Here is a 144,179-nt window from a genome sequence, read left to right as displayed (position 1 = left end):
ACGCTTCATGAATGACGTCACCACCCCGCTCCATTTAATTGGGTCATGTAACGCGTTGGACGGGCTTAATAGGCCCTATTAACGTAAGTCTGCTTTCAATAGCGGGGTCGCAACCCGCCATGGTCAGCACCCACACTGGACCCGCCAAGGTAGCCAAAATTCCGACTAATGTCACTCACTCATCCTGCCCCCTCATAGTATTGGAATGTGGAACAGGAGTAGAACATTCAGGTCCCTCAAGCCTGTTCCGCCATTCACTTAGATCATGACTGATGTGTATCCCAACTCCATTTACCCACCTTTGTTCCATAACACTTAATACCCTTCACCCAGAGAGTAGGGTAAAACTTCTTCACCCAGAGAGTGGTGAACCTGTGGAATTCTCTACCACAGAAAGTTGTTGAGGCCAATTCACTAAATATATTCAAAAAGGAGTTAGATGTAGTCCTTACTACGAGGGGGTCAAGGGGTATGGCGAGAAAGCAGAAATGGGGTACTGAAGTTGCATGTTCAGCCATGAACTCATTGAATGACGGTGCAGGCTCGAAGGGCCAAATGGCCTACTCCTGCACCTATTTTCTATGTTTCTATGTTTCTACGTAACAAAAATCTATCAATCTCAGATTTGAAATTTTCAATTGACCCCTGGCCTCAACAGCATTTTGGGGGATTTCCAGATTTCTACTAATCTTTGTGTGAAGAAGTGCTTCCTGACATCACCCCTAAATGGCCTAGCTCCCATTTTAATGTACTGTCCCTTTGTTCTGGACTCCACCACCAGAGGAAATAGCTTATTCTCTATCAACTCCTTGAATCATTGAAAACACTTCAACTAGATATATTTAGAATGGAACCGGTAAATGTCACATACATCAAGAACATAGATAAAATCAGACTGCATGCATAAATAAAAATAAATCAAATATCATTGGATAAAATGAAGTAAAATTACACATAATTGTCAAGTGTAAAAATGTGTGGTTTTCTCTATTTATAATCAGTATTATATGGTTCTCCCTCCAGTGTATTTAAACATACCATTTTGCCCCTTGTGTCTCTGAGATATTTGTATATGTAAAGGTACTATACATTATTTGCCGAATTACTGCTCAGACTTAGATTGTAGTATTCCCTGACATTGGTGCTGGCACACTGTATGACCTCATGTGTGGGGCTCAAACCTCGAGTTCCCAGCCAGAAGAAAAACAAAACAAAGTCTATGACCCACATGTAAGCCAGGACTCGACACTCTAGGTATGAGTGACTTGCCAAATTTATGCACAATTCACATATTACATGCAGGCTTTGAAACTACACCACAATATTAACACACCGACACTTAAGATATTGATATGACATTCCTCTATCTGGTATTTTAATGGAATCCTCAGCCGGTTTATCTTAAATGAATTCATTCTATTAAAGTATTGGACAGAAGAATTTCAGTCAAGTGTGTTAGGGATTTGTCTGTTAATATTTCACTCTGTCGTTTCTCAGACACGATTCTACTGGTATTTAATGGTGATTTAAAAAATATATATATTACAAGTTAGGACGCAGCATCCAGTGACACTATCAGACAAAAGCTGACCCAATCCTGCTCTTGAACATAACCCGACTACACACTGAAACAGAAATTCCAGTCTGTCTGCTGCTCCAGCACAAGTTGATCTTTTCCCGGCTAAAACTTGCAGCTCTCCATGCTTTATGGAATGGGAGAAATACCCGAATTTGAGCAATATGATTGGTGAACAATAAAAGTACAACGTGGATAGAATATAACCAGTCTCAATTAGAAAAACATTGTGGGAGACAAAAACTGATGGACAGCTTGATAGTCAAAATATAGATGACAAATGTGACAACTCCACAGTCACGGTACCTCTCATCTAGGTATTTGTAGGATGCGACATACATGACAGAAGTAAGACATTTTATTGTGAGGATATTCTATATATCTTATTTCGAAGAGCTGATTGTTGATGGAAAATTTGTCATTCCCAAAATGGGGATGAAAGCCTTCTCAAAAAAACCATCATCATCAACAGCAACAGTGTGCAAGAATTTAGCACATTTAATGTAGAGAACAACCTGAGGCGTATTGCAGAGGCATATCAGACAAAAATGAATACTGAGATCAAGAGGGAGATACGAGGAGGAGTGACTCACAAAGACACTAAAAACATCACAATGATGGATAATCAAGGGGCTATAGAGAGGGACGAACTTAAAACAATCACAATCAATAAAGAAAAAATCCTCGGTAAAATAATGGGACGAAAAGTGGACAAGCCCTCTGGACCTGATGGCTTGCATCCTCGGGTCTTAAAAGAAGTACCTGCAGAGATAATGGATACATTGGTTATAATCTACCAAAATTCCCAGGATTCTGGTGAGGTCCCAGCAGATTGGAAAACCCCAAATGTAACGCACTTATTTAAAAAAGGAGGCAGATAAAAAGCAGGATCAGTTAGCCTAACATCTGTTTGGAAAATGCTGGAGCAATAGCGGGACATTTAGAAAAGCACATTACAGTATGGCAGAGTCAGAATGGTTTTATTGGGCCCAAGTTTCGGGCCGCGCCTAGAACGGCGCAGCCCCGACCTGGACGCCCGTTTTTCACGCCACAAAGTGCGCCTAAAAAAAACTTCCAGATTCTCCAGCTCCCTGCTGGTCCTCTGGCCCTCGGCGCGGCGCAGCATGAGCTGTGGGGGGCGGAGCTAGGCCCCTGCGCTGAAAACAGTGCCGGGACCTCTGCACATGCGCAGTAGCTCCAGGCGCCCAAAACTGTGTGGGAGGGGCCCGAAGCACGCAGCCCCTAGACCTGGCCGAATGGCCTCACTGGGGCTGCGTGCATAAGGCTGCCTCCCACGCCCAGCTCCTGCTTCCTCCCGACCCGACTCGACTCCTGCTCCCCCCCCATCCCGGACCGGACCAGACCCGACACCAACCCGACTCCCGCTTACCCCACCGCCCCCGGACCGGACTGGACCCAACCCGCGCTTCCTCCCCTCCCCGACCTGAACCAAACCGACCTCCCTCCCACCACCCCCCCGACTCAACCCGCGCTCCCGACCCGACCCGACATCACCTACCTGTAAATCTCTAACATGAAAGGCCTGCCTGAAGCACTTTCACACTGGTAGGAACATGGTTTATTTAATCTTTTCTTTGCTTATAAATTTTTATTCAGGTTGGATTTATTTGTATAATATTTGTATAAGTATAACTAAGGATTGATTGTAGAATTTAATGACTTCCCTTCCACCCCCTCCCCCCCCACCTCGTTCCCTACGCCTAATTTGTAACCTACGCTTGATTTTCTAAAGTGTAGACAAGGTTTTTTCGAGCGTACAAAAATCTTCACTTACTCCATTCTAAGTTAGTTTGGAGTAAGTTTTCACTGCCGAAAATTTGAAAACAGGTGTAAGTGGCCGGACACGCCCCCTTTTGAAAAAAAAATTCTGTTCCAAAGTGAAACTGTTCTAACTGACTAGAACTGGAGCAAACTAAATGCCGAGAAATTGAATTTCTAAGATATTCCGTTCTAAACCAGTTGCTCCAAAAAATCAGGAGCAAGTGAGGCCGAAACTTGGGCCCATTAAAGGGAAATAATGTTTGACAAATTATGCTGGAGTTCTTTCAGGATGTAATGAGCAGGGTGGATAAGGGGGAACTGTTAAATATGTAAACTTGTATTTACTCTGTACAGCTACCAGAGGGCTCATCCCCATGAGTCCCAAGTGATCCCATAATCCCGTGGGAGCACAGGTATTTAAGGAGGCTTCAAAGGATGGAGAGGCACTCTGGAGGCCTGTAATAAAAGACTACGGTCACACTTTACTTTGAGCTCACAGTGTTCAGTCTGACTCTTTCTCCATACACAACAGGAACCAGTGGATGTGGTGTATTTAAAATTTCTAGAAGGCATTCGATAAGATGCCACATAAAGGTTTACTGCACACAATAAAAGATCACGGGGTTGGGGGTAATATATTAGCATGGATTGAGGATTGGCTAACTAACAGAAAACAGCGAGTCGGGATAAATGGGTAATTTTCCGATTGGCAAAGAGTAACTAGTGGGGTGCCACAGGGATTAGTTCGGGAGCCTCAACTATTTACAACCAATATTAATGATTTGGATGAAGGGGCCAAGTGTAAGGTAGCCAAGTTTGCTGATGATACAAAGATGGGTGTGAAAGCAAGTTGTGAGGAGGACACAAAAAATCTGCAAAGGTATATAGACAGGCTAAGTGAGTAGGCAAAAAATTGGCAGATGGAGTATAATGTGGGAAAGTATGAGGTTATCCACTTTGAGAGAAAAAATATAAAAGCTCATTTTTATTTAAATGGAGAGAAATTTCAAAATGCAGCAATACAGAAGGACCTCGGGGTCCTTGTGCATGAAACACAAAAAGTTAGTATGCAGGTACAGCATGTAATCAGGAAGGCAAATGGAATGTTGGTTTTTATTGCAGCGGGGATGGGATATAACAACAAACATAAGAATTTGGAACAGGAATCGCATATTTGGCCCCTCAAGCCTGCTCCGCCATTTAATAAGATAATATCTGATCTTGGGCTCAGCTCCACATTCCTGCCCGCTCCCTATAACCCTTGACTCCCTTATCACTCAAAAATCTGTCTATCTCCACCTTAAATATATTCAATGACCCAGCCTCCACAGCTCTCTGGGGCAGAGAATTCCACAGATTTACAACTCTCAGAGAAGAAATTCCTCCTCATCTCAGTTCTAAATGGGCGACCCCTTATTCTGAAACTATGCACCCTAGTTCTAGATTCACCCACGAGTGGAAATATCCTCCCTGCATCTACCTTCAAGAGCCCTCTCAGAATCTTATATGTTTCAATAAGATCACCTTTCGTTCTTCTAAACTCCAATGAGTATAGGCCCAACCTACTCATCCTTTCTTCATAAGCCAACCCCTTCATCTCCGCAATCAACCTCGTGAACCTTCACTGAACTGCCTCCAATGCAAGTATATCCTTCCTTAAAAAAGGAGACTAAAACTGTACGCAGCGCTCTAGGTGTGGCCTCACCTATACCCTGTACAGTGGTAGCAGGACTTCCCTACTTTTATATTCCATTCCCCTCGCAATAAAGGCCAACATTCTATTTGCCTTCCTGATTACTTGCTGTACCTGCATACTAACTTTTTGTGTTTTATGCACAGGGACTCCCAGGTCCCTCTGTACTGCAGCATTTGTAGTTTCACTCCATTTAAATAATAATTTTAAAAAAAAATTTCCTGCCAACATGTATAACCTCACACTTTCCCAAATTATACTCCATCTGTGAACTATTTGCCCATTGACTTGACTTTCCATATTCCTTTGCAGATTTTTTGTGTCCTCTTCACAATTTGCTTTCCTACCCATCTTTGTATGATAAGCAAACTTGGCTACATTATATTCGGTCTTTTCATCCAAGCCATTAATATAGATTGTAAATAGTTGAGGCCACAGCACCGATCCCTGTGGACCCCACTAGTTACTGTTTGCCAACCTGAAAATGACCCATTTATCCCGACTCTCTGTTTTCTGTTAGTTAGCCAATCCTCTATCCATGCTAATATATTACCTCCAACCCCGCGAGCTTTTATCTTGTGCAGTAACCTTTTATGTGGCACTTTATCGAATGCCTTTGGAAATCCAAATATACCACATCGACTGGTTCCCCCTTATCTACCCTGCTCGTTACATCCTCAAAGAACTCCAGCAAATTTGTCAAACATGATTTCCCTTTCATGAAACCATGCTGACTCTACTTGACTGTTTTATGCTTTTCCAAATGTCCTGCTACTGCTTCCTTAATAATGGATTCCAGCATTTTACCAATGACAGATGTTAGGCTAACTGGTTTATAGTTTCCTACTTTCTGTCTGCCTCCTTTTTTAAATAGGGACGTTAAATTTGCAGTTTTCAAATCCACGGGGACCTCTCCAGAATCCAGGGAATTTTGGTAGATTACAACAAATGCATCCACTATCTTTGCAGGCACTTATTTTAAGAACCGAGGATGCAGGCCATCACATCCAGGGGACTTGTCCACCTTTAGTCCCATTATTTTATTTTTAGTGATAGTGATTGTTTTAAGTTCCTCCCTCCCTATAACCCCTTGATTATCCATTATTGGGAAGTTTTTAGTGTCTTCTACTGTGATGACCGATACAAAATATTTGTTCAAGTCTCCGCCATTTCCCTGTTCTCTATTATTAATTCCCCAGTCTCATCCTCTAAGGGACCAATGTTTAATTTAGCTACTCTCCTACTTTTTATATACCTGTAGAAGCTCTTACTATCTGTTTTGATATTTCTTGCTAGTTTACTCTCATACTCTATCTTCCCTCTCTTTATAATTTTTTTAGTTGTCCTTCGCTGGTTTTTTTAAATTTCCAATCCTCTGGCCTCCCACTAATCTTGGCAAATTTGTATGCCATTTTTTTCAATAGGATACCATCCATTACTTCCTTAGTTACCCATGGACGGTTCTCCCTTCTCTTAAAGTCTTTCCTTCTCACTGGAATATATTTTTGTTGAGAGTTATGAAATATCTCCTTAAATGCCTGCCACGAGTTATGAAATATCTCCTTAAATGCCTGCCACTGTTTATCAACCGTCTTATTCCTTAATCTATTTTCCCAGTCCACTTTGGCCAACTCTGCCTTCATACCTTTTTAATCGCCTTTATTTAAGTTCAGGACACTGGTTTGAGATCCAACTTTATCACCATCCAACTGTATTCAAAATTCAACCATGCTATGTTCACTCTTTCCTGGAGGATCATTTACTAAGAGATCATTTATAAGTCTTGTCTCATTACACAGTACCAGATCCAAGATAGCCTGCTCCCTGGTTGGTTACGCAACATACTGTTCAAGGAAACCATCTTGGAGACACTCTATGAACTCTTCCTCAAGACTACCTTGGCCAATTTGATCTGTCCAATCAATATGAAGATTAACATCACCCAGGATTATTGCCATACTTTTCTTACAAGCCTCCATTATTTCTTTATTTATACTTCGTCTAATTGTGTAAAAGCAGATAATTCTTGCTACAACTGTACAGGGTATTGGTGAGGCCACACCTAGAGTACTGCGTATAGTTTTGGTCTCCTTATTTAAGGAGGGATATACTTGCATTGGAGGCAGTTCAGAGAAAGTTCACTAGGTTAATTCCTCAGATGAAGGGGCTGACTTATTAAGAAAAGTTGAGTAGGTTAGACTTATACTCATTGGAGTTTAGAAGAATGAGAGGTGATCTTCTTGAAACATATTAGATACTGAGGGAGATGCAGAGAGGATGTTTCCCCTCGTGGGGGAATCTAGAACTAGGGGGCATAGTCTCAGAATAAGGGGCCGCCCATTTAAAACTGAGATGAAGAGGAATTTCTTCTCTCAGAGGGGTGTAAATCTGTGAAATTCTGCCCCGAGAGCTGTGGAGGCTGGGTCATTGAATATATTTGAGATGGAGATAGACAGATTTTTGAGTGAGAAGTGTAAGGTTTGAAAATCCACGGCCACATTTTACTAGAACAGCCTAAGGACAAGCAAACTACCATGGGATCATCCTAATTTAAATGAACATTTTTGGCCAAGTAAAATCCTCAGACCAGGCAGGCTGGGAAACATGTGGGCGGATACAGACATTGTGGAGTCTGGCTCACAAGCGAGACAGAGGCACTGGCCAATGGGCCAAAAGTGCATTCTGGCAGGCCAATCAGGGGTCGAGTCGGGCCTGACTACCCGGCCCAGTTTGAAAATATGACCTAATGAATGTGGACCATCATCTACCTAATGGCCCATCAAAGGGGAGGCCCAAACCGATTGACTCCCAGGACTGTTACAATGGACCAGCAGACTTTGAGGCACCACTGTGCACTGAAACAATACCCTGTCCTCACACCTACTTGTACCTGTGACATCTTCTGATTAAATATTCAAAGCTATCTCCCCGCCCAACCTTACACAATGGACCACCAACTGAGTTTGAGCGTGAAAAGGCCAAAACTAAATTGGATACAAAGATAGGAGCTACAGAACCAGCAGTGATGGGGAACAGCTGGGGCAGTAGGAGAAGGAGTAGAGGAGCAGTAGCAGCCACAGAGAGACAGATACCGAGAGGCAAATGCAGTTTTGGCACGAAGATGAACTGACTCTAAGGCAAGCTGCAACGGTGGGGAAGGAGTTGGAGTCAGCTTTTGGAAGCAGTGGGAGTCAGCTTTTGGTTGTTGGAGTCAGCTTGTGGGAGTTGAGTCAGCTTTTCACAGGGCCCTTGCTCTGGGGAAGGTGTGCTTAACTCCAGCAGCTTTTTGTTTAGGAGCCAACCGAGAGGCAAATAGAAGAAACCGACGCAACATCAAGGAGGAAAACCGAACCGACCAACAATGTAAAACCCACCCCAGAGGGACCCCGAGCTGAAATAAGGGCCCCCAGAACCCTGGAGTTGATAGGATTGAGAGTATAGCCCAAACCCCCCTCACAGACTCAATTTAGGATAATAATTGGTAGGAAGGGTGGAAGTGGGAGGTGTGGTTGTGTGTGAGTGGAGTGTTTTAACCTCTTATTTTCTCCTTCCCTGTTGCGAGACTTTTCGTGTTGTTGAGTGAGATTGTGCCATTGCTGCTATTTATGACCTCTTCCTATCCCTCTATCTTGGTGTTTACTATTCTAAATAAACAACATTAGCCATTTTGTACTCTTACCCACTGTGTCTGGTGCCTCATTGCTCACCCATCCTCATAAATCGCACGTACAGAACCCCAGGGGAGTGTGGATTCGAACCCACACCCCAAGCTCCCCTTACATAAGGGAGTGAAGGTATATGGTGAGTGGGCAGGAAAGTGGAGCTGAGTTCAAGTTCAGAACACCATGAACTTATTGAGTGGCCTAGCTGGCTCGAGGGCCTAAATGGCTTCGTCATACTCTTATTTTTTAAATTCTTGTGTCAATCAAAGAGTTGTGTTTTAAGGAGAGCCATAAAAGGAGGAGAGTGAGGTGGAGAGATGGAAGAGTATATGAAGGGAATCTATCGGGTAAAGCCGAGATGGCTGAAGGCAGAGCCGCCAATGTTGGGGTGCTGTGTGTTGGGGGCGGGGGAAGAGTTGGTGGTGATAATGCACAAAAATCCCAAGTCAGAGGAATGGAGTGATTGAGGGGAATTTGTAAGGCTGGAAGAGATAACAGAAATATGGAGGCTGGAGGCCATGAAGGGATAAAAATGTTAAATTTAAGGAGTTGGGAGCCTCAACCAATCAACTGAGAACTTATGTCCATGCATAGCAAAATGAGAAAGCATGGAATGGAAAATGGGACAAAGCTGATCAGTCCTTTATGTATAGTCTGACAAATTATTCTCTTGAACAAGTATTCCTCAAATATCTCATTGCCCCCTCCTCCTGCCCCCCACCCCGCTAGTAATCCCAGCATATTTGTCTAACTTTAATCCAATATTTAAATACCCAGATCAGTTGAATTCTTTGACATACCATCTTCACTGAACCATCACAATCTATGCAACCTTTGATCATTTCGATTGGCACTAATCCTTATCATCCTCAATTTAATTCTTCCCAGATATGTTGGCCTTTTCATGGTTTTAAGTAATGCAATAACGTCTGCAAGTTTATTCAACATATCCACAACTTTGTTTGAGAGGAGGTAATCCTTCTAATCTTCAATCTTGCTTGAGGCTCATTAATATTATATTCATCATCTGCACTGAATAAATAAAAGGTAAGTAACTTGTTTGCATCTCGATTATCCATTCCTCTCAGTATATCCCCTCTTAATCTTTTATTTTCCATCTCCTTTGTTAAAGCCTCCAATCTTATAATAGTTACTAAATAACCTGTCAACTCTCATTGGGCCAAATGATGAAATTCTGACACACAGTTGAATTTGCACGATGTTGTGAGTCAAATTCATTAACATATTTTAATAGTGCCTGCGACATCTAGACAATGGTCCACTGGAAGTGCCATGTGGGTCGTTGCTTCTTACGTCTGCGCACAATCAGAGACTGATCTCCAAGTCATCGTCAATATCTTCACCGAAAGCATAGACCTTACGTTAACCATCCATAAGACAAAGGTCCTCCACCAACCTGACCGTGCCACACAGCACTGCCCCCCAGTCATCAAGATCCACAATGTATACCTCGGGAGCCTATTATCATCAAGGGCAGACATTGGCAACGAGGTTCAACACCACCTCTAGTGCGCCAGTGCAGCCTTCGGCCGCCTGAGGAAGAGAGTGTTCGAAGATCAGGCCCTCAGATCTGGCACGAAGCTTATGGTCTGCAGGGCTGTTGTGATACCCGCCCTCCTGTATGGCTGAGAGACGTAGACCATATACAGTAGACACCTCAAATCGCTGGAGAAATACCACCAACGACGTCTCCGCAAGATCCTGCAAATCCCCTGGGAGAACAGACGCATCAATGTTAATGTTCTCGATCAGGCCAACATCCCCAACATCGAAGCACTGACCACACTTGACCAGCTCCATTAGGCAGGCCACATTGTTCATATGCCTGACACAAGACTCCCAAAGCAAACGCTCTACTCGGAACTCCCATACGGCAAACGAGCCCCAGGTAAGCAAAGGAAATGTTTCAAGGACACCCTCAAAGCCTCTTTGATAAAGTGCAACATCCCCACCGACACCTGGGAGTCCCTGGCCAAAGACCGCCCTAAGTGGAGGAAGAGCATCCGGGAGGGCGCTGAGCACCTCGAGTCTCGTCATCGAGAGCATGCAGAAAACAAGCGCAGGCAGCGGAAGGAGCGTGCGGCAAAACAGACTCCCCACCCACCCTTTCCTTCAACGACTGTGTGTCCCACCTGTGACAGAGATTGTAATTCCCATATTGGACTGTTCAGTCACCTGAGAACTCACTTTTGAAGTGGAAGCAAATCTTCCTCGATTTCGAGGGACTGGCTGTGATGATGGTGGCCGAAATGTCAGCTGCTCACAACTAGTGAAGGGTTGGCTGTTGGCTGCCAGTAAAATGCTGCCTTTCTCTTGTATCAACATAGGGCAGTGCATCCCCATTGAAGAATTGGCCTTTCAAGGCCTTGTCAAAGGTGAGTACCAAAGTAAGGGTGGCCTTCTCACAAGAACTGAGACACTTCAGACTGAAATTAAATATTTTTGAAGTCGGCCTTCCTTGAAGCGTTGATTAGATCCTCAGGTGCTCTAGCTTCATTATGGGGAGGACTTTGATTCCCATACCATTTTACCATTTGGGGCCTGTATCAGCCTCGTGCTGAAGTTGACGTGTAGACTCTCGCACCCTAGATGTTTCCTGCCCGTATTCCCTACGCTCGGCACATAAGGTTTCCCTGCCCAATAATGGAGCCCCAGCACAAGAGACATCAAGGCACTTTGGGCCATTGCATTATCCACACTGAGTAGGCACACAGATGAAAGATGATCTGTCAGGCGAGGTGCTGAAGAGCTGCCATCAGATATGCAACTGGGCACCAACATGAACCACTGTCTTGAGGAGAGAGAAAAATACATCCTCTTGGTAAAAATAAATGAGAATTATTTAAAGAAAAACAGGGCTGATTAAAATAATACTTTGGCACTTTTGGAGGGCAAATCATAAGTTTCATGATTCTAGCACCAAAGAAATTGTGAATTAAAAATAGCATTTTAACTATACTTCAAAAAAATAAGAATGAAATCTCACTGTACAGTACTCGTAATGACATTTCTTTGCTTGTTCTTTTAATGAAATCTCTGTTCTATTTATTTTAAATGCCTCATGCCTTTGTTCAACTTTGTCATGCAGAGGGATTTCACATGAGCATATTGACACCTTGGTTACTGATATAGAACATTCCAATTGTGGCCTCGCTGTAATGCTTTTGGAAGTGCCGCCATTTTGCTGACGGCTGCGCTGAGCAGCTGCAAGATTGCCCTGTATCTCAGGCAGTGTGCAGCACAGAACAAACACAATAAACTCACTATCAAGCCATCTGTCATTGCAGCTGACAGAACCAGCTGTACGGGAGAACATATTCCCTCATTATTTCTGTTTAATAAATAATTTTGACAAGATTTTAGAGATACCGTGCTGTCATGTCGGATGAGACCACATCCAGGTTGCAGAAAAGAAAAATAATTGATGTTGCACCTTCAAAGGAATGTTTTGTTATTTTAATGCTGGTTCTTGCCAAATGAATGTCACGTCTTTTATTAATGTTTATTTGATATCTTATTCTCTCAATATGAAACATAAAGAGATGATAAAGGCTTCCTAATTTTGTTGTAATTGAACAAAATAATGATGAGGACAAATTTCCTCGGGACTTCCTGCATCATTCCGGTGTACTCTCCTTTAGATATGTAAATGAGGATTCTATCAAACTCCTGGCAGTGGAACAGGAGGTGTCCCGAGGAAAGTCATCCCCTAACCGTCCCTAATTATATGGGTAAACAAAAACGGCCCCTGCTCAGCCGGGGTGTGTCTGTGTGTGTGATTGTTGGCATGTTTGGAACAATTAGGGGTAGAAATTCGGCTGTTTAGTGCCACTGGTTAGCGCCAGAGAGGGCCAGAGAGTGCCGCGCTGTCAGCGTCTGCTGCAAACTTCGGTGAAGGTTTAGCGGCGGCGCTGACAGTTTGCGTTGCGTTTGCTCGCGCCGCCCACTCAGTGACATCACCGAATGCGCAATGCCGCTGTAGTCCCGTGTTTGCTTAATTCACTCATTCGCCTGCCGTAGCGCCTGGCACCGAGACCGGCAGGCGAAAGCAGTTGGTACATCTGGGGCGGTATCGTTTGGAGCGCAAGGTAAGGGCTGAAATGTAAGTTTTTAAACTTCTATTTATTTGTTGCACTAGTGGGGAAGTGTGGGTGTCGGTCATTGAAATTTTCATCAAGATTTTTTTAATCATCTTCCGGCATCCTAGCGCCAAAGAATTGTGTCGGCCTTCTGCGCTACCGTTCTATTCGTGCCCTAAGAGTAGTGTGGAAAGTTTCTCTTTGTGCTCCACTCTCCTCTTGGGGTGAAACAACCGAATATTGCACTTGGAGGCGGTAGACACTATCCGGTGCTAAAGGTAGCACCCCGGCGAAGTCACTGGCTCAATGCGGGCAGTCTCGAATTTCAGTGCCGAAGTGTTTGAGAGTGCATCATTGTAACACATCCCCTGATTCAGCTGCCTTCACGAACTGCAAGAGCAACATTTGAGTGGTTTATGAACATCAACTGAAACCATACAAATTATTACCTTGAAGGATTAATCGTTACAATGAAAAAGGTAAAAATACATACATGTTATGAAATTTAGAGTCACTTGAGCTTTCCTGAAAAGTGAAAATAGGCTACCTTGTCGCATTGACAGAATAATGATAACTTGCTGGCTCCAGCCCTAGTTATTATTTTTCCCACGCACCATTGTAGCTAGGACCAGCACTTTCAATTCCAAATCAAAAGTATCCTACATGTGATGAAAGAGCAGCGGCATATTGGCTTAGTGCCCTTGAAGCAGGCTCACGTGTCAGCGCACGTTGTGTGTCTACATGTCTTTTGTGGAAACAAATTAACAATGAAACTACACCAAGACTACAAGATGTGGAGGTTACTCTGTTTTCCGCTCTTTCTGCTTACGGGTCAATCTAACACGGGGTTGCACAAGTGGAGTCAAGATCAAGTGTAGTCTTAAGGTGAGGCAAGGTTAGCTGCTGGGGGAATAAATTTGATCAAGACTCGCAGACAGAATTCAGTTCCCATTTTAAGGTCATACATTCTATCATTATTTTGACATAATGCTTTGATTTTACACTATTGTTCCTAGTAAATAGCAAAAACGATGGCAATTTGGGAAAAGCAGATGGTTGGAAGTAAGAGTTTTCTGCAACAGAGGCTGAGCAGCTGGGCGACACAAACCTGAGATGGTACATTGGTGTGAGGGTGCAATTTGATGTGTGCACAGGTAGTTTCCATGATAAATGTGGACACAGGATTTTATAATGGAACAAAACTGTGACAAGAACATAACGAGAAGAAATAACCTTTTATAGACAGGAAGTACGTGTAGACATAAGACTTACTGGCCCAGAAATTGCTGGAAAAATAATGGCGAGTTCACAGCACCCGCCATTGTAGTGCATAAAAAAAACCCCTAGCAATTTGTGGGTGAGGAAATGATTCGCCAGGAGTCGTGAGCTGCCACAGATTGCTGGTCGTTTCCGCTGCTCCACTGTTAACCTCACAAGGACCAGAGTGTGCCATCAACCTCCCCATGAGTATCATGTAATTGCTGGATTTGCACCATAAATACGAATTAATCTCATTGCAGACATGTGGGAATAGTCATTTCGGTCAGAAGGAGCCTGTTAATGATGGGATCGATGGGTCTGACAGCAAACTCAACCTTGGAAATCCAGAAAGAGAACAATTGAAATCATGGAGCCTCACTTCTGCAGGCAGTAAATTATTCGTACAGGTTTTTAAAAATTTAACATTTAAATTTTTTACATATATGTCTTACTTTTTCATTTCATCTCTTTTTTCTTTCACTTAATCCAATTTTTCTTTCCCACTATTTCTCTTTCTGTACCTAATTTGACACTTTGATTTACCCTATTTTCTTCTGTTATTCACTCTGTTTCTTTCTCCATCCTTAAAGTAATTGTTAAGGAGATCGACCATTAGACCCCATGGTCATGTGATCCCACATGCCCCATTGACCTCGTTATTAACTTGAATTTTCAGCACAAAAATAAAGCGACCTGAAGGGTGAGGAAAAAAAATTAATTCACGGTAGTCGCCACGAGATGCCCCGCAGCAGCAATTTCAAGGCCAATTATATGGAGGTATTTGTGCAAAGCATGTAGATGACCAATCTAACACCTAGACAGAATGCAATAAGCCCACAGCATGCTTGAAGCAACAGTAATAGTAGGCTGGACAATACAGCAAGTGCAAGTATCCAGGAGATTACAGATGAATTGTGGTGCCCAAAATCAATAAAGGCCCTGGGGCCAAAATTCAGTAACGGCCCATTTGGGGACAGTAACCGAGGTGAGGTGGGAATTCCTGCGCCTGGAGCGGAAGTCCTGCCCCAGGTGCGAAATTGGGGTTATCGCCCGAGAGGAAGTGGAACGCAATGTCGGAGTGCGCCAATTCCACTCATGGGCGGGACCGGGGCACTAAGCGTAGTGTCGGTGGGAGAACATGGCCCTCCCCTTCCGTTAAAGGGGAGGGTGCTAATGGGAGGAGCAAACGATGCAAATTTCTCCCACCAATTTCTAGTTTCTATTGCTGGCTCTGTCTATCCTTTGAAATAGTTACCTCAGGTCTGCTCCATGGGGTTAACACTGGACCATTGCCACGGGCTACAATTGCCAAAATAATTACTCGACCAAGGGATTACAGTGACATGACAAGCAATCTGAATGCTGGAGTTAAATCACTGTCTTGAAATTAATCCAGAATATCCGATGCTTTATGACAAGACATAATTGTTCATTTTATAGCATGGTTTTATTATTTTGGCTCTATTTTGTGCGAATGGAGGCTGTCACTACAGATGGCGATTGCCAATGCATTCTATGCTGGTGACGCGTGACAACTTTCACAATGTCGGATTAATGATGGTCACACTACTGCTGCAAATTGAATGAAACATAAATGACACTTTGATCGCCAGCAAATCCCACGGCCAACGTTTTTATGTGCGAAACACAAAGTGTGTGTAAAATTGCAAGTAAGACTTAACATTTTCACGCACACGAGCTTATAAAATTTTAGGCAACAAAATAAGTAACTCTTTGGTTGCATCAGTCAGTGAACATATTACTGATCTGTAGTCAAGGAACATAAGTCACTTTAGGAAATAGATAGTGGAACAGTCACAAATTTCCATATGTAATGATACATTTCAGGTCTGGGCACAGATGATTAGACTGCCAGATGCTAAGAGTCAGTAATGATAAAAATGTACTAAAATGTATTTAAAAAGAAAAAAAATTGGTAATCTCCCATGTGTCTACCCAGATGTTCGTCCAACCATCCATCTATGAACACGAGGCCATTCCCTCCTATTTTGTATGCATGTGCTTATCAAGGTGAACATTGACAATGTTGAGAAATGAACTATTTATTGACACTTTGCGCTCAGCAGAAGCATCAAGGGCTCTTCGGTCAGTTACAGCAAGAGCCAGATGCCATGCAACCTCCTTCTGCCTTAGCAAGGTGATTACTAATATCACAACCTCTTAGAGGACACACACAAGTGTGACAGTTCTACTTTCCACATGCTCCAAATTAGAATGCTCCGAATTACATTTTATATTTGCCAGTGCAAAATCTTCTGACTTGTAAAGAGAAGGAGGTTGACTCTGCAAATACCAACCCATTCTGAAATTTAATTTGAAAAATTAAGCATGATTTTGGCCGTGACCTGTGTTGATTTGGGCCTACAAGACACAGTCCACTAAGCAGAGCCAACACAGGCGTGAATGGGGAGAGGGCAGGGGAGTGAGATTAACTGGAGAGCTCATTCAGAGAGCAGGCACAGGAGCAATGGGCCAAACGGCCTCCTTCTGACCTGGAATCTGGGGAGGCTCAGCCGATTGGAAAACTGCAAATATAACGCCTCTATTTAAAAAAGGAGACCAACAAAAAGCAGGAAATGATTGCCTAACATCTGTGGTTGGGAAAATGTTGGAGTCCACTATTAAAGAAATAGTAGCAGGATATTTGGAAAAGCATTATTCGGTCAGGCAGAGTCAGCATGGAAAATTGATGGGGAAGTCATGTTTGACAAATTTGCTGGAATTCTTTGAGGATGTAATGAACAGGGTGGATAAAGGGGAACCAGTGGATGTGGTGTATTTGGACTTCCAGAAGGCATTTGACAAGGTGCCACATAAAAGGTTACTGCACAAGATAAAAGTTCGCGGGGTTGGGGGTAATATATTAGCATGGATAGAGGATTGGCTAACTAACAGAAACCAGAGAGTCGGGATAAATGGTTCATTCTTGGGTTGGCAATCAATAACTAGTGAGGTGCCGCAGGGATTAGTGCTGGGACCCCAACTATTAACAATCTATATTAACAACTTGGAAGAAGGGACCGAGTGTAACGTAGCAAAGTTTGCTGACGATACAAAGATGGGAGGAAAAGCAATGTGTGATGAGGACACAGAAAATCTGCAAAAGGACATAGACAGGCTAAGTGAGTGGGCAAACATTTGGCAGATGGAGAATAATGTTGGAAAGTGTGAGGTCATGCACTTTGGCAGAAAAAAATTAAAGAGCAAGTTATTATTTAAATGGAGAAAGATTGCAAAGTGCTGCAGTACAGCGGGACCTGGGGGTACTTGTGCATTAAACACAAAAGGTTAGTATGCAGGTACAGCAAGTGATCAGGAAGGCCAATGGAATCTTGGCCTTTATTGCAAAGGGGATGGAGTATAAAAGCAGGGAAGTCTTGCTACAGTTATACAGGGTATTGGTGAGGCCACACCTGGAATACTGCGTGCAGTTTTGGTTTCCATATTTACGAAAGGACATACTTGTTTGGAGGCAGTTCAGAGAAGGTCCACTAGGTTATTCCAGAGATGAGGGGGTTGACCTATGAGGAAGAGTTGAGTTGGTTGGGCCTCTAAAATCATAGGAATTCAGAAGATTGAGAGGTGATCTTATCGAAACGTATAAGATTATGAGGGGGCTTGACAAGGTGGATGCAGAGAAAATGTTTCCTCTAATGGGGGAGTCTAGAACTAGGGGGCATATTCTTAGAATAAGGGGCCGCCCATTTAATACTGAGACGAGGAGAAATTTCTTTCCTCAGAGATTTGTAAATCTGTGGAATTCGCTACCTCAGAGAGCTGTGGAAGCTGGGACATTGAATAAATTTAAGACAGAAATAGACAGTTTCTTAAACGATAAGGGAATAAGGGTTATGGGGAGCGGGCAGGGCAGTGGACCTCAGTCCATGATTGGATCAGCCAAGATTGTATAAAATGGCAGAGCAGGCTCGAGGGGCCGTATGGCCTGCTCCTTCTCCTATTTCTTATGTTCTTATATTCTGTGCTGTAAAACTGTACCCACATTGAAATGGACACACAACTCCAGAAAGAACAGATTATTTAAACCAGCATTGGAAGAGTTGAACTGCTTTCTTGCTCTTTTTCGTTTCGTTGCTTTAAAGGTCAGATGAAACATACACTCAGTTGTAGTAATGGCAGGACCAGGTCTTTAGACAAACTCGTACTGTGCAAAACCCAGTATGAAAGTTACTGCGACAGACACTTTGCTTCCTGCTCTTGAGACACACTCTAATTCTAGTGTATGCTCCGAAAACAGGGTTCTCTCACATCTCTTATACTAAATTTTGCCTTTGAACATTATATTCATAGAAACATAGAAACATAGTAAATAGGTGCAGGAGTAGGCCATTCGGTCCTTCGAGTCTGCACCTCCATTCAATGAGTTCATGGCTGAACATGCAACTTCAGTACCCCATTCCTGCTTTCTCGCCATACCCCTTGATCCCCCTAGTAGTAAGGACTATATTTAACTCCTTTTTGAATATATTTAGTGAATTGGCCTCAACAACTTTCTGTGGTAGAGAATTCCACAGGTTCACCACTCTCTAGGTGAAGAAGTTCCTCCTCATCTTGGTCCTAAATGGCTTACACGTTATCCTTAGACTGTGACCCCTGGTTCTGGACTTCCCCAACATTGGGAACATTCTTCCTGCATCTAACCTGTCTAAACCCGTCAGAATTTTAAACATTTCCAAGAGATCCCCTCTCATTCTTCTGAACGCCAGTGAATACAAGCCCAGTTGATCCAGTCTTTCTTGATATGTCAGTCCCGCCATCCCGGGATTCAGTCTGGTGAACCTTCGCTGCACTCCCTCAATAGCAAGAATGTCCTTCCTCAAGTTAGGAGACCAAAACTGTACATGATACTCTAGGTGTGGCCTCACCAAGGCCCTGTACAACTGCAGTAAAACCTCCCTGCCCCTGTACTCAAATCCACTCACTATGAAGGCCAACGTGCCATTTGCTTTCTTAACCGCCTGCTGTACCTGCATGCCAACCTTCAATGACTGATGTACCATGACACCCAGGTCTCGTTGCACCTCCCCTTTTCCTAATCTGTCACCATTCAGATAATAGTCTGTCTCTCTGTTTTTACCATCAAAGTAGATAACCTCACATTTATCCACATTATACTTCATCTGCCATGCATTTGCCCACTCACCTAACCTATCCAAGTCACTCTGCAGCCTCATAGCATCCTCCTCACAGCTCACACTGCCACCCAACTTAGTGTCATCCGCAAATTTGGAGATACTACATTTAATCGCCTCGTCTAAATCATTAATGTACAATGTAAACAGCTAGGGCCCCAGCACAGAACCTTGCGGTACCCCACTAGTCACTGCCTGCCATTCTGAAAAGTACCCATTTACTCCTACTCTTTGCTTCCTGTCTGCCAACCAGTTCTCAATCCACGCATACGATCAATAAATCATCATACTCCAAAAGTACATACAAATACTAACAGAATAACAATGTAAAATACTAGGGGACAAGAGTCTAGCGAGAACGAGGAACTGAGGGAACTGTGGGAAATCCTTATTCGGCAGGAAATGGTGTCAGGGAAATTGATGGGATTGAAGGCCGAAAATTCCCCAAGGCCTGATAGTCTGCATCCCAAAGTACTTAAGTGAGTGGCCCGAGAAATAATAGATGATTTGCTGGTAATTTTCCAACATTCCATGGACTCTCGATCAGTTCCTATGGATTGGAGGGTAGCTAATGTAACCCCACTTTTTAGAAAAGGAGGGAGAGAGAAAACAGACAATTATAGACCGGTTAGCCTGACATCGGTAGTGGGGAAAATGTTGGAATTAATTATTAAAGATGTAATAGCAGCGCATTTGGAAAGCAGTGACAGGATCGGTCCAAGTCAGCATGGATTTATGAAAGGGAAATCATGCTTGACAAATCTTCTAGAATTTTTTGAGGATGGAACTAGTAGAGTGGATAAGGGAGAACCAGTGGATGTGGTGTAGTTGGACTTTCAAAAGGCTTTTAACAAGGTCCCACACAAGAGATTAGTGTGCAAAATTAAGGCACATGGGATTGGGGGTAATGTATTGACATGGATCGAGAACTAGTTATCAGACAGGAAGCAAAGAGTAGGAATAAATGGGTCCTTTTCAGAATGGCAGGCAGTGAATGGCAGGCAAGGTTCAGTGCTGGGACCCCAGCAATTTACAATAAATATTAATGAGTTAGATGAAGGAATTGAATGTAATATCTCCAAGTTTGCAGATGACACTAAGCTGGCTGGCAGTGTGAACTGTGAGGAGGCTGCTAAGAAGCTGCAGGGTGACTTGGACAGGTTAGGTGAGTGGGTAAATGCATGGCAGATGCAGTATAATGTGGATAAGTGTGAGGTTATCCACTTTGGTGGCAAAAACAGGAAGGCAGATAATTATCTGAATGGTGACAGATTAGGAAAAGGAAGGTGCAACGACACCTGTGTGTCATGGTACATCAGTCATTGAAAGTAGGCATGCAGGTACAGCAGCCAGCAAAGAAAGCAAATGGCATGTTGGCCTTCATAGCGAGAGGATTTGAGTATAGGAGCAGGGAGGTTTTGCTGCAGTTGGTGAGACCACACCTTGAGTATTGGTCTCCTAATCTGAGGAAGGACATTATTGCTATTGAGGGAGTGCAGCGAAGGTTCACCAGACTGATTGCATGATCAGCCATGATCATATTGAACGGTGGTGTAGGCTTGAAGGGCCGAATGGCCTACTCCTGCACCTATTTTCTATGTTTCTATGTTTCTAAACTAAATAACAAGCCGCTGAATGTGCTGAAATTGGTTTATTGCCTCCTGCCATGCATTTTATTACCAAATTGACATATTTGAATATTGCTAAATGACTCTCACACCTTCTAGCATCCTCTTCCCTGTGGAGACATTCTCTGCTTTGATCTTGTGCCCAGTTTACAAAACATGCTCATCAGAAAGCTGCTTGAACTATTCACCCAGCATGTGTTAGCTCACAAACTGCGCAGAGAGATTATATACGGACTTTCGCTCCCACAGGAAGGACAGGCTTTAACATACTGAGTTGCCTTCTCTTGTCTCACATAATAACATAACAAATAGCAGGAGAAGGCCATTTGGCCCCTCGAGCCTGCTCCGCCATTTAATAAGTTCATGGCTTATCTGATCATGTACTCCGTTCCACTTCCCTGCCCACTCCCTATAACCCTTTATTCCCTTATTGCTCAAAAATCTGTTTATCTCCGCCTTAAATATATTCAGTGACCCAGCCTTCGAAGCTCTCTGGGGCGGTGAATTCCATAGATTTACAACATTCTGAGAGAAGAAAATCCTCCTCATTTCAGTTTTAAATGGGCGGCCCCTTATTCTGAGACTATGGGCTCGATTTTACACTTTTTTTGCATGTATACCACCCACTTAACGTCCATTTTACCACTGAAATGAGGCATAACACCCAGACATCGCCCATTTAGCCACAAAATGGAAACATGCCCATTTTTCGGATACATCGCCAAGCATTACTTTCCCCATGTATGTAACACTGGGAAAAAATAATAACGCCCACCCACTTTTTGGGGGCGGAATCATCAGAATTGGCGACGTGTAAGACCTGACAGACTGATGAGGAGGACCAGACGTTACCCTCAACTTGCCCGACACCACCTGCCTTTGGAGAATGCACTTCCACAAAGAGGTTATCTCTGAGGTATGCCAGCTCATAAGGGGAGATCTGCAGCCTGCCAGCACCATCAGTACTGCATTGTCTGTCGAGGTCAAAGTCACCGCGTTCTACGCGTCGGGTTCTTTTCAGGCCTCAGCTGACGACATTTGCGGTATGTCTCAGCATGCCACACATCGCTGCATTAGACAGGTCACTGAAGCCCTGTATGCACGCAGGATGGACTTTATCAGCTTCCCTATGACCAGGGAGGCTCAGAATGAGAGGGCTCCAGGATTCTATCGAATTGCTAACTTCCCCAAGGTGCAGGGAGCAATAGACTGTACACACATCGCGATGCGGGCACCTTTTCAGGATGCAGAAATTTTCAAGAACCGCAAGGGATTCCGCTCTCTGAATGTGCAACTCGTTGTCAACCACCAGCAAATTATTATGGCAGTGAATGCTAAATTTCCGGGCAGCATCCATGATGCTCACATCCTGCGTGAGAGCACTGTATCTGACTTGTTTACCAATCAGCCACAAGGTCAATGCTGGATGCTTGGTGACAAAGGATATGGCCTCGCCACCTGGCTGATGACCGCCGCCCCCACCCGGCCCGCCCCCCCCCCCCCCCCGTGTGACACCCACATCGAAGTCGAGAAGTGATACAACGAGAGCAACAGAGCCACTCGCAATATCATGGAGAAAACCATTGGGCTTTAGATGCCTGGATCACTCAGGAGGCGAGCACCAATACCATCCTGAGCAGGTAGCTCAATTCGTGGTGGTGTGCTCCATGTTGCACAACTTGGCTATCAGGAGAGGACAAGAATTGCCAGAACAGTGTGACAATCCACCTCAGAAGAGAGTGAAAGGGGAGGGCGAGGAGGTAGATGCTGACCTCGGGCCACACAATCAGGCTGATGCTGAAGCCATGCCCCCATTCCCCTGTAAACTGCATGAAAGGGCCTGTGGTGGCATCATAGCTGCAAGACTCTTATGTCAAGAGCTCATAAATGAGCTCTTTGCCTGAAAGAATGCTGGTGGTATTTACAAGGTTGACACACTGCTGGGTGTGCAGGTCATACATCAATGGTGGGCATCACCTTGGTGACAGTTTAAGTTTAAGTTGATTGAAGTTAAGTGTCATTATATCCTTTGATGTTGGGAAATCACCAGTGTGTAACGGTGCAGCTATCTGAACCAATGCGCAACAAGGTTATGTTCAATAAAAAACTTTTAAACCGAACATTTGTCTGAAATCATAAGTATAACTGTAAAAAAACAATCCTTCCCCCTCCCCCCCTTTCTCATCCCCACCTCTACCCCTTCCCCTTCCCATCCTGACTCCAAGCCACCTGCCCGAGGAGTTCCATTGGGGGTGGGGGGGGGGATGACGGCAGAACCGCTGTTTGGACGGATTCGGGAGAGGACGGTCCAAAGGTGGGAACGTGCTCCGAGCCAGAAGCTCGGATGTTGCTCGTAGCTCTCGTGCCATTGGCAATGGGGGTACGGCACCTTGGGGTGCAGTGCTGCACTCCGGGACCACTGGGAACCCTCTGCCACCAGTATTCCTGGCTACCAGTTCCAGGGCCTTCTACATTCCTTCCATGTTACATATTATTTGTTGGACAAAAACTCAGTGCCAACGATGTTCTGGGTGCTTACTAAACTTTTTGCTGCTGGCGAATCTCCCTCATGCCTCCCACAACAGCCAAACAAGCACACACCACACCTAAACACGCTGTCAGTCCCTTTCTGCTCCCTCTCTGTCGCCTGTTCTGCGCATGTCACGATAGCCCAACCTCCTGAATCGCGGGAAACGAGCATTGCCATGCCATTGCTAAGGATGGCAACACTTTACAGCAGAAGGTCAGAAAGATTTAACGCTGACGCCCATTTCAGATCACTCGTGGTAATGCCCAATTTTTAAAATGGAGAATAGGGGCTTTTAAGAATGGGCGACAAGCTGGCGATCTGAAAACCCATTATTACTGCCCACGCCGGAAATAATGCCCATTTTTGGGCGACCTGCATAAAAATGTAAAATATAGCCCTATGTCCCCTGGTTTTAGTTTCACCTACGAGTGGAAATATCCTCTCTGCATCTACCTTGTCGAACCTCTTCATTACCTTATCTGTTTCGATAAGATTACCTCTCATTCTTCTGAACTCCAATGAGAATAGGCCCAACCTACTCAACCTATCTTCATAAATCAACCCCTGCATCTCCGAAATCAACCTAGTGAATCTTCTCTGAACTGCCTCCAATATAAGTATATCCTTCCTTAAATACCGAGACCAAAACTGTAAGCAGTACTTTAGATGCGGCCTCACCAATACCCTGTACAGTTGTAACAGGACTTCTCTGCTTTTATACTCTATCCCCCTTGCAATAAAGTCCAACATTCCATTTGCCTTCCTGATTACTTGCTGTATCTGCATACTAACTTTTTGTTTTTCAGGCACAAGGACCCCCAGGTCCCTCTCTGCTGCAGCACTTTGCAATTTTTCTCCATTTAAATTATAATTCGGTTTTCTAATTTTTCTGCTAACGTGGATAACCTCACATTTTCCAACATTATACTCTATCTTCCAAATGTTTTCCCACTCACTTAGCCTGTCTGTATCCCTTTGCAGATTTCTTGTGTCCTCCTCACAATTTGCTTTCCCACCTACCTTTGTATCATCAGCAAACTTGACTACATTACACTCGGTCCCTTCATCCAAGTCATGAATATAGATTGTAAATATTTGAGGCCCCAGCACCGATCCCTGCGGCACCCCACTAGTTACTGTTTGCCAACTGCAAAATGACCCATTTATCCAGACTTTCTGTTTTCTGTTAGTTAGCCAATCCTCTATCCATGCTAATATATTACCCCCAACCCCGTGAGCTTTTATCTTGTGCAGTAACCTCTTATTGTGGCACCTTATCAAATGCCTTCTGGGAATCCAAACACACCACCATTCACTGGTTCCCCCTTATCCACCCTGCTTGTTACATCCACAAAGAACTCCAGCAAATTTGCCATTCAGATCATTGCCATGTATTGGTGCTGCTTTGCCCCCTGTATCACTATCACTCAATCTGACACTCAATCTGGTGAGCCAGCTCATGCACATGCCAGAGGAGATCCCACCAGGCAACCTGCACAGCCTTTCTTCCCCTGAACCCTTGTCTCATGTTACGTTTAGCAATCTGCCCAATTCCCTCTCCACTGCAGGGATTCAAAGTTATGCCAACAAATTTGCTGGAGTTCTTCGAGGAAGTAACAAACAGGGTGGATAAAGGGGAACCAGTGGATGTGGTGTATTTGGACATCCAGAAAGCATTTGACAAGGTGCCACATAAAAGGTTACTGCACAAGATAAAATTCATGGGGTTGGGGGTAATATATTAGCATGGATAGAGGGTTGGCTAACTAACAGAAAGCAGAGAGTCAGGATAAATAGTTCATTCACTGGTTGGCAACCAGTAACTAGCGGGATGCTGCAGGGATCAGTGCTGGGATCCCAACTATTTACAATCTATATTAACGACTTGGAAGAAGGGACTGAATGTAACATAGCCAAGTTTGCTGATGATACAAAGTTGGGAAGAAAAGCAATGTGTGAGGAGGACATAGACAGGCTCAGTGAGTGGACAAAAATTTGGCAGATGGAGTATAATGTTGGAAAGTGTGAGGTAATGCACTTTGGCAGAAAAAAATCAAAGGGCAAGTTATTATTTGAATGGAAAAAAATTGCAAAGTACTGCAGTACAGCAGGACCTCGGGGTACTTGTGCATGAAACGCAAAAGGATAGTATGCAGGTACAGCAATTGATCAGGAAGGCCAATGGTATCTTGGCCTTTATTGCAAAGAGGATGGAGTATAAAAGCAGGAAAGTCTTGCTACAGCTACATAAGTTATTGGTGAGGCACACCTGGAATACTGCGTGCAGTTTTGGTTTCCATATTTACGAGATGAAATATACTTGCTTTGGAGGCAGTTTAGAGAAGGTTCACTAGGTTGATTCCAGGGATGAGGGGGTTGACTTATGAGGAAAGGTTGAGAAGGTTGGGCATCTATTCATTGGAATTCAGAAGAATGAGAGGTGATCTTATCGAAACGTATAAGATTATGAGGGGGCTTGACAAGGTGGATGCAGAGAGGATGTTTCCACTGATGCGGGAGACAAGAATTAGAGGGCATGATCTTAGAATAAGGAGTCGCCCATTTAAAACAGAGATGAGGAGAAATTTCTTCTCTCAGATGTTTGTAAATTTGTGGAATTCGCTGCCTCAGAGAGCTGTGGAAGCTGGGACATTGAATAAATTTCACACAGAAATAGACAATTTCTTAAAAGATTAGGGGATAAGGGGTTATGGGCAGCAGGCGGGGAAGTGGAGCTAAGTCCATGATCGGATCAGCCATGATCTTATTGAATGGCGGAGCAGGCTCGAGGGGCCATACGGCCTACTCCTATTCCTATTTCTTATATTCTTATGTTCTTAACATGGTAGAGCTAAAGTTTTTAGGGCATTCTTTTGCAATGCATCCTCATATTGAGGATTGAACTCGAGGTACCAAATTCATTTCATTTACAACTCAAAACAGTCAAAGACTTTTTTTCCCTCTGTTTGTGATGGGTTTGATCTGAGGTCTCAGCAGTGAAAGAATATCACTTCTGATTTGTGGTTCAATCCCTACTATAAATACAGAGCTACAGTGACATTTGTTCTATGGAAAAGGTCAGAGCAGAGATAAAAGGTTATATACAAGCAGATCTGCATATAAAGATCTAGCTATTGCTGCAAATGTACTGGGGACCAAGGGAAAACATTAACATGCCAGCAATTTATGGAGATCAGAGATATACCCAAGTGGCATCATTGTACATCTACTTGTTGCTTAGAGGGGGAAAAGTGTCCCAGTGTGCTTCTTTATGATGACCTACTGTGAAGCAAGTTGCAAAATCAATATGTAATGAGACTTTTCCATTATTACTTTTGAGGCAAGTCAAAATGCAGCGTTTGCATTGGCTGGTAATTTATTAGCATCTGATTCAGGCCTTGGGGAAATGGGATGGGTCACATTGAACTGTGATCATATTAATCCGAGCTGAATACTGGCTCTAAGTTTAGATGCAGCTCAGCCCATTCCCTCCACCAACTCTCACTGTGTCGACGGCACCGATACCAGATTCTGTTGCTGGCAGTGCCTGTACTTATAAGTATGACGCATGCATGATGTCACTGCAATAAAAGTAATTTGCAGATTAGGAAAAGCCATTTCAATAGGAAGTGATTATGCTCATCTCCAGACTCATCTGAAGTCCAGTTAAACAAATCCCAGGAGGGAATGATTTCCTTTGGTTGCTATGTGCAGCAACACTGTAAACAAATGCGAGAAGGTTTCCTCTGGCCGGTACGTTCCTGTGAAACTGTAAGTGGGTTCTTCATGAAATAATTCACAGCAACCAGAAAGAGCAAACATAGGATATTTTCTGACAATTCTTTATGATTTTGCTACAAGCAGTAGCTCGATCAAATCGCGAGATTTATCATACAATAGTACAGCACAGAAGGAGGCCATTCGGCCCATCACCTCTGCGCTGGCTCTTTCACAGCGTAAAGCATGACAAAAGGCCTAAAGTAAAATAATGAATGGAATGAAAAATAAGAATTAAAATAAAACAAAAGAAAGCAAGAGAGTGAAAAAATTAATGGGAATAAATGATATTAATGTCAAAAACATTCTACAACCCACCATATTAATAAGGAACTAACATATCCTCTCTTCTCTTGTCAGCTCCTACTAACCAATAAAATTTCTAATCTCATCCCCACTTTTGCTCAGTGCTCATTCTCCCTCTTCCCCTTATCGCTGTGAAACCTCTTGCAATGTATTGCTAAGTTAAGGACTATATGTGGCTGCAAGCTGTAGAATTGAAACTTTTGAAACCTGACAGGTATCGAGCTTTTGCAATAAATATCAAAACAAATATATATGTCCACATACCAGAGGATGCTGTGAATCGTTGACTAAATCTTTTCATGAATTTACAGCTGACATTTTGCTAAAAGGTCCCTCAGTTATGTTGGTGAACAAATCACTCTATTGTGTTTCATAAAGAAAAGAAAGAACTTGCATTTATATAGCACCTTTCACAACCTCAGCATGCCCAAAACGCTTCACTGCCAATGAAATACTTTTAAAGTGTCGTTACTTTTGTAATATGAAAAGCACGGCAGCCAATTTACACACAGCAAGGTCCCACAACCAGCAATGTGACAATTACAAGATAATCTGTTTTAGTGATGTTGGTTGAGGGATAAATATTGGCCAGGACAACAGGGAAAACTCCCCTGCTCTTCTTTGGAATAGTGCCATGGGATCTTTCACCTCCACCTGAGAGAGCAGACAGAACCTCGATTTAACATCTCATCTGAAAGATGGCACCTCCGACAGTGCAGCACTCCCTCGGCCATGAAAGCTTCCTCGGTATGACTTGCACAACAAATAATACATTTAATTCCAGCCACTTTTTTTAATATAACGACTCGAACATGTCCTGTTTGGCAGAAATCAAACAGGATCACAAAAGAACGTGACTGCATAGATGAAATCCCATCACTCAGATTACTATTGAACATTAGAAGAATCTGGAACTTCTGCCAACAATGACTTGTGTCTGCAACACACAGTTAAACTCTTCTGTCCCATAAGTGTGTGTGCCAATCCAGGCTTTTCTCAAACAATGACAATACTTGCATTTATCATGGGTCCTAATTTCAACATACATGGCAAAAGTATTTGCTCTGGTACAAATGTCATTTTCAGAAGGTCCTATTAAGCACATTAACAATTCTTTCAAATAGTCCAGTTTGTGCAAATTAATCGTGGTTGTGGAACAAATCTTCTGCAACAACTTCCTGAAATGTTTTGAGGTAGACCCTTGGAAGATCAGTACTTCAAGGATCCTTTAAAAACAAAAATGATCTCTATGATCAGATCTGGTATCACCTCTCTGTGAACAAAATTAAATAAATTGCCGAGAATTCCATGGGGGTTCTCCCGATTGGTGGGAGCTCTGGAGAAACAGCGTAAATACCATTTCTGTAAAGTTTCTGACAATCCTTCACCAAAGTTATGGTGGAAGATCAAGAGAAATTTCTGGCAATTTGACCCCATATATTAAAATGAAACCCATTTGGCATGATTTTGAGCCTGACAATAGGAATCATATTCGACCTGACAGTACGAACTGCAATGCTACCGGGCTCTTTTTCCTTCTCGCCAATTTTCTACTTGCTGTCCTTCCTTGCAGGCATTAGTTAACATCTTTCTGATGTACATTTTTACTGGCAGCCATCACTTTTTGACACCTGTCCCAGGTGGCTTTTAATTCATGTGTAAACCTTGAAAATGGGAATGAGCAGGGTATTCTAATATAGAGTGAGATCAAATCCTGTTCTCACTCACCATCAGACATGTGGCGAGACGAGAGAAGCTGGGATTGTTCTCCTTAAACAGACAGGGCTAAGGGAAGATTTGATGGAGGTGCTCGAAATTATGAGGAGTTTTGATGCAGTTCCACTGCAGGATGGTTGGCAAGCAGAGGACACAGACATAAAAAAATTGACAAAAAAATCCAAGGGGAAAATGAGGTGAAAACCATTTACACAGCAAATTGTTATGATCTGGAATTCACTACAACAACAACAACTTTTATTTATATAGCACCTTTAACATAGTAAAATGTCCCAAGACGCTTCACAACAGTGTTACAAGACAAAACAGATAAATTTGACACCGAGCCACATAAGAAAAAATTATGGTAGATGAACAAAAGCTTGGTTAAAGTGGGAGGCTTTAAGGAGTATCTTAAAGGAGGAAAGAAAGATAGAGAGATGGAGAGGTTTAGGGAGGGAGTTCTAGAGCTTAGGGCCCAAATAGCTGTAGGCATGGCCACCGATGGTTGTAATGACGGATGCTGAAGAGAGTTGAATTTGAGGAGCGCAGACATCTTGTGGGGTTGTGAGGCTGAAAAAAATTACAGAGATAGGGAGGGGCAAGGCCATGGAGGGATTTGTAGACAAGGATTAGAATTTTGAAATCGAGGTGTTGTTTAACCGGGAGCCAATGTAGGTAAGCAAGCACAGGGGTGATTGGTGATCATGACTTGGTGAAAAGGTGGTGGAAGCAGATTCAATCGTAACTTTCAAAAGGGAACTGGATATATACTTGAAAAGGAGAAATTTGATAGGTTATGGGAAAGAGCAGGGGAGCGGCACTAACTGGATAGCTCTTTCAAAGAGCTGGCACAGACTCGTTGGGACGAATGGCCTCATTCTGTACTGTATGATTCTATGATGTGTGCTCCCAGTGGCAATCATTGGATAGCAAACAGGAATGTTAGCCCTGGACAATTTTGCCTTGGACATATCCATATCCATAGTATTCAATAACTGTTCTAGTGTGAGGGTTGTTGATAATTATGTTCTAAACATATATTTAAACAGCAGATGTCAAAATCAGACCGAGCTGTCAGCATTTTTTCTAAGGCTTCAGATTCATATATTGTGAATGTATTATGTATATCTATTTATGTGGTGATTCCCTAAGATCTTGTTCCTAGATAGTAACTTTGAATTTCATTTTGAGTAAAGGAGATTTTCTATAATTATTGATCAATACTAGTCCAAAAATCCTGGTCTCTATGGGTATGTACAATGTGCACACGCAGCTGCAGAGTTCCGCAAGAGCTGGTTCTCGGTGCGCAATGCACATGCGCCGAAAACCGGCACTTGTGAACTGTCAAAATGTCTTTGACAGTTCCAACGCATCCCAAGAGAAGGGCCTTCACGGGCAGAGATTTGGGCTATTTGTCCAACTCTTGCCCAACGAATGTCCTTCAAACTCTTACGCCTGATAAAGTAAGGCCTGCTTTTACCAGCATAAGAGTTTTAAAAGGTAGAAAAATAAAACTTTATCAATAATTTTTATATTAAAAACCCTGTCTATTAAGCTAAGTTTATTTTTACCCCTATTAAAACATATTAAAAAAAGTCAAAAAAGTATTTTTTTGTCTAAAACATTTAATTAAATTCAATTTCAATTCATTTTAGATGTGCAAAGTGCTTTTCTTATTTATTTAAAATATTTATCCATTTTTAGGGGTATCTCCATTCACAGAAATGACTATACAGGTTATACAGGCCGTTCCGGATTCGAGGCTTTTCCGGACTTTCGATCGTCTTTCTGACGTCACAAATCCGGTAACACCCTAGCCCAGGTTCAGGTATTTCTGGATATCGGAATGTCAGAAAGGGGGTGGGGGGTCCCGCTGAGGAGGTGTTAAGGCTGGGCCCCGCTGCCACCGAGGAGGTGTTTGGGCGGGCCCCGCCGAGGAGGTGTTCAGGCGGGCCCCAGCGAGGAGGTGTTTGGGTGGGTCCTGCCGAAGAGGAGCTGTTTGGGCGGGCTGGTCCCATCACGGAAGAGTTGTTCGGGCGGGCTGCCGGCGAGGCCCCGAGGTAAGGGCAGCGGCGGCAAGCGGGACGAGGCGAGCGGCGGCGAGGCGAACAGAGGAGAGGTCTGAGGTAGGGCCGCGGTGGGGCAGGGTCAGTGGGTTCAGATTCCAGAACATTTTACAGATTCTGGACGAACCTGCCACCTGTATCCGTACAAACAGAACTCACCATTACTGTGAGTTTTTCATTGGTTGGTCCGGCCCACATGATCCTGGCTGCAAATACGCTCCTGGAATATGTGGGCCTCTATGCTGGACTGTGAATGGAGACCTTGGAGCGCAAGTCTATGATCCTCCGGGATTACCAGGTACTTTCGTAAAAAACATTTCGGTCGGAAGCATCCACCCGCAGGAAGCCTCCGACCGCAATTTCTGGGTCACTACATTTTTTGAGAATTGTGTTCTCTTTGGTTTCATCCCGATATGGTTTATATGTTGATGTGATCAGACCCTTCTCCATGTTTGGCAACCCAGTCATGTATATAACACTCCAAAGCTTAACTTGCCCTCAGCCACATGGGGTTCCATTAGCTGAAGGACAACCAGAGGATTGTGCTCTGCAATAATTTTGAAAAATGATACCATGGAGATAGTGTTTGGAGCTGTGCACTGCCCTACACTTGTTAATAATTCTTTGTTCGAAGAAGCCCAGCATTTATCTGTGGGAGTGAAAACGTGACTGACATGTATGACAACAGTATTGTTTCATTCTTGGATTTGAACCAGTACTGATCTAACAGCAAACATGACACAACAGCGCAAACAGTTGGCGAAATATAAATGATAGGACAAGAGCAGGCTCTGAAAAAACACCTTTCTGCACAAATTTATTTTATAGATGTCTAAAAGTGGCAGCAAAGTATGAGCATTCATTTGCTGGTTGCTAGTTATGGCATTTTCTCTGGCCCATAACATTTTCCATATTCATTTGGTGAGGTGATTAGATGCCAGTTGACACTTGATGAACATCGGAACAGGAGTAGGCCATTCAGCCCCTCGAGCCTGTTTTGACATTCAATTAAATCATGGCTGGTCTGCAGCTTAACTCCATTTACCTGCCTTCGATTCAGATCCCTAAATACCCTTGCCGAACAAAAAATCTATCAATCTCAGTTTTGAAATTTTCAATTGATCCCTAGCTTCAACAGCTTTTTGGGGGAGAAAGTTACAAATTTTCACTATCCTTTGTGCAAAGATGTGATTCTTGACATCACCCCTGAAATGTCTAGCTCTAATTTTAAGGTTATGCCCCCTTGTTCTGGACTCCCCACCCCGACAGAGGAAATCATTGTTTCTATCAAATCCTTTAATCATCTCGAACACCTCAATTATATCACCCCTTAACCTTCTGCACTAGAGGGACTTACAAGCCTCATAATAACCTTGCCTTATAATTTAACCCTTTTCGTCATTCAAGTTCTCCTCCAGGAAACTTCCTCCATGAATTATAAATATCCCTGGATGAAAATAATCTTGGTGTACATTGTAATTACTTGCGTTCATTATCACAATAGAACCATTTCCAGGGGGTCCAAGAACGTTGGAGAAACATTGATGCATAACTAAAATACAGAGCCTACTGGGTTGTTTTTTCTGTGGGGTAAATGCTACAGTGTTGTAGCCTTAGCTTGCACCACAGTTATTTCTAACACAACTATTGACTTGGAGTGCGGAGTTGCTGAATGCACCCTTGTAACGCTATGAACCCATTTCAACCTGCAAATAGTTGCTATGTTAATTTATGGTTGTGAACTAGTCTACGCCCCCTAACAAAACACCATCACCCAAAGAGATGTGAATCATTAATGGTGGCAGCCTCCAATTTATAAAAATGACCATCTCTTTCACATGATCACTCTGCCCGGAGGTCAGGGAGTCTGACGTTCTTTGATAATATCCTTCAGCAGTTGATCAATCTGCTTTTGTGTTCTGAGACCAAAGGAGCTAGCTGTCAGATGGAAGGTGTATTATCAGTACTGATCTAATGTTTGATAAGTCCAGGTTAACCACTTGTAGCAGTTATCCTGTCAATACAAGGATCATGTTTGTAACAAAGTGAGAGGAACATAGCCAGGTCACACACAGGGGTGATTGGGAGGTGATTGTGGCTGTGACACAGAGTTAAAAAACATGCTATCGGGGTCCGAATGATGTTATCAGACGTCATTTTGACTATTAATGAAGCCCTCAACTGCCTGCGGTAAACACCTCAAATGCCTCCTGAAACCCGAGTGTTAAATTGGCAGCGGGCGGAAATGCAGCATAAATGTGAGAGAACTGTACAGGGTATTGGTGAGACACACCTAGAGGACTGTGTATAGTTTTGGTCTCCTTATTTAAGAAAGAATATACTTGCATTGGAGAAGGTTCACTTGGTTGATTCCTGAGATGAAGGGGTTGACTTATGAAGAAAGGTTGAGCAGGTTGGGCCTATACCCATTGGAGTTTAAAAGAATGAGAGGTGATCTTGATGAAACATTTAAGATATTGAGGGGGCTCGACAAGGTAGATGCAGAGAGGATGTTTCCACTCGTGGGGGAATCTAGAACTAGGAGGCATTGTTTAAGAATAAGGGATCACCCATTTAGAACTGAGTTGAGGAGGAATTTCTTCTCTCAGCGGGTTGTGAATCTGTGGAATTCTCTGCTCCAGAGAGCTGTGGGAGGCTGGGTCATTGAATAAATTTAAGATGGAGATAGACAGATTTTTGAACGATAAGGGAGTAAAGGATTATGGGGAGCGGGCAGGGAAGTGGAGCTGAGCCCAGGATCAGATCAGCCATGATAGTATTAAATGGTGGAGCATGCTCGAGGAGCCAAATGGCCTACTCCTGCTCCTATTTCTTATTTTCTTATGTTCTTATGATCTATTCTGCTCATATTTTAACTTGCGCATGACCCGTTCTCAAAATATTAAAATCGGGACTTAAATCTTCTTTCAAAAATCTGTGCCTGCTATGGCAATCAACACCAATGTTATTTGTCACTGGATGAAGCTCTGTTCGTATTTACCATCCCCTTGAAGATAGGGAGGGTGCTGCACTCTCTAATGGATAAGTGCTAGCAGTTTGAGATTCTTCTTGACTTACTGCTCTACTAGACAGGAATTACTTTGATCAGCAGCCTAGTCGGGTATTGGATCACTGTCTTCCTGCATGACTGTACTTTATAAAATAACAGTATGTATAGACTGAAATACCATATTCGATGTGACATCAGAAAAAAGTAGAACTCACCAAGTTTATTTATGGCAGTCAGACAGTAGCAGAAGTAACGCCTGGTGTAGTGGCTGTCGACTAGAAAATTGTGATAGGAAGAGTCTATCTAAAAGTGTTTTCTTTGTCATTGCCCCCAGAACATGCAAGGAGAGAAAATGAAGGAGAATTGCTGGTACATATCTAGATCACAGTTATTAACAGATGCTAAGTTTTAGTGCAGGACAGAAATAGAAAGCAGAAGGCAAGTGTTATTCGCCGATGAAATATTTTTCTCTTCAAAAGGGCACTATAACCAACACTCCCCTCTCCTCCCTCAAGGTATGCTGCGTAGCACAAGTATTGCAATATGGAACCATCGTCTTTTGCAGCACAGAAGGAGACCAACCGGCCCACTGGGTCCGTGGCAGCTAAAGCAATTTAAAACTAAACGCACTGTCACATATCCACATTCAATTGCATCTGCCACCTGACTATCTATTCTGCTGATCTCTAAATGTCTTCCTGAAGTAATTGAAAGTCCTCCTCATTTTTTTCCAGTGGTATCGCTCATGACTCTGAGTCAGTAGGCTATGGGTTCAAGTCCCACTCCCAGTACTTGACCACAAAGTCTCGACCAATGCTCCAGTGCAGTACTGAGGAAGTGCTGCATTGTCGGAAGTGTCGTCTTTTGGATGAGTCATTAAATTGAGACCCCATCTTCCCTGTCATGTGGATGTAGAAGATTTCATGACAGTATTTTGAAGAATAGCAGGGGAATATTCCCCAGATTCTTGGCCAGTATTTATCCCACAGCCAACATAACGAAAACAGATTATCTGGTCATTAGCACATTGTTGTTTATGGAAGCTCGCTGTGCGCAAAATGGCTGCTATGTTTCCTACATTACAATTGTGACTACAATTCAAAGAAAGCACTTAATTGGCTGTAAAGTGTTTTGAGACGACTGGAGGTTGCGAAAGGCGTTATATATATGCAAGTCTTTCTTTCCACTTTTGTTTCATCGGCCAATTTTAAGACTGTGGGGGTGTTTTGAGGCTTTCCCCCGCTCAGAAAGGAACAAAGACTCAGCAGAAATGGTGGGGAATGACTTACTGTCCTGATCGAACCATCAGTCTTAAAATTGGCCGATGAAACAAAAGTGGAAAGAAAGAAAGATTTGCATATATATAGCGCATTTCACGACCTCTGGACATCTCAAAACATTTCACAAAATTCCCTGGATTCTGGGGAGGTCCCAGCAGATTGGAAAACTGCAAATGTAACGCCCCTATTTAAAAAAGGAGGCAGACAAAAAGCAGGAAACTTTAGACCAGTTATCCTAACATCTGTGGTTGGGAAAATGTTGGAGTCCATTTATTAGAGAAGCAGTAGCAGGACATTTGGAAAAGCAAAATTCGGTCAGGCAGAGTCAGCATGGATATATGAAGGGGAAGTCATGTTTGACAAATTTGCTGGAGTTCTTTGTGGATGTAACGAACAGGGTGGATAAAGGGCAACCAGTGGATGTGGTGTATTTGGACTTGCAAGAAGACATTTGACAAGGTGCCACATAAAAGGTTACTACACAAGATAAAGTTCACGGGGTTGGGGGTAATATATTAGCATGGATAGAGGATTGGCTGACTAACAGAGAACAGAGAGTCAGGATAAATGGTTAATTCTCTGGTTGGCAACCAGTAACTAGTGGGGTACCGCAGGGATCAGTGCTGGGACCCCAACTATTTACAATCTATATTAACGACTTGGAAGAAGGGACTGCATGTAATGTAGCCAAGTTTGCTGACGATACAAAGATGGGAGGAAAAACAACGTGTGAGGAGGATACAAAAAATCTGCAAAAGTATATAGACAGGCGAAGTGAGTGGGCAAAAATTTGGCAGATGGAGTACAATGTTGGAAAGTGTGAGGTCATGCACTAGGTTCACTGGCTTGATTCCGGGGATGAGGGGGTTGACTTATGAGGAAAGGTTCAGTAGGTTGGGCCTCTACTCATTGGAGTTCAGAAGAATGAGAGGTGATCTTATTGAAATGCATAAGATTATGAAGGGGCTTGACAAGCTGGATGCAGAGAGAATGTTTCCACTGATGAAGGAAACTAGAACTAGAGGGTGTGGTGTCCCTGCACCTTACTAGAAATTCACACGAGGAATGTATTGCAGACACAGTCACGACGTGACCGTAACCTTTATTTCCAGGACCAAGGAGTGCTGACCCTGGGTGGGACCTCCCCTTTTATACCTGGAAACCCAGGTGAGGAGTGTCTCCCACAAGTTCACCCCCTGAGGTCAGGGTGTGCATTTCTAGGGTATAAGTACCGTGTACATGAATTGCATGAAGATTACAGTTACATGAAGATTACCGTTGCATGGTGGTTACATACATGACATCACCTCCCCCCCTTACGTCTTTTTGTGTCAAAGGTTAAGTCTTTCAGGTGATCAACGCTCTATCGTGGAGCGCCGCCGTTGGAGCTCTGGTGGCTGAGCCTTGGCATGCGTCTCTGTCACTTGAGGTGATTCTGGCCTGTCCGGGCTGGCCGCAGGGACTGTGCATGCTGTGGACTGTCCTCGTTGCTCATCCACTGGCAGTGGTGTAGGTGACATCTCATGCTCTTCTTCAGGTTCCTCTGTGTCTATGCTGAACCTTTTCTTTACTTGGTCCAAGTGTTTGCGGCTTATCTGCCCATTGTTTAGTCTGACCACTATGACCCTATTCCCTTCTTTGCCAATTACTGTGCCCTCAAGCCACTTGGGTCCCAAAGCATGGTTAAGAACAAATAACCGGTCATCCATTTCTATAAACCTCCCCCTTGAGTTTCGATCATGGAACTCGGTTTGGGACTGGCGCTTGCCCTCAACAATGTCTGCCAGGGCTGGGTGAATGAGGGACAGCTGTGTTTTAAGCGTGCGTTTCATCAGGAATTCCGCTGGCAGGACTCCCGTGAGCGAGTGCGGGCAGGACGTGTAGGCCAGCAGGAGGGGCGATAGGAGGTACTGAAGGGAGAGTCCTTGGATGCTTAGCATGCCCTGTTTTATGACTTGGACCGCATGTTCCACCTGGCCATTGGAAGCCGGCTTGAACGCCGCTGTCCGGACGTGTTTGAGATCATTGCCCGACATAAACTCCTGGAATTCATGGCTGGTGACACATAGAAACATAGAAACATAGAAAATAGGTGCAGGAGTAGACCATTCGGCCCTTCGAGGCTGCACCCATTCAATGAGTTCATGGCTGAATATGCAACTTCAGTACCCCATTCCTGCTTTCTCGCCATACCCCTTGATCCCCCAAGTAGCAAGGACTACATCTAACTCCTTTTTGAATATATTTAGTGAATTGGCCTCAACAACTTTCTGTGGTAGAGAATTCCACAGGTTCACCACTCTCTGGGTGAAGAAGTTTCTCCTCATCTCAGTCTTAAATGGCTTACCCCTTATCCTTAGACTGTGACCCCTGGTTCTGGACTTCCCCAACAATGGGAACATTAAACCCGTCAGAATTTTAAACGTTTCGATGAGATCCCCTCTCATTCTTCTGAACTCCAGTGAATACAAGCCCAGTTGATCCAGTCTTTCTTGATATTCAGTCCCACCATCCCGGGAATCAGTCTGGTGAACCTTCGCTGCACTCCCTCAATAGCAAGAATGTCCTTCCTCAAGTTAGGAGATCAAAACTGTACACAATACTCCAGGTGTGGCCTCACCAAGGCCCTGTACAACTGTAGCAACACCTCCCTGCCCCTGTACTCAAATCCCCTTGCTATGAAGGCCAACATGCCATTTGCTTTCTTAACCGCCTGCTGTACCTGCATGCCAACCTTCAATGACTGATGTACCATGACACCCAGGTCTCGTTGCACCTCCCCTTTTCCTAATCTGTCACCATTCAGATAATAGTTTGTCTCTTTGTTTTTACCACCAAAGTGGATAACCTCACATTTATCCACATTATACTTCATCTGCCATGCATTTGCCCACTCACCTAACCTATCCAAGTCACTCTGCAGCCTCATAGCATTCTTCTCGCAGCTCACACTGCCACCCAACTTAGTGTCATCTGCAAATTTGGAGATACTACATTTAATCCCCTCGTGTAAATCATTAATGTACAATGTAAACAGCTGGGGCCCCAGCACAGAACCTTGCAGTACCCCACTAGTCACTGCCTGTCATTCTGAAAAGTACCCATTTACTCTTACTCTTTGCTTCCTGTCTGCCAACCAGTTCTCAATCCACGTCAGCACACTACCCCCAATCCCATGTGCTTTAACTTTGCACATTAATCTCTTGTGTGGGACCTTGTCGAAAGTCTTCTGAAAGTCCAAATGCACCACATCAACTGGTTCTCCCTTGTCCACTCTACTGGAAACATCCTCAAAAAATTCTAGAAGATTTGTCAAGCTTGATTTCCCTTTCACAAATCCATGCTGACTTGGACCTATCATGTCACCTCTTTCCAAATGTGCTGATATGACATCCTTAATAATTGATTCCATCATTTTACCCACTACCGATGTCAGGCTGACCGGTCTATAATTCCCTGTTTTCTCTCTCCCTCCTTTTTTAAAAAGTGGGGTTACATTGGCTACCCTCCACTCCATAGGAACTGATCCAGAGTCTATGGAATGTTGGAAAATGACTGTCAATGCATCCGCTATTTCCAAGGCCACCTCTTTAAGTACTCTGGGATGCAGTCCATCAGGCCCTGGGGATTTATCGGCCTTCAATCCCATCAATTTTCCCAACACAATTTCCCGACTAATAAGGATTTCCCCCAGTTCCTCCTTCTTACTCGACCCTCTGACACCTTTTATATCCGGAAGGTTGTTTGTGTCCTCCTTAGAGAATACCGAATCAAAGTACTTGTTCAATTGGTCTGCCATTTCTTTGTTCCCCGTTATGACTTCCCCTGATTCTGACTGCAGGGGACCTACGTTTGTCTTTACTAACCTTTTTCTCTTTACATATCTCTCGAAGCTTTTGCAGTCCGTCTTAATGTTCCCTGCAAGCTTCCTCTTGTACTCTATTTTCCCTGCCCTAATCAAACCCTTTGTCCTCCTCTGCTGAGTTCTAAATTTCTCCCAGTCCCCGGGTTCGCTGCTATTTCTGGCCAATTTGTATGCCACTTCCTTGGCTTTAATACTTTCCCTGATTTCACTTGATTGCCACGGTTGAGCCACCTTCCCTTTTTTATTTTTACGCCAGACAGGGATGTACAATTGTTGTAGTTCATCCATGCGGTCTCTAAATGTCTGCCATTGCCCATCCACAGTCAACCCCTTAAGTATCAATCGCCAATCTATCCTAGCCAATTCACGCCTCATACCTTCAAAGTTACCCTTGTTTAAGTTCTGGACCATGGTCTCTGAATTAACAGTTTCATTTTCCATCCGTATGTAGAATTCCACCATATTCTGGTCACTCTTCCCCAAGGGGCCTCGCACAATGAGATTGCTAATTAATCCTCTCTCATTACACAACACTCAGTCTAAGATGGCCTCCCCCCTAGTTGGTTCCTCGACATATTGGTCGAGAAAACCATCCCTTATGCACTCCAGGAAATCCTCCTCCAACGTATTGCTTCCAGTTTGGTTCGCCCAATCGAAATGCATATTAAAGTCACCCATGATAACTGCTGCACCTTTATTGCACACGGGCCATTGTCGCTGACCAGGATGTCCGGCAAGCCGTGGATGGCGAAAATTGCACGCAGACTCTCCACGGTGATGGATGTCATGCACGAGTTTAATGTGATGCACTCGATCCATTTCGAGGATGCATCGACAACGATCAGGAACATTTTCCCCACGAACGGGCCCGCATAGTCTACGTGAACATGTGACCATGGCCTGGTGGGCCAGGGCCACAGGCGGCGTGGGGCCTCCCTAGGGGCATTGCCCAGCTGGGCACACGTCGTGCACCTGTGAACCCAGTGTTCCAGGTCTGAGTCAATCCCGGCCACCATACATGTGACCGGGCAATGGTCTTCATTAACACGATGCCAGGGTGCCTGCTGTGGAGTTCCCTGATGAACGCTTCCTTTCCTTTCTGGGTCATGACTACCTGGCTGCCCCATAGCAGGCAGTCGGCTTGGATGGAGAGCTCATCCATCCATCTCTGAAACGGTCTGACCTCCTCGGGGCACGCCCCGTGTGCGGGCACCCAATCCCCAGTCAGAAGACATTTCTTTATCATGGATAGGAAGGGGTCTCTGTTGGTCCAGAGTTTGATCTGGCGGGCTGTGATGAGGGAGCCTGCCGTGTCAAAAGCCTCAGCGGCCATGACCATCTCAGCGCTTTGCTCCGACGCCCCCTAAGTGGTGGCCAGTGGGAGCCTGCTGAGCGCGTCACCGCAATTTTCGGTGCCTGGCCGGTGCCGTATGGTGTAGTCATACACAGCCAGCGTGAGAGCCCATCGCTGTATGCGAGCTGACGCATTGGCATTGACAGCCTTGCTGTCAGACAACAGGGATGTTAACGGCTTGTGGTCCATTTCTAGCTCGAACCGTCTACCGAAAAGTTACTGGTGCATTTTTTTCACACCGTAAACACAAGCGAGTGCTTCCTTTTCGACCATGCCGTATCCACGCTCTGCCTGGGAGAGCGACCTGGAGGCATAAGCCACCGGCTGGAGTCGGCCATCATCCTTACCTTGCTGCAACACACAACCAACCCTGTAGGATGATGCATCGCACGTTAAAACCAGTTTTTTTTTACAGGGGTCATACAAAGGCAACAGTTTGTTTGAACACAGCAGGTGCCTTGCCTTATTGAAAGCCTATTCTTGACAGTACCCCCAAAGCCATTCACAACCTTTTCGCAGGAGCATGTGTAACGGCTCCAACAATGTGCTTAAGTTCGGCAGAAAGTTCCCCAAATAGTTCAAAAGTCCCAGGAATGATCGCAACTCCGATGTGTTGCCGGGCCTGGGCGCCCGACGGATCGCCTCCGTTTTTGATTCAGTAGACCGGATCCCGTCTGCGGCAAAACTCCTACCTAAAAACTCGACCTCTAGGGCCAAAAACATACACTTGGCCTTTATCAGCAACAAGCCTACCCGGTCCAGTCGGCGTAGCACCTCCTCCAGGTTGTGGCGGTGTTCCTCGGTGTCTCGACCCATTATAAGGATGTTGTGTTGGAATACGATTGTTCCAGGAATGGATTTGAGCAAGCTTTCCATGTTTCTCTGAAAGATAGCTGCCGCCGAACGAATTCCAAACGGGCACCTGTTGTAGATAAATAATCCCTTGTGTGGCGTGATGGTGGTCAGAAGCTTGGATTCTTCAGCCAGTTCCTGAGTCTTGTAGGCCGAAGTGAGGTCCAGCTTTGTGAACAGCGTGGCAAAAAGGTCCTCCGCTCTCGGGAGCGGGTATTGGTCTTGCAGCGACACTCGGTTGATGGTGGCTTTGTAGTCACCACAAATCTGACCGAGCCATCTGCTTTTAGGACAGGAACGATGGGACTTGCCCAGTCGCTGAATTCAACGGCCGAAATTATGCCCTCTCTGAGCAGCCTGTCCAATTCACTTTCAATTTTCTCACGCATCACATATGGCACCGCTCTGGCTTTGTGGTGCACTGGTCTGGCGTCTGGAGTGAACGTTCCGACACCGGGTTGAAACAGTGACCCGAATTTTTGCAGGACCTGTGAGCATGAACTTCGCTCCACAGATGAAATGGCATGCTCATGCCCCCATTTCCAATTCATCTCGGCTAGCCAACTCCTCCCCAAGAGCGCGGGGCCATTTCCCAGGATGATCCAGAGTGGCAGCCGATTCTGTGATCCATTATATGTTACCACCAAGTTTGCACTGCCTAGCACTGGGATGATCTCTTTGGTGTACGTCAGTAGCTGCGTCTCAATGCATTCCAGTTTGGTCCTGCTAGCTCTGTGTGGCCACAGTCTCTCAAATTGTTGGGCGCTCATAAGTGACTGGCTAGCTCCCGTATCCAGCTCATTGTGCACCGGGATGCCATCCAATAAAACTTTCATCATCATGGGTGGCATTTTACTGTATGAGCTGTGGACGTCAGCCACAGGAACCCGCTGAACTTCAGCATCCATGGCTTTTCCCCAAGCATCATCCTGCATTGCAGACCCCTCGTCTGGTTCCTCTGTCTCGCAGATTAGCCTCGCTACTGCCTTTTTGCACATCCTGGCCAAGTGTCCACTGATGTTACAAATCCTACAGGTATATTGCTGAAACATGCAGCTTTTTGTAGTATGTCTACCCCCGCACCTCCAGCATGAGCTGAGATTGTTGTTAACAAAAGGACTGTTACCAGGCATTCCTCTACGATTGCCCATTTGGTTGTTTCTAAGCACTCTGATGGTGGGTGTTAATGGATCCATCGCGGGACGCATTGTTCCTCATGATGGCATGAATTGCCAATCCCCTTTCCATTGTCCCTGTTGCGGGCCCATCCTAGAGTCTGTTGCTGCCTGGGTGGTTTTGAAATGCCCTTGCCTGTCTGCGGGTTCCCGAGCCGCGCTCACCATGTTAACTCCCTGGTCCATCACAATGTTGGGACCAGGACTGCGTGCGTAAATTAGCTTGGTCTCCTATTCCCCTGCCATGAAGGTCTGAGCTATCAACGCAGCCCCGTCTAAAGTCAAGTCCTTGGTCTCTATGAGCTTCCTGAAAATCCCGGCATGATTAATGCCCTCAATGATGAAATCCCTTCACATCTCCCCCCTGCTGGCATCTGTGAACTTAGAGACTGGCCAAGAGCCGCAGGTCCGCAACAAAGTCCAAGATGTTTTGTCCCTCCCGACGCCGATGTGTGTCGAACCGGTGCCGGGCCATGTGTACGCTACTCGCCGGCTTGAGATGCTCACTGATCAGCTGGCTGAGCTCTTCAAAGGACTTGTCCACTGGCTTTTGGGGGTGCGAGCAGGTCTTTCATCAGCGCGTACGTCTGTGGTCCACAGCTGGTCAGTAGATGCGCCCTCTGCTTGTCAGCCGCTGCGGCTCCCAGCCAGTCCTTCGTGACAAAGCTCTGCTGGAGTCTCTCCACGAAGTCGTCCCAGTCCGCACCCACACAGTAACATTCCTCTGTGCTACCGGTGGCCATCCTTGTGGTTTGGTGATTCCCGTTTCTCGTCGCCAAATGTGGTGTACCTGCACCTTACTACAAATTCACACAAGGCATGTACTGCAGACACAGTCACTACGTGACCTTAACCTTTATTCCCAGGACCAAGGAGTGCTGACCCTGGGTGGGACCTCCCCTTTTATACCTGGCAACCCAGGTGAGGAGTTTCTCCCACAAGTTCACCCCTGTGGTCAGGGTGTGCATTTCCAGGATATAAGTACCGTGTACAGGAGTTGCATGAAGGTTACATACATGATAGAGGACATGATCTAAGAATAAGGGGCCGCCCATTTAAAACAGAGATGAAGAGGAATTTCTTCTCTTAGAGGGTTATTAATCTGTGGAATTTGCTGCCTAGGAGAGCTTTTTAAGCTGGCACATTGAATAAATTTAAGACAGAAATAGACAGTTTCTTGAGCAATAAGGTGATAAGGGGTTTTGGGGAGCAGGCAGGGACGTGGAGCTGAGTCCATGATCAGATCAGCCATGATCTTATTGAATGGCGGAGCAGGCTCGAGGGGTCGTATGGCCTACTCCTGTTTCTATTTCTTATGTTCTTATGTTCTTATGCTGTAGCCACCTCAATCTTCCTCCAGGCCCCCAACTGGCAGACAAGCTGAAGAGCAGCCCGCCGGCAAGTTTTATCGTGTTCCCCTCGGATTCACAAATCCAACTTGGGCTGCTACTGCTCTGGATCTCCCTCCAGAGAGTGGAGCCTCTCCCGCCCAGCCCAGCCCAGCCCAGCCAAGCTTGCCGCCTGATTGCTCATAACGCCCGGCCATAATAATAGACCTGGGTCTTCATAGGAAGTATCAGGGGGCTCTGTGTTCCTTATACCAACGTCCAAGTCATCTGCAAAGAACAAAAGCTGATCAAGCACTGGCCCCTAGGTTCACCACTTTCAACTCTTCTCCCGTGTGAGCAACACAAATTTAACGAAACTCTCCACTTTCTGTCCATCAAATAACTCTCTATTTGGTACAATTCCTCTTGCACCATATACCTGAACACCTTAACAAACACTATGTTTCTATAGTCCTTACTACTAGGGGAATCAAGGGGTATGGTGAGAAAGCAGGAATGGGGTACTGAAGTTGCATGTTCAGCCATGAACTCATTGAATGGCGGTGCAGGCTAGAAGGGCTGAATGGCCTACTCCTGCACCTATTTTCTATGTTTCTCTATGTTTTACTATCTGAAAATCCGTACACACTCTGGGCTGGATTTTGCCAGCACTCAGAGGGCGGGTTCAGAGGCAGGTCCACTGTCAAAATCTAAAAGATGGACAGCGGGGTAGGATTCCACTCTGAACTCGCCCCCTTATCTCCTTATAAGTTTCCCAAGTGCCGGCTCTGCCTGCGCTTTGCAAACCCGGCACTAAGCGATGGTTGAGCCAATTGAAATACTTAAGTGGGGGTTTAAAGATATTTAAGCAGCATTTTACCAGCTGCTAATCATTTTCCAACTGTTTCAAGAGGTTCCCATCGCTCAGGGATCACATCAGGTAAGTATGTCAGGATTTCAACAACTCTTCATTGCTTTGAATAGGTGACAACTGCAAAACTGATATAAAAGCTACCATTTCACAGCTGTTCACTTTCCAATGTTAGAAAACGTCACCTTCAGGATTTGGAATACACTTTTGAGCTTTATGCAGTTTGGAAGTGTTTGGAGTATATTCTCGGTCCACTGTCACCTCCTTGGAATCTCACCATTGACAGATCGCTTCTGTCGCCTCAACTTCACCTGCCATCTATTCCATCAGCATCGATGCCTTTGAAACAATCTCACTTTGGTCTTTACAATCCCACCAAGATCAGCCACAACACCAGCATCACCAGGCACACAAACAGCAAAACCAACCTTATCTGCAATTACCTGATGCTGGACTGGACACATGGCATCAGCACATGACAACATTGCTGCTCGGGATTCCAGGGATGACCTCACCATGGCCAGAGTTACTTTACTTGATGCTGTACACCCTGGCTATCACATGATATGCCAGGTTGGCACCACCCCACACCAACATTATAAAACATCTCCACAATGCCCAAGCCATTCCTTCCACACTCATCACCATTGCAGGAGGTACCGTTATATCTCACCATTCACAACAACTCACCAAGCCACTTCAAAAGGTGCACACAGATCTGTCCAAGAACACAAAGTGTTCAAGGTAAAGATCTCAATGTTTGACAACACATTAGCAGAAACTATACATGAACATTGGCTAAAAGCCCAAGTCCCTGCCATTCTGTGTTGTGTGATTTAACAAGGATGAGGGTGAGTGTGAGGGGTGGCTCGTGAGATGGGGTGTGATAATGTAGATAGAGAGAAAGGGATGAGTGGGGGTGCAAAGTAAGCTGTTGTGAGTAAGGATGTGCAGGAGTAGGGTAGGGAAGGCAGAGTGATGGGGATGTGATGAATGGTACAACAGGATGAGGTGGAATTTGGCTTTGCAGTAACAACTGAGATCATTGACAGGTTTGTGCCACTGCAGCCAGGTCCGCCTGATGACATCCCTGCTTGTGCCCTCCTGTGCATTGTGCAACCAGGCTGTGTTGGTGTCATGGGGAGATTTCTTCAGCCCATTGGAAATGAAGAGAAACTCCCTGAGTGCTAATGGAAGCATATGGAAGAGTCATGGGAGAGTCTGGGTGCAGCTGTGCACCTTGTGCAGTGCTCGTCAGTGTTTGCAGCACTTCAATGCTGTAGAACACTGACAGCACAACTGTCAAAATTAATGTGGACATGGTCCCTTAAAGAAAACCAGCTGATGTCACGTCATCAAATGATGTCATCAGACCCGCTTCCTTTTAATTAGCCGGGAACCTCACAGGACGGGCTTAACAAGCACCATCAAGGCACAATCACTTCAACAGAGCGCGATGGAACGGGGAGTGGGGTCGCAGTCCACAACCGACCTCAGCTGCACTTAGCCTGCCTTGGTAAATAAATTCGCGGCCTACATGTTGCATTCCCTTTATCTATCCATTCAGTCACGTCTTCCAAAATCTATTAAATTGGTCAAACACAACCATGCTGAAAATTGTGCTAAGCCAGGTGTGTAAAATTAACTTCCTTCACTGTAAGCAGGATATCAGTTAGAAGCAGAAGAAAGAACCTGAATTAATAAAGCACTGTTCATGATTTCCCTAAGTGGTTTACAGCCAATGAAGTCTTTTTAAAGTGTAGTCTGTGTTGTAATGTGAGGAAATGCAGCAGCCAAATTGAGCACAGCAAGGTCCCACCAACAGCAATGAGATAAATCACCAGATCATCTGTTTTATTGATGTTGTTTGAGAGATAATCATGGCGAAGATATTGGGAGATCTATCCTGGTTTTTTTTTAATAGTCCCGTGGGATTATTTACATCCACCAGAAAGGGGAAATTGGAGCCTCAATTTAACATGCCATTCGAAAGTCAGCACTTCAACAGTGCAGCAAAGCCTGTTAGTGTCAGTCCAGATTATGCGCCCAAGTCTCCACTATGGGGCTTGAAGCTATGACCTTCTGACTCATAAATAATTGTGCTAACACTGAGCCAAGGCTGTCTCAGTTTTATCACGGATCCTGTCTGGGCTGCACTAAAAATGTCTTCATTTAAATGGAAAGGACTTTCGCGATATTTTTATAACTTTTTTGAAGATCAGCTACACAGCATCGACAATGCAATGTGACCTCGTTTCTACCTAGAAAGAGTCACAAGTGCCCAAGTCAACAAAGCAAGCTCAAGTAATTAGAGAAATAACTCAGACATTTCCGACAGTAATACATTAAGGCAACTAAATTAACTGATAAAAATCAGAGGCACTTCAAAACATATTCTACGATCACAGCATTAGATAACAGTATTAGCATTACACTCACAGACATCGCAGACACACAAATATTTCAGGTCTGCCTTTCTAATCTACTGCAATCCCTCAACAATTGCTTAATCTTTCCTCTTCTACACACTGCTTCTAACTGACAGAATTACTGCAGTGACCCACAGATAGCCATGTCACAACAAGGTCACAGTTCCTTCTCTGGCCCTCCGTTACAAGTCAACTCTCTCATAATTTAGAGAGCATAAAGTGTGATTTTTATCAAAAGGTTACACTTGGTTAACTGAGGAAGTAAAGGATGGTATCAAATTTAAAAACCTGGCATACAAACTTGGCAAGATTAGTGGGAGGCCAGAGGATTGGGAAATTTTAAAAAATCAGCAAAGGACGACTAAACAAATTATAAAGAGAGGGAAGATAGAATATGAGAGTAAACTAGCAAGAAATATAAAAACAGATAGAAATAGCTTCTACAGGTATATAAAAAGGAAGAGAGTAGTTAAAGTAAACATTGATCCATTAGAGGATGAGACTGGGGAATTAATAATGGGGAACAGGGAAATGGCGGAGATGTTGAACAAATATTTTGTATCAGTCTTCACGGTAGAAGACACTAAAAACATACCAATAATAGATAACCAAGGGGCTATAGGGAGGAACTTAAAACAATCACTATCAATAAAGAAAAATTACTCGGTAAAATAATGGGACTAAAGATGCACAAGTCCCTGGATCTGATGGACTTAATCCTAGGGTCTTAAAAGAAGTGGCTACAGAGATAGTGGATGCATTGGTTGTAATCTACCAAAATTCCCAGCGGATTGGAAAACTCATTTAAAAAAGGAGGCAGACAGAAACAGGAAAGTATAGACCAGTTAGCCCAACATCTGTTGTTGGTAAAATGCTGGAGTCCATTATTAAGGAAGCAGCAGCAGGGAAAGCATAATAGTCAAGCAGAGTCAGCATGGTTTTATGAAAGGGAAATCATGTTTGACAAATGTGCTGGAGTTCTCTGAGGATGTAATGAGCAGGGTGGATAAGGGGGAACCAGTGGGTGTGGTGTATTTGGATTTCCAAAAGGCATTCGATAAAGTGCCACATAAAAAGTTACTGCACATGAAAAGACCTCGGGGTTGGCGGGAATATCATAGCATGGATAATGAATTAACTAACTAACAGAAAACAGGAAGTGGGGATAAATGGATCATTTTCTGGTTGGCAAACGGTAACTAGTGGGATGCCACAGGGCATTAACTATTTACAATCTATATTAATGACTTGGATGAAGGTACCGAGTGTAATGTAGCCAAGTGTGCTGATGATACAAAGATGGGAAAGCCAGTTGTAAGGAGGACACAAAAAATCTGCAATGTGATATAGACAGGCTAAGTGAGTGGGCAAACATTTGGCAGATGGAGTATAATTTGGGAAAGTGTGAGGTTATCCATTTTGGCAAGTAAATAAAAAAGAAAATTATTTAAATGGAGAGAAACTAAAAAATGCTGCAGTTCAGAGGGACCTGGGGGTATTTGTGCATGAAACACAAAAAGTTAGTATGCAGGTACAGCAAGTTTTCAAGAAGGCAAATGGAATGTTGGCCTTTATTGCAATGGGGATAGAGTATAAAAGCAGAGAAGTCCTGCAACAACTTTACAGGGTATTGGTGAGGCCACACCTGGAGTACTGCGTACAGTTTTGGTCTCCTTATTTATGGAAGGATATACTTGCATCGGAGGCAGTTCAGAGAAGGTTCACGAGGTTGATTCCAGAGAAGAGGGGTTGACTTATGAAGAACAGATGTGTAGTTTGGCCCTGTACACATTGGAGTTTAGAAGAATGAGAGGTGATCTTATTAAAACATACTGAGTGGGCTCGACAAAGTAGATGCAGAGAGGCTGTCTCCTGAACTAGGAGGCTTAGTTTAAGAATAAGAGGTCGTCCATTTAGAACTGAGATGAGGAGGAATTTCTTCTCTCAAAGAGTCGTAAATCTGTGGAATTCTCTGCCCCAGCAAACTGTTGAGGCACGGTCATTCAATATATTTAAGATGGAGATAGTCAGATTTTTGAGCGATAAGGGAATGAATGGTCATGGGGAGCAGGCAGGGAAGTAGAGCTGAGCCCAAGATCAAATCAGCTATTATCATATTAATGGTGAAGCAGGCTCGAGGGGCCCAATGGCCTACTCCTGCTACAAATTCTTATGTTCTTTATGGTTTCTTATGCATGCCCTGCTCCCCAAAATGTATTGCCTCTTCAGCCTTCAGGAATCTTTATTCCTGCCTTTAAAACTCTGTCTCTCCGAATTCCTCTCCAGCTGTTCAATATCTGCACTGTCCTCTGCAAACATCGTGGGATTTGTTTTTGCAAAGGCTCTGCAAAATCATAAAAAGCAGCACCAAAAAATATATACCAACCAACAACATCATAACTATGGCTACAGTGAGGCAGGCCTGACATCTCACAGATGATATAGTTTTGATGGTAGCTCAGTCGGATATAAATGTCATATCCTACCACCTCCTGCAGCATATTCCCTATCACAAGCCATTCTCAGTTGAAGTGATTCGATTTGGATAGCGCCAATCACTATAGGAGCCTAAAAATGTTCAGGATTAGAACAGATCACACAAGTCCATCGAGTCAGCCCTCGAATTCAAGAATAAAATACACAACAAAAACTTGCATTCTATAGCGCCTTGCATGTAGTAAAACATCCCAAGGTGCTTCACAGGAGCGTTATCAAACACAAGTTGACACCGAGCCTCATATGGAGAAATTAGGGCAGATAACCAAAAGCTTAGTCAAAGAGGTAGGTTTTAAGGAGCATCTTAAGGGAGGAGAGAGAGGTAGAGAGGGCAGAGAGGTTTAGGGAGGGAATTCCAAAGCTTAGGCAGCTGCAGGCATGGCCACCAATTGTGGAGCAATGATTATTGGGAATGTGTAAGAGGCATGGAGGCTGAAATTCAGTGCCGCCAGAAAGCTGGCACACTGAGCACGTTTTTCTCACAATTACCGCCGCGACGGTTGCGGAGGTCAATAGAGCAATATTCAGCTTTTTTTCCCAAAAAATGTACTCCAGCGTTAATTGCCTTTCAGAATTGTCACTTTGTAGCAGTGTGGGTGGGTTGATTGAAACGCTATTGATACAGGGAAATTCACCCTTATGCTGATATGTAGCCAACAAGCCAGCTGCTCCCTTCTTAAAGGCCAGGTTTAGCAGCTAGGCCCTGAGGAGGGAAGGCCTTTCTGTAAAGATCATGCCTGGTGCTGGTGATGGTCCAGCTGCTGATGTGGGAAGGAGGGCAAGGCGATTCTCTGATGTGGAGCTGGAGACCCTCATTCAGGGTGTCGAGGGACTCAGGGACACCAACTCGACAAGTGTTCAGCAATGTCTGGAGGGAGATTGCAGTTGAAGTGTCGGGGACCTCCATATATAATCAGACTGAAGAGGTGAACGACATAATTCATTTGATGAAAGTGAGTACTTGTTGCACCAACTGCTTACTTGCAAGCCTCTTTATCCTTCTCTTAATACCCACCTTCACTCTTTGGTGACTGAAGTAGCATTCCATTGCTGATGCCTCTATATATATATGTGTGTGTGTGTGTGTGTGTGTGTGTGTGTGTGGTGTGTGTGTGTCTGCTCGCAATGGAGGACCTCTCATCTCACAGTGACAGCTGCATGTCAGGGACACAAAGAAACATAGAAAATAGGTGCAGGAGTAGGCCTTTGAGCCTGCACCACCATTCAATGAGTTCATGGCTGAACATGTAACTTCAGTACCCCATTCCTGCTTTCTCACCATACCCCTTGATCCCCCTAGTAGTAAGGACTACATCTAACTCATTTTTGAATATATTTAGTGAATTGGCCTCAACAACTTTCTGTGGTCTCATTTCTGAAGTGTCATCACGGTGCTACAAACCAACCATTCTTTGTCTTGCAGGCCCAACTAGCGCATAATCGCATGGAGCAAAGGAGGATGCATGGTGGCGTTGCCAACCTTCAAATCCTCACACTGTTGGAGGCGAGGGTGGAGGTGCTCATTGGCGGACATGGTGCCTTCCCTGTGGCCCACAGCACTGTGATGCTGATGAGGGTAAGTGAAGGCCCTCCTTTAATGCTATAACTCCCTGAATACTCCAGCTCCTACTGTGCCTTTCCCTCTGAAAGTGTGCTAGTTGCAGCATCCATGCATAAATTCCCTCGTAGCAGCCCTTCTCCCATTTATGCTTGCCGATGAGACCTCGTCTGTGGGCTCTGATACTGGCAATGCCGATGTGGGCAGCATAGGTAAGTGAAGGCCTTGTTTAATGTTATTTCTCCCTGAAAGCGAGAGCGCACACTGGACCTTTCCTTCTGTAATTGTGCTAGTTGCCGGCTCCAAGTGTAAATCCCCTACCTTCCTCTCACGGCAGCCCTTCTCCCATTGATGCTTGCAGATCAGAGGCTGAGTGGCAGCCGAGGCGAGGGAGATGAGCCTCCTGAAGGACCATTGCATGGCATGGGGGAGACCCCAACGACCAGTGGCAGCCAAGGCGATGGAGAAGATGGCCAGGAAAGACTGTCGCAAGGCCTGGAGGAAAACGTTACTGGCCCTGATATAAATCTACACGCTGGCAGCATTAATGATACTGAGGGATCCAGCACTGCTGACACCCTGGATCTAACTCCATCTTTTGGAGCCCTCTCCCATGAGGGGGAAGAAGAGGAGGACAGTGCTCCACCCACATGCGCGAGCTTAGATACTGGGAGTGCATGGTCCAATCTAGTTAATATAGTAGAGGGTTCTGCGCTGGGTGTTGCACCAGGAATAGCAGGCTGCAGCATGGTGATGGGGCTCAGCAACCTCAGGTGCCACCCCTCCAAGAATTCTGCTGAGAGGGACTCGTACAAACCCATCGAAGTTGGGGCTTACGAGAGAAGGGTGGAGGCCATGCTTCTCACCGACTATCTGGTGGGAGGGGGTCAACATACCTGACCATCCTGCTCATGCCTCATGCCATCTCCCTCCTGGCCAGCCTCTGGACATAGAGGTCTAAAGGCCCTTCTCAAGAGGCCAAATGGCCTACCCCTGCTCCTATTTCTTATCTTCTTGTGTTCTTATGCACAAGGACCCTCAGGTCACTCTATACTGCAGCACTTTGCAATTTTTTCCAGCACTGTTCCCTGTTCCACCCCCACTTGTCACTGTTTGCCATCCAGAAAATAACGCATTTATCCTGACTCTCTTTTCTGTTCGTTAGCCAATCCTCTATCCATGTTAACACATTACCCCAACCCTGTGAGGCTTTATCTTGTGCAGTAACCTCTTACGTGGCACCTTATCGAATGCCTTCTGGAAATCCAAATGCACCACATCTACTTATCCACCCTGCTCATTACATCCTCAAAGAACTCCAGCAAATTTGTCAAACATGATTTCCCTTTCATAAAACCATGACGACTCTGCTTGATTGAATCATGCTTTTCCAAATGTCCCGCTATTGCTTCCTTAATAATGGACTCCAGCATTTTCCCAACAACAGATGTAAGGCTAACTGGCCTATAGTTTCCTGCTTTTTGTCTGCCCCCTTTTTTGAATAGGGGCATTACACAATAGGGCATGAAACAGAAAAAGTTACTGTGCAGGTATAGCAAATAATCAGGAAGGCAAATGGAATGTTGGCCTTCATTGCAAGGAGGATAGAGTATAAAAGCAGAGAAGTCCTGCTACAACAGTACAGGGTACTGGTGAGGCCACATTTAGAGTACTGCATTCAGTTTTGGTCTCCGTATTTAAGGAATGATATATTTGCAGTGGAGGCTGTTCAGAGAAGGTTCACTAGGTTGATTCCAGAGATGAGGGGATTAATTTATGGAGGTAGGTTGAGCCTATACATATTGGAATTCAGAAGAATGAGAGGTGATCTTATCGAAACTTATAGGATAATGAGGGGGCTCGACAAGGTGGATGCAGATAGGATTTTTCCACTCATAGGGGAAACTAAATTTAGAGGAAACTAAAACTAGGGGACATAGTCTCAGAAAATGGGGCCGCCCATTTAAAACTGAGATGAGGAGGAATTTCTTCTCTCAAAGGGTTGAAAATCTGTGAAATTCTCTGCCCCAGAGAGCTGTGGCGGCTGGATCATTGAATATATTTAAGGCGGAGATTGACAGATTTTTGAGCGACAAGGGAATAAAGGGTTATGGGAAGTGGGCAGGGAAGTGGAGCTGAGTCCATGATCAGATCACTCGAAGGGCCAGGTGGCCTACTCCTGCTCCTATTTCTTATGTTCTTGCATTCTAAAATGCTCTGCCACTGATACCGCTTCCACCTGCCCCTCTTCATTCCCCAATACCAAGTGCAGAACCGCCCTCTCTCTTGTTGGTCTTGTTACATACTGGCTAAAGAAGTTCTCCTGAATGCATTTTAGGAATTCCGCATCCTCTGTACCATTCACTCTATTTTTTTCCCAGTTAATGCTAGGTTAGTAGAAATCCACCACTATTACAGCTCTATAGTTTTTGCACTTCACAGCAATTTGCCCACATATTTGTTCTTTTATCTCTCTCTGACTGCTTGGTCCTAATTGAATTGCAGCCGTTTCTCTGATTGGCTCTCCATTATTACATGACCTATTTCTTCTATCTCCATCTGACTCTTTGGTGGCATATTGTACACTCCCAGTAGAGTGATCACCTCTTTTTTATTCTTCAATTCAACCCATATGGATTTATTTGATGACCCCCTCTTTCATCCCTTGTCACAGCTGTAATTGTTTCTTTAAATAATAGTGATCCCCCTCCTTTTTTACCCCTCTCTCTATCCCGTCTGAAAACCCTGTAACCAGGAATGTTGAGCTGCCATAGCTACCCTTCTTTCAGTCATGTCTCAGTAATAGATATAATATTGTCCTTCCAAATGTCTACCGGTGCTCTCAGCTCATCTGCCAATTGTCTATTCCTTGCATTGAAGTATATACCATTTAGTGGTGCTAAACTCCCTTGTTGTCTATTTCCCAGCCTTTATTTCCTCTGTCTTCCAAATTCACATCCTACTTTTCTGCTGCCCAATTCCAGCTTTGCTTCGCTCCCTACTGAATCTATTCTCCAGTTCCCATAATCTGTTTTAATAATGTTGGTTGAGGGATAAATATTGACCAGAACATCAGGGAGGATTCCTGCTCTTGTTCGAAATAGTGATCTATTACGTGTACCTTAGAGGGCAGACAAGACCTCACTTTAACATCTCATCCGAAAGACAGCCTAGAATTTGTGTCCTAGTCTCTAGACTTGAATCCATAACCTACTGCCTGAGATGTGAGAGTGCTACGAGCTGTTCCAATCAAGTGACTGCATCTCCTTTGAATTTTTGATGATGATTTATTGGCCTGAAGAAAGATTGTTGGAGTTGTGAGCAAAATATTTTAGGTACGGTCATGTAAGTAGCAAGGAGGAGTGTTGGGGGTAGGCGGGGGGCCGGGGGGAGGGGGGAGGCGGGGGGAGGGCCGTCCTCCGTGGTGGAAACCTGGGAGGTTTCCCGCAAACCATGCCGACTTTAACGGTAAGTTCTGATTTGAATACGAGCCCTCCGATTTCCATCCGCAGCCAGCCAGATTGAGAAAATGGCTGGCTGCGGGTGGGTAGGCCTCAGAAGCGAGGGGCCGGTCCTGGGGAGCAATCGCGTGAAGGGACCGGCAATCGGCAGGGCTCGGGGATCGGGGAAGGATCGGCTGAGTGTTGGGGATCGGGGGTGGGATAGTTGGGGGAGAGGATCAGTCGGGGTCGGGAATCGGGGAGGGGATGGGAGGTGGGGTTGGTGGAAGAGAATTGGAAGGGGTGCGGGGTGGGAGGAAATTTCAGCCGGTGTTGGGGATCGGGGGGTGGGAGGGGGAGGATCACTCAGGGCTGGGAATCAGGGGAGGGGTGATGGTGGGGATGGTGAAGTTGATCCGCTGATGTCAGGGATCGGAGGATGGGGGATGGAGTCGGCCAGGGATCGGGGAGAGGGGCGGTGTGGATCGGCCGGTGATTGGTAGGGTGGGGAGGAGGCAGAGGGGGAGAAAGAATTGTAACCGGCCTCATCGTCATTTCAACAGGGGGGAGGGAAGGGGTTAAGGCCTGGTGTGGTGATCAGAGGTCTCGTGAGGGGGTCTCAGATCGCTTGTGTGGGTGGGTTAGGTAGGGACCCTGGATCCAGGAGGTAGGTATAAACCCAATTACCTTGAAGTTCATTACATCATTTAAAGGGGACTAAAAGAAAAACTGCAATCACTGGAAATCCGAACACAAAATGCCAGAAATGCACAGCAGGCTGATCAGCATTTGTTGAAGAGTGGTTAACATTTTGAGCAGGGATCAGAGTTGTTTGAGGGTTGCACTTGAATTATTTACCCATCTTTCTCTTTCACATGACGAATGATCTGTGGCATACTCTCAGCACTTTCTCTTTTGAATTATTTAATTGTTTACATTTAAACATAAAAACTGACTGCAAAAGCTTCTATAGATATGTGAAGAGAAAAAGATTACTGAAGATTAATGTAGGTCCCTTGCAGTCAGAATCAGGTGAATTCATAATGGGGAACAAAGAAATGGCAGGCGAATTGAACAAGTTCTGTCTTCACGAAGGAAGACACGAATAACCTCCCGAAAATAATAAGGGACCAAGGGTCAAGCGAGAAGGAGGAACTGAAGGAAATCCTTATTAGTTAGGAAATCGTGTTAGGGAAATTGATGGGATTGAAGGCCAATAAATCCCCAGGGCCTGATAGTCTTCATCGCAGAGTACTGAAGGAAGTGGCCCTAGAAATAGTGGATTCAATTTCGAACAGTCTATAGAGTCTGGATCAGTTCCTAGGATTGGAGGGTAGCAAATGTAACACCACTTTTTAAAAAAGGAGGGAGAGAGAAAACAGGGAATTATAGATTGGCTAGCCAGACATCGGTGGTGGGGAAAATGTTGGAATCAATTATTAAAGATGTAATAGCAGCGCATTTGGAAAGCAGTGACAGGATCGATCCAAGTCAGCATGGATTTATGAAAGAGAAATCATGCTTGAAAAATCTTCTAGAATTTTTTGAGGATGTAACTGGTAGAGTGGATAGAGGAGAACCAGTGGATGTGGTGTATTTAGACTTTCAAAAGGCTTTTGACAAGGTCCCACACAAGAGATTACTGTGCAAAATTAACGAACACGGTATTGGGGTGAATGTATTTATGTGGATAGAGAACTGGTTGGCAGACAGGAAGCAAAGAGTAGGAATAAATGTGTCCTTTTCTGAATGGCAGGCAGTAACTAGTGGGGTACCGCAGGGTTCAGTGCTGGGACCCCAGCTATTTACAATATACATTAGTGATTTAGACGAAGGAATTGAATGTAATATCTCCAAGTTTGCAGATGACACTAAGCTGAGTGGCAGTGTGAGCTGTGAGGAGAATGCTAAGAGGCTGCAGGGTGACTTAGACAGGTTAGATGAGTGGGCAAATGCATGGCAGATGCAGTACAATGTAGACAAATGTGAGGATATCCACTTTGCAGGCAAAAACAGAAGACAGAATATTATCTGAATGATGACAGATTAGGAAAAGGGGAGGTGCAACAAGACCTGGGTGTCATGGTACATCAGTCATTGAAAGTTGGCATGCAGGTACAGCAGGCAATGAAGAAGGCAATGGCATGTTGGCCTTCATAGCGAGAGGATTTGAGTATAGCAGCAGGGAGGTCTAACTGCAGTTGTACAGGGCCTTGGTGAGGCCACACCTTGAATATTATGCACAGTTTTGGTCTCCTGATCTGAGGAAGGACATTCTTGCTATTGAGGGAGTGCAGCGAAGGTTCACCGGTCTGATTCCCGGGATGGCAGGACTGACATATGAAGAAAGATTGGATCGATGAGGCTTATATTCACTGGAATTTAGAAGAATGAGACGGGATTTCATAGAAATACATAAAATTCTGACGGGACGGGACAGGTTAGATGCGGGAAGAATGTTCCCGATGTTGGGGAAGTCCAGAACCAGGGGTCACAGTCTAAGGATAAGGGGTAAGCCATTTAGGTCCGAGATTAGGAGAAACTTCTTCACTCAGAGAATTGTGAACCTGTGGAATTCTCTACCACAGCAAGGTTTTGAGGCCAGTTCATTAGATATATTCAAAAGGGAGTTAGATGTGACCCTTACGGCTAATGGGATCAAGGGTTATGGAGAAAAAGCAGGAATGGGGTACTGAAGTTGCATGATCAGCCATGATCATATTTAATGTGGTGCAGGCTCGAAGGGCCGAATGGCTTGCTCCTGCACCTATTTTCTATGTTTCGCTGTTACATTCAACCCCATGAGCCTATTCTGCCATTTAATGAGATCATGGCTGATCTGTGACCTATACCCGCCGTTGGCCTATATAGCTTAATACCTTTGGTTAACAAAAATCTATCAATCTCAGATTTAAAATTAACAGTTGATCCAGTATCAATTGCCATTTGCTGAAGAGAGTTCCAAACTTTTATCACCCTTTGCGTGTAGAAGTGTTTTATAATTTCACTCCTGAAAGGTCTGGCTCCAATTTTTGGACTAGGTCCCCTATTTCAGGACTCCCCAACCAGTGGAAATTGTTTTTCTCTATCTACTCTATCAGTTCCCCTTAATATCTTGAAAGCTTCGAACAAATTACATCTTAACCTTCTAAATTCCAGGGAATACAACCCTAGTTTTACGTAATTTCCCCTCGTAATTTAACCCCTGGGATCCAGATAGCATTCGCGTAAATTCCACGAAAAATGATAAAATAAGCAACATTTCATGACAATGAAATGCAGCAGATGTTTCCACTCGTTTATCTAGAAGTCTAGGTCTAGTGCATGATAAGTATGAACGGTAAATGTCTGTTGGGATACAGCTTTAAAATAGTTGCCTTTAAGTTTGGGTTTGTAAGTGCTGCTGTCTACAATTACCAAGTCACATCTATGTCATTATCGAAGCAGCTAAAGTACAATGCACTAAAATTCTGACGAGTAATTTAAAAGTGGGCTGTAAAAACGATAGTTCCTTGTCAGAAACTTTAAAACTTAAACGCTGTGATGAATTTTGCAATGCTTTACCAAATTTATATGAACTTCTCTTTGAACGGTAGTTATTAGCTTGCATTTCGAAACAATTTTAAAGTGCGATAGTCATTAAGCTAGCTACCTCTCTTTTTTAGCCGTGCACTATCTTCATGTCATATGCCATGAAATAGCAATTTTCTGTAGGTGTTTAGAGAGCAAACATTTATTTTAAAACTGCCATTAACATTTAAATATCTGAAGGTAACATAAATTCATGATAATTTACAGAAGTAAGGTGAATGCTGTTTTCTGTTTTTTTTTCTTAGGCAGTCCCTCGAATCGAGGATGATCTGCTTCCACCTCAAAAAGGGATGTGTTCAATGAGTTCACAGGAGTTTCAATGAAGGACCTGATGTTCCAGGCCCCGAACGACGTCCTGAAGAGTGGAAGATGCCTGTGCGTGGATTTTTATAACATCACGGGCTTGACAGAGCAAGGTCTTGGTCCAGTGGCAAGGGTTAACCAAAACGGACTTGCGCGCAATCATATCACAGTGTGGACTGGCCCGTGCTGCCCCTTGGTCCATGCTTCTTCTGGGCACTGTCTTATGTACCATTATCCACAACACTGTACACAGTTCCACGATTCCATCTGTTGGCTCCAAAAAGATATAGCTGGGGCCCTGTCATATTGAGCAGCTGAGCGACTGACTCGCAGCCTGTTGGACTTTTCAGTTCAAGTCCCAGGATGGTCTGTCATTTAACTCGTCTGCCTCAGGCAGGTGAAGCCATTTGATGAAGGACCATGTAGAAGAAAAGGGGGAAGGGATTGGGAAGACTTCTCGCTTTGCCTAGACAATTTCTGACCTCTGCCAGCTGACCACAATGAGGTTCATAAGATACAAGAGCACGCCATTCAGCCCCTCAAGCCTGCTCTGCCATTCAATAAGATCATGGCTGATCTTATACCTCAACTCCATTTTCCTGCACTATCTCCATTTCCCTTCATTCCCTTAATATCCCAAAATCTATTGATCTCAGTCTTGAACATACTCAACGACTGAGCCTCCACAGCCCTCTGGGTAGAGAATTCCACCCTTTCAGTATTGACGTGGATAGAGAACTGGTTGGCAGACAGGAAGCAGAGAGTCGGAATAAATGGGTCCTTTTCAAAATGGCCGGCAGTGACCAGTGGGGTGCTGCAGGGTTCAATGCTGGGACCCCAGCTATTTACAATATACATCAATGATTTAGATGAAGGAATTGAATGTAGTATCTCCAAGTTTGCAGATGACACTAAGCTGGGTGGTGGTGTGAGCTGTGAGGAGCATGCTAAAAGGCTGCAGGGTGACTTGGACAGGTTAGGTGAGTGGGAAAATGCATGGCAGATGCAGTATAATGTGGTGGCAAAAACAGCAAGACAGAATATTATCAGAATGGTGACAGATTCGAAAAAAGGGAGGTGCAACAAGACCTGGGTGTCATGGTGTATCAGTCATTGAAGTTTGGCATGCAGGTACAGCAGGCGGTGAAGAAGGCAAATGGCATGTTGGCCTTCATAGCGAGAGGATTTGAGTATAGGAGCAGGGAGGTCTTACTGCAGTTGTACAGAGCTTGGTGAGGCCACACCTGGAATATTGTGTTCAGTTTTGGTCTCCTAATCTGAGGAAGGACGTTCTTGCTATTGAGGGAGCACAGCGAAAGTTCACCAGGTTGATTCCCATGATGGCAGGACTGACATATGAGGAGAGACTGGATCAACTGGGCTTGTATCCACTGGAGTTTAGAAGAATGAGAGGGGATCTCATAGAAACATATAAAATTCTGACGGGATTGGACAGGTTAGAGGCAGGAAGAATGTTCCCGTTGCTGGGGAGTTCCAGAACCAGGATCACAGTCAAAGAATAAGGGGTAAGCCATTTAGGACCAAGGTGAGGAGAAACTTCTTCACGCTGAGAGTGGTTAACCTGTGGAATTCTCTACCGCAGAAAGTTGTTGAGGCCAGTTTGTTCGATATATTCAAACGGGAGTTAGATATGGTCCTTACAGCGAAAGGGATCAAGGGGCATGGAGAGAAAGCAGGAAAGGGTACTGAGGTTGAATGATCAGCCATGATCTTGTTGAATGGTGGTGCAGGCTCGAAGGGCCGAATGGCCTGCTCCTGCACCTAATTTCTATGTTTCTATTTTCTATGTTAAAACCCTCCTCATCTCAGTTCTAAATGGCCAACCCCTTATTCTGAGACTGTGACCCCTGGTTCTTGACTCCCCAACCAGGGGAAACATCCTCCCTGCATCTATCCTGTCAAGCCCTGTAAGAATTTTGAACCTTGCAATGAGAACACCTCTCATTCTTCTAAACTCGAGAGAATATAGGCCTAGTCTCTCCTCATAGGACAATCCCCCCATCCCAGGAATCAGTCTGGTGAACCTTGGTTGCACTCCCTCTATGGCAAGTATATCCTTCCTTCGGCAAGGAGACCAAAACTGTGCACAATACTCCAGGTGTGGTCTCACCAGAGCCCTATATAATTGCAGATCTGCACATATTAATATGTCCTCTCACCAGGGCTGCTATGGTGAAAGTCAACCAGTAAAGTGAGGAACCACAACTTTCAGGCGCTGTTTTATAAAAAAGGAAAATTATCTATAAATTATGATTTTCATTTATATTTGATCAATTTTTGGCCAACTTATCCAAGAGCTGGTAAAGCATAGCCAAGTGCAAAATAGAACCCTACATACTGCCCCACTTCTAAGTCTTACCCAACCTCAGAAGAGCACCTCATACCACTTTTCTATGCAAGTCATCCTTATGCCTGTGCTGGCTCTTTGAAAGAACTAGCCAATCTGCTTAATATTGGTCGTAGGAAAAATAATGGAACTTCGACTAAAGGAGAAAGTAGAAAAACATTTCGAAACCAAAAATATAATAATGAATATTCAACATGAATTTCAAATGGGAAAGTCTTGCTTGGCCAACCTCATTGAGTGAGATGTCAGTTTAATAACATCTTTGCTGAAATGTGGAAGCTTCAGTCATAAATGGTCTCTCTGTTGGGTGACTGTCATCGGAACAGCAAAAGATTCCACCTTCATTGTTAACTCTGCAAAGACTCCAAATATCTGCAGCTGCGCTATACTGGCTTTGGCATTCCAAGCCAATGGAGGAAATGTATCATGACGCCAAGGCATAATCAACAATTTCTTATATACATAACCCGTGTCAGACATTTAGAACAAAAATACTTATTCCAATGTGCATATTATATGCAGATAAATGGGAAAAGAAATGTTATCTATGGCCACTTTATTGGAACCTTATCAATCCATCCTCTGTGACTACGCATTCTATAGCACAATAAAATAAAAGCACTCCACATTATTTTATTCTTAATACACAAACAATAAGAAGCGGCAGTACAAAGACTGAGGCTGCCTCGCTGAATATATTTGATTTGTGCTACAATTATTAATGATTCAAGCAATCTTCTTTGTGTTGCCACTTTTTTAAAAGGTCAATTTGTTTTATCACACTTGCCAGCTGACAGAACCAGTCAGAGCAGCTGAATTTTCATGAATGTGAGTTTTGTGACTCACAATCTGCTTCTGAGTGTAAATTATCCTCAACCGACTTCCGATCAAATGACAGAAAAATCAGAGAAATATGTTCACACTCGCTTCTTATTTGGCACTGCAGTTACTAGTTTCAACCAGGGTAACACACTTTTAGTGGTAAATAAAAATAATATTGGCATTTATATAGTACCTCATTCTATCAAAATACTTTGAAACATTTCACACAATCAATGACTTTTGAAGTGTAGCAACTTGTTTTCAGGTGAATAAGGCAGGTGCTCTAAAACCAGCAACACCTCACAAAGTGCAATGAGATGATGAGTCAGTTCATCAGTTTTTTGATTGAGGGAGGAATGTGCCATGTATGTACTTTTGGGATCACTAGCCACTAGGTGGCGTCACTATTGGAGGCTTGTGTGCAGCCCAAGTATAAAAGGCCAGCCATTTTGTATATTAGTCACTTTGGACCTTAATAAAGCAGAGCCAAGGTCATACCTCTTGGAGTTAAACAGTACTCAGTCTAACAGTTATTGCATACACTACATTTGGCGATGAGGCAACAAGAACCTTTGCCTGGATTGTTGGAGCGATTCGTGGAAGGAGAAGATTTGGCACACTTTTTGAGTCATTTGAGCCAGTTCTTCGTGGCCAACAAAATGGAGGTGGTCAGCGACGCAGATCGGTACCGGACAGTGTTCCTCACTGTTTGTGGTCCAAAAATTTATGGTGACCAAGAGAGAAGACGTATGAAGAATTGTGTACACTGGTACAGGACCACCTTAAGCCAGAAGAAGGCATCATCATCTCGAGATGCAGATTTTACATACACGTTCGCTCAGAGGGCCAGAATGCGGCGGAATTCGTTGCCAACCTGAGACATCTAGCGGGACCGTGTAAGTTCGGGGCTGTGTTGGCAGACATGCTGCGGGACCTCTTTGTAATCGGCATCAACCATGAGGTGATCCTGCGTAAACTACTGGCGGTGGAGACATTGGAATTGAACAGGGCCATCACGATTGCTCAGTCATACATGATGACGGATAGAAGTCTAAAACAGATATCTGAAAAATCAAAACTCGGCAAGTACTGTAAATATGATTGATTCGGCGTTCGGCAGAGCGGCACATGGCAGGGCCTACCTGATTGTGTACCCGAAAATTGTGGCTGCCCAAAGTCTGTCAGCAGGAATGCATCCGGATTCTCCATGTTGGTGTTGTGGGGGAAAATCACCGGCACCAGCAGTGCCGATTTAAGCAATATGGTTGCAAAGGTTGTCTGAGAGTGCAGCACCTGCAGCGCAAGTGTCCGCAGATGAGCAAGCGTGCTGCGACACACCACGTGGAGGATGATGGTCAGACTAGCGCGGATCCGGATACGCAATCCGAGATACCAGAGGAGGAAGTGTATGGACTGTACACGTTCCTAACTAAGAACAAACTGATAAATATCAACGTGAAATTTAATGGGGTGCCGGTATCGATGGAACTGGATAATGAGCCAGAGGGCATTCGACAAGCTGTGGGATATTAAGGCTGTGAGGCCCAGGCTGAGTCCAGTCAATGCCGAGTTGTGCACATATACCAAAGAACTCATAACGGTGATTGGCAATGCCACAATTAAAGTGTTATATGACGGTGAGGTTCATGAGTTACCGCTATGGATTGTCCCAGGCAATGGCCCAATGCTGTTCGGCAGGAACTGGCTTGAAAAAATCAGACGCGATTGGAACAACATCAAGGCGTTGTCATTGGAGAAAGATACATGAGCCCAAGTACTGAACAAGTTCCCCTCGCTGTTCGAACCAGGCATCGGCAACTTCAAGGAAGCCAAGGTGCAGAGCCATGTGGACTCGGACGCAAGACCCGTCCATCATAAAGCTCGGGCAGTTGCGTATATGATGAGGGAGAAAGTCTAAATCGAACTGGACAGACTCCAGCATGAAGGGATCATATCACCGGTCGAATTTAATGAATGGGCCAGCCCCATTGTTCCTGTGCTGAAAAGTGATGGCACAGTCAGAATCTGTGGAGACTACAAGGCTACGATCAACAGGGTTTCGAAACAGGATCAGCACCCATTACCGAAGGCTGATGACTTGTTTGCAATGCTAGCCGTGGGGAAGTCATTCAGCAAACTGGACTTGACGTCAGCTGCATGACACAGGAGCTGGTCGAGACGTTAAAGAGACTTACATGCATTAACACGCATAAAGGACTTATCACAGGTGGCCTTTTGGAATTCACTCGGCTGCAGCAATGTTTCAGAGGAACATGGAGAGTCGACTGAAGTCCATTCCCAGAAGCGTTGTGTACCAAGATGATACCCTGATCACAGGTCATGACTCCGAGGAACATCTGAACAACCTGGAAGAGGTTCTACATCGTCTGAACAAAGTGGGACTCAGACTGAAATGCTTGAAGTGCGTCTTCATGGCACCAGAGGTCGAATTCCTGGGGAGGAAAGTTGCTGCTGACGTCATCAGGCCCAGGAACGCAAAAACCAAGGCCATCAAGAATGCATCCAAGCCGCAGAATGTGACGGAGCTGCATTCATTCCTGGGACTACTCAACTACTTTGGTAACTTCCCACCAAAATTGAGCACCTTATTAGAACCACTGCACATGCTGCTAAGAAAAGGCGACAACTGGGTGTGGGGTGCATCTCAAGACAGAGCTTTTGAGAAAGCCACGAATCTGCTTTGCTCTAACAAGCTGCTGATACATTATGACCCATGTAAACTTTTAGTATTGGCCTGTGATGCTTCATCATATGGAATTGTTTGTGTACTCCAACAAGCTAATGAGTCGGGTGAACTTCAACCAGTCGCGTATGCTTCAAAAGATTTGTCTAAAGTGGAAAGAGCCTACAGCACTAGCCTGTGTGTATGGGGTTAAAAAGATGCATCAGTACCTGTTTGGTCTTCTGTTTGAACTGGAGACTGATCACAAGCCGCTCATTTCACTGTTCACTGAATACAAAGGTATCAATACCAATGCTTCATCCCGCATCCAGAGGTGGGTGCTGACATTATCCGTTTATAATTATGTCATTCGCCATAGACCTGGCACCGAGAATTGTGCTGATGCTTTGAGCCATCTGCCGTTGCCCACACCGGAGGTGGAAACGCCACAACCAGCGGACCTATTGTTAGTTATGGATGCTTTTGAGAAGGAACTCCTGTCACGGCTCAACAAGTTAAGACCTGGGCTAGCCAGGACCCGATTTTATCGGTGGTGAAGAGTTGCATCCTCAAAGGTGATTGGTCTGCCATACCCAAACAAATATGCGAGGAGGCTAAACCTTACATTCGTCGCAAAGACAAACTGTCGATTCAGTTGGATTGTATACAGTGGGGCAATTGTGTTGTTATGGCCAAGAAAGGGAGAGAGAAATTTGTACGTGAGCTGCATAGCACACATCCCAGCATTGGAATGATGAAAGCCATTGCCAGGTCTCATGTATGGTGGCCGGGAATTGACTCTGAGCTGGAATTATGTGTGCATCAGTGCAACACTTGCATGCAGCTCAGCAAAGCACCAGCGGAATCACTGCTGAGTCTGTGGTCGTGACTGTCCAAACCATGGTCCAGGATCCACATAGACTTTGCAGGTCCCTTCCTTTAGTTGTGGTGGATGCATATTCGAAGTGGGTAGAGTGTATAATCACGCCATCCAGCACATCCACAGCTACCACTGAGAATCTCAGTGTCATGTTCGCGACACGTGGTCTGCCTGACATTGTTGTGAGTGACAAATGATCTTGCTTCACCAATCAGGAGTTTCAAGAGTTCATGAAACTCAATGGTATCAAAAATGTAAGGTCAGCACCATTCAAACCTGCATCCAATGGGCAAGCAGAACGTGCTGTCCAAATCATAAAGCAGAGCATGAAGCGAGTAACCCAAGGACCCGCCTGTCATGCATACTGCTGAGTTACAGGGCAAGATCGCACACGCTTACCGGGGTCTTGCCCGCTGAACTAATGATGAAGAGAAGTCTTAAGACCAAGCTATCTCTTGTACACCCTGACTTGAAGAATCATGATGAATATTGAAGACAAAGTCAGCAAGGGTATCATGATCGCGTAGCTGTGTCACGCGATATTTCTGTGAACGATCCGATATATGTTTTATTATGGTCAGGGTCCCAAGTGGATCGCTGGTACTGTCATGGCCAAGGAGGGCAACAGAGTATTTATTGTCAAGCTCAAAAATGGGCAAACATTCAGGAAACATATGGATCAGACAAAGCTGCGGCACACAGACGAACCAGAACAGTCGAAGGATGGGACAATCGATGACCAACCAACCTACCCCCAGTCATCAGAGGACTCTGGTCATCAGTTACTTGGGACTTTCATCACTGACAAGTTCAATGAAACTGGACTTTCAATCCCTGACATGGCCATTGCCATTCCCATCAGGTCAGTCACCCAGACACCAGTCACAACAGACTCTGAACACTCACCCAAGGCTGAAGTTGAACTGAGATGGTCAACCCGGGAGCGTAAAACACTGGACCATCTCAATTTGTAAAAGACTGTTAATATCTCAGAGGGGGAGTATTGTCATGGATGTACTTTTGGGATCACTAGCCACTAGATGGCGTCACTGTTGGAGGCCATTGGGCTGCATGCATGTGTGTGCAGCCCAAGTATAAAAGGCCAGCCATTTTGTATATTAAGCACTTTGGGCCTTGATAAAGCAGAGCCTAGATCATACCTCTTGGAGTTCAACAGTACTCAGTTTAACAGTTATTGCATACACAACAGAATGTTGATCAGAACATTGGGAGAATGCTCTTCTCTTTGAATAGCGGCAAGGGACTTTCTACTGAATCACTCGACCAGGCAGATGAGACAGTACTGCTCTGGTACATCTGCTCAGATTATAAACTCAGCCGAGTATTTTCTGCTCTTATTCAACATAATCTCCCATCTGCATGCTGACCCTTGGTAACATCATCCAAAAACACACCAGGTTCCACACGGACACTGACAACACCCTGCTCTACATCACCACCGCCACTCTTGACCCCTTCACTCTTTCTAATTTGTTCAGATGCTTATTTGACTTCCAGAACTGGATGAGCAGAAATTTCCTCCAACTAAATATTGGGTAGACCGAAGAAAATGTTTTTGGTCCCCAACACAAACTCTGTTCCCAAGCCATCAACTCCATTCCGCTCACTGGTCACTGTCTGAAGTTGAAACAGATAGTTCACAACCTTGGTGTTCCTATTTGACCCTGAGCTGAGCTTCCGATACCATATCCGCTCCATCAGCAAAACCCACCTATTCCATCTCCGTAACATCACCCGTCCCCACCCCTGCATCAGCTCATCTGTTAAAACCCACAGACTCAACTATTCCAATGCTCTCCTAACCAGCCTCCAAACTTGCACCCTCCAGGAACTTGAGCTCATCCAAAACTCTACTGCCTATATCCTAAATCGCACCAAGTGTCGTTAACCCATCACCCCTGTACTCACTGAACTATATTGTCTCTTTGGATTCAGGCAGGGTGCCGGAGGACTGGAGGACTGCTAATGTGGTACCCTTGTTTAAGAAGGGAGAATGAGATAGGCCGAGTAATTACAGGCGAGTCAGCCTAACCTCAGTGGTGGGAAAATTATTGGAAAAAATCTTGAAGGACAGGATAAATCTACATTTAAAAAGGCAAGGATTAATTTGGGACAGTCAGCATGGATTTGTTAAGGGAAGATCGTGTTTGACTAACATGATTGAATTTTTCGAGGAGGTAACCAGGAGGGTCGATGAGGGTAGTGGGTACGATGTAGTATATATGGACTTTAGCAAAGCTTTTGATAAGGTCCCACATGGCAGACTGATCACAAATGTAAAATCGCAGGATCCAGGGCAAAGTGACAAATTGGATCCAAAATTGGCTTAGAGGTAGGAAGCAAAGGGGAATCATTGATGGATGTTTTTGTGACTGGAAGGATGTTTCCAGTGCGGTTCCACAGGGCTCAGTACTGGGTCCCTTGCTTTTTGTGGTATACATCAATGATCTAGATTTGAATTTAGGGAGTATGATTAAGAAGTTGGCATATGATACTAAAATTAGATGTGAGGTTGATAATGAAGAGAAAGGTCATGGACTGCAGGAGGATATCAATCTACTGGTCAGGTGGGCAGAACAGTGGCAAATGGAATTAAATTCAGAGAAGTGTGAGGTAATGCACTTGGGGAGGGCTAATAAGGAAAGGGTATACACATTAAAGGGTGGGCCACTTAGAAGTGTAGATGAACAAAGGGACCTTGGAGTGCTTGTCCACAGATCCCTGAAAGTAGCAGGCCAGGAGGATAAGGTGGTTAAGAAGGCATACGGAATGCTTGCCTTTATTGGCTGAGGCATAGAATACAAGAGCAGGGAGGTTATGCTTAAATTGTATAATACACTGGTTAGACCACAGCTGGAATACTGCGTGCAGTTCTGGTCGCCGTATTATAGGAAGGACGTGATTGCACTGGAGAGGATGCAGAGGAGATTTACAAGGAAGCTGACTGGAATGGAGAATCTTAGCTATGAGGACAGATTGGACAGGCTGGGTTTGTTCTCCTTGGAGCAGAGGAGGCTGAGGGGAGACCTCATTGAGGTGTACAACATTTTGAGGGGCCTGGATATAGTGTATAGCAAGGGCCTATTTCCCTTGGTGGAGAGGTCAATTACGAGGGGATAGGTTTAAGGTGGTTGGTGGAAGGTTGAGAGAGGATATGAGGGGAAGCTTCTCCACGCAGAGGGTTGTGGGGGTCTGGAACTCACTGCCTGGAAAGGTGACAGAGGCAGAAAATCTCACCATATTTAAAAGGTGCTTGGATGGGCACTTGAACCATCATAACCTGCAGGGTTACGGACCTAGAGCTGGTAAGTTGGATTAGAGTGGATAACCTCTTATTGGCTCCTGGACTAGTTTCGATCACCTGATGGGTCGGAGAGAAATCTTCCCAGATTTTTTTCCCCAATTGCCCTGGGTTTTTATCTGTTTTTTTGCCTCTCCCAGGAGATCACATGGCTCTGGGTGGGGTGGAGTGTAAAATGTTGCGATACATGGAGTATCGCAATTGTGGGGGGCTGATGTTTGGGACGGCTGCTCTTTACCTGTCCGCCATTGTCCATTGTTCAAAGGTTTATATGTAACCTTCAGGGCTGCTGACCGAGGGCCATGTGGCTCTTTGTCGGCTGGGGCGGACACGATGGGCCGAAATGGACTCCTTCTGCGCTATAAATTTCTATGTTTCTATTTTTTTATGTCTCCCGGACCGGCAAAGCCACAATTTTAAAATTTTCATCCTTGTTTTCAAATCCCTCCATGGACTCACCCCTCCCTATCTCTGGTATGCTCTTCCAGCCCGACAACACAAGAACATAACATAAGAATTAGGAGCAGGTGAAGGCCATTCGGCACCTCGAGCCTGCTCCGCCATTCTATGAGATCATGGCTGATCTTCTACCTCAACTCCACTTTCCTGCACTGTCCCCGTATCCCTTAAAATCCAAAAATCTATCTTTCACTGTCTTCAATGTACTCAAAGACTGAGCCTCCACAGCCCTCTGGGTAGAGAATTCCAAAGATTAATCACCCTCTGAGTGAAGAAGTTTCTCCTCATCTCAGTCTTAAATGGCCGACCCCTTATTCTGAGACTGCGACCCCTGGTTTTAGATTCTCCAGCCAGAGGAAACATCCTCCCTGCATCGACACTGTCAAGCCCTGTAAGAATTGCGTATGTTTCAATGAGATCACCTAAACGCTGGAGAATATGGAGAATATCTCCTCAGAGGACAATCCCTCCCATCCCAGGAATCAATCTGGTGAACTTTTGTTGCAGTCCTTCCGTGGCAAGTATATCCTTCCTCAGGCAAGGAGACCAAAACTGTACACAATCCTCCAGGTGCGGTTTCATCAGGGCCCTATATAATTGCAGTAAGATGTCTTTACTCATACACAAATCCTCTTGTAATAAAGGCCAACATATCATTTGCTTTCTTAATTGCTTGCTGTACTTGCATGTTAACTCTGTGATTTGTGTACAAGGACACCCAGGTCCCTCTGAACACTAACATTTCCCAATCTCTCACCATTTAAAAAATACTCTGCTTTTCTATTTTTCCTACCAAAGTGGATATCGTCCCATTTCTCCACATTATCCCCATGAAATCTCATAAAGGCACTATATAAATTCAAGTTATTGTTGTTGTTGTTCTGTATTTTAGATTATGTTGAGATAGTCTTCACTCTCCATTTATTAATATCTAGGTACATTTGAGTAACATATCTAGGATAGCAAACAAAAAAACTTCCTTTAAAAAAGGACCTTGCCTGCTGGATGTATCCTGCCCCGGCATAGAATCCTTTCATATGTTTGAGAAGCAGAAGAGCGGAAAACATCAGACATCATTTCAAATTCATCACGTGAACTATAGACGAATTAGCAGATGCATGCCAATATAACAGAAATAAATTTATAATCAATATTATACGATATCAACTCCTGCAAAGGATTCACTAAATGCACACTGTAAATTTTATATGCAAATATATTTATTATTATATATGTACATCGATATACATATACTTACCTATAGTTTTACCAACTGCAGGAGCTAACTCATCTGATCTGACTCTTCGAAAGTTCCAAACTGACTCAATGATGCCAATTTTAACTCTGAGCAAGTTTCCAGTAGCGATTATTACAGTGGAAAACACATTTTTGAAGTGATTTATTTTTACATAAAGTTTTGGAATTGTTTCTAACTGCCTGTGGGAGTGTGAGGACACAAGGAGATTTTGATTACCCTCCCTCTCACCTCAAGAGCTTCTCAAAAAACAGACATGCTGGCCTGGAATTTAGCTTGGAGGCAAGTTCCATGCAGCAGGGCTGTTTTGAGGTCAGGAAACCCAGAAGTATGGGTTTCCCGAATGTCCTGCAGTTTTTAACAGCAGGTCGTCTTTAATTTATTTTTCTGTAGGTTTCCTGCCCACTGCCAGCCTGATGGACAGGCTAGAAGCCTTTCGGGTGCAACATTTTGCATCATAAGGTCGCAGCTGACCTGGCCTAAGAGCAGGTAGGTCTAGCCGGAGGTGGGAGTGATTACGGGGCGGGAGGGTAGGGGGGTTGGATTCCGATAGTGGTCAGGGGGGGTGATGGAGTCTGATCCGGGGGTGGGGGAAGATGGGATTGGGTGGGGATGGGAGCGGAGCAGACAGATCAGTGTGGAGGAGGGAGTGGAAGGGGGTTTAATGGGAAGCTTCTTGGGCCTGAAGGATGTACTCCTGCTCCTCTTGGCCCATGAACAATGCTGTAAAGGCATTTTACCTCATTAATTCAGCCCTTCTCGCCTCCTTTCATCTGCCTGGTTTCCCAAGGCCTGGGAAACCAGGCTGACACAAGTTAAAAATAGAATGACTGTTAAAATGAAGGCACACTGCCTGATTATAACATTAATACAAAAGCAAAACACTGTAGATGCTGGAATCTGACATAACATTTAAGTGAGCAACCCAACTCCTGTGACTGGATAGATCACCTGACCCTGTTAAAACTGGAAGTGAGCTATTTTGAGGCGGGTTGCGATCCTATTTCAGATTTTCTTTTACTGACCCCAACATCCCCATGTTTTGGAGTTAATATTCAGCCCACCATTTTTTAGGTGTGGCCCTTCGTAAGGCCCTGATCATGAAGGATGAGGAGTAACAGGAGAATATGGAGGAAAGGAGGGTGACCACACGATTAAAGGAGGATGTACCCCACAAAATATTCCCTCCCACCAAAGTATATACAGGCAACACACGTCCTTTGAAGATCATAGTGAAGATGTTTCTTGGAAAAGTGTGTTGCACCCAGCAGGCAATAGGAGCTGTGCCAACTAATGCATTAGGACCTGCAACCACCCTGTCACCCACAAGATCCTACAAATGGAAAATGAGATGGATTGCTATTGGTTGAGAGAGGAATGTTGCTCTGGGAGAACTCTCTGCTTTTGTTTGAATAATGCAATTGGTTCTTTAACACCCAGCTAAACCAATTGAGACCTTAGTTCAAGATATCATCCGAAGAATGAAGAATTAATAAAATAACATGATTTCTCCTGAAACTAGTGAAGGTTGAGACATTTTGTTGCTTTTAGATTTTTAAAAGCGGAAATTTCACCGTACAGAATAATAGCTGTAAATAATAAATGCCATTACTGTAATTACCAACACTTATATTTCATTAATTTTTGATCTGCTGCCTATGAGGTTTTAATAAGCAGTTCCACCTTAACCATATTAGCCAATGAAGATTTGAAACAGTAATTACAAATGGCACTAATGGTACTAATTATTATTGAGTAGGTTTGTTTATTCCCACGCAAATCTTTGATAGTATGTACAAGTTTATTTTCTGTAACTCTGTCACACATTAATTAAGACATAAGAACATACCTGCATCATGCACCAATTTCCCCACTTTTGTCACTTTCAAGCATTTTTAAAGAGAACACTTTTGTGATTTTTTTTTTAGAAAATCTTCACCCCAAATCTTTAAAATTGATAAATGCACGACCTCGGAGAAATCACATTATTTGTGCATAATATATTTATGATGGAAATGACACATTGTTCCCACTTTCTTTTCCTCTTCCATTAAAAAAAATGCCTAACCACTTTTTCTGTGTGAAGACAGTGTCCCTTTAAATCTTGTGAGGTAATTCTGAGGAAAGTCTGCTCAGACGTCCCAGCCTCACACCAGACATTTGATGTGCATCCAAGTACTGCTAAATAAATTAAACAGAGGACGCGCCATGGAGGGCAGTGAAATAAGATTTTAATTTTCACAAATGGCGCAAAACCTTGTAACAAAGAAGGTGATTAATTTGCAAGTGAATTCCTGCCCGTCTCAGGAGTGTGAATAAAAATTACATCTCAGTGCCCTTCTCTCCATATTCTATTTATAACAACTGAATGGATTTGTAATTGAATTAATTCAAGATTAATTTAAGATTTTGTTTTCTTTTAATGAGGACTGTTACAGGCACACTTTGTACCTCAATACCAGATATATTATGTTACGCAAGCCAACCTCTCACCTCTCAGTCTTGGCTGCCATTCTTCCAACAAAAAAAGAATGGTTCATTCCCGATTTCTTCCTGATGTCTCTGCTACACACCAACTATGACAAGCTGAGTATGCAAACTGAACGTGTCAGCTGTGGCTCAGTGGGTTGCACTCTCGCCTCGAAGTCAGAAGATTGTTGGTTCAAGTCCCTCCCTAGGAACTTGGGCCAAGAAATCTAAGCTGATACTCCAGGGGAGTGCTGCACTGCTGGAGGTGATGTCTTACAGATGAGACATTAAACCGGGATCCTGTCTGCCCTCTCAGGTGGATGTAAAAGATCCCATGGCACTATTTTGAAGAAGAGTAGGGGAGTTATCCCTGGTGTCCTGGCTAATATGTATCCCTCAATCAACATCACAAAAATAAATTATCTGGTCATTATCACATTGTTGTTTGTGGGATCTTGCTGTGACAAAATTGGCTGCCGTTTCCTATATTATAACAGTAACTGCATTCCAAAATGTATTTCATTGGCTGTAAAGCGCTATGTGACATCTGGTGGTCATGAAAGGCGCTATATAAATACAAGTCTTTCTTCTGAAAATTGCATGCTGCAATCTTCAAGGACATGCACAAGATCCTGGGAATGTTTCTGTACAAGATAGTTTTGATGAAGAAGTCCATAATGTTCATTCACCCAGAAAATTCCTGAGGTCCCCCTATTTCACCATCCAGTTGTTCGATAGTTTTCACTTCTACTGCTATTCCCGGAACTCCATTCCAAACAGTGATGACTGTTTGACAAGTCAAAATTTTACCTTTTGCTAGTTTGAATCGATGGCTCTACTCTTATTGCTTTAACTTTAAATAATATTCTGGGTTAACCTTTTCCATTTCCTGAACTACCTTCTGCACCTCAAAAAGGTCACCTCTCAGATGCCTCCTTTCCAGGCTTGCTTCTCTGGATTTTCCTCATAATTCAGACCTTTAAAACTAGCCTTCCAATGTTTTCCAACTCTTCAGGCCTCCATTCAGCACCTCCTGAAAGGAATACAATTCAGTTCGAAAATTCACCCGAGTGCAGGTTCAAATCTGTACTCCACATGCATCATTTACTAATTGGCTGCCACTTTGGAACTCCCTTAAATTTGAGAAAGTGTACAATTTTTAGGACTCTGTTCAACACCACTTGTTCCACAAGTGGAAGACAAATAAATTATAAACTGTTTTTATCCCCTCCGATTCTCTCCCCTCCTAGCTACAAAGTGCTGACTCATGCAGATGTGTGGATCGACTGGCATGGGCCATGCTGTACATACGTCAAATTGTTTACATGCAAGTCTAGACAGTGAGTGTCAACTGGCTATTTAACTGTAGCATTACAGCCAAGCCTGATCCTACCTTCAACAACCACACACATGCACTTTTCAGCAAGTCACTGAATGACGATCACAATCAGGAACCCTGCTGATTTTTCTCATCACTAACCCAGATGCAATGATGTCAATTCTGGCTGAGATTAGCTTACTGGCTGGGAATCGAACTTGGAGCCTTCCTGGTTTGTATGGCTTAGTCACTGGATATAAATACCATTTATTGGCAGTCTACGGATAGAAAAGATGTTCTTTTCCTTACAATAGACCAAAATGATAAATTATCCTTGCTTAGTGGATATATTATTGACAGTTCTTCATATCCTTTTAAAAACCTTCGATTCCAACGCACACCTGGCTGGCCTCCCACATTCTACCCTACGTAAACTAGAGGTGATTTAAAACTTGGCTGCCTGTGTGCTAACTCGTACCAAGTCCCACTCACCCATCACTCCTGTGCTTGTTGAGCTACATTGGCTCCCAGTTAAGCAACGCCTTGATTTCAAAATTCTCATCCTTGTTTACAAATCATTCCATGGCCTCGCCCCTCCCTATCTCTGTAATCTCTTTCAGCCCCACAACCTCCCCCCCCACCCCCAAGATGTCTGTGCTCCTCTAATTCTGCCCTCTTCAGCATCCCTGATTATAATCGCTCAACAACTGATAGCTGTGCCTTCTGTTGCTTAGGCCCCAAGCTCTTGAATTCCCTGTCTATACCTCTCTTTCCTCCTTCAAGACTCTCCTTAAAATGCTCCTTCAAGACGTTTCTTAAAACTTTGACTAAGCTCTTGGTCACCTGCGTTAATTTCGACTTATGCAGCTCGGTGTCAAATTTTTTATCTCATAATACTCCTGTGAAGTGCTCTGGGATGTTTCACGATGTTAAAGGCGCTATATAAATACAAGTTGTTGTTGTTAAAAAACCTTCTCAAAGCCCATCTTTCAACCAAACTTTTGGTGACTCCTCAAAATTTCTGCCTTCCTGGCTGCAGCTCCCATTTTCCTTGAAGCATCTTGAACCATTCTTTACGTTAAAGGTGCAATATAAAGGTATGTTGTTTATTTTCGTGTGCGTCCAAATAAGAACAACTTGCACTTACATAGTGAATCTTATGCAGTGACATGTTGCAAAATGCTTCATAAAATACAACATGCACCAAGAAGGAATTGGGAGATGGAGGTTAGATGAGTGAACCAAAGGTGTGATTGACGAAGCGGATTTTGAGGAAGCTTTGAAGGTATGAAGAGATGTAGCAAGAGTGAAGGGTCGAGAGAAGATTCAAGATTGCAGGAGCAAAATGGTTGAAAGCTCCATCGCCAATGGTTGAGCACAGAAGAATGCATATCTGTCCAAAGAGACTCAGTAGCAGAAGTTACATGTTGGACATAGGTCTGGAGGATGTTGCAGAGGGAGGATGAGGCGAAGCTATGGGACAATTTGCAAACAGGAAGTATTTTGATTTCACGATGTTGAGGATGGGCAGTCAATGGAGATTGGCAAAAACTGGAGTGACGGCTGAGTGGGAATTAATAGCATAGAATGAGGGTTCCCAATTATCGACTATTTGGAGTTTATGTCGGCTACAGCTCCTGAGGCCAGTTAGGAAGGCATTGGAAAAGTCAAGCTTGCAAATGATGAAGGCATCTACAAGGGCTACAGGGGCAGTGGGTGACTGGAGACAAGCAACAGACAGTTATGGTGAACAAATGGATGACATTACATACCTGTCTTATCGGGAAATGTGCTTACATGTTGACTAGCAACTGTGACAATATAATAGTTATTTCCATTGTTGCGAGAGCATGAGGAAGGTTACAAAGCAATCTATTGTACTGTTTTACTACTCCCAAAGAACAGTTGGGGCAAACAACAACAGTCATGAGAATAAAAATGAAGCAGAGAACTGCACTGAAAGAACAAACAGTAAATCAATCCACGAGAGAAAATAAGTAAGGATGAAAAATGAGGAAGAAAATATCTTAGGCAGAAAAGAGTGACAAATAGCATTAACAAAGCAAAATCAGAGCTAAAGTAAATAGTATAATGATCCGAGATACAAAATACTTCATACACTATAGATTAAAATGACAGGGAACACAGAATGAATCAGAAAATCTTCAGCAGATATAAAATCCAGTATCGGAATATTTACCCTGTGGATACACCATGCTTTCTTCATCATTTGTCACTTGACAATATTCCAGATTCCAAAGTGATTAGATTTGATTAGGATGTATACAATAATTTTACAATTGCGTATCCTCAGCTTTGATATTTGTAAAGAATAAGGTCTACACATTTCACAGACAACATCTGTCTCTATTAACTGGAAGCTGTGCATCTTCTCAGGTCGCTGTTGCCTGAGATTCTGGATGTGCTCTTTAAAGAGACAGACAGCGTCCTCAGCAAGTCACCGTAAAATGATTAATTTCATGTCGACAAGTTTGACAACTGTGCTTTTCAGACCGGTATTTCTATTCGAGAATTAAATGATGCATATTCTATCTTCATGATCAGGATATTTGTCTCCATTTGTCAAGACAGAGAGATATAATTAAACTATGTTGAAAATGTGGACAAAAATTAAAGGAACACATTGGAACCATTTAAGCGCAGTGACGAGTGGCTGACTTGTCTTGGCAGGTTTATCAGCTAATTTTCCAGTTTTAGTAGCCCATGAAAAAAGGGTGGCTAAAGTAAATGTTGATCCCTTAGAGGACGAGACCAGGGAATTAGTAATGGGGAACATGGAGATGGCAGAAACTCTGAACAAATATTTTGTATCAGTTTTTATGGTAGAGGACACTAACAATATTCTAACAATGGATAGTCAAGGGGTGATAGGGGGGGAGCAACTTAACACAATCACAATCACTAAGGATGTGGTACTCAGTAAAATAATGGGACTAAAGGCAGATAAATCACCTGGACCTGATGGCTTGCAATCAAGGGTCTTAAGAGAAGTCACGACAGGGATTGTGGAGGCATTGGTTGTAATTTACCAACATTTCCTGGATTCTGAGGAGGTGCCAGCAGATTGGAAAACTGCAACTGTAACTCCCCGACTTAAAAAAGGAGGCAGACAAAAAGCAGGAAACTATAGACAAGTTAGCCTAACATCTGGGGTTGGGAAAATGTTGGAGTCCATTATTAAAAAAGAAGTAACAGGACATTTGGAAAAGCAAAATTCAGTCAGGCAGAGTCAGCATGGATTTATGAAGGGGAAATCACGTTTGACAAATTTGCTGGAGTTCTTTGAGGATGTAACGAACAGGGTGGATAAAGGGGAACCAGTGGATGTGGTGTATTCAGACTTCCAGAAGGCATTTGACAAGGTGCCACATAAAAGGTTACTGCACAAGATAAAAGTTCACGGGGTTGGGGTTAATATATTAGCATGGATAGAGGGTTGGTTAACTAACAGCAACAGAGAGTCGGGATAAATAGTTCATTCTCTGGTTGGAAACCAGTAACTAGTGGGGTGCTGCAGGGATCAGTGCTGGGACCCCAACTATTTATAATCTGTATTAACGACTTGGAAGAAGGGACTGAGCGTAATGTAGCCAAGTTTGCTGATGATACATTGATGGGAGGAAAAACAATGTGTGAGTAGGACACAAAATTCTGCAAAAAGGACTAAGTGAGTGGGCAAAAATTTGGCAGATGGAGAAGAATGTTGGAAAGTGTGAGGTCATGCACTTTGGCAGAAAAAAATCAAAGAGTAAGTTATTATTTAAATGGAGAAAGATTGCAAAGTGCTGCAGTACAGCAGGACCTGGGGGTCCTTGTGCATGAAACACAACAGGATAGTATACAGGCACAGCAAGTGATCAGGAATGCCAATGGTATCTTGGCCTTTATTGCAAAGGGGATGGAGTATAAAAGCAGGGAAGTTTTACTACAGCTATATAAGGTATTGGTGAAGTCATACCTGGAATACTGCATGCAGTTTTGGTTTCCATATTTATAAAGGACAGACTTGCTTTGGAGGCAGTTCAGAGAAGGTTCACTTGGTTGATTCCGGGGATGAGGGGGTCAACTTATGAAGAAAGGTTGAGTAGGTTGGGCTTCCACTCATTGGAATGCAGATGAATGAGAGGTGATCTTATTGAAACGTATAAGATTATGAGTGGGCTTGACAAGTTGGATGCAGGGAGGATGTTTCCACTGATGGGGGAGACTAGAACTAGAGGGCATGATCTTAGAATAAGGGGCCGCCCATTTAAAACAGAGATACATAAGAACATAAGAATTAGGAACAGGAGTAGGCCATCTAGCCCCTCAAGCCTGCTCCGCCATTCAACAAGATCATGGCTGATCTGGCCGTGGACTCAGCTCCACTTACCCGCCCACTCCCTGTAACCCTTAATTCCCTTATTGGTTAAAAATCTATCCGACTTGAATACCATTCAATGAGCTAGCCTCAACTGCTTCCTTGGGCAGAGAATTCCACAGATTCACAACCCTCTGGGAGAAGAAATTCCTTTTCCACTCGGTTTTAAATTGGCTCCCCCGTATTTTGAGGTTGTGCCCCCTAGTTCTAGTCTCCCCGACCAGTGGAAACAACCTCTCTGCCTCTATCTTGTCTATCCCTTTCATTATTTTAAGTGTTTCTATAAGATCACTCCTCATCCTTCTGAACTCCACTGAGTAAAGACCAAGTCTACTCAATCTATCATCATAAGGTAACCCCCTCATCTCCGGAATCAGCCTCGTGAATTGTCTCTGTACCCCCTCCAAAACTAGTATATCCTTCCTTAAGTAAGGTGACCAAAACTGCACGCAGTACTCCAGGTGCGGCCTCACCAATACCCTATACAGTTGCAGAAGGACCTCCCTGCTTTTGTACTCCATCCCTCTCGCAATGAAGGCCAACATTCCATTCGCCTTCCTGATTACCTGCTGCACCTGCAAACTAACTTTTTGGGATTCATGCACAAGGACCCCCAGGTCCCTCTGCACTGCAGCATGTTGTAATTTCTCCCCATTCAAATAATATTCCCTTTTACTGTTTTTTTCCCCAAGATGGATGACCTCACACTTTCCGACATTGTATTCCATCTGCCAAACCTTAGCCCATTCACTTAATCTATCTAAATCTCTTTGCAGCCTTTCTGTGTCCTCTACACAACCCGCTTTCCCACTAATCTTTGTGTCATCTGCAAATTTTGTTTCACTACACTCTGTCCCCTCTTCCAGATCATCTATGTATATTATAAACAGTTGTGGTCCCAGCACCGATCTCTGTGGCACACCACTAACTACCGATTTCCAACCCGAAAAGGACCCATTTATCCCGACTCTCTGCTTTCTGTTCGCCAGCCAATTCTCTATCCATGCTAATACATTTCCTCTGACTCCGCATACCCTTATCTTCTGCAGTAACCTTTTGTGTGGCATCTTATCGAATGCCTTTTGAAAATCTAAATACACCACATCCATCGGTACACCTCTATCCACCATGCTCGTTATATCCTCAAAGAATTCCAGTAAATTAGTTAAACATGACTTCCCCTTCATGAATTCATGTTGCGTCTGCTTGATTGCACTATTCCTATCTAGATGTCCCGCTATTTCTTCCTTAATGATAGCTTCAAGCATTTTCCCCACTACAGATGTTAAACTAACCGGCCTATAGTTACCTGCCTTTTGTCTGCCCCCTTTTTTAAACAGAGGCGTTACATTAGCTGCTTTCCAATCCGCTGGTACCTCCCCAGAGTCCAGAGAATTTTGGTAGATTATAACGAATGCATCTGCTATAACTTCCGCCATCTCTTTTAACATCCTGGGATGCATTTCATCAGGACCAGGGGACTTGTCTACCTTGAGTCCCATTAGCCTGTCCAGCACTACCACCCTAGTGATAGTGATTGTCTCAAGGTCCTCCCTTCCCACATTCTCGTGACCAGCAATTTTTGGCATGTTTTTCTGTCTTCCACTGTGAAGACCGAACCAAAATAATTGTTTACGGTCTCAGCCATTTCCACATTTCCCATTATTAAATCCCCCTTCTCATCTACTAAGGGACCAACATTTACTTTAGTCACTCTCTTCCGTTTTATATATCTGTAAAAGCTTTTACTATCCATTTTTATGTTTTGCGCAAGTTTACCTTCATAATCTATCTTTCCTTTCTTTATTGCTCTCTCAGTCATTCTTTGCTGTTGTTTAAAATTTTCCCAATCTTCTATTTTCCCACTAACCTTGGCCACCTTATACGCATTGGTTTTTAATTTGATACTCTCCTTTATTTCCTTGGTTATCCATGGCTGGTTATCCCTTCTCTTACCGCCCTTCTTTTTCACTGGAATATATTTTTGTTGAGCACGATGAAAGAGCTCCTTAAAAGTCCTCCACTGTTCCTCAATTGTGCCACCTTTTAGTCTGTGTTTCCAGTCTACTTCAGCCAACTCTGCCCTCATCCCACTGTAGTCCCCTTTGTTTAAGCATAGTACGCTCGTTTGAGACACTACTTCCTCATCCTCAATCTGTATTACAAATTCAACCATACTGTGATAACTCATTCTGAGAGGATCTTTTACTCGTAGAGAAATTTCTTCTCTAAGTATTGTAAATCTGTGGAATTCGCTGCCTTTGAGAGCTGTGGAAGCTGAGACACTGAATAAATTTAAGACAGAAATCGACAGTTTCTTAAACGATAAGGGGTTATGGGGAGTGGGCGGGAATGTGGAGCTGAGTCCATGATCAGATCAACCATGATCTTATTGAACGGCGGAGCAGGCTCGAGGGGCTGTATGGCCTACTCCTGCACCTATTTCTTATATGTAAATTTTTTTCTGTATTGTTTAACACATAGCTTCTCGAATTTCAAATCATGTCCTCTAGTTCTTTACTGATTGGGTCTTTATTGGTTCTTTTTTTGCATGTTTTCAGTCTTTCCAAATCTATCCTCTGACTATCCACACCAAATTCTATAAATTTAGATATTCCGCTTTCAGCAAATGAGTCTGTAATTCTTGTTAAAACTAGAGGTCCCAGCACTGAGCCCTGAGGTGCTCATCATCATCATAAGCAGTCCCTCAGAATCGAGGAAGACTTGCTTCCACTCTAAAAGTAAGTTCTCAGGCGACTGTGTAGTTCAATATGGGAATGAAAGTCATATCACAGGTGGGACCGACAGTGATTGAAGGAAAGGGTGGGTGGGGAGGCTGGTTTTCCTCACGCTCCTTCCGCTGTCTGCGCTTGATATCTGCATGCTCTCGGCGACGAGACCCGAGGTGCTCAGCTCCCTCCCGGATGCTCTTCCTCCACTTAGGTTGGTCTTGGGCCAGGGATTCCCAGGTGCTGGTGGGGAGGTGTTGAGGGTGTCCTTGAAAAGTTACCTCTGCCCAGCTGGTGCTCACTTGCCGTGTAGGAGTTCCAAGTAGAGCGCTTGCTTTGGGAGTCTTGTGTTGGGCATGTGGACGATGTGGCCCGCCCAACAGAGCTGGTCTGAGGAAAAGAGTGTTTGAAGACTAGGACCTCAAATCTGGCAGCAAGCTTATGGTCTACAGGGCAGTAGTGATACCTGCTCTCCTATACAGCTCAGAGACATGGACCATATACAGCAGACACCTCAAAGCGCTGGAGCAGTACCATCAGCACTGCCTCTGCAAGATCCTGCAAATCTACTGGGAGGATAGACGCACCAACGTCAGTGTTCTCGATCAGGCCAACATCCCCAACATCAAAGCACTGGCCACACTCGACCTGGGGTACTGCATCAACTAGAGCTGTGCAATTGAAAATATTATCGGAATATTGATCAGTACCTTTTGTTTCTATTATGTAACCAATTACTCATCAGCTTAATAACTTGTGTCTTTGGGCTCAATTTTGCCCACGCCTGTTTTCTGGCATATTGCCAGAGTTACAATCGTTTTTCTGGGCCAGAAATAATTTTGCAAAGTTTCCTTGATCTATAATTCGAATTTGGCGGCGCGCGGCATATCCAGTTGCCTCAGGGGTTGGAGCCTGCTGACTGCGCTGAAAAATGATGCCGCATCTTCTGTGCATGAGCGGGGGAAAAAATTACGTTTCTGACATCGTTGCAATGGACGCGCATGTGCAGTACAGCTCCGAGTTGGCAATTGTCCATTTTTAAAGGGCCAGTTGTGCGTGTGAGAAGGAGTGCTGTGCGAGAGCAGTGGAAAAATCGGATCTGCAGCAATACAAGATGCAACGCGGTGCAAGGACCAAGAATTTCTTACAGAAAGAAGTGTGATTGAGAACAGATGGCAGGAGCTGGACACCAGCAGAGATCACATATGAGTTCCATCCAAAGAAATGAAGAAACGCTGGAACTAAGTTGTAGAAGATTATTGCGCAATGGTGACCAGCACGAGATCTGGAGGCCAGTTTAAAAAGAAGTGGCAGGACCTTGGTCAAGTAGTTAGTGTAAGTAATATTTTCATTTACTCAATGGAATTGCAAATGTACATGTGACCAGCTGTATAAGTCCCAACCAGTAGAAATACACCCTCTCCAAAAAGATATGTTTTCATCTTTGCAGAGGAAAGTGGCACACAACAAATGAGAAAGAACCCGAACAGGAGAAGGCCTGGCAAATCTGCAGCCACTGACACCATTGGAAGAGAGAGTCGCTGTTTTGATGGATCCTGCTTGGAGAAAAGCAATCACTACTGCACAAGCTGGGCCCACACTCGAGGGAGTGGGTAAGTCCTGCAAATTCCACAGTCTGGCTTTCCTAAATGTTAAGCACTGCGTGGGATAGCTATGCTTTGGTTCCTGGGGATGTTTCCGTCAGTTACATTTCGGTTGATGCAATGTGCTATCATTCATTATGGTGCTTTAAATCAACCTGCTGCCAGGCCTGCACTGTGTGGCCCTACTCATGCCACCCACCCTGCCCCCTTCTCTGCTGCTAACCATTTGTCTATGTTCTGTTATATTTTGCGGAACTTGAGGCCGACCCTGATGATGTGGAAGAAAATTCAGACGAGGACCAGCTTGAACAGGTTAACATCTTCGAATCCAAACTTCCAGACCAAGAACATGTGGGGAGGGGGAGGGGGACGGGATTGAGCTGGATGAAGCCCCCACTGTTTTACTGACTTTGAAGGAGTTGCCGCTCCCCATTTCTCTCTCCCCAAGGTCTGTATGGATGGACTACACCCAAGGTCGTATGACTTCTCCTCTCTCCGCCCTCCCCCCCGCCCTTAACTAATTGCAGTCTTCTTCTCCACTCCTCTCTCTCTTTCCCCCCCATTCCTTCCCCCGACTCATGACAGTCTTCAGAAGCCTTCCAATCGGCACCTCGCTCCCCGGGCTCAGTGCAGAAGGATCCGATCGGCACCTCGCTCTCTCTCTCTCCTCCCCTGCCGCTGCCCCCCCAACCTCCCTGGGCTTGTTTTCCAGCTGAGCCCCGAGCCCGTGTGCGGGCGCGAGGCTGGTTCTGCCGGCCAAAGCTACGACCCTCTAGTCCTGCTTCAAGACGTTCAGTGGTGGCGTGTGAGTGAGTAAAAAAGAGAAAACTTCTGAAATTCAACAAACTTCCATTTACTGTGTTGAAAGGTAAAAAAAAGTTGAACGTTATTATTGATTTGTACTGTGTTCTTGACTCTCCCCAAAATCTTCGATTAAAAACAATGGCGTCTTTCGGCGCCGATTTATCAGTGTGCACTGGTTTTCTTAAGTGCCCAGAAGATTTTTTGGGAGTGGCCAGATACGCCGACCTCGGAAAACATTTTTTTGGCCTAAATGCGAAAAATTAAAGAAACCGGTGCAGACATGAGGGAACGCCCACCCCCCATGACATAAAAGAAAATTGGCCTAGAAAAATTGTAACTAAGACAGTTACGCCAGTGCAGATCGCAGGGGAAACTTCAAAACAAATAAATACACCAAAAAAAATGGCGCACGCCAAAAAAACGGCGGAAAAAACCTGGGACAATTGAGCTCTTTATCCGGGAGCTTTGGCTTTAGCCATAAATTTATTTTGCGAGGCACCGTGTTGAATACCTGCTGAAGTCAATGCATATTACACCGCATTACAGTCAATTCTGTTACACTTGCTCAGGATGCCCATAAATTTGTTAGGCTTGGCTTGTTTTTCAGAAACATATTTATTGCCTTCAACATTGTCAATCATTAATAAGCTGTGAAAGCCACGTCTGCCCTCGCTTCTTCAGTATTCTTGGATGTTGGATGTTTCCAAAGAATATTCAAGCAAATCATTATTTAACTACTATGGGAATCATCCCATCTATATGTGTTGAAGGTACTTCAATATTATAGATCAAAATTACATGGAAAACCATCCACAAAGGTGCCTCCCACTGGGAGGCCCGGTGCATTGCTGATGCAGAATGCAAACTTGGAAAATCAATCTGGTGTATCCGGGATCCACCGTTGAATCCGTGGACGCTCATTCCAAGCAAAAATGAGTCTCATCAGTCACCGAAGAACCCACTGCAAATAAAAAGCGATGATATTCGGGCTGCCTTCTTCGATGTCGAATGATGAACGATGACAACAATTTTGGTCTTTTATCGAACCCAGTCATTGTCCTGAGGTAGGTGAGTGGCCACAGTGAAATCTCCAAGGAGATGGAACTTGGTGAAATTTGCAAAGATTATCAAGTCCAGTTCTACAGTATCAATCCAAACTTTAAACACACGCTGTTCAATGATGACCTGTTGTATTCCACAGATGATAAATGTATTGCCTGAGCAAAAATGGGATTTGAACTGACGTCTCCGGATCATTAGTCCAAGCCTCTGGATTACTAGTCCAGTAACATAACCACTATGGTTCGGCTCCCTTGTGCCCACAGAACACTCAGTTCCTGGATGACAGGGTCAGCAAAATACATCTTGCTGTGTTCCGTCGAATCCTTAAACTATTTCTTCAAACCATGGTCACATTACTTTCTATTCTTAACCAGATATTTATCCAGCTCTTCTCTGGTAGAGTTACTGAACATGGCATGGATTTACTGGGGTCTATTCCACACTTTTCATTACTCGGTGCAAAATGTTTTCCTCACCTCTCGTCTTGCACGAGGATTTTGATTTTGTACTTAAGTTCTACAATCGCAATCTGCTAAGCAACCTGCTTCAAGCTACATTAATCATGTATTTGCTATTCTAAAGACCTTTTCCTTCCGAACATGAAGGTTTCCATGCCAGATCTGCCACTGTCATTTTTCTTTATAACTTCGACAGTGAAGGTTGGGGGGGGCGGGGAAGAGGTTTAAATTACACACAATACGGCAAAATGAGTCGTTGTCAATAGGTTATGCAGCGTTCAAATAATCTGTGCTGACTTGTAATCAGGTGCCCTCTGGATATTTCATGAAATGTTCAGAGCATTGTTTCAAGTGAATGGCATATTTATTTTGGCAGCAGCTGCCTTAGAGTAGCAGAGTAAAACAGCAGAAGGAGGAGGAGGCTGTACTTTCCCTGCAAAAATGTACCAGAGAGAAAGAGCTGTTTGGCATTGACAGAACAGCGGAGTCCGTGTTGTTTATGCTTTGGCATCGACATCTGCCATCAGTTGCATGTAGACGTGGAATCACGCTGTTTGACTGCCACTGTGTTACCTGTAGCTGTGAAGGTCAATGCAGCTCAGAATATCTATGCCACTGGTTCCTTCCAGAATAAATACATGAGAGTGATTACACAGGCACATCACATCCCGAGATGCCCAACTGCCTCCAAGAGTTCACAGATGCACTGCTAATGAAGGTTTCCAACTCCATCCATTTCTCAATAAGGTGAGGAGCAGCATGTAGCCACTCAAAGGCAGTTCTTTTCCGTGGCTGATTCCCAAGTGCTCTGGCTGTAGTTCACTGAACATGTGGAGTGAACAAGCACATGTGGAATCAATGTGCAACGACAGTGCATGAAGAGAAAATGGTGATGGTGTTTCCATTTAAAATGTCAAAACCCACGCACATGCTAATTGCTCAGTTTCAACATGTCCGAATTCATCGTGTCCTAAAAGAATATCAAAGAGAGGTGACAGACTACAATGGTTAGAATCTGAATTTAACAGAGAGCATTGACGACTCGATCGAAATTGCCACATGCTGGATTTGCATCACATAATTTGAATTGTAGGTTTTGATTGCAGAAGTGTAGAATTGCCCTCTTAAAGCAAAAAAAAAACGGTGGGGGCGGTAACCATGCCTTCTATCGGTGCTCGTGGGGCGCCCGCATGGCGCTCATGGCTTGCGACGCTCAGCACCGCGCTACTCACTTCAGCATGGTGCGAATGACGTGAGTGTGTGGCTGACGCACCACGTCATGCTGCTGCATCACAAAGTCCCTCCCCTTCTCCTAAAGGGGAGGGACGCTGCGATCTGACCAGCGCCTTCAGTGCCGCCCACTGGGCCACCAGGCAGCGTCTCGGCTGGGCCAGTGGGCGATTCTGGAGGAGCACTCTGTATACAGCGCCCAGGCAAAAAACCCTTTAGCATACCCTTATTGCCAGCACCTGGCACTAACTGGCCTTAGTAGCACTGGGGTAAGTGTAAACCACAAGGTGATAGGAAGGGACAATATGTATGAATATAAGGGGGCTGCAGGAGGGGTCAAAACTAAAAATCATGGTTTAAAAACGAGTATTAAAACACTCTACCTAAACGCACGCAGCATTCGAAACAAAGTAAATGAGTTGACGGCACAAATCATTACAAATGGGTATGATTTGGTGGCCATTACAGAAACGTGGTTGCAGGGTGGCCAAGACTGGGAATTAAACATGCAGGGGTATCTGACAATTCGGAAGGACAGACAAGAAAGGAAAGGAGGTGGGGTAGCTCTGTTAATAAAGGATGATATCAGGGCAGTTGTGAGAGATCTAATGAACAAAATGTTGAAACATTGTGGGTTGAGATTAGAGATAGTAAGGGGAAAAAGTCACTGGTGGGCGTAATTTATAGGCCCCCAAATAATAACTTCACGGTGGGGCAGACAATAATCAAGGGAATAATGGAAGCATGTGAAAAAGGAACGGCAATAATCATGGGGGATTTTAACCTACATATCGATTGGTCAAATCAAATCGCATGGGGTAGCCTGGAGAAGGAAGTCATAGAATGCATTCGGGATTGTTTCTTAGAACAGTATGTTACAGAACCTACAAGGGAGCAAGCTATCTTAGATCTGGTCCTGTGTAATGAGACAGGAATAATAAACGATCTCCAAGTAAAAGATCCTCTCAGAATGAGTGATCACAGTATGGTTGAATTTCTAATACAGATTGAGGCTGAGGAAGTAGTGTCTCAAACGAGCATACTATGCTTAAACAAAGGGGACGACAGTGGGATGAGGGCAGAGTTGGCTAAAGTAGACTGGGAACACAGACTAAACGGTGGCACAATTGAGGAACAGTGGAGGACTTTTAAGGAGCTCTTTCATAGTGCTCAACAAAAATATATTCCAGTGAAAAAGAAGGGCGGTAAGAGAAGGGATAACCAGCCGTGGATAACCAAGGAAATAAAGGAGAGTATCAAATTAAAAACCAATGCGTTTAAGGTGGCCAAGGTTAGTGGGAAACTAGAAGATTGGGAAAAGTTTAAACGACAGCAAAGAATGACTAAGAAAGCAATAAAGAAAGGAAAGATAGATTACGAAAGTAAACTTGCGCAAAACATAAAAGCAGATCGTAAAAGCTTTTGCCGATATATAAAACGGAAGAGAGTGACTAAAGTAAATGTTGGTCCCTCAGAAGATGAGGAGGGGGATTTAATAATGAGAAATGTGGAAATGGCTGAGACAGTAAACAATTATTTTGCTTCGGTCTTCACAGTGGAAGACACAAAAACCATGCCAAAAATTGCTGGTCACGGGAATGTGGGAAGGGAGGACCTTGAGACAATCACTATCACTAGGGAAGTAGTGCTAGACAAACTAATGGGACTCAAGGTAGACAAGTCCCCTGGTCCTGATGAAATGCATCCCAGGGTATTAAAAGAGATGACGGAAGTTATAGCAGATGCATTTGTTATAATCTACCAAAATTCTCTGGACTCTGGGGAGGTACCAGCGGATTGGAAAGCAGCTAATGTAACGCCTCTGTTTAAAAAAGGGGCAGACAAAAGGCAGGTGACTATAGGCCGGTTAGTTTAACATCTGTAGTGGGGAAAATGCTTGAAGCTAAGTTAAACGAATGGGCTAAGGTTTGTCAGATGGAATACAATGTCGGAAAATGTGAGGTCATCCACCTTGGAAAAAAAAACAGTAAAAGGGAATATTATTTGAATGGGGAGAAATTACAACATGCTGCGGTGCAGAGGGACCTGGGGATCCTTGTGCATGAATCATAAAAAGTTAGTTTTCAGGTGCAGCAGGTAATCAGAAAGGCGAATGGAATGTTGGCCTTCATTGCAAGAGGGATGGAGTACAAAAGCAGGGAGGTCCTGCTGCAACTGTACAGGGTATTGGTGAGGCCGCACCCGGAGTACTGCGTGCAGTTTTGGTCACCTTACTTAATGAAGGATGTACTAGCTTTGGAGGGGGTACAGAGACAATTCACGAGGCTGATTCCGGAGATGAGGGGGTTACCTTATGATAGATTGAGAAGACTGGGTCTTTACTTGTTGGAGTTCAGAAGGATGAGGGGTGATCTTATAGAAACATTTAAAATAATGAAAGGGATAGACAAGATCGAGGCAGAGAGGTTGTTTCCACTGGTCGGGGAGACTAGAACTAGGGGGCACAGCCTCAAAATACGGGGGAGCCTATTTAAAATCGAGTTGAGAAGGAATTTCTTCTCCCAGAGGGTTGTGAATCTGTGGAATTCTCTGCCCAAGGAAGCAGTTGAGGCGAGCTCATTGAATGTATTCAAATCATAGATAGATAGATTTTTAACCAATAAGGGAATAAGGGTTACGGGGAGCAGGCGGGTAAGTGGAGCTGAGTCCACGGCCAGATCAGACATGATCTTTTGAGTGGCGGAGCAGGCTCGAGGGGCTAGATGGCCTACTCCTGTTCCTAATTCTTATGTTGTTATGTTCTTATGTTATGCAAAAGGGCAATTTCGGCCCCTTAAATTTTAATCATGTTTCTCAGTTTCTTTCGATGGGTTGATTAAAAATTCATAACAATGAATCAACAATGCTACATTTGCATCAGAATGGTTAATGCGCAAATCTCAAAATCTTTGAGGGAATATGAGGCTCATAAAGTTATGATATTAAACACAGAAACATACCACTTTTTCTGCATGCTTAACGTCCACTTAACATCCATTTTACCGCTGAAATGACATATAACACCCAGGTAGCCACAAAATGGAAATTGACGGGCATTTTTCGGAAACTTAACGGCGAGCGTTACCTTCCCCATGTGCGTAATGCTGTGAAAAAATAATACTGCTCGCCCATTTTTTTGGGGCAGAATCATCAGAATGTGTGAAATCAACGACCATGATATCACCCAGCGTTAGTTTCCGCACAGAATTAATGCTGAGATTCAATAATACCAACCAACCACCTTTTATTTCGCAAAGATCACATTTGCTGAAACTGACAGCCATGAGATCGCCCAGCATCACTTTCACCACCTCGCACACATATTGGCCACAATATCGCTCGGCCAAAAAATGCCCGGAAAAGGTGAAACTAACCGGAACTAATCACAGCATTATGGATGCCATGTTCTACATCACATGTCGTATCCTTTAAAAGGCTGCTCTGCTTCAACCTTGGGGGAGGTCGGATGCATTCTGGAGGTCTTTGGAAGTCTGAACATCTGTACAAACATCTTGACAATACTGTGACTGAGAGCTATTGGAATGGGGCCTGTCCTTTCTCACCCTCTCTTGCTGACCAATTACATGCTGCAGACTCGAGATGGCCGAAGGTACGCTCCACAGCATTATGTACCAAATGTAAGACATGCCAGACTGATGAGGAGGACCAGACGTTACGCCCCTCACAATTACAGGTTTTACCTCGACTTGCCCGACACCACCTGCCTTCGGAGACTGCGCTTCCACAAAGAGGTTATCACTGAGGTATGCCAGCTCATAAGGGGAGAGCTGCAGCCTGTCAGCACCATCAATACTGTCTGTCGAGGTCAAAGTCACCGCGACACTGTCGTTCTATGCGTTGGGTTCTTTTCAGGCCTCAGCTGGTGACATTTGCGGTCTGTCTCAGCATGTCACACATTGCTGCATTAGACAGGTCACTGAAGCCCTGTATGCAGGCAGGAGGGACTTGATCAGCTTCCCTATGACCAGGGAGACACAGACTGAGAGGGCTCAAGGATTCTCCAGAATTGCAAAATTCCCCAAGGTGCAGGGAGCAATAGACTGTACACACATTGTGATGCAGGCAACTTTTCAGGATGCAGAGGCTTTCAGGAACTGCAAGGGATACCACTCCTTGAATATCCAACTCATTGTCGACCATCAGCAAATTATACTGGCAGTGAATGCTAAATTTCCGGGCAGCATCCATGATGCTCACATCCTGCGTGAGAGCACTGTATCTGACTTGTTTAACAATCAGCCACAAGGTCAATGCTGGATGCTTGGTGACAAAGGATATGGCCTCGCCACCTGACTAATGACCTCCCTCCGTGACACCCAAACCGAAATGGAGAGGTGATACAATGAGAGCCACAGAGCAACTCGTAATATCGTGGAGAAAATCATTGGAGTGCTGAAGCAGCACTTTAAATACCTGTATCACTCAGGAGGCGAGCTCCAATACCACCCTGAGCAGGTAGCTCAATTCGTGGTGGTGAGCTCCATGCTGCACAAATTGGCTATCAGGAAGGGACAAGAATTGTCTGATAAGTCTGACAGTCCACCTCACCAGAGAGAGGAAGAGAAGGACGAGGAAACAGACGCTGACACCGGCCCAGACAATCAGGCTGATGCTGAAGCCATGCCCCCATCCCCCTGTAGACCACATGAAAGGGCCCATGGTGGCATCATAGCTGCAAGAGCCTTATGTCAGGAGCTCATCAATGAGCGCTTTGCCTGAAAGAATGTTGGTGATATTTACAAGGCTGACACACTGCTGGGTGTACAGGTCATACATCAATGGTGAGCATCACCTTGGTGACAGTTAAAGTTTAAGTTGATTGAAGTTCAGTGTAATTATACCCTTTGATGTTAAGGAATCACCAGTGTCTAACAGTGCAGCTATCTGAGCCAATGCGCAACAAGGTTTTGTTAATTAAAAAACATTTAAACCGAACATTTGTCTGAAATTATCAGTATTTCTGTAAAAAGCAACCCGCCCCCGCCCCCCCCCCCACCCCGCTTCTCCTCCCCAGCTCTACCCCTTCCCCTTCCCCTCCTGACTCCAAGCCGCCTGGCCGAGCAGCTCCTCAGACGATGCTTCTTTGGGGGGATGACGGCCGAACCGCTGCTTGGATGGATACGGGAGAGGACGGTCCCCAGGTGGGAACGTGCTCCGAGCCAGAAGCAAGATGTTGCTCCTGGCTCTCATGTGTCATTGGCAATGAGGTGCGGCACCTTGGGGTACAGTGCCGTGCTCCGGGACCACTGGAAGCCCTCTGCCACCAGTGTTCCTGGTTACCAGTTCCAGGGCCTCCACCATCCCTTCCATATTATATATTATTTTTTGAACAAAAACTCGGTGCCAACTATGTTCTTGATGCTTAGTAGGCTTTTTGCTGCTGGTGAATCTCCCTCATGCCTCCCACAACAGCCAAACAAGCACACACCACAGCCACACACTCTTTCAGTCCCTCTCAGCTCCCTCTCTCTCTGTCTCCTCTTCTGTGCATGTCATGATGACCCTTGACCTCCTGAATCACGGGAATCGAGTGTTGCCATGCCATTGCTAAGGACGGTGACACTTTACGGCAGAAGGTCAGCGAGATTTATCGCTACCGCCCGTTTCATATCGCTCGCAGTAATGCCCAATTTAAAAAATGGAGACTAGTTGCTTTGAGAATGAGCGAGAAGCCGGCGATCTGAATTTTACTGCCCACGCCGGAAATAACACCCATTTTTGGCCTATATGCACAAAAGTGTAAAATCTAGCTCATGGAAACAAGTATAGGCCATTCAGCCCCTTAAGTCTATTTTGACATTCAATTAGATCATTGGTGACCTGTACCTTTACTCCATTTACCCGCCTTGGTTCCTTATCCCTTGATACCTTTGCCTAACAAAAATTATTGATGAAAAGTACATTTGTTATTGGTAAATTACACTAACGTTGCCTGCAGTGTGAACCACATCCTGCTTTATTAAACAAGTACAGTCGTGGGTTGGCACACTTTAACAGTACTCCTGTTCTGAAGAAAAAGCAGCTTTGGAAACTTTTCCTCTTAATGAATGTTGTGCTGAACCAGAATAAGAGAACTGAGAAGCATATTAAAAACTGAGGAAATTTAAATCTAAATGTAACTTGGAACAGATTGACCTATGCTGAAGTTCTCATGGGTGACAGATTGGACATCTACACTGTCATTCCAGCCATTAAACCCAAGAAATTATTGGATATGCAGGCCTTGAAATCTCGTTTTTCACGTGAAATCACGTGAAAGGGAAAAAGGAAAGAAGGAAGTAAGTCAGTAAGTAAGTAAGGAAATCAAGCAAGAAAGCAAGAAAGAAAGACTTGGATGTATATAATGCCTTTCACGACCAGCGGACGTCTCAAAGCGCTTTACAGACAATGAAGCACTTTTGAAGTGTAGTCACTGATGTAATGTGGGAAATTATACATAATTAGTTACAGAGACCAGTTAGCCTAACATCTGTGGTTGTGAAAATGTTGGAGTCCATTATTAAAGAAGCAGTAGCAGGACATTTGGAAAAGCAAAATTCGGTCAGGCAAAGTCAGCATGGTTTTATGAAGGGGAAGTCATGTTTGACAAATTTGCTGGAATTCTTTGAGGATGTAACAACTAGGGTGGATAAAGGGGAACCAGTGGATGTGGTGTATTTGGATTTCCAGAAGGCATTTGACAAGGTGCCACATAAAAGGTTACTGTACACGATAAAAGTTCACGGGGTGTGGGTAATATATTAGCATTGATAGAGGATTGGCTAACTAACAGAAAACAGAGAGTCAGGATAAATGGTTCATTCTCTGGTTGGCAAGCAGTAACTAGTGGGATGCCGTAGGGATCAGTGCTGGGACCCCAACTATTTACAATCTATATTAACGACTTGGAAGAAGGGATCGAGTGTAACATAGCCAAGTTTGCTGATGATACAAAGATGGAGGAAAAGCAACGTGTGAAGAGGACACAAAAATCTGCAAAAGGACATAGATAGGCTAAGTAAGTGGGCAAAAATTTGGCAGATGGAGTATAATATTGGAAAGTGTGAGGTCATGCACTTTGGCAGAAAAAATTATTATTTAAATGGAGAAAGTTTGCAAAGTGCTGCAGTACAGCAGGACTTGGTGGTACTTGTGCATGAAACACAAAAGGTTAGTATGCAGCTACAGCAAGTGATCAGGAAGGCCAATGGAATCTTGGCCTTTATTGCAAAGGAGATGGAGTATAAAAGCAGGGAAGTCTTGCGACAGCTATACAGGGTATTGGTGAGGCTACATCTGGAATACTGCGTGCAATTTTGGTTTCCATATTTAAGAAAGGATATACTTGCTTTGGAGGCAGTTTAGAGAAGATTCATTAGGTTAATTCTAGAGATGAGGGGGTTGACTGAGGAGGAAAGGTTGTGTAGGTTGGGCCTCTACTCATTGAAATTCAGAAGAATGAGAGGTGATCTTATTGACGTGAATAAGGTTATGAGGGGGCTTGACAAGGTGGATGCAGAGAAGATGTTTCCACTGATGGGGGAGACTAGAACTCGAGGGCATGATCTTAGAAGAAGGGGCTGCCCATTTAAAACAGAGATGAGGGGAAATTTCTTCTCTCAGAGGGTTGTAAATCTGTGGAATTCGTTGCTTCAGAGAGCTGTGGAAGCTGGACATTGAATAAATTTAAGACAGAAATAGACAGTTTCTTAAACGATAAGGGAATAAGGGGTTATGGGGAGCGAGCGGGGAAGTGGAGCTGAGTCCATGATCGGATCAGCCATGATCTTATTGAATGGTGGAGCAGGCTCGAGGGGCCGTATATCCTACTCCTGTTCCTAATTCTTATGTTCTTAATGAATATTTCCTTTATGAAAGAGAATGTGACCCAAGAACTGAAGTGGGGCTGAATTACACGTGGGAAAGCACACAGGCAATAACTCCACCTCCGATGGTTTCAGCAGCGTGATGTTCCACTCTTTGCTGTAAGACTCGGCATGCTGCCTGTTACGGATCAGAGGCAATCATTTTTAATTGGTTTTAATCATAGCACTCGCAACCTAATCTTTTGCATATGTTATCAGCTACTATGATATCGTATGTGGCACCTACCCTGGGGGAAGGTTAATAACAGGGTAGGCGTACAAGACTTGATAGGGATGGCAGACAGCAGGTCGAGTAACATCAGAAGTCATGTAGTTGGTATTTATGTAACCCACACGTATAATTTATTTTGACAGCATTGCTAAACTGTTGTGATTGTCTGTGACTCATCCTTGTGTGCCTGGTCCTTATTGTCAAAAAATCCGACTGTGCTGGGGTATGTGTCTCTCAATGTCATCTATGCCATATATGGTCCTGCTCTGTACTTTGTCCTTTTGGCTGTGCCTGACTTCAGGGCTGGAACTTTATCATGGCAGTTTTTTTTAATCCTGCTGGATGGACTTCAGTCATCTTTGCCGTATTATATTTTTATTATGTTTTAGGCGTGATAATGCCATTGGTTGTTCCACTCTGGGCTGTTTTACAGGTCTTACAAGACTTAGTTTCATGTGAATGACTGCCTCGAAGTTTGATTTGGAGACTCAGTAAGTGGGAGGGTGGGAGGTTCGAATGGACATTGTGGTCAGGCCAGAGGGCGTCTTGTGGCCGCCCCCACCCCCCCCACTTCCCACACCATTCCTCTTGCCACCAGGTTGGCTTGGTGGGGACCATAATACACCGGCCTTGGGTTAAAATTGCAGTCAGTCCCTGATGATATCATTCCGGCTCAATGTGCCTATTTACATAAGGCCTCAGTGCCTTCCAGCGGGTGTCCCTCTAATCAGTTCAAAAGAGAGAGTGAAGAATGTAACCCGTGGGAAGGCAGTGTGATCAGAGTGGATGAGGTCATTTCAGCTACCTGCCCGCCTGGTTTCCAGCAGTCAGGCAGGGTTAAAATTGACCTTAAGTGTTACACGCTTGCCTCTCACATGTGACAAAAGGGATTATTTTACATTTAAAAAAAATGTTAAATTGTTTCCAAACCTTGAGCTGTGGAACAAGGTTATGTTACATTCACTTACAGCAATTTTGGATTATGAAAAAACTTTGGTCTAGACTTTCCACTTTGCTGGCCATCGCCCATTTTTTTTTTTGGAGCGATTTTCCACTCGGCGATAGTCCAGCGATGTGAAACGGACGATCCGAAATGTCGGCGATGTGACGTTCGTCCACCGAACGGCCAGCGAAGTGGAAGGCAAAAGCTTCCCTAGCAACGTGCTTTTGCGCATGTGTGGGAGGTCAGGGGTCATCCACACATGCGCAGAAGGCACAGGGAGAGACAAGGAGAGGCAGAGAGAGAGAGAGAGAGAGAGAGGATAGAGAGAGAGGAGGAGGAGGAAGGCAGAGACAGAGAGGAGAGAGGAGAGATCATTGTGCATTTTATGTTAAATTGTTTAAAATGTTCGTTCATAGTTTGGGGGGGGGTGGTAGGTAGGTATGTGCGTGGGTGTTTGAAAATAATTCTGTTTGCAATAAATTTTGTGAATGATTTTAACAATTGTGAATTCTCTGATAAGGTTAGTTAACTTAGGCATTTTGAATAATTTAACATCTTCATTCTCTTGTAATAACATTACTTAAGTCAAGCATTAATGCAAATGCTGCACTACAAAGGCCAGGCCAGTGCAGGCAAGGCTAAAACATAACTCAATGTAACTCAACGCAAATGCAACTTTTGTATAAATGTAATTGTTAATCTAAATGTAAATGTGACTATCCCCAATATAAGTTAATTCAAAGCGTTCCTTTATCAGCTGCTGACGCAACAGCTTTGAGGCTGCGTAACTCCCACGGGGTACTCTTCTTCGGGGGGGGGGTGGCGGGGTGGTAGGACCATGGTTACATCGCCAGGCTGGTCCTCTTCGAGGTCCTCACAGCATCCTCTTCCTCCTGCTCCTCCTCCTCTAACTCTTGCTCCTCGCTGGCTGGTTCTTCTGTCTCCCCTCCTTCTGGAGGTGGACCTGCAGCCCCATCAGGCATTTGCTGTCCTCTCCTTATTGCTAGGTTATCTAGCATGCACCACACCACAATAAACTCAGGGACCTGGTCAGGGTGGTACTGCAGGCTGCCACCAGAATGGTCCAGGCATCTGAAGCACTGCTTTAGGACTCCAATTGTCTTCTCGATGATGTTCCATGTTGCAATGTGGCTTTCATTGTAATGTTTCTCTGCTTCAGTGACAGGATTACACAGTGAGGTCATCAGCCAGCTGCCAAGGCCATATCCCTTATCCCCCAGCATCCAATCGTGACCTTATGGCTGATTGACAAACAGGTCAGGGATAGCACTCTCACGTAGGATGAGCGCATCATGGATGCTGCCAGGAAATGTAGCATTAACTGTCAGAATGAGTTGGTTGTGGTCAACAACAAGCAGCACATTTAGGGAGTGGAATTCATTTCTATTACGAAACACCTCCACGTTCTGTAAAGGCGCTTTCAGGATGATGTGCATGTAGTCTATTGCTCCCTGCACTTTGGGGAAGTTTGCTATTCTGGAGAAACCCAAAGCCCTCCCGGTCTGCACCTTCCTGGTCATAGGGAAGCTTATAAAGTTAATTCTGTGAGCGTAAAGGGCTTCAGTCACCTGCCGAATGCAGCAGTGTGTGGCGTGCTGAGAGATACGACCGATGTCACCAGCTGAAGCCTGAAAGGATCCCAATGCGTAGAAGCCTAGTGCTGCAGTAACCTTTACCTCAATGGACAGTGTGGTTCTGATGGTGCTGGAAGGCTGCAAATCCCCCTTGACGAGCGCAAATCTCATCGATGACCTCCTTCCGGAAGCGCAGTCTCCTAAGACACGTGTTTTCAGACAAGTTGAGGTAAGATTGCTTTTCCAAGTACCTTCGTTGGCTGTATGCTCACCTCCTCTATCTCTTCTCTCTCTGTCTACGCATTAGTCTGCCACCTCTTCGATTGATCCTTTCAGAAACCAGTTATAAATGCACATTTCAGTAAAAAAAAGCCTAATGTACTAAGCTACAATTGTACAATGAAATATAAGTATAAATCTGAGTCGATCTATCTGTAAAATAGCCTTAAATAACTAACAAATATTTCAGCTGCAGTTTTTTTGCTGCCACCTCCCTTCCTCCGAAATTCGAAACGATGTCCGCAATGCCCATTTCAATGAGGAAGGCTCGGGAAAAGCAACTATTATCCAGTGATGTTCTCGGCAAATGATCAGCCCGGCGAAGTACCGGAAGTTGTGCGGGCGATCACCTCAGCGATCAGTTTGGTGAAATGAGCCGAAACTTGGGAGCTTAATTTTCTGCCGATATTTCTGGCCTAGTTTCCACTTTTTGGTCAAAATAGGCGATAGAGGTCCGTTTTGGGCGATATATGGACGATGTGAAGTGGAAAGTCTAGCCCTCTGTCTTTATCATTTTATATTTGATTTTGGACGACATTCAGGCTTGGGCTGATAAGTAGCAAGTTACATTCATGCCACACAAGTGCCAGGCAATGACTATCTCCAACAAGTGAGTCTAACCACCTCCGCTTGATATTCAACATTACCATCACCGAATCCTCCACCATCAACATCTAGGGGGTCACCATTGTGCAGAAGCTTAACTGGACAAACACACAAAAACCATGGCACAAGAGCAGGTCAGAGGCTGGGTATTCTATGGTGAGTGTCTCACCTCCTGACTGCCAAAATCTTTCCACCATCTACAAGGTACAAGTCAGGAGTGTGATGGAATACTCTCCACTTGCCTGGATGAGTGCAGCTACAACAACATTTAAGAAGGTCGACTCTATCCAGGACAAAGCTGCCCACTTGATTGGCACCCCATCACTCCCTCCACCACCGGCGCACTGTAGATGCAGTGTGTACCGTCTATAAGATGCACTGCAGCAACTCGCCACAGCTTCTTCGGTAGCTCCTCCAAAACCCACGACCTCTACCACCTAGAAGGACAAGGGCAGCGGGCACAAGTTCCCCTCCAAGTTACACACCATCTTGACTTGGAAATATATCGCCGTTCCTTCATCGTCGCTGGGTCAAAATCCTGGAATTCCCTCCTTAACAGCACTGAGGGAGCACCTTCACCACAAGGACTGCAGTGGTTCAAGAAGGCGGCTCACCACCACCTTCTCAAGGTCAACAAGGGATGGGCAATAAATGCTGGCTTTACCAGCGATGCCCACATCCCAGAACAAATGAAAAAAAATATTACCAATGAAAAAATGAATGCAAAATACTAAATGAAAAATAAGTATTTCATTGAATAAAGCTTGGCTTTAACTAGGACTGAATATGCTATTTCTGAACTGGTGTTTTGACTACCTAATTGGATTAAACATATCAAGAGGCAGAAAGAAGCAATAAGCAGCCTTTCTTCATTAAAATTAGAAACACAACGCACTGAAAAGAGAAAACATTTAAATGTGGGTAAATATGTGTCTATTGGTTCTTATTTCATCTCAGTGCCACTCCTTTAATCTTGAAGGGCTGTGATTAAATTTCCATTGTTCAAATGTGGGTCATTAACATTTACAGATAGAAGTAATTTCCCCTGAGTCTATGTGTTTCAAACTGAGACCTCTCTGCAGTAGATGTCCATACAATTACAATAATTATTCAAGAATCAGAGATTGACTGCTGGCAAAGCCAAGATGAGTAGCTGTTACTTAGTTTAGTACATAGACAACAACATTTATTATATGTGTATGTATATATGTGGTTACTGTCTGCATGTATTGAAGGTGTATGTGTTTCTCTCTCTGTGTGTCTCTCTGTGCATATATGTTGCTTCATCTCCATCTGCATTATGTAAGTCACTGGAGGGAAAATTGCAGTCGGAGGCTTCCTTTGGACGAAGAACACCTCCGACCTGAAATTTTTTTGTGAAAATACCTGGTGGTCCCGGAGGTGCCTTCGATTCCAGTCGGAGGCTTTCATTTGATGTGCAGCGTATGGGGAGATGACTTCCCTGTACGTACGGAAATGCTGGAGTCACGTGGACCCGGACCAACAATTACAAACTAGTATTCTCATTGATAATAATGGGCTCCATTTTTACGCATTCTCATTACTATCAATGAGAAAACCCTCCTAAAACAAGAAACACAACATACTAAATGAAAAAAACACCTCACATATTTAAAATTAATTGAAATTAAATGTTTTAGAAAAAAAACATATTTTTTAGAATTTTTTTAATGTGTTTTAATAGGGTTTAAAATAAATTTACCTGAATGGACAGGGTATTTAAACATAAAAATGTGCAATTAAATTTAATTTGCATATGTTTTAAAACTCTTACGCTGGTAAAAGTAAGCTATGCGCTTGAAGAAGAGAGTTTTCGAAGATCAGGCCCTCAAATCTGGCACCAAGCTACAGGGTTGCAGTGATACCCGCCTACCTGTATGGCTCAGAGACATAGACCATATACAGTAGACACCTCACACCGTTGGAGAAATACCACAAACAATGTCACCGCAAGATCCTGCAAATCCCTTGGGAGGACGGACGCACCAACATCAGGATTCTCGGTCAGGCCAACATCCCCAGCATTGAAGCACTGACCACACTCGACCAGCTCCGTTGGGCAGGCCACATTGTTTGCATGCCTGACACAATGGGAGATGGGAGGAAAGACAATGTGTGAGGACACAAAAAATCTGCAAAAGACTAAGTGAATCAGCTAAAATTTGGCAGATGGAGTATAATGTTGGAAAGTGTGAGGTCATGCACTTTGGCAGAAAAAAAATTAAAGAGCAAGTAATTATTTAAATGGAGAAAGATTGCCAAGTGCTGCAGTACAGCGGGACGTGGGGCTACTTGTTCATGAAACACAAAAGGTTAGTGTGTAGGTACAGCAAGTGATCAGGAAGGGCAATGGGATTTTGGCCTTTATTGCAAAGGGGATGGAGTATAAAAGCAGGGAAGTCTTGCTACAGTTATTGGTAAGGCCACACCTGGACTACTGCGTGCAGTTTTGGTTTCCATATTTACGTCAGGACATACTTGCTTTGGAGGCAATTCAGAGAAGGTTCACTAGGTTGATTCCAGAGATGAGGGGGTTGACTTTTGAGGAAAGGTTGAGTAGGTTGGGCCTCTACTCATTGGAATTCAGAAGATTGAGATGTGATCTTAGCGAAACGTATAAGATTATGAGGGTGCTTGACAAGGTAGATGCAGAGAGAATGTTTCCATTTGGTGGAGACTAGAACTAGAGGGCATGATCTTAGAATAAGGGGCCACCCATTTAAAATTGAGATGACAAATTTATTTTCTCAGAGGGTTGAGGATCTGTGGAATTCGCTGCCTCAGAGAGCTGTGGAAGCTAGGACGTTGAATAAATTTAAGACAGAGATAGACAGTTTCTTAACCGATAAGGGAATAAGGGGTTATGGGGAGTGGGCAGGAAAGTGGACCTGAGTCCATAATCAGATCAGCCAAGATCGTATTAAATGGTGGAGTCAGCTTAAGGGACCGTATGGCCTACTCCTGTTCTATTTCTTATGTTCTTACAAGACTCCCAAAGCAAATGCTCTACTTGGAACTCCTACACGACAAGCAAGCCCCAGGTGGGCAGAGGAAATGTTTCAAGGACACCCTCAAAGCCTCCTTGATAAAGTGCAACATCCCCACTGACACCTGGGAGTCCCTGGTCAGAGACCGCCCTAAGTGGAGGAAGAGCATCTGGGAGGGCACTGAGCATCTCAAGTCTCGTCACCGAGAGCATGCAGAAAGCAAGTGCAGGCAGCGGAAAGAGCCTGTGTCAAACTAGACTGTCCACCCACCCTTTCCTTCAATGACTGTCTGTCCCACCTGTGACAGAGACTGCAATTCCTGTACTGGACTGTTCAGTCACCTAAGAATTCACTTTTAGAGTGGAAGCAAGTCTTCCTTAAATTTGAGGGACTGCCTATGATGATGATTTTATCAGGCGTTAAAGTATGAAAGACATTTGCAGGGCATGAGTTGGCCAATAGCCCAATTTTTCCCGCGCGGATGTCCTTCTCCCGGGGATGCGGATGATCTGTCAAGAGAAATCTTGACAGATTGGAAAAGCTGGTTTTCAGCACATGCACATCGCACCCCGAAAACCAGCTTTTGCGTGGCCTCGCCGGGTCTGTGCGCAGTTTCCCCCGAATCTGTTCAAACTGAGACCTCTCTGCAGTAAATGTCCATATGGTGAGGCCGGAATTATCGGTAGATACCTTTCTGCTCAACTTTAATACAACTTATATTTTGAGATGTGCAGGTTAATGAAAAACAGATCTTAAACCCAATCCCTCTCTTAAGACAGCTTTTACCATTACTGTCATTTGATATTGCTTCGAAAAATTGAAAAACGAATGGGAAGTTTGACAAATATAGGCTGACACTTAAGTGCAGTGCTGAGGGTGCGCTGCACTGTTGGAGGTGCCGTCTTTCGGATGAGATATTAAACTGAGGCCCCATCTGCTGTCTCAGGCTGTATAGTGGTTCTGTTACTGGACCCACAATCGACAGGCCTGGACGTATGATCCGGAGACATGAATTCAAATCCCACTATGGCAACTGGGGAATTTAAATTCAATTAATTAATAAAAATCAAGTATTAGTAACAGTGACTATGAAACTACTGGATTATCGTAAAAACCCATCTGGTTCACTAATGTCGTTTAGGGGAGGAAATCTGCTGTCCTTACCCGGTCTGATCGATATGTGACTCCAAACTCATAGCAATGTGGTTTTCTCTTAACTGCCCAGCAAGCCACTCAGTTGTATCAAAGGGCGATTAGAAATGGGCAATAAATGGTGACATTGTCAGCGAAGCCCACATCCCATGAAGGAATATGAAAAATTGATCCCACAGCACTTTTCGCAGAAGAGCATGGGTGATCTCCTGATGCCCTGGCCAATATTTATCCTTCGTGCCACCAAAAACAGATGGTCTGCTCATTTATCTCATTTTGGGAACCTACTTTGCACAATTTGATTGCCGTGCTTGCTACATTAGAAAGTGAGTACACTTTAAAAAATGTATTCATTTGCAATGTCCGGATGTCATGAAAGGCATTAATTCAATGCAAGTCTTTCTTTCTTCACTCTTGGTGACAATATAAATGAGTAATATTGCATATTGCACTGGAACATCTAGGACACTCAAGATGCTCAGTGCCTAACTGCAACAGGGGGAGAGGGGGTCATTAGTAAAAATTGTTCTAGTCTCCTGGGTGGCCCTTTCATTCAACAGAGTCACCATTATTTCCTGGCCCTTACCTCATCAGCCTCCAAAGGCCTATGCATTGGCACCTGGCACTCTGCCCCCTCACCACTTTTGCACTTCCAGCGCATCACATACAAAGCGTCAGAAAGAGCCCTGAAGTAATGAAGTGAGCAGATCTTGAATTATTGTGCAGCAGTAAGCTCAACAAGACGCAGGGACACGTAACATCCGGAGAGCGGTGTTCCAGACAGGTTTGCAGCAGGACCTAATTATCCACCTTGTGGAGACTTGCCATTTCACACCTCTGCTACTATCTGGGACACTCTGATTATGCCACTGATGGAGAGTCGACATTTACATCCTGGTTGAGCTCTATTCATTTTAATAAGCTGAGACTTAAATCAAGATTAGAAGCTGATCCAGAGCTGTTGAATCATGGCATCAGTGAAGTATGGAGAGCCTGCTTTATTACAAAATGGTCAAGCTGGAGTAGAAGAACGTAATCATAAAAAAGCCAGAGTGAAATAAGTCTTTCAACCTATCAAGTCTGCTCCAGCCAGAATCCATGTCCGACGATATAAAGATGGGAGGACATGCAATGAGTGAGGAGAACACAAACAATCTGCAAAAGGACATAGACAGGCTAAGTGAGTGGGCAAAAATTTGGCAGATGGAACATAATGTTGGAAAGTGTGAGGTCATGCACTTTGGCAGAAAAAAATCAGAGAGCAAGTTATTATTGAAATGGAGAATGATTGCAAAGTGCTGCAGTACAGCAGGACCTGGGGGGTACTTGTGCATGAAACACAAAAGGTTAGTATGCAGGTACAGCAAGTGATCAGGAAGACCAATGGAATCTTGGTCTTTATTGCAAAGGGGATGGGGTATAAAAGCAGGGAAGTCTTGCTACAGTTGTACAGGGTACTGGTGAGGCCACACCTGTGTTCAGTTTTGGTTGCATATTTACGAAAGGATATACTTGCTTTGGAGGCAGTTCAGAGAAGGGTCACAAGGTTGGTTCCAGAGATGAGGGGGTTGACTGAGGAGGAAAGGTTGAGTAGGTTGGGCCTCTACTCATTGGAATTCAGAAGAATGAGAGGTGATCTTATCGAAAAGTATAAGATTATGAGGAAGCTTGACAAGGTGGATGCAGAGAAGATGTTTCCACTGATAGGGAAGACTAGAACTAGCGGGCATAATCTTAGAATAAGGGGCCGCCCATTTAAAACTGAGATGAGGAGAAATTTCTTCTCTCAGAGGGTTGTGGATCTGTGGAATTCACTGCATCAGAGAGCTGTGGAAGCTGGGACATTGAATACATTTAAGACAGAAATAGACAGTAAGTAAATAAGGGGTTATGGGGAGCGGGCAGGGAAGTGGAGCTGACTCCATTATCTGATCAGCCATAATCGTATTAAATGGCGGAACAGACTCGAGGGGCCATATGACCTATTGCTCCTATTTCTTATGTTCTTATGTTATATCATAGACTTAACTCCCACTCTATCTACTGACCTCCCTAGTTTGGGAAATATGAATTTCCTTCCTTAACCTCTGCTGAAGACAGTTCAAGAGGTGTTATTAAGTATCTCTACAGCTCAACCTTTCCCAACAAATACCATCAGCACTTTCTCAGAGGTGCCAAATAGGCCTGAATCAACAACCTTCTGTGGGACTTCGTTCCGCATGTTGACGTAGTCATCCAATCCTTTCTTCATTGGCCCCGAATTTGCTGTCGGAGGCTTCCTGCGGGGAAAATGCCTCCGATCCGCAAATAAAATGCCCGCTTTCCTGGTGGTCCGGGAGGTATGGAGATTCATGGTTCTGGGCCTCTCCGGGTAAAAGCCCATGCATCTCGGGTGCAGACGGTTCGCAAGCACCCCTGGGATCATGTGGGCGGCTCAACGAATGACAGAAGAGAATCCCCATTCATACTTATGGGGATTCCGTATGCACAGAAACCTCATAAGCATGAATGGGCATAACCCCCAAAATACATGTACACATCAAATAAATAAATAAACATTACATATTTAAAATTAATTAAAATACCATTCAATTAAATATTTAAAACAAAAATGTATATTGTTGAAAAATAAATGTAAATATTTTAAAGGGGCTAAAAGTAAACTTACCTTAATGTATAAATGATTGAAAACAAATATTTTAATGTTTTTTTAAACTCTTACATTGGTACGCCTTTTACCAGGTGTAAAAATTTCACGGCCATTCGCTGGGCAGAGGTTAGGCAAATAGCCCCGCTTTCCTCCTGCAGATGCCCTTTCCCAGGGATGTGTTGGTTCTGTCAGATCGCAAGTTCCGGGTTGTCATGCATGCAGTTTGTGCGCTAAAAAACAGAATTTGCGCGGCTCTTACGGGCACGTGCGCACCTCATACACATGCGTAGGGACCGCACATTATGGCCACAATGTCATTTTCCCGAGACTTAAAATAGTCCTGGTTGCTCTTCTCTGAAGCCTCTCTAAAGTATTCAAATCTATTTTAAGGTAGCTCAATAAAATGCAAACGAAACACTGGAACTGGCCTCATCATTGATCTCCGCAACCTGTTTTAACTTGCAGATCAATATACTCCAGGTGCTCCCCAGTATCAGTTTGCCTCATTAATAACTGCCTCACACTGACCAGATCCTTTTACTTGTCAGCCTTGTCTGATGCAGATCCTCTTATGTTATACATGTTTGCAGTTTCTTGTTCCTATCTGCATTACCTTGCAGTTATTTACATGAAAATCCCTCTGCCATAAGTCAGCCAACCAACATAAATGCTCCAAGTTTCTTTTGATAATCAATCGCCTTTCTACTTCATTAGCTCCCCACAGAATATGGTGTCATCAGAAAATGGAATAATATTACAACATACGTTATATTGTTATATCATTCACAAATATTGTATGAACAGTATTTAGAATCATTTCAAGAGACTTTGCTATTTTGCTGAAGAAAGAAGAAAAAAAGAAAGAAAGACTTGCATTTATATAGCGCCTTCCATGACCACCGGACATCTCAAAGCGCTTTACAGCCAATTAAGTACTTTTGGAGTGTAGTCACTGTTGTAATGTGAGAAACACGGCAGCCAATATGCGCACAGCAAACTCCCACAAACAGCAATCTAGTAATGAGCAGATAATCTGTTTTTGTTATGTTGATTGAGGAATAAATATTGGCCAGGACACCGGGGATAATTCCCATGCTCTTCTTCAAAATAGTGCTATGGAATCTTTTACATCCACCTGGGAGGACAGACGGGACCTCGGTTTGACGTCTCATCCAAAAGACGGCACCTCAGTGCTGAGGTTTGACGAGCATGACCAGGAGATCCAGGAGCTAATAAGCTGCAAGCGCAAGGCATTTCTGAATTTAAAGCAGCAACCCAACTCGGGAGCAGCAAAGCAGCTCTACAGGCAGCTGAAGGCCGAGGTCCAACAAAAAACCCGCAGCCTAAAGAATAGATGGTGGCTGAAGAAAGCACAGGAGATCCAGCAGCTGGCCGACAACTATGATGTGCGAGGATGCTTCAGCACAGTCAAGGCCACCTACGTCCAAGCACACAAGGCCCCAACCCACTGCTAGAACGGAGAGGCGCTCATTAGGGACACTGAGGCAGTCAGGGCCCACTGAAAGGAGCACTTCGAAGATTTCCTCAGCCGAAACTCTGCCTACGACACGAGTGTCCTCGACGGGACTGACCTATCAAGAAAGACTGGATCAACTGGGCTTGTATTCACTGGAGTTCAGAAGAATGAGAGGGGACCTCATAGAAACGTTTAAAATTCTGACGGGGTTAGACAGGTTAGATGCAGGAAGAATGTTCCCAATTTTGGGGAAGTCCAGAACCAGGGGACACAGTCTAAGGATAAGGGGGAAGCCATTTAGGACCGAGATGAGGAGGAATTTCTTCACCCAGAGAGTGGTGAACCTGTGGAATTCTCTACCACAGAAAGTTGTTGAGGCCAATTCACTAAATATATTCAAAAAGGAGTTAGATGAAGTCCTTACTACTAGGGGAATCAAGGGGTATGGTGAGAAAGCAGGAATGGGGTACTGAAGTTGCATGTTCAGCCATGAACTCATTGAATGGCGGTGCAGGCTAGAAGGGCCGAATGGCCTACTCCTGCACCTATTTTCTATGTTTCTATGTTTCTATGTTTCCATCCAGCAACATGCTACCCATCACCATCTCAGCAAAACCCCAGCCCTGCACGAGGTAGAAAAGGCCATCCATCAGCTCAAGAACAACAAGACATCAGGAGCAGTTGGAATCCTCGCTGAGGCACTAAAGTATGGCAGAGATGCACTATTGGCATGAATGCATGACCTCATCTCTCTTATCCGGACGGAGAAGAGCATGCCGGGAGATCTTAGAGATGCCGTAATCATGACCATCGTCAAAAAAGGGTACAAGTCCGACTGCAGCAACTACAGAGGAATCTCCCTGCTGTTGGCCACTGGGGAAGTCATCGCAAGAATCCTCCTCAACCAACTTCTCCTTATGGCAAAGAGCTCCTCTCAGAGTCACAATGCGGATTCCGTCCACTAAGGGCTACAATGGACATGATCTTCACCGAGCGACAACTACAAGAGAAATGCAGGGAACAGCACCAATCCTTGTACATGGCCTTCTTTGATCTTACAAAAGCCTTTGACACTGTCAACCATATGAGACTATGGAGCGTCCTCCTCCATTTCGGCTGCCCCCAAAAGTTTGTCACCATCCTGCGCCTGCTCCACGATGACACGCAAGCCGCGATACTGACCAACGGATCCACCACAGACCCAATCCACGTCTGGACCGGGGTCAAGCAGGGCTTCGTTATTGCACCAATGCTCATCTCGATCTTCCTTGCTGCAATGCTCCATCTCACTATCAACAACCTCCCGGCTGGAGTGGAACTAAACTATAGAACAAATGGTAACCTGTTCAATCTACGACACCTCCAGGCTAGTTCCAAGGTCGTCCCATCCTCTGTCATCGAACTATAGTATGCAGATGATGCTTGCGTCTGCACACACTCAGAGGCCGAGTTCCAACCCATCGTCAACACTTTTGCTGAGGCATACGAATGCAAGAGCCTTATGCTAAACATCCGTCAGACAAAGGTCCTCCACCAACCTGACCCCGCCACACAGCACAGCCCCCCCCGGTCATCAAAATCCACGGCTCGGCCATGGACAACATAGACCATTTTTCATACCTCGGGAGTCTGCTATCAGCAAGAGCAGACATCGATGACGAGGTCCAACAATGCCTCCAGTGTGCCAGGGCAGTCTTTGGTCGCCTGAGGAAGCGAGTGTTTGAAGACCAGGACCTCAAATCTGGCACCAAGCTTATGGACTACAGAGCAATATTGATACCCAGCCTCCTATATGGCTCAGAGATGTGGACTATATACAGCAGACATCTCAAAGCACTGGAGAAGTACCACCAGCACTGCCTCAGCAAGATCCTGCAAATCCATTGGGAGGATAGACACACCAACGTCAGTGTTCTCGCTCAGGCTAACATCCCCAGCATCAAAGCACTGACCACACTCGACCAGCTCCGTTGGGCGGACCACATCGTCTGCATGCCCGACATGAGACTCCCTAAGCAAATGCTCTACTCGGAACTCCTACATGGCAAGTGAGCCCCAGATGGGCAGAGGAAACGCTTCAGGACACCCTCAAAGGCTCCTTGATAAAGTGCAACATACCCACGGGCACCTGGGGATCCCTAGCCCAAGATCGCCCAAATTGGAGGACGAGCATCCTGGAGGGCGCTGAGCACCTCAAATCTAGTTGCCGAGAGCATGCAGAAACCAAGTGCAGACAGTGGAAGGAGTGTACGGCAAACCAGGCTCCCCACCCACCATTTCGGTTATGTATTATCCAGGTACATTAAATGTATAAGTACAATGGTGCGCCACAGAGGGCGCTGTGGTGGGAGACCTGAAAGTACCTGCAAGACAGAGTATAAAAGGCTGCCCACCACACCTGAGAGGCACTCTGGAGTTGCACAATAAAGGACTAAGTTCACAGCAGTTACTACAACATCAGACTGTATGGAGTCAGTGATTTGAGTGCTGCATACATCATATTGGCGATGAGGACACGGACCATGGCTACTCTGGGATCGTTAAAGGATTTTACGGTGGGCAATGATTGGGAGGCCTTTACGGAAAGGCTCGAGTACTACTTTACAGCAAACGACCTGACAGGGGACACAGACACGCTGAGAGAGAAGCGTAAGGCGATATTGCTTTCCAGTTGTGGCGATGAGGTTTACTGTCTCGTCAGGGATTTGCTGGTACCCGCGAGCGCCAGGGAGAAATCATATGAGGAGCTGATCGAACGCATTCGTGACCAACTGAAACTGAAGGAGAGAATCCTCACGGCCAGGCACAAATTCTACCAGCACTGCAGACCTGAGGGCCAGGATGTCACCAAATATGCTGCGGACCTCAGGAGACTCGCGGCACTCACCTTGACTAGGTGCTGCGAAACGTTTTTTTTAATGGGGATTGGCCATGAGGGTCTCCTTCACAAGCTGCTACCCACTGAACCGACAGTCACCCTGAAGCAAGCCATCACCATCAGCAGGGCATTTATGACCTCGACTTGCAGCACCAAGCAGATGATCCAACAGTCTCGAACCCGGCAGGCACTGTCCACAGGCCCGTCACGGACAAAACTGCAGAACGTGGCTCTGCCCAGGGCAGAGAGCACGGACCTCAGGGCCCTGGAACTCAGAGTCCGCCGAGGGGGGCTAATCGAGTAGCACCATGCTGGCGCTGCAGAGGAAGTCATGGGGCTCACTGGTGCAGGTTTGCGGAGTATATCTGCAATGCCTGCCACACGAAAGGCCACCTTCAACGTATGTGCAAAAGAAACCTGACTCACCGTGTGGCTGAGGAGATGGTAGAGGATCCCAGCAAGGAGCAGGTAGAAGAAGATGATGCGTTTGGACTGTATACATGTATCGACGATTCGGCCCCAGTGATTATGGAAGTCAAGATTAACGGAGACCCCGTGAGTATGAAAGTGGACACTGGATCGGGTCCGTTGTTGATGAGTCAGGAAACTTTTGATAAACTGTGGGTCAACCCAGCTGTACGACCCAAGCTGGTCCCGGTCACGGCGAAGCTGTGCACCTACACCAAGGAACTGATACCGGTTCTTGGCAGAGCGGATGTGCAGGTATCTCACAGGGGCGAGACGCACGGTTTACCTTTGTGGGTCATGGCAGGCGATGGGCCGACGCTACTTGGCAGGAGGTGGATGGGGAAGGTCTGTGGGAGCTGGGAAGGCTTCATTCCTCTACAGACCGCTGTCCCCCGGGTTCCCAAAGAGCAGCGCCGACCGAGCTGGAGGAGAAAGAAGCAGTTCATCGGCAGTCTAAATCCCCACACAGATGAGCAGACCCGGGAAGAGCAGTTTTGTAAGTACGGGCCGATCGCTGAGCTGCGAGCCGGCGGGGCGCTGCAGACGATGAATGGGAAATCCACCGTTGGCCGGCAAGTCCGGGGGGCTCACGCGGAGAAAAGGTTGGGCGGCGGTCGCGGCTGCGATGGTGGCGGTTACGGCGGCTGCAGGAGAGGCGGCAGTTACTGGAACAACGACAGGAGCTGAGGCTACAGCGGCTATGACTCTCTCACAGGGACTATGACTGATCGAATCCAAAGAACCACTTCTGCCAGAGTCAAGATCAAATTTTTCTTGGCCGTTTTTCTTCCTTCTTTCTTCTTTATTCCTTCTATTCCTTCTTTAAGCTCCATCCACAACTGCACGAAGAGAGCAAAACGTCACGCCAGCGAGCTCAAGATGGTGGCGAGCCTCGTGGCAGCGGAACTCTGCAGAGAAAGGCAAGCAGAGCAACTAAAATGGCGGCGCCCAGTGGAAGCCTTGTGGAAAACGCAAGATGGCGTCTTAAAAGGGAAATGAACCCGGGAGTCTTAAAAGGGCCTTACACCATTGGCGGCCCCCACAAAGAGACTTTTGTAAGGCAAGAGCGAGTCTAACTGAGCAATGTGATTGTAGGATGACAGATTTATGATAAGAGTTAATATTTTAATGCTGAATGGTTACTGTGTTTAAAATAATGGATACGAATTACGAAGAGTTAATTCCATGAGGTTTAAGTAAAAGGGTAATGGATTCGTGACTAATGGACTAATGCGATTTTCGATTTATGTGATTCATGCAATGGTTCAGCGGCTGCAGATGAGCCGCTAAGGCGACTATTTTCTGAGAACAGAGGCAACACACTAGTTGCCATACCCTGTCTCAGCGCAGCCCATTACCTCGGGCAAAAAGTGGCAGTATACCACCACCGTATCTCATCCAAAGGAACTGGGATTAAATAACTGTTCAGTGTACCTGCAACCTTTTGACATAACATCTGTACCATACAAATGTACTGTCTATGTATGCATGCTTTCTGATGGAGGTTATGTTCGTGTAATTCATCACCCATGTAAGGACTGCAAACACCACATGCTTGCACCGGATCGCAAGCATAATCTCCACATGGGGGAGAAGAGGGAAGTGGATGGTCATGGACTCACACTCACAAATCAACCAGGACAAACAAGGCCGAGGTTACCGGCAATGGCTTTTGGAACTGAGGGGGGAGTGAGATGTTATGTATTGTCCAGGTACATTAAATGTATAAGTACAATGGTGCACCACAGAGGGCGCTGTGGTGGAAGACCTGAAAGTACCTGCAAGACAGAGTATAAAAAGCTGCCCACCACACCTAAGAGGCACTCTGGAATTGCACAATAAAGGACTAAGGTCACAGCAGTTACAACAACACCAGACTGTGTGGAGTCAGTGATTTGAGTGCGACATACATCACAATTTCCTTCAACCACTGTTTGCCCCATCTGTTACAGTGACTGTAATTCCTGCATTGGACTGCACAGTCACATGAGAACTCACTTTTGGAGTCCCACACTTTGAGGGACTGCTGATGATGATGACTCCCTCAGCACTGCCCTGGAGTGTCAGCCAAGATTTATGTGTTCAAGTTCCTGGAGTGGGACTTGAACCCACAACTTTCTGATTCAGAGGCGAGTTTGCTACCCACTGAGCAACAGCTAACACTGCAAGCACACACTTGCTATCAACAATTCAACTGGCAGAAACCCCTGAACACCGATTCATAAAAAAACATGCTCAGCTAAAACTCCAACATAACAGCAGTTGCTACATTTAAAACATAATTTATGTGAAGCACTTTTAGATGTTTGAGAAAACTGATAAGGCAATACATAAATACAATCTTGTTTCTGTATGAGCGGACTATAATCTTATTCATATGCATCTCATTCGCTTTCTGATGTCGTTGATGGTTATTATAGATTGTAAAAAAAAACGTGTTGTAAATAATATCTTCCATATTTTCAGGTCTTTCTCTTCATCGCTGACTCAATTATAGAAACATAGAAACATAGAAAATAGGTGCAGGAGTAGGCCATTCGGCCCTTCTAGCCTGCACCGCCATTCAATGAGTTCATGGCTGAACATTCAACTTCAGTACCCCATTCCTGCTTTCTCCCCATACCCCTTGATCCCCCTAGCAGTAAGGACCTCATCTAACTCCTTTTTGAATATATTTAGTGAATTGGCCTCAACAACTTTCTGTGGTAGAGAATTCCACAGGTTCACCACTCTCTGGGTGAAGAAGTTCCTCCGCATCTCGGTCCTAAATGGCTTACCCCTTATCCTTAGACTGTGACCCCTGGTTCTGGACTTCCCCAACATTGGGAACATTCTTCCTGCATCTAACCTGTCTAACCCCGTCAGAATTTTATATGTTTCTATGAGGGCCCCTCTCATTCTTCTGAACTCCAGTGAATACAAGCCCAGTTGATCCAGTCTTTCTTGATAGGTCAGTCCCGCCATCCCGGGAATCAGTCTGGTGAACCTTCGCTGCACTCCCTCAATAGCAAGAATGTCCTTCCTCAGGTTAGGAGACCAAAACTGTACACAATACTCCAGGTGTGGCCTCACCAATGCCCTGTACAACTGTAGCAACACCTCCCTGCCCCTGTACTCAAATCCCCTTGCTATGAAGGCCAACATGCCATTTGCTTTCTTAACCGCCTGCTGCACCTGCATGCCAACCTTCAATGACTGATGTACCATGACACCCAGGTCTCTTTGCACCTCCCCTTTTCCTAATCTGTCACCATTCAGATAATAGTCTGTCTCTCTGTTTTTACCACCAAAGTGGATAACCTCACATTTATCCACATTATACTTCATCTGCCATGCATTTGCCCACTCACCTAACCTATCCAAGTCGCTCTGCAGCCTCACAGCATCCTCCTCGCAGCTCACACTGCCACCCAACTTAGTGTCATCCGCAAATTTGGAGATACTACATTTAATCCCCTCATCTAAATCATTAATGTACAGTGTAAACAGCTGGGGCCCCAGCACAGAACCTTGCGGTACCCCACTAGTCACTGCCTGCCATTCTGAAAAGTACCCATTTACTCCTACTCTTTGCTTCCTGTCTGACAACCAGTTCTCAATCCATGTCAGTACACTACCCCCAATCCCATGTGCTCTAACTTTGCACATCAATCTCTTGTGTGGGACCTTGTCGAACGCCTTCTGAAAGTCCAAATATACCACATCAACTGGTTCTCCCTTATCCACTCTACTGGAAACATCCTCAAAAAATTCCAGAAGATTTGTCAAGCATGATTTCCCTTTCACAAATCCATGCTTATTTTGGACCATGATTCTTCAGACCAGCAAAATTATTACCTGGGTTTTTCTTTACCTATGTAAAAGATTGTGCTTTAACCCTGATATGAGTAAAATGGTAGATGTCCTAACTGAGTTTGCCAAAGTCTTTGGTTAATTAAAAGTTAGAATGTATCGAAGTCAGTGATTTATGGATGTCTACCCAGCTCAGCCACAAAGATTCCTGGAGTATTGAAATCAGAGAGTTCTGCAGCTTGGTCTCCAGCAAAATGTTCAAAAACACTCATTTCAAGCTGTGTTGCCTTGGAAGGCCAAGGATTGGATGACAACGATTCTGGTATTAAAGGATAAGCCAGAAACTGAGGAAAGTTATAATGGGGTTTTCAGTTGGATTGACATGGATTGTGATGGTGGAGAGGGGAATTGTGTATGATTTTTGTTTGCTTGTAACAAAAACAAGTGAGCATGTCATTTTTTTTTTAAAGTTGCTACTGGCCCTTCCATGTTATTGGAGTTGAGTGCCATTTCATAAACTTTTCATATACGTTGGTCTGCTTTTTTACATTGTTCTAGTTCCACTTTTTTGAAAACAAAGTGGGGAGAAATTCATTATCGCCCATGAATAGGCGGTAACTTTAGAAAAGTTTGAGATTTAGCGCTAGGAGCTAATGAATCGCACTACGAGCAAAATTACATCTCGTTGCTCAAAGAAAAGATTGGAGCCTAAACCAGGTGCTAATGGCCTAGCTAAGTGGCGTTAGACTCAAAGTGCTATGCAATATCAGGTACAGTCTAATCGCAAGTCATCATTGCCATAGGCTCTTTCCAGCTCTTAAAACGGATGTTCATTGATGTTGCAAACCGTATTTCTATATAGCACTTTGAGATGTTGTGAGAATAAAAATATCACTAATTTGTAGTAGCCGCAACACTAAACAACCTTTAAATGATTGTGCAACTGTTGCACAATGTTAATCTGATAAGGAAGCAGTGAAACAGTACTAACCTGACTGCGGCGAATCATTACTCATGATCCTTAGCGCCCCTTGAGCCGGCATCCACCTGCTTGATGCCTCCTCTCCCTGTCGCTGTCAGGGCGAGACGCTAAGGCATGGGCGACAATAAATTTAACAGATCGGGCGCCCAGTGAGCTTTGCACGCTCATTGATGTCACAATCTGCCTGGCGCTGATATCCCCCGCACTAAATTGTAGCGGTGGTGCTATGGGGAGGGGGCGGATTTGGTGTGCATTGCCTCAAGGCCCCATTCACGCCCCCACCAGGCACTAACTGGAAGTGCTAAGGTAGCAAACTTTTCCCCCAAAGTTTCTTTATCATCATCATTGCTCTTTGTTCATCTGGAAATATCTCAGAATGGTAATAAGAAGACTAGTTGTGTGATATAAATCTAACTCCTGTGTATGTGAGGTGCATGAGATACCAATCTTCTGGTTAAAATAAAATACTGCTGTGCCAGGATTGATCGAAACATTTCATATTACACAGAGGATTTTTAGCGTCAGAAATAATGGTGGAAGCAAGATCTACAACAGCTTTTAAAAGGGAAGAAAATTAAAAGAATAATTTAAAAGGCAATGGGGAAAAGGCAGGGAAACTGGACGAAGTGGAGAGCCAGCATAGGAGTGATGGGCCAAGTGGCCTTCTTCTATGCTATTAAAATGTATGGAACTGATTTTAAAATATCTCAACTGGCACAATCAGGGCGTTCAGACAGTTAAAATGCAGTGCAATATTTACTGCTCTGTTTACGCCTCCATTGAGAGTATATTTAATGGTGAAGAGGACTGACTGCAACATCAGGACATCGGTTAATGGATTGGGCAGACAGATGTCAGGTGTAATTTACTGTAAAGAAATGCGAGGCGATGCGTAGTGTGGGGGACACTGAAAGGTAAAGTCTTAAAAGGAATAGAGGAGCAGAAATGGCAGAGACTTTGAACAAATATTTTGTATCGGTCTTCACAGCAGAAGACACGAAAACATCATAATAATAGATAATCAAGGGGCAATAGGGAGGGAGGAACTTAAAACAATCAGTATCACTAAAGAAGAAGTACTCGGTAAAATAATAGGACTGAAGGTGGACAAGTCCCCTGGACCTGATGGCCTGCATCATAGGATTTTAAAAGAAGTGGCTGCAGAGATAGTGGATGCATTGGTTGTATTCTACCAAATTTCCCTGGCTTCTGGGGAGGTCTCAGCGAATTGGAAAACGGCAGATGTAACGCCCCTGTTTAAAAAAGGAGGCAGACAAAAAGCAGGAAACTATAGACCAGTTAGCCTCACATCTGTCGGTGGGAAAATGCTGGAGTCCATTATTAAGGAAGCAGTAGCAAGACATTTGGAAAAGCATAATTTGGTCAAGCAGAATCAGCATGGTTTTATGAAAGGGAAATCATGTTTGACAAATTTGCAGGAGTTTTTTGAGGATATAATGAGCAGGGTGGATCAGGGGGAACCAGTGGATGTTGTGTATTTGGATTTCCAGAAGGCATTCAATAAGGTGCCACATAAAAGGTTACTGCACAAGATAAAAGTTCATGGGGTTGGCAGTAGTTGAAATCCTGCATGATTAGTATTCTATATTTTTTACTAATTTTCCTCATTTATTTGCATATTTCTTCCTCCACATCCCTTCCATTATTAGGTGGTCTGTAGACTAGTACTATTAATGTGATTGATCCTTTATCTCTATCCGCATGGATTCTATTTCTGTCTTGCTGATAGCTGTGTCATTTTTTTCTACTGCCATTTTATAGAAACATGGAAACATAGAAACATAGAAAATAGATGCAGGAGTAGGCCATTCGGCCCTTCAAGCCTGCACCGCCATTCAATGAGTTCATGGCTGAACATGCTACTTCAGTACCCCATTCCTACTTTATTATCCATAATAAGGACAGATAGAAGTTCACGGGGTTGGGGGTAATATATTAGCATGGATAGAGGATTGGCTAACTAACAGAGAACAGAGAGTCGGGATAAATGGGTAATTTTCTGGTTGGTAAACAGTGATTAGTGGGCTGCCGCAGGGATCGGTGCTGGGTCATCAACTATTTACCATCTATATTAATGACTTGGATGAAGGGACTGAGTGTAATTAGCCAAGTTTGCTGATGATACAAAGATGGGTGGGAAAGCAAATTGTGAGGAGGAAACAGAAAATCTGCAAAGGGACATAGACAGGCTAAGTGAATGGGCAAAAATGTGGCAGATGGAGTATAATGTGGGAAAATGTGAGGTTATCCACTTTGGCAGAAAAAAATATAAAAGCAAATTATTATTTAAATGGAGAAAAATTACAAATTGCTGCAGTGCAGAGCGACCTGGGGGTCCTTGTGCATGAAACACAAAAAGTTAGTATGCAGGTACAGCAAATAATCAGGAAGGTAAATGGAATTTTGGCCTTTATTGCAAGGGGGATGGAGTATAAAAGCAGAGAAGTCCTGCTACAACTGTACAGGGTATTGGTGAGGCCACACCTAGAGTACTACGTACAGTTTTGGTCTCCTTATTTAAGGAAGGATATACTTGTATTGGAGACAGTTTAGAGAAGATTCATTTGGTTGATTTCTGAGATGAAGGGGTTGACTTTGAAAGAAAGGTTGAGCAGGTTGGGCCTATACTCATTAGAGTTCAGAAGAATGAGACGTGATCTTATTGAGACATATAAGGTAATGACAGAGCTCGATAAGGATGCAGAGAGGATGTTTCCACTCATGGGGGAACGCAGAACTAGGGGGCATAGTTCTAGAATAAGGGTCGTACATTTAAAACTGAGATGAGGAGGTATTTCTTCTCTCAGAGGGTTGTAAATCTATGGAATTCTCTGCGCCAGAGATCTGTGGAGGCTGGCTCATTGAATATATTTAAGATGGAGAGAGACAGATTTTTGAGCGATAAGGGAGTAAAGGGTTATGGGGAGCGATCAGGGAAGTGGAGCTGAGCCCATGATCAGATCAGCCATGATCGTATTGAATGGCGGAGCAGGCTCGAGGAGTCAAATGGCCTTCTCCTGCTCCTATTTCTTCTGTTCTATGAAAGGCTTAAGGGTTCAGATACACAAATCATTAAAAGTAGGGAGAGAAATTAATAAAGCTAAAAAAAAACAGCATTTGAGATTCTAGATTTTAGAAAAAGGAACTGAAAATACAAAAGCAGAAGCAATTCATTATGGTGATAGCAGGCTTTACTTCTGAGAGACAGAAACTTTTTTTATTGGAACAAAAAAAGGAAGACAAAATCTAATAGTTGTGTTCAGTAGATGAGAGGATTGATAAAGTAAACCAGGAAAAACTATTTCCAGTATGTTGATAATAAAGGATGTAAATTTACTATCACTAAAAGAACAAGAAATATTTGTTTTTATTTTACAGAGGGTTGTTAGCACTGACCAAAATAGTGGTGGAAGCACTTTTAAAAGGGAAGTGAATGAATATAAGAATAAAAATTCAATAGGGTAAGGGGAAAGTACAGGGAAATGGGTCTCTAAGTGGACAGCTCTTTCAGAGAGCCAGAACACATGTGATGGGCTGAATGGCCTTCTTCTGTGCTGTAACAATATATGGAGCTGATTTTAAGCTGCCCCAACTGATGCAAACAAGGTGATAAGACAACTAAAGTGGCAGTGCAATATTTATCCTGTTACATCTCTTTGTCTCTGCATCCACTACTGGCAGCTGTGCCTTGAGCCAAATAGCCCCCACACTCTGGAATTCCCTCCTTAAATCCTCCAGCTCTAAAAGTATCTCCTCTGTTAAGTGCAAGCTTTTGGTCACCATTGTCCCTTTTTTCTGAGTACACCTCTGTATAGGGCTTTGGGACATTATTCGATGGTAAAGGTGGCTAGATCCCTAATTGACTTGTTAACCTGGAAAGTTCCTAGACTCATTGATATAATCTTCAGTTATTGTCAAAACTATTTTTTAAAAGTTTGCACTTTCTGCTGTTTTTTATGCAAAGCAGGACATGAGTAGAGTGGAGTGTCACTTGAGCAGAGTGTGATCATCTTGTGACTGAGGGAGTTGGATTGTGGGAGTTAAATGAGGGAGTTAGGAAGACCTGGTCTATCTATTCCTTCTGCTGCTACTCTTTTTTTCTGCTTTCTTTGTAGATTCCTTAAAAAATAAGGATGGTAAACCCTGGGTCCCAAAGGAAAGGAGTCCATGTACACCTTTAACGCTGGAGAGAAATAGTGTCAAAGTGAAGCATTGTGGGACTTTCACTTGCAGTAAATATGTCCAGGTTTTTGTCTCTGCAGCAGGAGATCCTTTGCCTAAGAGAGAATATTGAACAATTGACAAACTTATTGGAATCCGATGACTTCCTGACTGGGACCAAAAGTAAGTCTTCAAGTCAGGCATTGATATCACCAGATCTATTCCTGTTTCGGATTCTTTTGTTACTCTGAACAGGTATACCCCGCTTTGTGATTTGGAGAACACAGCAGGTCTTGAGGTCAGGACCAGTGACACTGAACCTCAATGTTCATATCAGCATCTTGGAAAAGGTAAGGGGAAGGCTGAAAAGTCCAAAAGGATGTCGTTTGAACAACCAAGAAAGAGCAAGAGGCAGCGGGAAATCCTCATAGGGGACTCAATCATCAGGCACACAGACAACACCCTATGTAGAGGTAAAAGTCTGTAAAGAGCAACCTTCTGTTGTCCAGGGGCCAAGGTAGCTGATCTCCAGGATCGTGTGGATGATCTGATGAAAGGTGAGTGTCAAGATACTGTCGTAGGTTTACATATTGGAACTAGCATGGATATCATGGATAGAAGTCCATTTGTTTTACAGGATTCCTACAAAATCCTCATAGATGTTCTTCAGCAAAAGGGTGCAAGGGTAGTAGGCTTTGGGCTATTACCAGTCATGTCATGATCGATGGAGAGGAATAGCCAAATCATAGGGTTCAACATCTGCAAAAAAAAGAAGCTTCACTTCATCGATAATTGGGAGGTCTTTGCTGGACAAGGTAAGTTATTTAGGAGGAATGGCCTCCGTCTTAACTTCTCGGGAGCTAAAAGGCTAGCAAAAGGTGTTGATCATGCTTTCAGAAAGCATTTACTAATTCAGCAAGGGGATAGTGCAGATAAGTTCAAAGTTAGCCTTACTGCACATGATAATTATATAGATGCTAAGCATGAAGATAAACCAGGTAGGAAACAAACAAAAAATCATAATTTTAAGAAATTAGATGGAAGACCTTTAAATTGCTTTTATGTAAATGCAAGGAATGTTGGAAGTAAATTGTTAGAATTGCAATCCTATGCTGTGTTGGAGAATTTAGACATATTGGGCTGGAAACTGCCCTTTGCCCCGATTGGGGGCAGTAACCTTCTGGGGCTGGGATGTCCCATGCCCAGCCCAGAAGTCCTGCCCCTGACATGGAATTGGGCTGTGCGCCACTCAAAGGAAGCAGAGCGGTGTCTCCTGTGCTCCGCTTCCTTGGAGAGGCGATCCCGGGGGGCCGGCAGTGCCGCGCTGAGGAGGCCAATGCCCTGCGAAAATGGTAAGTTTCATATATCGCTATTGTTTTCATCGAAAAATCCCGAAAGCTGAAAATCAGGCTTACTGCAGTTATATAGGGCCCTGGTGAGACCACACCTGGAGTAATGTGTACAATTTTGGACTTCTTCCCGAAGGAAGGATATACTTGCCATTGAGGGAGTGCAATGAAGGTTCACCAGAGTTATTCCTGGGATGGAGGGATTGTCCTATGAGGAGAGATTGAGCAGACTAGGGCTATATTCTCGAGAGTTTAGAAGAATGAGAGATGATCTCATTGAAACTTAAAAAATTATTACAGGGCTTGAGAGGGTAGATGCAGGGAGGATGCTTCCTCTCGCTGGGGAGTCTAGAACTAGGGGCCACGGTCTCAGAATAAGGGGTTGGCCATTTAGGACTGAGATGTTGAGAAACTTCTTCACTCAGAGGGTGGTGAATCTTTGGAATTCTCTACCCCAGATGGCTGTAGAGGTTCAGTCGTTGAGTATGTTCAAGCCAGAGATCGATAGATTTTTGGATATTAAGGGAATCAAGGAATTTGGGGATAGTACAGGAAAGTGGAGTTGAGGAAGAAGATTAGCCATGATCTTTTTGAATGGTGGAGCAGGCTCGAGGGGTCGAATGGCCTTCTATTGCTCCTAATTCTTATGTTCTTATATTCTAAGATTAAAAGGTGGAAAACAAACATGTACCCAAAATCAAAAGAAGGAAATGTGGCAGATAAAGCTAAGGTGACTGACTGGCTATGTTCAAAGACAAATAGGATGTAAACAGAAATGTTTCAATAAATGAAAAACATTTAATTCTCAAACAAACAGGGTTGAATCCAAGGAACAACTAAAGAAAATGAAGGCTGCTGCTGGAGCATGAAAAAGGCTAATGGGAAAAAGGATTATAGGCAACTGTAATGGAAAGAGCTTTTTTAGTTATGTGAAGAGTCAGAGAACGATCAAAGACTGTTTGGGCCACTGAAGGGTGTTCAAGGACAGGTTACAAAGGACTCACTAGGTGTTGCGAAAATATTAAATTAATACATTGTATCAGTCTGCACCCTTGAAGATGATGCTCAAAGATTAGAATTTAATAATACTAGTTTTGTTAATAAGATTAGCATAGATAAACATATTGTGTTAGAAAGTATGAAGAACTTGAAAATAGATAGAGTACCCGGGCTGGATGTTAGCCACCCGAGAGTCCTCTGGGAGATGGGGCGTGTGCCGTACGAGCCCCTGGCCTGTATTTTTAATAGCTCACTGCACTCTGGAATGGTTCCTACAGATTGGAAGGAGGCGAATGAAGTCCCCAATTTTTTAAAAGGTGACAAGACAGACCCGGGTAATGAAAGGCCCATCAGTTTAACATCAGTCCAAAAACAAAATACTGTGGATGCTGGAATCTGGAATAAAAACAGAAAATGCTGGAAATTTCAACAGGACAGGCAGCATCTGTGGAGAGAAACAGAGTTAAAGTTTCAGGTCGATGAGCTCTGAAGAAGGGTCATCGACCCGAAAAGTTAACTCTGCTTTCTCTCATGCTGAGATTTCTAGCATTTTCTGTTTTTATTATCATTTAACATCAGTAATAGGTAAGATGCTTGAAGGAATCATAAGGGATGCAATTTATGAATACTTGGAAAGGGAAGGATATATTAGGGACACCCAACATGGCTTCATAAAAAAGAGATCATGTCTCACAAATCTAATTGTATTTTTTGAAAAAGTTACAAAGTTGGTCAATGAGGGAAGCCCAGTAACATTGTCTACTTGGATTTCTGAAAAGCTTTTGATAAGGTACTGCATAAGAGGCTTCTCGATAAAATCAGAGCCTCTGGTATTTGTGGAAATATATTGAGTTGGATTCGGAATTGGCTGGCAGGACACAGGCAAAAAGAAGTTATCGATGGATTTGGATCAGTGTTGAGACCGTTGCGTTTTACTAGTTTTATTAATGATCTGGATTTTTGGGTTGGGGGCACAATTTGTAAATTTGCAGATGATACCAAGATATGTGTGAATATTAGAACTGTAGAAGATGCTCGTCTGCTTCAGCAGATCTTCATGTGTTGGGAGATTGAGCTCAAGACTGGAAAATTATGTATAACTTAGATAAGTGCAGTGTTATGCATGTGGGCAGGGAAAATGCTCAACATGCATTCACTCCCTTGGGAAAGGCAGTAAAGTTGGTGTGGATAGAAATAGATTTGGGCATTCTAGTGCATACATCCTTAAAGGTACATGAGCAATGCCATGCAGCGATAGCTAGAGCAAATACGGTGTTGGGGTGTATCCATAGGACAATTGAGTATAAGGCGAGGCGTACTATTTTGTCCTTGTACAAGGCTGTCAGGCCGCACTTGGAATAATGTGCCCAGTTTTGTTCTCCTCACATGGTGGGTGATATTGAGGCTCTGGAAAGGGTGCAGAAGAGGGCTAATTTAGACTAATTCCAAGTCTAAAGCATCTTAGTTATCAAGATAGTGTAAAAGAGTTGGGACTCTTTACCTTAGAGCAGTGTAACTTCGGAGGGGGGGCGATTTAATTGAGTTTTATAAGATAATGAAGGGAATAGACAGTGTCCCAGCTGATTTTAATCAAATAGGTAAGGCAGGAGCAGGAGTCACAAATGTAAGTTGAAAAGGACTAGAGCTAGGTTAGTCATCAGGAGGTGGTTCTTTTCCCAGAGAATAGTAGACCTCCGGAACAAACTGCTATTTCGTGTGGTGGATGCCGACTCGCTGAATTCCTTCAAGTAAAAGCTGGATTTGTTTCTGGCTGTGGCAGAGATCATCTCTTACAAAAGGTAGGTACTGCAGGGAATTCAAGGCCAGAGTGATCTCCTGGACTAGTTTTGATCGCCAAGATGGGTCGGAGAGGAATTTCCAAGATTTTTTCTTGCCTGAATTGGCCTGGGTTTGTTATCTGTGGGTTTTTTTTTTGCTTCTCCCAGGAGTTTACATGGTTTTGGGTGGGGTGGAGTATATAGTTGTGATATACAAGATATCGCAATTGTGTGGGAAAGGCTCGATGGACTAAATGGTCTTTACTTGTTCGTATCAGTGATAAATTCATCAATGCAGATCCATCCTAAATTTTATAGTAATGATATTTTTAGTGTATTTAAACATAATCATTTTGTTAATCTACTATAGAAAGATTGGACTTCCAAAACAAATTGCCGCGCTTTTGCCCAGTTTCAACACAACAAGGGCAATCTGTGCCAGTGAAATGTTACTTTTCGGATTTTTTTGATGCCGACTACATCCATGTTATGCAACATTTTCCATGTATGAATTTACTGCGGAGGACGCTCAGTGCAGGAAAGTGTTCCACTCTTTCCTTACCATGGGCACAATTTTGCAGCACAATCTGCACCGTTTTGCACGTGGAATTGGTGCAGCGCAGAACAATAACATAAAAGGGAATGGGCAACACGAAAGCTAATTGGGTCACTACGAAGAAACTGAGAGCTTCACACAGAGGTTGCCGGAAACACAAAGGAGACTATGGGATTTGGCCTCAATGTCGTTTTATTGGATCTGCCCAACAGGCAGTGTGATTTATGTGATGAATTGCATGCTGATTTACAGTTAGTGCAGTTTTGTCGGTGTTAACGAAGTTGTCAGGTACATTTGATCCTTGCTGTTGGTTATTTTCGGGTCCAAGCTGGTGAAGTGTCAAATATTAGCAAACTCATTGTGTGTAATCATATTTGTCAGTTCAAATATGGATTGGTCAGTCAAGCAGTTACTCAATGAACCAGATGCAGCAAGTAAAGCAAATAGGAAGCACAGCATTTTTGTGCAATATTGACAATTTAAGGATTCTTGTTGCAATTAATTACACATATATAGAACCACACCAACCTCCATTTAATTAAATCACTGTTTACAACAGGAAAGGGTTTAAGTCAGTAGATTTCTATTTTATTGTACAAACACAACTTTCACACATGTTTAAAGAAAGAACGTGAATTTCTAAGATCAGTCAACTTTTAGAAACATAGAAATTTACAGCGCAGAAGGCGGCCATTTCGGCCCATCGTGTGCACGTCAGCCAACAAAGAGCCACATGGCCCTCGGTCAGCCTGAAGGTTACATATAAACCTATGAACAATGAACAATGGCGGACAGGTAAAGAGCATCCGGCCCAACCAGTCAGCCCCACACAACTGCGACAGCCCATGTATCGCAACATTTTACACTCCACCCCACCCAGAGCCATGCGATTTCCTGGGAGAGGCAAAAAAAAGATTAAAAACCCAGGCCAACAGGGGAAAAAAATCTGGGAAAATTCCTCTCCGGCCCATCCAGGCGATAAAAATTGGTCCAGGAGATCACTCTGGCCGTATTAGATTCTCTAAAGTACTTACCATCGTATCTGCACCAGCCAACAAGAGATTATCCAGTCTAATCCCTGACTAGCTTACGAGCTCTAGGTCCGTAACTGTGCAGGTCATGGCACTTCAAGTACCTATCTAAGCACCTTTTAAATGTGGTGAGGATTTCTGCCTCTACCACCCTTCCAGGCAGTGAGTTCCCACAACCCTCTGCATGAAGAAGCCCCCCCTCAAATCCCCTCTAAACCTTCCACCAACCACCTTAAACCTATGCCCTATTGTAATTGACCCCACCAGCAAGGGAAATAGGCCCCTGCTATCCACTATATCCAGGCCCATCAAAATTTTATACACCTATCCTCAGCCCTCAGCCTCCTCTGTTCCAAGGAGAACAAACCCATCCTATCCAATCTGTCCTACATAAGAACATAAGAATTAGGAACAGGAGTAGGCCATCTAGCCCCTCGAGCCTGCTCCGCCATTCAGCAAGATCATGGCTGATCTGGCCGTGGATTCAGCTCCACTTACCCGCCCGCTCCCCATACCCCTTAATTCCCTTATTGGTTAAAAAATTATCTATCTGTGATTTGAATACATTCAATGAGCTCATAGCTAAGATTCTCCATTACAGGCAGTATCCTCATAAATCACTTCTGCACCCTCTCCAATGCAATCATGTCCTTCCTATAATACGACGACCAGAACTGCATGCAGTATTCGAGCTGTGGCCTAACCATTGATTATACAATTTAAGCATAATCTTCCTACTCTTGTATTCCATGCCTCGGCCAATAAAGGCAAGCATTCCGTATGCCTTCTTAATCACCTTATCCACCTGTCCTGCCACTTTTAGGGATCTGTGGACAAGCACTCCAAGGTCCCTTTGTTCATCTACACTTCTAAGTAGCCTACCATTTAATATGTACACCATTTCCTTATTAGCACTCCCCAAGTGCATTAACTCACACTTCTCCGAATTAAATTCTATTTGCCACTGTTCAGCCACCTGACCAATAGATTGATATCCTCCGGCAATCCATGACTATTCTCTTCATTATCAACCACACAGCATATTTTAGTGTCATCAAACTTCTTAATCATACCCCCTATATTCAAATTTAGATAATTGATGTATACCACAAAAAGCAAGGGACCCTGCGGAACCCCACTGGAAACATCCTTCCAGTCACAAAAACATCCATCAATGATTCCCCTTTGCTTCCTACCTCTAAGCCAATTTTGGATCCAATTTGTCACTCTGCCCTGGATCCTATGGACTTTTACCTTCATGACCAGTCTACCATGTGGGACCTTATCAAAAGATTTCTTAAAGTCGATATACACTACATCGTATCCACTACCCTCATCGACCCTTCTGGTTATCTCCTCAAAAAAATCAATCAGTTTAGTCAAACACGATCTTTCCTGAACAAATCTGTGCTGACTGTCCCTGATTAATCCTTGCCTTTCTAGATGAAGACTTCTCCTGTCCCTCAGGATTTTTTCCAATAATTTCCTACCACTGAAGTTAGGCTGACAGGCCTGTAGTTACTTGCCCTATCCATTTCTCCTTTCTTAAACAAGGGTACCACATTAGCAGTCCTCCAGTCCTCCGGCACCATGCCGGAATCCAAAGAGGACTGGAAAATGATGGTCATGGCCTCTGCTATTTCCTCTTTTGCTTCATTCAACAGGCTGGGTTGCATTTCATCCAGGCCTGGGGATTATCTACTTTCAAAACTGCAAAACCCCTTAATACTCCTCTCTATCACTATGTTTATTTCTTCCAGAATTTCACACTCCTCCTCGATAGCAATATCAGCTTTGCCCCTTTCCTTTGTAAAAAGACGCAAAGTATTCATTAAGAACCAAACCCAATCTTCCGCCTTCACACACAGATTGCCCTCATGGTGGTATGCCTCCACATTGCCCGTGGCCACCGGTCACCACTCCTTTTATGGCCCCGACCTGCCACTGATGGTCTCTTGCAGGTATCACTGCAAGGTACAGCGCGAGCTGGTGCAGGAGGGCAACGGCAACGAAGAGTGACATCAGCAAGGTCCAGGTCGGTGATTGGAGTGTGGGCAGGTGCAGCAGGATCAGCGAGATCCGGGCGAAGGAGCTGTGAGAGACTGTGGAGGGACGTGATCGGGGCCCAGGGGAGGCGTGAGTTCGGGGCCAGTGGTCCAGGGGCAGCACGGGCCAGCCCACACTGTGATGTGTGTTCGCACTGGGTTCGTGCAGCAGAACAGGTCTCCATTAGTCTTGGGTAATCCTTGCCACTGGACCAAGACCTAGTTCTGTCAAGCCCGTGTGGTGGCTGGTGTGCAACGGCCACCACACGTTAAAAAAATCCACGCACAGGCATCTTCCACCCTCGCGGATGTAGTTCGGGTTCTTCTTTCGAAACACCTGTGAACTCATCCTTTTTTTTGGCGTGGAAGCAAGTCATCTTTGTTTCGAGGAACCACCTATGATGATGATGATGACCCTCATGGCCTCTAATAGGCTCTACCCTTTCTTTAGTTATCCTCCTGCTCTTAATATATTTATAGAACATCTTTGGGTTTTCCTTGATTTTACTTGCCAAGAATTTTTCATGCTCTCTCATTAGCTTCCCTTTTTTTCTTTATCCTCCCAAGTCCCTTGGCATCCAGGGGGCTCCAGAATTGCTATTATCACCCGTTTTCTTTAAGGGCACATTTGTGGCCTGAGCCCTCCGATCTCCTTCCTGAATGCCTCCCACTGCTCCAACACTGATTTACCCACAAGTAGCTGTTTCCAGTCCACTTCACTTCTCAACTTAGCAAAATTAGCTTTTCCCCAATTTGGGACTTTTCCTGGTCTATCCTTGTCCTTATCCATAATTACCTTGAATCTGACTAAATTATTGTCACTGGCAGCCGAGTGCTCTCCCACTGATACCTCTTCCACCTGCCCAGCTTCATTCCCCAAAACTAAATCCAAAACCGCCCCCTCCCATGTTGGGCTTGTTACATTCTGACTAAAAAAGTTCTCTTGAATGCATTTGAAGAATTCCGCACCCACTATACCCTTCACATTATATTTTGTTTTTCCTTTGGTGCTGGTTGAGGGATAAATGTTGGCCTGGATAATGGGAGAATTGCTCTGCTCTTCTTCGAAGAGTAACATGTACACCTGAACAGGCAGACAACCCCTTGGTCAAATCTCTGAAGTAAAAGACAATACAGGTACAGCGTCGGAAAGCTGGGCAGACAACTCAATTTAAGAGCAAAACAAAAAACTGCCAACAAAATCATATTGGGCTGCAATGATGGCTGGGGTAGCTCATAGATAATTGATACTGGTTCAAGAAAGTGCTGAGGCTGCAATGATTTTCTTGTTATTCGACAACTGGCCTTTGTTATTCCTGAGCTCAGTGAGCTCAATGTCGAGTGATGACTCTATGGGGCCAAACTTGACGGACTCACCGCCCGCTGCAGCCGAGTTTTCTGAGCGGTCTCCCCTCCGAGCGCATTTGGTGGAGGCCCCCCGCCGGCGGGGATTGAAGACCGCTGGGGACCACCCGCTGATGTCCGCTGGCGCACAACGCACGTAAGTGTCCTCCCACCCACCGAGCTACCAGTTTGGTCCGGGCAGGAGTCTGCTGCAGCAGGTGGAAACAGGTCTAACCTCAATGGTAAGTAAGAAGACCTGCATTTATTTTTTTCCCCCCAACATTTCAGGTGGGTGGGGTCCCTTGAAGGATTTCCAGTGTTTTTAAAATTTTTTTTAGAAATTTTAATTTTTATCTGTTCCCTCCTCCTGTAAGAATAAAAGTATTTATTAATAATTAAAATTGATCCTGTGTATGTATAAATGTTAAAAGTGTAGATTATACGGAAAGGCCTGTTTGTGTTGTGAAACAAAATGGAAACCCACAGAGCTGCCGCATGGGTTTTGTGTATTGGAAAAGCATTTAATCTAATCAAGGGATGGCTGAGTCAGGCCAGACAGCCACATCGAAACAAAGAAACATAGAAAATAGGTGCAGGAGTAGACCATTCGGTCCTACGAGCCTGCACCATTATTCAATAAATCATGGCTGATCATTCACCTCAGTACCTCCATGTGTGAGGAGAAACAATAAGGAACTGCCCTAGAACCAAGGTCCAACCCTGAGGCTTTCTGAGGGACAATGGCTTTGAGAGGTTTAAAGAATTCAGCCAAAGACTTTTCTTTCTCTCCTGAATCAAGCAGCCAAAGGGAAGTATTTATTATATTATATTTAATTTTTACTCTTTATTATAGTGCTGTTGGGGAGGAGTTAAAGTAATATGGCAGGGGGATGGGAACCAATGCAGGGAGACAGAGGGAAACAAAAAGAAGGCAAAAGCAAAAGACAGAAAGGAGATGAGGAAAAGTGGAGGGCAGAGAAACCCAAGGCAAAGAACAAAAAGGGCCATTGTACAGCAAAATTCTAAAAGGACAAAGGGTGTTAAAAAAATAAGCCTGAAGGCTTTGTGTCTTAACGCAAGGAGTATCTGCAATAAGGTGGATGAATTAACTGTGCAAATACATGTTAACAAATATGATGTGATTGGGATTACGGAGACGTGGCTCCAGGATGATCAGGGCTGGGAACTCAACATCCAGGGGTATTTAACATTCAGGAAAGATAGAATAAAAGGAAAAGGAGGTGGGGGAGCATTGCTGGTTAAGAAGGAAATTAAGGCAATAGTTCGAAGGAGATGTGGAATCTATATGGGTAGAGCTGCAGAACACCAAAGGGCAAAAAACGTTAGTGGGAGTTGTGTACAGACCTCCAAACAGTAGTAGTGATGTTGGGGAGGGCATCAAACATGAAATTAGGGGTGCGTGCAATAAAGGTGCAGCAGTTATAATGGGTGATTTTAATATGCACATAGATTGGGCTAACCAAACTGGAAGCAATACGATGGAGGAGGATTTCCTGGAGTGCATAAGGGATGGTTTTTTTAGACCAATATGTCGAGGAACCAACTAGGGGGGAGGCCATCTTAGACTGGGTGTTGTGTAATGAGAGAGGATTAATTAGCAATCTCGTTGTGCGAGGCCCCTTGGGGAAGAGTGACCATGATATGGTGGAATTCTGCATTAGGATGGAGAATGAAACAGTTAATTCAGAGACCATGGTCCAGAACTTAAAGAAGGGTAACTTTGAAGGTATGAGGCGTGAATTGGCTAGGATAGATTGGCGAATGATACTGAAGGGGTTGACTGTGGATGGGCAATGGCAGACATTTAGAGACCGCATGGATGAACTACAACAATTGTACATTCCTGTCTGGCGTAAAAATAAAAAAGTGAAGGTGGCTCAACCGTGGCTATCAAGGGAAATCAGTTATAGTATTAAAGCCAAGGAAGTGGCATACAAATTGGCCAGAAATAGCAGCGAACCCGGGGACTGGGAGAAATTTAGAACTCAGCAGAGGAGGACAAAGGGTTTGATTAGGGCAGAAAAAATAGAGTACGAGAAGAAGCTTGCAGGGAACATTAAGACGGATTGCAAAAGTTTCTATAGATATGTAAAGAGAAAAAGGTTAGTAAAGACAAATGTAGGTCCCCTGCAGTCAGAATCAGGGGAAGTCATAACGGGGAACAAAGAAATGGCGGACCAATTGAACAAGTACTTTGGTTCGGTATTCACTAAGGAGGACACAAACAACCTTCTGGATATAAAAGGGGTCGGAGGGTCTAGTAAGGAGGAGGAACTGAGGGAAATCCTTATTAGTCGGGAAATTGTGTTGGGGAAATTGATGGGATTGAAGGCCGATAAATCCCCAGGGCCTGATGGACTGCATCCCAGAGTACTTAAGGAGGTGGCCTTGGAAATAGTGGATGCATTGACAGTCATTTTCCAACATTCCATTGACTCTGGATCAGTTCCTATAGAGTGGAGGGTAGCCAATGTAACCCCACTTTTTAAAAAAGGAGGGAGAGAGATAACAGGGAATTATAGACCGGTCAGCCCGACACCGGTAGTGGGTAAAATGATGGAATCAATTATTAAGGATGCCATAGCAGTGCATTTGGAAAGAGGTGATATGATAGGTCCAAGTCAGCATGGATTTGTGAAAGGGAAATCATGCTTGACAAATCTTCTGAAATTTTTTGAGGATGTTTCCAGTAGAGTGGACAAGGGAGAACCAGTTGATGTGGTATATTTGGACTTTCAGAAGGCTTTCGACAAGGTCCCACACAAGAGATTAATGTGCAAAGTTAAAGCACATGGGATTGGGGGTAGTGTGCTGACATGGATTGAGAACTGGTTGGCAGACTGGAAGCAAAGAGTAAGAGTAAATGGGTACTTTTCAGAATGACAGGCAGTGACTAGTGGGGTACTGCAAGGTTCGGTGCTGGGGCCCCAGCTGTTTACATTGTACATTAATGATTTAGACGAGGGGATTAAATGTAGTATCTCCAAATTTGCGGATGACACTAAGTTGGGTGGCAGTGTGAGCTGCGAGAAGAATGCTATGAGGCTGCAGAGTGACTTGGATAGGTTAGGTGAGTGGGCAAATGCATGGCAGATGAAGTATAATGTGGATAAATGTGAGGTTATCCACTTTGGTGGTAAAAACAAAGAGACAAACTATTATCTGAATGGTGACAGATTAGGAAAAGGGGAGGTGCAAAGAGACCTGGGTGTCATGGTACATCAGTCATTGAAGGTTGGCATGCAGGTACAGCAGGCGGTTAAGAAAGCAAATGGCATGTTGGCCTTCATAGCGAGGGGATTTGAGTACAGGGGCAGGGAGGTGTTGCTACAGTTGTACAGGGCCTTGGTGAGGCCACACCTGGAGTATTGTGTACAGTTTTGGTCTCCTAACCTGAGGAAGGACATTCTTGCTATTGAGGGAGTGCAGCGAAGGTTCACCAGACTGATTCCCGGGATGGTGGGACCGACCTATCAAGAAAGACTGGATCAACTGGGCTTGTATTCACTGGAGTTCAGAAGAATGAGAGGGGACCTCATAGAAACGTTTAAAATTCTGACGGAGTTAGACAGGTTAGATGCAGGAAGAATGTTCCCAATGTTGGGGAAGTCCAGAACCAGGAGACACAGTCTAAGGATAAGGGGTAAGCCATTTAGGACCGAGATGAGGAGGAATTTCTTCACCCAGAGAGTGGTGAACCTGTGGAATTCTCTACCACAGAAAGTTGTTGAGGCCAATTCACTAAATATATTCAAAAATGAGTTAGATGAAGTCCTTACTACTAGGGGGATCAAGGAGTATGGTGAGAAAGCAGGAATGGGGTACTGTAGTTGCATGTTCAGCCATGAACTCATTGAATGGCGGTGCAGGCTAGAAGGGCCGAATGGCCTACTCCTGCACCTATTTTCTATGTTTCTATAACCTCAAGGTATCTGTTGTAACTAAGGTGGATGTGCATGTGTGTGTGTGTTTTTTAATACACTGTTCCAATTGTTTTAGAAGAATTGTCTCACTGTCAAATTTAATGCCAGTGGCTTGGAAAGCTTACATTCCCTGGCCCCGACTCAATCCTCAGTGGTACTTTGCCGAGGATTGCATTTGTCTCCGAGATTGGGAGCTCCTGCCCGCTGCCGCCCATATTCAGGGCGTAAGTCGCTTTTTTTGCCGCCGGGTGGTCTTTCCAGGACTTTAGCTTCCACCAGGTTCGGGGCCTGTAGCATTTTGTTGATATGGTTCCAGAGAGAGCTTTACAGTTTTATCGAAATGTGATCTTATTGAAACATATAAGATAATGGGCCCAAATTTGGCCCACTGATCTTTTTGGCGCACTTGCCTGAGGTACACAGACTTTCTGCTCCGAAAATGGCGCCGAAAATGTAGCTCCATATTCTCCCCGCTCCGTGGACCGTCCTCGAGCTTGGCGTGGCATGGCAAAAGCAGTGGGGCGCGGAGCAAGGGCCGTGCTGCTGAAAGAGAGCCTGCAGGGAGGCGGGGCTAGGGCCCAGCATCTGTAACAGTGCCGGCAGCGTTGGAGCGTTCGCGCATGCGCAATGGGGGACTAACATTGGCAATCGGCCATTTTAAAGGAAAGCCTTCTCACTGATTTTTGATGCCTGCAGCCTGTGTGTTCCCAGCCCCCCTTGAAGTTCCCTCCTGTAGCCTGTGTGTTCCAAGCCCCCCTTTAAGTTCCCTCCTGCCACCCCCCTTCTGTGAGCCCAGCATGCTACTTCTTGGGTGTGTGGCCAGTTCACTGCTCTCCTGCTCGGGCTTCCCACCCACCGCCCCTATCCCTGGCCGAAGGGCTTGCTGGTGCGAGCTGCAGTCAGTGCGTTCTCCCGCCCCTAGCCCTGGCTGGAGGGCTTGCCGGTATGTGCTGTAGTCGATGCATTCTCCCACCCCTATCCCTGGCCAAAGGGCTTGCTGGTGTGTGCTGCAGTCAGTACGTTCTTCTGCTGACTTCGCAGGGCTGAGGTAGGACTTTTTATTTTTTATTTATATCTTTTTTATTTATTATTGATGGTTTTTATGCTTCATTAATGTTGTTGTGAAGAAGTTTACTGCTTTCCAGGTCATAGAAACATAGAAACATAGAAAATAGGTGCAGGAGTAGGCCATTCGGCCCTTCGAGCCTGCACCACCATTCAATATGATCATGGCTGATCATTCACCTCAGTACCCCTTTCCTGCTTTCTCTCCATACCCCTTGATTCCTTTAGCCGTAAGGGCCACATCTAACTCCCTCTTGAATATATCCAACAAACTGGCATCAACAACTCTCTGCGGCAGGGAATTTCACAAGTTAACAACCCCTCCCCCCTCCCCCTTCTCCTCCCCCCTCCCCCTTCTCCTCCCCTCCCCCTTCTCCCCCCCTCCCCTTCTCCCCCCCTCCCCTTCTCCCCCCTCCCCTCCCCCCTCCTCCTTCTCTCCCCCTCCCCCTTCTCCCTTCTCCCCCATCCCTCCCCCTTTCCTCCCTCTGTTCCCCCCTCTCTCCCTCTATCCCACTCCTTCCTCCTTCGCTGTCAGAAACACAGACACTGACAGACAGAGAGTGAGAGACACACACAGACAGACAGACAGAGAGATAGAGACACTGACAGAGACAGACTGGGTGGGGAATCCCAGCACGCTGTTGGAGGGCTCCCGGTGCTGCAGTCGGTAAGTAGAAAATGTTTTATTTATTGATTTAAAAAAAACATTTTTTATTTCTTATTAATTTTTTTTGATTGATTTATTGGTTGATTTATTGATGTTTTTATCATTTATTATTGATGATGGCTCTTTATTTGTAAAACTGAAGTGTTTAATGTTTGTAAACTTCCCTTTAAACCCCCCCCCCCACCATTCCCTACGCCTGATTTGTAATCTACGCCTGATTTTCTAAAGTGTAGACAAGGTTTTTTCGAGCGTACAAAAATCTTCACTTACTCCATTCTAAGTTAGTTTGGAGTAAGTTTTCACTGACGAAACTTTGAAAACAGGCGTAAGTGGCCGGTCATGCCCCCTTTTGAAAAAAAAATTCTGTTCCAAAGTGAAACTGTTCTAACTGACTAGAACTGGAGCAAACTAAATGGCGAGAATTCCGATTTCTAAGATACTCCATTCTACACCAGTTGCTCCTAAAAATCAGGAGCAAATCATGTCGAAACTTGGGGCCTACATTACTACCATAAACTCAATTCAAGAGCAGTGCTTTTAGATGTTAACATCTCCTATAATCTGTGATCAATACCTGGAATAGGCTTTCAAATGGAGCAATCGAGAGAAAATCTCTGGAGTTAAGAGGTAGATAGATGTATCATCGATCAAGTAACCATAGGTTTTTGTGGAAGGATGAACTCAATGGACTAAATTATCTCACTCTTCGGGTATATATCTTTTTGGTTTTGCTGCATTGCCATCAAGAATTGCAACTGCATCAACCCATTTCAGTTTCTTTCCCATACATGCCTCAATTTAGTTTGGAGAGCAATCTGGCAGAACTATTTTTGAGACAAGCTCTTTCAACAATATTGGATAAATTCTATTAAATCATCTATGTTGATAAGACAGAAATTGGGTCATTGGTGTGATCGGACTTTACAAACCTTGGGGTGAACATCTGGTAGAAGCCCAAAGAGCTGCTATCTGTTGACCAATTTCTTCTTTTTCTTCAAATGATTGATGGAGTACATCTTTCCCTTATTATCACTGGATCTGAATGCTGCTAATTTGCATGATGACCTTGTGAACAAGACATAAAAGTGTGATAATTTTCCCCTAGTTTCGCCTTTGAGTAAGGAAGACTGAGAAACAAGATACAGCCATGAAACCAGAAGGTAAAACGAACCTTCAAGACTTCAATTGATTATCCTCACTCGAATGCATTATCTTTCTGCTCAAAAATATTTATTTGATTCTGTGAAAACTTTATTTGTACCATGAAGGCAGAGGGTTAATAATTTTTCAACTGAGAACTTATGATATCCTTGTAAGTATTACGATTTTGCTCTCTCGCTGTGGTAATTAAAGGTAAAACTGGTTCATTCTGTCACTATTTTAAATTCGAGAGAAAGACTCCAACGGTGTTTGTAATTGTATTATAAATCAAAATTTCTATGTTTCCTTTTTAAGCTCGAGAAGCAGCGCAGTACATCCAGGTTAATGAGCCTGTCTATCAACCATCTACCTGCACTACAATCTGTCTCCTGAGGAAGCAACACTTGGGATAGGCTTGCCCATATGCAAGTGGCAATTAGTTGAACTCTGCCAAATATGTTTAATAGCTTTCCTCTGACTGACCATTATCTGTCAGGTTGTTTATTTTTTGTATAATCTGCTTCACATGAAGTATATCTTTCCCAAGATTATCTCTGATCTGCTGGCTGTCACAGTGGGAAGCCTCTCTGACAAAGGCTCTTTGGTTGCATGGGATGTCGCAATGATTGATCGGTACATATTCATGTCAGCGGGGATTGACAAACCTCGAGAATAAAACATCCTTTCTACTTGGCTTTTAGTAGAAACGTGTTTTGGAAAGAGCATCAAAAACCCCACAGTTCTGTTTGGACATTTCAACCCAAATGCGAATTGGAGAACAGCAGATTCTCGGAATTTTTCCAGCTCCTTTCATTTTATTAGAGCCAGATTATTTCAGGGACAGTTTAATGCTGTGGACATATGTCTACTTGGCTCCAGATTGTCAGTGCTTGTGCACTAATGAGTCTGAAATCATCAGTGAGAGGTGAGAGTTTGAGCAGGGTTTTGAACTTAGAATGTCTGGAGGTATAGCATAGCAGCTTCCCAAGAGACTTACATGCCATTTACTCCACTTGAATTGTATTTATTTTTTGTAACCTTATAATTAGGACCATCAAAAATTGCTTTCATTCGCACTTTTATCTAAAAAGTCACTGAGCGGAAGGCGGTTCAATTTTATTTATAACCTAACATTTCCTGCTTAATTTTCAAACGTGTGTTAATAAACTGGTAGCACAACAGATTGGGAATGCAGTCTCTTCAATACAATCTCTAAATGGACAAAAAAAGACTCAAGTCGCAGTCTTACTGCCACATTTATGAGAAGTAGTTTCAGGCGTGCATCACTGTAAAAGTGGCAGCATAAGAGCTGGATCAAAGTCCTGGAACTCCCAAACTAACAGCATGGTAGGAGCACCTTCACCACACGGACTGCAGCCGTTCGAGAAGTAGACCCACCACCACCTTCTCAAGCGCAACTAAGGATGCCCTTGATTTTTAGAAACATAGAAAATAGGTGCAGGAGTAGGCCATTCGGCCCTTTGAGCCTGCACCACCATTCATTATGATCATGACTGATCATGCAACTTCAGTACCCCATTCCTGCTTTCTCTCCATACCCCTTGATCCCTTTAGCCGTAAGGAAAACTCCCTTTTGAATATATCTAATGAACTGGCCTCAAAAACTTTCTGTGGTTTTTTTGAATGATAAAGGAGTCAAGGGTTATCGGGAGCGGGCAGGGAAATGGAGTTGAGGCCAAGATCAGATCAGCCATGATCTTATTGAAAGGCAGAGCAGACTAGAAGGGCCAAATGGCCTACTCCTGCTCCAATTTCTTATGTTCTTATGTTCTTATGACAATAAATACCGGCCTTTCCAGTGAAGCCCACATCCTGAGAATGAATAAAAATAAAATCCAACTCCCAAGGGCACTAAAGCAAGATGTTATGAGAGCATCACAAATGGATCCTCTCACACTGCTTGGACTTCAAACAATGCCCAACGCATAGTCACATTTTCAAACTCCTGAAGGTTAGTGTTCTACTGGGCCTCCTGGGAGCTTTATAAATTTATTTTTCAATATTCGGAGAAGGCAGGCACTTATGCCCACACTCTAAAATTAAAAATTAGCTTGTTTGTCACTAACCTCATTGCATGGTGTATCGGGCAATTTAAATTTGGGCAGCCAGCCGTACATCACACTCTACAGACTGGTAACTGCAGCATGACTGCAGCCTCAAACAGTTTAAAACTGCAATGATGCTTGTCCACTTAAATAAAAGAAAATATCTCATAAGAGCAATGCGAACATAAACATCGAAGACATTAAATCAACCGAAAGTAAAACTGAGTGAAAACGATTCAAATATTTAAACATGTTGATGAGATTGGTGAGCAGTGAATCATGATTATGATTTTCATCAAATACTAGATGAGATTTCACATCAACAATTATCCAGATTAAGCAACGGTAACAAAACCGGCTAACACTTGGGTGATAACCGAAATCACACATGTAAGTTTGATAAATTTGGGAAGACGAAGAAAGAAAAAACTTTCATTTATATTGTGCCTTTCATGACCTCAGGATGTCTTAAGGTGCTTCATAGTTAATACAGTAACTTTGAAGCATCGTCACTGGGGAAGGGGGGTAAAATTCAACTTCCTGTCCATCAAACAACTTTATATTTACGCTGGTACAGTTTCTCTTATACCATATTCCTGAACTTTTCAAAAACGCCTTTTGTGCAACACCTTATCAACCAAAAATACATGGACACTTTCCATTCAATCACTTCTTCAAAAATCTAATAAATTTGACAAATACAACCATGCTGAAAACTATGCTAAACCAGGTGTGCAAAATTAACTTCCTTCACTGTAAGCAGCAGGATATCAGTCAGAAGCCGAAGAAGGAACCCGAATTAATATAGCACTGTTCATGATTTTCCAAAGTGGTTTACAGCCAATGGAGGAGAAATTCGACTGCTTTGCGCCTCCAGTTAGCACCTGCGGGTGGCAGTAATGGGACGCTAACGGGTTACGACCGGGCATGGTGAATTCACCGACGCCCCCGAACTTCCCTGATGGGTTTGCGCTGGCACTAACACTTACCGACTCACTCTCTTGCGCCCCATAGATCGTGACATCATCCAATACGTAGTGCCCTGTTAGAGCCCTGGATGTGATATTCACTCCCGTCCCCTGCAGCATTGCTGGGCGTCAACAACAGCAGCTGCAGGAGGCGTTGTCACCTCGGCTGGCCGCTTAGGAAGCAATACTTAAAGGCAGTGGTAGTCAGGTCGGGTAAACCTTATTCTTTGCACCCGTCTAGTGTCTGCTGAATGTTTTTGACGGCTGATTGCTGCACGATTCTTTAGCCCTCCATGCTCTTAGAGCGCTTGGGGCTATAATGGAAGACGCACAGGTCCTGTGTCCTCCTAGAAATAAGAGGAAGAATGTTGCAGCCCATCATTGGCCCTTCCCTTTAAGCGAGGGAAGGAGCCTCTGATACTGGCAGCACTGCACTGAACATTCTTCAGCACTCTGCTGCTACCACCCCTCTCACGCACTTTAGCGCTCTAAGACAAGTGGTAGCGCTTGATTTAGTGCTCCACTTCCTTCTTGCAGCGCTAAAGCTGAAGTTCCCGGGATGCAAAAAGCATTATTACCTGCCGATACTTTCCTCACTTTTGAAAAGTTATCGTCCCAAATGGGGTGCAACAGAATTTCTTACCCCATGTTTTTAAAGTGTAGTCACTGCTGTAATGTGGTTAAATGCAGCAGTCAATTTGTGCACAGCAAGGTCCAACCAACAACAATGAGATAAGTAACCAGATAATCTGATTCTGGTGGTGTTAGTTGAGAAATAAAGGAATGTCACAGGAATAACACACCTTAATCAATATTTGGGTGACATATGTAAATATCATAAATTAGTGTAAAAGACAGATTAATCAAGTTGATACATATCAAGTAACACATTTGGTGTCATCCATGCTTAATATTCACATTTCGTAAGAATAGTATCTACTGAAAGAGATTGTGCTCACCTCTCCTGCATGTGACCAATCAACCTGGCTATCTCTTCATAGAATCCCAAGGACTTCTTTTTGAACTGTTGGATTAAAAGATCGTTTGACAGGCATGCACCCGGGCTAACCACAGAGTTCATCAGGGATCATTTTCAGTTCCATCAATTTAAACTTACTGATGTTCGTAAATTAAGTCATCCACTCATTGGACACCAATAATAAGCACTTAACCATACCTGATATGAGTTTTTAACTATACAGGCGAATTATAGCACCAACAATTGCATATCATGTTGCCTTTAATGAGGTAAAACTTCCGAAGGTGCTTCACAGAGGCGATTATCAAACAAAATTTGACACCGAGCCACGTAAGGAGATATTGGGACAGGTGGCCAAGAGCTTAGTCAAAGAGGTAGGTTATAAGCATTGTAAGGCATGCAGAAGCCAAGTACAAACAGCGGAAGGAGTATGCGACAAATCAAGCACCCCACCCACTCGTCCCTCCAACCACCGTCTGCCCCACCTGTGACAGAGACTGTAGATCCCGCATTGGTCTCATCAGTCACCTTAGAACTCATTTTAGTGTGGAAGCAAGTCATCCTCGACTTCGGGGGACTGCCTAAGAAGAAGGTTGTAAGGATTAACTTAAAGGCGAAGAGAGAAGTAGAGAGGTTCAGGGAGGGAATTGCAAATATTAGCAAAGCATTTCTTTCAATTTGGCCTACTTTACCGAATAAATGTGGAAACCCAGATTCACAGAGCAGAAGGAAGACTTTGTAATGAATCAAACCATTGACAGAAGTCTCAACAGCTTGCACAGATGTCAATCCTTCCAAACATGCAACAGAATGAACCCTGGGAGGACATTCTTTTATAGTTGAATGCAATCTCATTAAATTGAAGAAATTAGAACATGATTCATAAATATTTTAAGGATATCAAGACACCCAAGCAAAGCAAGTGGAGCATCATTGTTGCAGGTGAAGGAGCTGATACTGTCAGAATTCACATGTGGAGCAGATGTATAATATCCGACCAAGCCAAACACATAAAAACAGACCTGCAGCTATGGAGTAACGTCAAGGAAGTGACCACCGAACGCCACTAAATGTCACTGGGTGCTTCTGAACATTAACAGGGGACATTGCTTGAATGGGCCAGTATGTGGCAATCCAGAGGCTTGGTCCAATAATCTACAGAACATGACTTTAAATCCCACTAAGGGCAGTTTGAGAATTTGAATTCAATTTTTTTTTAAATCTGGAAATTAAAAGCTGGTATCAGTAAACGTGACCATGAAGCTGTTCGGTTGTCATAAAAATACAACTGGTTCACTAAGAAAAGCTGCAGTCCTTCCTCGGTCTGGCCTATACGACTCCAGTCCCACACCAACATGTGGCTCTCAACTGGCCACTGGAGTGGCCCAGCAAGAACTGCTATGAAAAAAAGGTTCATGAGCATCTTCTCAGGGGTGACTTGCAATGGGCACTAAATTCTGGCCTTGCCAGTGATGGCCACATCCTGAGAATGAATAAAAAAACAAAATTGCTTGGCTACTTTATAGGTTGAAAAAATGCTTCTCCTCACCACCCCATTTTAATAATCAAGACCATGTTTCAACAGTAATTTTGCATTAAAAGTTACATTGGCATGGTGGCACCTGTTTAAGGCCATTTTCTAAGGCAAAGAGCAATGTGCATCATCTGAGTTGTAATTTTGCAAATAGAAGCAAAGGCTGTTTACGTTTCATTGAACTAAAACTGGTAACATGAAGTGCATATATTCAAGTTCGAGTACAATAAAAAGGAAAACATCTTGCCATCTGAAAATTAAAACGTTAGAACTTTTGCACTGTCAGTTCAATCTCCAATTGATGGTTTTAAGTGTACACGCTTTTGCAGCTGTTGGTAAGCGGGCCAGCTTTTTCTAACCTGTCAGAATACTTCAGAAATATCCTCATTCAATCTCTTTTGGACTTAATTTCCAGCAAGCCACTGACTACATTTAGGATAACATCTAGCATATAACTGTTCAGTCGAACATGTCTGGCACCTGCAGCCTCCATGCATGGGCATTTCTTTCGATGCAAGATAATTGGCACTCGTACCTGGCAATGTGAAACGATTCAGTCACACCCATATGTAGCAATGTAAAATAATTGGCAGTCCTTCCACATCTAGCAAGGTGACATCATTAATAGTGATACCTGTTGCTTCCTTTGACACTTTTCTTCAAATCCAACTTATTTTTCTACACATCCCTCCAAGTACAATGGGGTTGATGACAGCACATTGACTTCCTGCATGACTACCTGTGATCCTTTGTTGAGTGGCAGGCTGCCCATTCAACACCGACAGAGAGCAATCCTCATAACTTCCACAATAAAGTGAATGGTCTCATCAAACCTTACTCCTCCGTTAGTGCTTCAATTTGCACACACTTGCATTTTATTGACATTCTTGCACTTATGTGTCTATCAAAGGTGGGAGTAGGGGTCTAATGGCGGATTTAGCGACATTATTGCAAGTGTTTTACCCGACTAGCTCGTCGGTTGTATATTACTTTTAAAAAATTCATTTACAGGGTGAGTGCGTCACTGGCAATGCCAGCATTTATTGCTCATTTTTAATTGTCCTTGGCAAGATGGCACTCAGCTGCCTTGTAACATTATTAAGGAAGCAGCAGCAGGACATTTAGAAAATCATAATACAATCAAGCAGAGTCAGCATAGTTTTATGAAAGGGAACAGCACTGCAGGGAGCATCGCGTGCTACTGCAGGAGAGCTATGACTGTGAATAGGGCGACCCAAATCTAGTCGCTGATTGGAGTGCAGGCAGGTACAGCTGGGGCGACAAGGTTGGGGTGAAGGAGCGGCGAGAGTTCATAGAGGGATGTGATTGGGGCCCAGAAGATGCATGAGTTCTGGGCCCAGAAGAGGCGATGGCCCAGGGGCAGAATGGGCCAGCCCACACTGCTATATATGTGTGCGCTAGGTCCTTGCAGCACAGCTGGTCTCCAGTCATTTTAGTTAACCCTTGCACTGGACCATGACCTAGCTCTGTGAAGCCCATGTGGTGGCAGGTGTGCAATGGCCACCACACGTTAAAAAAATCCACAAACAGGCATCTTCCACCCTTCAAGATGTAGTTCGGGACCTGGAATATTTGGTCCTTCATTGAAACACCAGTGAACTCATTCCTTTTTCACGTGAAAGCAAGTCATCCTCGGAAGGAAACTTCTGCAGAACTTATCAATGAATTAAAGCACGAAAGTGTTTATTAATTAGGTTTATTGTCTAAACTGACCATTGCTTTAATTTTGGGGAGAGGCACCAGTAAATGGGGTGATAGTGGAGGGGCACCAGTAAATGGGGGATGGGGAGGGGCACCAGTAAATGGGGTGATAGTGGAGGGGCACCAGTAAATGGGGGATGGGGGAGGGGCACCAGTAAATGGGGGATGGGGAGAGGTACCAGTAAATGGGGTGATAGTGGAGGGGCACCAGTAAATGGGGGATGGGGGAGGGGCACCAGTAAATGGGGGATGGGGAGGGGCACCAGTAAATGGGGTGATAGTGGAGGGGCACCAGTAAATGGGGGATGGGGGAGGGGCACCAGTAAATGGGGGATGGGGAGAGGCACCAGTAAATGGGGTGATCGTGGAGGGGCACCAGTAAATGGGGGATGGGGGAGGGGCACCAGTAAATGGGGGATGGGGGAGGGGCACCAGTAAATGGTGCCAACTTTCAATGATGTCTGTGAGTGAAAGAAGGTCAGAATGTTTTCGTGGGTTAAAAATAGACATAAGGAGCTTCCCCCGATGGCTAAGTTGGTCGATGCTGGACCAGGCAGGCTAGAAAGGTCGGAGGTGCAATACCTGGTCTATGTTGAGTTCGCTGATCGCGAGCCAGGATAACAGTAATTGCATTAAGAGGCCAGCAGCAAGGTCGGGACCCAAAGCCAGTATAGATGTGCTAAGCAACCACCAAAGCATGAGCAGCTGGGGAGAGCGCGGAAAATCGCAGCAGAGCCTGTGCATGGAAAGCAGCAAGCTGGAGCTTGAGCCGGGGGGCCCGGGGCACAGGGTCAGTATTCTATGGACAAATACGCAAGCTGAAAAACAGGGAGAGAGGACCTGAGGGAGGGAGGGAGGGGGTTAGTATGAATGTGTGTGTGTGTGTGTGTGTATGTGTGTGTGTGTGTGTTTTAGGTCCATGCAGCAGAGCCTGGTCTCCAATCGTCTTGGATCCCCTCGCCATTGGACCAAGACCTTGTTCTGTCAAGTCCGTGTGGTAGCTATTGTGCAAGAGCCGCCCCACGTTAAAAGAATTCATGCACAGACATCTTCCACCCTTTAAAAAGAAGTTCTGGACCTCTCCTCAGAACTCATTTTAGTGTGGAAGCAAGTCATCCCCAACTCTGAGGGACTGCCGAAGAAGGAGAAGAAGACAACTCAGTGGCTTGCTCGGCCATTTCAGAGGGCAGTTAAGAGTCAACCACAATGCTGTGGGTCTCAAGTCACATCGGCCAGATTGGGTAAGGACAGCAAGTTTCCTCCCTTAAAGGGTGTTAGTGAACCAGATAGGTTTTTCTGATAGTTTCTGATAGTCACCATGATAGAATACTGATAGTCCCCCTTAACTGATTCTCGCCTTTTATAACAGATTTATTTATATAATTGAATTTAAATTCCCACATCCGGTGGTGGGATTTGAGCCCATGGATCAGATCATTAATCCAGGCCTCAGGGTTGCTCGTCTAGTAACACAACCACTATGCTTCCGTACCCCATTTCAATTCACCTTAGCTCTAAAAGTGCATCTTAGGTGAACCTGTTTGTTTCTATAATTTGTTACAAAAGTAGATGATAAAATAATTCGCACTGAACACATAGGGGTCATTTTAACTTTAGATGATAGTGTAACATGACGATATTGAATTAGCCACCCATGAAACATCACAGCCAATAGTCCTTTCCACTGAAGTCACTGGAAGTGCAAATTGGTTTGGCTGTATAATGGGCAGCTAGTTCGATATCGCCCGTTAACAACTTAAACACCCACTGCAGTATTTTTCTGCATGTAAAAGTTGAATGAATTAATATATTCTAGACTGGAATAAAATCCAACTTGAAAATATTTTCCACTGTTATACTACAGTTGCTCTTGGGAATATGATATAAACTCTGTGGTTTCTGATAAAGATAATTTGCATTGCTTCAAGGCCCACAGAAAACAAATGATGATTTCTAATGGAATTTTTGAGAAACAGGCAATAACCAGCTTATGTTATTTTTGTACACAAGGACTGTAACTAGGATTAGGTTATAGCCTCCAAGCAGCCACAATACACATTATGTAGTTCAGATTAAGAATCCTGAAAAATTTATAGAATTTAATTTCTTATGTTAGATGTGATTCACGGCTCTCGTTAAATGACAAACTTTTCAACTAAATGTAATGGTAATCCATTTGTAGGATTTAGGACTTAGTACAGCCAGGAAAGGTACAAC

The sequence above is a fragment of the Pristiophorus japonicus genome, chromosome 1 (assembly GCF_044704955.1).
Source record: "Pristiophorus japonicus isolate sPriJap1 chromosome 1, sPriJap1.hap1, whole genome shotgun sequence".
Taxonomy (NCBI): domain Eukaryota; kingdom Metazoa; phylum Chordata; class Chondrichthyes; family Pristiophoridae; genus Pristiophorus; species Pristiophorus japonicus.
The sequence above is the reverse complement of the archived record's forward strand: the minus strand, read 5'-3'. Positions refer to the sequence as shown.